This window comes from Typopeltis vanoorti, chromosome 6 (assembly GCF_054136105.1).
Source record: "Typopeltis vanoorti isolate ZY-2024b chromosome 6, IOZ_Tvanoo_1.0, whole genome shotgun sequence".
In the NCBI taxonomy this organism is placed as follows: domain Eukaryota; kingdom Metazoa; phylum Arthropoda; class Arachnida; order Uropygi; family Thelyphonidae; genus Typopeltis; species Typopeltis vanoorti.
Genome location: NC_143554.1, coordinates 100939778 through 101056979, shown reverse-complemented (window position 1 = coordinate 101056979; position 117202 = coordinate 100939778). Strand labels below are relative to the sequence as shown.

The following is a 117202-nucleotide window of genomic DNA, read 5'->3' as shown; positions in this document are numbered from 1 at the left end:
CAACCGTGAGGAAGATTATTTTAACATTCATTAGCGCTTTTTTTTTTTCAATACTTCACTATAGTAATAAATACGTGTTGTTACTGTTGTATCCATTTTGTTCGAAAATGGGTAAAACAATAACAAAAAATTTCTCCAAAAGCTGACTAGTCATACACTATATGGTTGTACCTTTGATGTTGGGTAATGATATGGTGTAATGCTAGTCAGGGTTTGGGGATTTTTTTTTTTGTTGTTGTTGTTTTATCCATTTGCTAACAAAATGGATACAACAGTAACAACATGTAATTAACACTATAGTGTGTATTGCTATAGTGAAGTGTTGAAGGGGGGCGGGATAAAGCGCTAATGAATGGCAAAATAATCTTTAAGCAGTGCAATACTCAGTAAACCTTGAAAAGTAAGCATACTTGTATGTAACCATATACAGAATATGGAAAACATTTCATGTCGAAAATTTTGTCTGTTTTATTTGACTCATTAATTTTGGTTACTTTCATTCTTCACTGCTAATTTAATATCTATTAAAAAATGGATGAAATTGTAACAGATGCACTTCAGGAATACTATTAATTATACAACTAAATTATTTACGCATAGTTTGAAATATGCGGGTTTTTGAAAATCTATTTCAGACTACTATTATGACACTGTTTATTGAATGACAAGGTTTTCGAAATATAGGGAGGGGTAGAGCCGTTTTCCTTGGGAAACCAAATATTTCTGCAAGGGAATTTGTGAAAATCCCAGAAAATAAATCAGCTGTTTTCTGTTATTTATTTTTCTCGCCACCTAGTGTATATCAAAATGAGCCGTTCATACAAGCGTTTGATGTAATCAAATTGTGCGCTATTCTTAAAAAAGTTTGCTGCGTATGGTCGGGTGTACAGTTTATGCGGCTGAGTGGGCGGATGTTTATAGTTGGGTTTTTATAATCCGTTATTACCGCTAGAAACTTGTAATTAATATGCATACTAGTTTTCTATGGCAGATCAAGGAATACGAGTAGTTTTTGTTGGTTCTCGGAAACAGCCTAGTTACGTAACTGAAACCTGTTGCGTTCCAAATGAAGATGATATCGGTGAAGGTGAAATTTTAATTAAAATGCGCTTAGCAACGCTCTGCGCCTCTGATTTAGATAGCATTTATGGCAGAAGGAAAGCGGCAACTCCTTGGTGAGTTACTTAATTGTCAGCTAAAATAATAAACAACAGCAATGCGCAATAATAGAAAAAGTTTGAGATATATAGAGATAAGGGATTTAATTACTTTCATGATTGTTGATATATGGTAAGTCGTTTTCATGTTTTGCGTATTGCGGTGTTGACTATACGCTATTTATTTTGAAGTCATAACAAAGTTATGGGCATAAACTTCCACATGATACTGAGCGAAATGATAATCTTCTGTATTTATAATTTAAAAATTTAGATGCTTCTGGGATTGAAGGTTGTTGATAAGAAATGTTTTCCTCTCTCCACACTTGTAGCATTGAGAAGGCATCACGCTTAGGTGATTGTATTTGTCCTTCTGTTGTTTCAAATTCCGCCTGGACAAGATAATTTTCTAAGGTCATTTCAGCTGAAGATGAGTTATCTGGTCTTATACAGATGGGTCAGAGTTTCGCATCCCAGGAATTCGGGTTTTCATCTTGCATGTTAGCTGTGGGGGGGGGGGGTAACTGTAACATAGTCGTACTTGTTTTAACAGTAATTCCAAACATCCCAACTTTTTTTTTTTTTTTTAATGAGAATCCTGACAAAGCCTTCATTATTATTATTATCATCATCCGACCTCCATGGAATCAGAGACTCGTTATGGTTGGTTCGTGACTGTATAATCAAAAATCACGCTTTTCAGATCAAAGATAGTACTCTTTCATTCTACTTGAATTGAGGTCTTTGATAACTAAGCTGATAGTCTCTTGGAAAAATGAAAATCATGTGCCACCTAAAGACTTTCACAAACATCTATGTCACAGTGCATTTGAAAACACAGCTGTTCCCTTGGTTGGAAGGCAGGTATTCTCCACTTGTCCAACTGCTTGCAAAAAACAAAACAAACAAAAAAAAAAGTGCAACAAAAATTGATTTGACAAAATCATTTTTTATTAGTTTATAAAAGCACATACTACAACATAGCAAATAATAACTACATTTTTAAAATAGTATTAAATAAAACTTGCATTTTTCATAAAATTTCCTGCTTCATGATATGTGAAGGAATATTTAAGTTTGTCAAGAAAGTTTTTTTTTTTTTTTCCCACTTGGGTAGGAAGTAAATTTTACTTGACAAGAAGTTATTCTTGTTTATTCCTTTATCCAAGTGAAGCAAAGTTTGCATGTGAAGTATCTTCCAAACTATGCTACATTTATAATAAAGGCTATTGACTTCATTCTATATACATCAGTTGCCTTAGTATCCAAAAATGGAAAGTCCTTTTTTGGGTCACTCTCAATTACGGCACATCCAAAAGGAAGCATTTTGTATAATGAAATCCTAAGACGATGTGAAATCAACAGTCTCTGTATATAAAGTAGCCCACTCTGTGGAGAGGATTGACTCATTGCGGGGTTTCATTCAACAAATCTATCATACTGAATCTTAAAATTCTTAACACTCCCTACATTAATAATATATTCTGGTAATCCATTCAATTCACTAACAGTTCTTGTAAAAAATCTGCTCTTGACACCCTTCTTCACCACACTTACATAACTTCCAGGGATCGGCTTTGGATTGTCCCCTCGACTCTTTTTATAATCCACTCTGGAACAATCTGATAATATTTCCTGACTGACTTACATGTGCCTAAAATTAAAGATGCCAGGAAGTTATATTCTTGGTTTAATCCTTTATCCAAGTGTAAGCAAGCAAAGTTTGCACATGAAGTAACTTCACAACTGGGCAACTCGTATGTAGAGTTTAATGACTTCACATCACTTGCCTTGGTATCCCATAATGCAAAGCAAACATCCTTACAAACATGTATAATGCTATGCATTGTGGGAAAGGTCACTACCTAGACTAGAACCCTTCACCTTTGTAGTGAAACGAAGTCTCCAAAAGCTCAGCTGATCCCCAGATCACTCTGAACTCAGCAAGTGCAAGCGACTTGAAGGATCATTTTACTCACCAGTGGTTTCCCTTAGTGACAGATCACTATACCACATCACTCTACCACAGAGAGGGAATCCTCAGCAGTGGTCATTGGGCAGAGCCACATTCTTATCCCCATATCTGAGCAGAGCCATGAGCTGAACAGTGCCCAGAAGTAGTACCAACATAACATAACATCATTGGCCAGAAGGATGAAGCAAGATGCTTTTATTCCCCATTGTCTGATAGGGAGGACAAATTGAAGGAAAGATTTATGAGCTGTGAGCTCGCCCTGGGGGGGGGTACGGAGATTAGTCATTGTTGCTAGTATTTAGGATGGATTTTGGCCTCTTGTATTTGAAGAGGTCAGTTTGAAGACGTCATAGTTTGCTGCCTGTTTAACTAGATCGTTGGGGTGTGTAGAGATCTTTGAGAAGAATTTTTCTGCTGTAGTTAGTAGGAAGGAGTAAATGTAAGGGATGTTTGTATATCTATGCAGTTGGATGTTCCTTACAAACCACGGTGCATCCAAGATCATTCCCAAACACTTATTTTGCACTCTCTGTAGCCTCAGGATGTTGGTGTTGGATGTGTGGCTCCAGGCTGGAGATGCATATGTCACTATGGGGCGGATCGTCAGCAGGTAGAGGAGTACTTTGATTTTGGTATTTGGCTTGCTTTTTCTATTTATTAGAGGGTAAAGTTGTGCGATGGATTTAGATGCTTTCGCGCATAAGGCTTTGATGTGTGGGTTGAACGTTAATCTTTTGTCTAGAATTACCCCAAGATATTTTGTTTCTGTTTGCCAGGGGATTTTGGTGTTGACTAATCTCCGTACACAGCAGTACTTGCCAATCTTCTGGTGAAAAGTATCGCTATACTTTTGGGGATTCACTTGTGATCTCCATTTGGAAAATCATTGTTCTAGTTTTAGTAGGTTTTCTTGCAGTTTTTTAGTGACGAGATGTGGTTGTAGAGATCTGGCAAGTACTGCTGTGTCACCTGCATAGAGTGCTAAGATGGCTGACATTGGGTTGTGTGGGATGTCTGCCATATACAGGGTGTTCGGGATAAATTTGACATATTTATAATTAATTATATTTTTCCGTAAGTTACATGTATTAACACACACTTCTCTTCATTTAAAAGTTTGGACCCTTCTTCATTCATATACAAGATGTCAGAAAGGATGGATAGCTGGAACCCACCTGAATCATGGAAGAGAATAACTTGTATCATGATGATTCGTGCCCGCCATCAAAATAAGGATATTACGACTGCTGCCCAATGTTCCCTGAATACAGTAAAAACAATCAGGCATGAACTAGAGACTTGCAATGGTGACTACGAGGATGTAGCAAGAAGAAAGATCCCTAGCAGATGATCTGATTGCGTTCGTACAGCAGAATTCCTCGCAAATCTGCAGGAACAGGTGTTGAAGAACCCTGGCATTGGAATTCGGGCTTTGTTCGTGGAGTTGCTAACTGTAGTCAAGCCCTGGATAACAAGGGTAGCCAATGGTAGGCCGTATGTATGGCAGCAGGATTCGGCCCCTTGCCACACCTCTGGGAAAAGTCAAAAATGGTTGTCTGAAAATTTCTACGACTTCACCAGTCCAAATGTTTGGCCTCCAAACTCCCCAGACCTTAACCCCATGGATTATTTTGTATGGGGCGCAGTTGAAAAAGACACCAATCGCACTTCCAGTAATACAAAAGCCCAGTTAATGGATAAAATTAAAACAGTTTTTGCAGCCCTTCCCAGGGAGACTGTAGCATCAGCTTGTTCGAGGTTCCGAAGCAGAATTGAAGCTGTGATCGATGCTAATGGTGGTTATTTTGAGTAAATCTTGTTGATAGTATTGTAATTAACTCTGCCTGTAATGTTTTTTTGTCAATTCATTAAATTTAATAGATACAAAGAAGATTTTCTTTTTCCTTACGAAACTGTCAAATTTATCCCGAACACCCTGTATATCAAGAATAAGATCGGTGCCAGTAGGGAACTCCCCCAGAGATCCGTCGCTGACTGGAAACTGTACCGTTTATTTTGACTTGTATGTGTCTGTCCTGGAGGTAAGATTTAATTAGGTGGACGATTCTTGATGGTATGCCTGCTGAGATGAGTTTGTGTAGTAATCCGAAGTGCCATATCTTATCAAAAGCTTTTGCTATGTCGAGGAAAACTGCTCCTGTGTGCTGATGCCAATTGTAGCTGGTGGTGATGTACTCAATTATCCTATGAATTTGTTGAGTAGTACTGTGATGTTGTCTAAAGCCAAATTGTTCCTTTGGAAGGATATTTAACTTATTTACTGAGGCTCGAAGTTTGGAGAGGATGATTTTTTCGGCAATTTTGCCTAAGTTTGAGATTAGGCTGATGAGTCGATAGCTATCAGGCAGGTGTGGATCTTTACCTGGTTTATGCACTGGGACCACATCTGCAACTTTCCAATAACTGCGGAAATAGTTAAATCGGAACATGGTGTTGATTATGGTGGTGAGATGTACGACAGCTCTTCAGGGCAGCAGTTTAATTATTCTATTTGTTATGCCATCTGGGCCAGGGGCTTTTTTATTCTTTAGCTTCTTTAGAACTTCATAGATTTCTGCTGGCAAGGTGTTTGCAGGTTTGTTGTTGCAGGTGTCGGTGAATTTTAGTGCATGTCTGACATGGATGAAGGAGTGGGGGGGGAGGGGAGACAGCAGTTGTTCTTGCTTTCCCAGCTGGAGCAGGATTGGATTGTAATTGGATGTCAGCTCGTTTAAAGAGTCTAGGCTATACTGTAGCTTAATATTTTGTAGGATAGCAATGTCAAGTATGTTGGCTGTGCCATACGTACTATGATGTGTTGGTTCTGCGGGGCCTGCCACCACTGCATAGTTTAAACTAGAGTAGCTGAAGAATGCGTAGCCTTTTCTGTAGGTGGTTTTGCTGTTCCATGCAGGGTGTTTCGCATTTAGGTCACCGGCAATGATGACTTGTTCTTTATTACCCAGGACGGCATCCAGATCTGAATATAGTAGATTCTTTGATGGAGAGTTGTAAGCTGCATAAAGTGTTAGTTTCCCAGCTGAGGTAGTGGGTACTACTATTCCTGTGAGCTCTAGATTTCTGGTTTAGGGGCTGGTTACAGAGTGGTGATCAATGTGGCTTTTTATGAAAATGGCGGTGCCACCTCCTCTGTAGTTTATTCTCGTTTCTGTGGAGGAGGTATCCTCTAACTTTGGGGTTGTCTGCTGGTCTTAAGTGGGATTCATTTATTAGGATGATGTCTAGGTTGTATCTCACTGCGAATTCTTGGAGTTCCAGAATCTTGTTTTTAAGTCCGTTCGCATTCCACACGATGATCTGTAGGGAAACTGGGGTGCTTTTGTTTTTATGTATTTATGAGAGCTGCTAGGATGGATTGGGTTTCTTGTAGAAATTTTTTTCTGGAGTCCGATGTGGAGTTGGATTTGCTGAAGTCTTGCAGCATATTTGCGAGGGAGTTTGTGATGACGGCTGCTAAATTTGAGTGGTATTGTTCCTGAGTGGCCTTTGTTGAGCAGACTACATCTGCGTAGGTCTTTGTCTGCCATTTGAGGTTTGCTTCAATCGAGGCGTCTGGTTGCAGCAGTTGGTTCTGTATCGTGTTTTGTCAACCTCTGGTGGGCTGAGGAGCTGGGGCTACTGGTTTTTGTAGATTAGTAGAGGGAGGAGATCATCTGTTTTTTTGGGTGTTGTATACATCCTTTGTAATTTGCTGGATGCGGGCCCCCGCAGTTTGCACATTTAGCCGGGGTGGATTTTGGCTTCGTGCAGGTGTTTGTGGGGTGGCTCTCACTGTTTTAAGCAATTGTATTCGCTTTACATAATCTCTGGGCATGACCATACTTTTGGCACCTGTGGCACTGTCCTGATGAGATCCTTTTTCTTAGTGGTTCTGGGTTGATTTTTAGCCTGCAAATTGATGTTAGGTGATATATGTTTTTGTATGCCTGGTGGATCTCTGCTAAGACGAGTGGCATCGGACTTTTGTCTTCTCTGGTCATTCTGCTGACCTTGATGGGTGGTAGGTCTTGGTAGCAGAGATCGGCGGCTATGTCTTCTGTATGTGCGTGCTCTGATACTCCACGGAGAACCACCTTCGGGCTCCTCTCGGAGTGGTATTATACACCTTTATTGTCTAGCTCCTTTGTGAGTCTGTGGTAGTCCATTATAGTGGCAGGCTGGATTTTTATGCCATCGTCTAAATTCTTTGCTGTTGTGTAAGCTATCTGTAGACTAGTCATGGTGGCCCTTAGTTCCGTCCACCTGTTCTTTTCTCTTTAAATAATTGGAGGCAATTTCTCTTTAGTGGAGACAGGAGGGTCAGAGTTGTATCCATCTTCCTCCATGCCTTCATCTGTGGGTGGTTCTGTCATCTGTTTTTTGCATTTTTTCCACGGGTGGGTCTCTCCTTGTTTCTGGGGGGGAGGGGGATTGGAGACCACCAAATCCAGTTTTTCCTCTGTAATAGCAGTATCCTCGCTTTTCTCATCATCCCTCGTTGTGGAGTACAGGTTCAAGTAGCCTGGCCATTCCACTTCAAATTTTTTTAGTAATTTTTTGAGTAGGCTTAGCACGAGACCTTTGTCTAGTGTTTCTATCAGGGTGTCGGTGTCTATTTCGGTCATAATTACATCTAGTAGGTTTTGACGGGGGTTGGTCAATTACTAAAACTGAAAATTAATAGCGAAACCTTACCTTTCGCTGAGCGAATTTCAATCAAAATCCACTCCTTTGTATCGAATGCACCTGGTAAAGTTTTCCACAAGTTTGCTTTCTGCGATAGCTACCGTTAAAATCCAATGACGTGTTTTCTTTTTCAGAATTCACTACAATTCCTAAATTGCATTTAAATCAAAGTCTATCCACTTCTACCTCATGCTTCGAATCATTCAAACTAACTCTAAGTAGTACCAAGGTTGAAGTAATGCAGAAGTCATATTTCCATATACAAGTAGCCAAAAGGTGTCGCACCTTCTTACTAAAATACATCTAGATTAGAGATAGATGTTGAAAGTTTTTCCACTTGGTTATACTATAAATTAAGGATGCCAAGAAATTATATTCTTGGTTTAATCTTTTACCCAAATACTTTTACCAACTTCGTTGCTCCAGGAACGGGGAATGAATGTAGGAAGACAAGTAGTGTGATAGGTGAGAATGAAAAAAAGATATATATGAATGAGAAAATAATAGTTGATAGTGTGGAAGGTGTGAGTGACTGTGAAAGTTTAGGAGATGGTTTTGTTTGGGAGAGTCAATTTAGATTAAGAGTGACTGACCTGCAGAGGGAGATAGATGAGTTGAAAGAGGAGGTGGAATGTCTTGTGAATGAGAGCAGAAGCATGAAAGATAAGATTAGGAGAATGGAAGAGATAAATGCAAGGAGAATCAGAGTAGGAGAGAGAGAAAATTTAGGGAGTATGAGTGAGAGGTATGGGAATGCTAGAAGAGGAGAGAATGGAAACGGTAGGAGAGATGGAATGAGAGAGGGATATGGAAGTGCTAGAAGTGGAGAAAATGGAAACAGTAGGAGAGAGGGAATGAGAGAGAGATGTATGGGAGTGCTAGAAGAGGAGAGAATGGAAACAGTAGGAGAGAGAGAGGTATGGGAATGCTAGAAGAGAGAATAGCAGTAGAGGAGAGGGAATGAGAGAGACCTATGGGAATGAAAGAGGAGGAGAGAATGGAAACAATAGGAGAGAGGGAATGGTAAGAGGTATAATGTATGGTGACTCAATGATCCGTGGTGTTCAAGATAGGATGCGTGAGGAGTGTTTGCCAGGAGGAACAATAGAAAGGGTGGCTATGGCAATTAAGAGAGGTGAAAGGGTGGATGAGATGATTGTGATGGTAGGAACGAATGACTTGAGTGGTAATGTAAGTCAGGCAGTGAGAGATATGAGGTTTTTGCTTGAGACTGTACAGAAGAAGACACAGAGAGGAAAAATAGTGTGTGTGTTGCATAGGTATGATATGGATGCTTGGAGTGCTTTTGAGGAAAGAGAGGAATTGTATGCGAGAGACCGTTTACATTTGAATGAGGAGGGACGTAGACATCTGGAGAGATTGTTGTTCTGAACAAGTCAGTGTGTCCCAGGGAGGATGATAGCAGGGTGTGGTCTCTTGTGGGAATGGATATTTGGGAGAAGAGAGACTATGTCAGGTAACACTGAGCCCAGTGGAGTCTAGAAGGGATAATGCTGGGTATAGAAACAATGGCATTTATATGCTTTATACTAATGCCAGGAGTATCCAGAATAAGGGAGAGGAATTGGTGGCGCAGATAGCATCAGCCTGGCCAAAAATTATTGGGATCACTGAGACGTGGTTGACAGACGGGGATATAATAACAGGAATAGAAGTCGCTGGGTATAGCATTTTTCGTCAGGATAGGAGGGAAAAGCATGGTGGTGGGGTACTGCTTATGATAAGTGATGACCTATGTCCTCTAAGAGTGGAGGCTTTGGAAGGAAGTGAGACAAATGATTTTGAGAGCATATGGTGTGAGGTAGAGATAGACAAGACAGGATATTTAGTGGGGTGTTGCTACAGACCCAGGAGCATGGAGGATGGGGACCAGGAGATGTTTAGACAGCTAAGTTTGGCAAGTGCAAGAAGAATGATTGTTATGGGAGATTTTAACTACAGTAGTATAAATTGAAGAGAGGAAGATGCATGTAGCAATAGTGGAATGGAATTTCTAGAATTCTTGAGGGACAAATGTCTTAGGCAACATGTAACAGAGAGAACAAGAGGTTCAAGAGTTTTAGATTTGGTTATAGCATCAGAAGAGTTGATAATAACTGAGATGACATCTCTCCTACCAGTTGGAGAGAGTGACCATATGGTTTTGACTTGGAAAATGAATAGACATGCAGGAGTATCAAAGAGACGGGAACTTATGTGGAATTATAATGCAGGTGATTATAATAGTCTTAGACATCAACTTCGGGAAGTTTCATGGAGGGAGGAATTGGAAGGCCGGGATATCGTTAGTGCGTGGGAAATTGTGAAAGAATATTTGTTAGCAGCAATGGTAAGTTGTATACCACGAGTGAAGAAGAGGACACAATTTGGAGTAAAGTGGATGACAAACAATATTAAACAGGAATTGCATGTGAAAAAGAGGCTATGGAAAAGATATAAGGAGACAGGTGAAGAGAGGATGCGTGAAGAATATAAGACACAGGCCAAAAGAGTGACTAGTGTGGTAAGGAAAGCGAAACTGGAATATGAGAGGAGATTGGCCCTAAGATCCAAAGAAAATCCTTGGGAATTTTTTAGCTATGTGACCAGTAGGAGGAGAAATGACTGTGTAAGAATGATATTGTGGGATAAAAATGGGAATAGAGTGACTGATGCAGTGGACATAGTGGAATTGTTCAATGACCACTTTATTGGAGTATTTCATCCTAGAGGAGTCAGTTTTAATGCTAGAGGGATAGGGCAAGTTCAAGGTTTAGAGGTACAGGAGGAGAGTGTGTTTCAGATACTGAGAACTCTGGATGTCAATAAAGCTTTGGGACTGGATGGTATTTCACCACGAGTTTTGAGAGAATGTGCTAGGGAACTGACAGTGCCTTTAACCTGGCTTTTCAATGAAAGTCTGGCTTCGGCAAAGGTGCCCAGGGAATGGAAGGAAGATAAGATAATGCCATTGCATAACGGTGGTAACAGACTGGAAGTGTCTAATTATAGACCAGTCTGTGTGTCATCAGTAGTTGTTAAGATCTTGGAGAAAGTAGTGAGGGACCGTATACAGCACTGGGCAGATGAGGGTAATGTTATCTGTGAGAGTCAACATGGATTTGTGAAAGGGCGCTCTTGTTTTAGCAATATGCCATCCTTTTATAATAAAGTTACCAGAACATTAGATGAGGGAAAGGCATATAATGCAATTTTCTTAGACTTAGCAAAAGCATTTGACAGGGTGCCACATGATAAGCTGATATTTAAGTTGCAACACATGGGTCTGGATGTCAGATTGGTCAACTGGATTCAGGATTGGCTGTCTGATAGGTATCAGAGAGTTGTGTATGGTGGAGCAGTTTCAAGGAGACAGAAGGTTACAAGTGGGGTCCCACAGGGCTCAGTACTAGGACCTATATTGTTTAACCTTTATATCAATGACATTGCCAATGGATTGCAAGGGGATATTCAGTTGTTTGCAGATGATGCGAAGCTGGGAAGGATTATTAGTAATAGTGCAGATGTGGTAGCCCTGCAAGAGGATTTGAATAAGCTAGATAGATGGGCAAATGAATGGGGGTGTCAGTTTAATGCAGCAAAATGTAAGGTCTTGAGGTTTGGGAAACATACTCTATGGGAGGAGTTATACTGGAGGAAGTTGGGGAGACAAGAGATCTGGAATTGATGATTGATAGAAACCTGAAGTTTAGGGGACATATTGGAAAGGTGGTGAAGGTAACACAGAGGATTGCTGCAATTATGAGAAGGACACTGACCTGCAGAGATAAGAGAGTTATCATTCCGTTGTATAAGTCTCTGATCAGACCACACTTGGATTATTGTTCTCAGATTTGGTCTCCAGGATTTGAAGGGGATAAATTAACTGTGGAAAAGATACAAAGATGGTCTCAGGACTGTACAAGGATAGTTATGAGAATCGTCCAAGGGAATGTGGACTGCAGAGTTTGGCAGATAGAAGAAGGAGAGGTGATATGATTGAGACTTTTAAACTGTTGAGAGGTGGTTACGGGGTTGACACTGGGGAGTTCTTTCACTTGGTTTGAACAAGCGGAAGGAGTGATGACAAGAGGCCATCCCTGGAAGTTACGAAAAGAAACTGTGAGCAAGAGGGTGAGGAGTGGTTTCTTTGCATGGAGGGTGGTTGAGCCGTGGAATGCATTGCCTGATAGAGTGGTGAGGGTGAGAACGGTCAATGAGTTTAAGGAGTGGTATGATAGACTTTGTGTTTCTTAGGGGGAACCTCCCCTCGATGAGTCTTGACAGACTTTATGTTCTTAGGAAGGACCTCCCACAATGAGTCCTTTGACTCCATGGAAGCCTGAATAATAATAAAAAAAGTGTAAGCAAAGAAAGTTTGCATGTGAAAAAACTTCAGATATATGCTTTGCATTATGGGATACCAAGGCAAGTGATGTGAAGCCATTAGCCTCTGTATACCAGTTTAATTTATAGTATAACCAAGTGGAAAAACTTCTACATGTGTCCATTATTCTCTTCCTTCTATCTAACAAACTATGCAATCCACATTTCTTCAGTGTTTCTCCATAGCCAGCATTCCAGAGTCTTGATATTATCTTAGACACTCTTATTTGGACCCTCTTGAGTATTTCTACATCACATTGAAAATCAGGTGACCAAATATGAGCACAGTAATCAAAGTGTGGTCTGACCAGTGGTTTATACAGTGGCACATCCACCATCCCTACGTATTAGCGTACTTCGTATCATAGTGGCATCATGATGTGCAGAGGATATATTGCAACACTTGCAATATGCTCTCTAAACTTCAGTCTGCTCTCACCCATCACTCCTGAATCTTGAATCTCAACTTGCTGTATTACAGTGCCATCAATATAGTACACAGCCTTAATGCACTCCAAAATGCAACATCTTGCACTTATTAATATTAAAATAATCCCACTTTTGCCCAAGTCAAAAGTCTATTCAAATCTTCCTGAAAGAAATTAATATCAGTGGTTGTTATATCAATGTGTGTAATATCAGTGGCTCAATTAGAATTTTATGACTATTTTCTGGACAGAGAATAGCAGTGAAAATACCAGTGGACTTGTTGCATCAGTAGGTAAGAGAATTGCTTTAATGGGATCATTTTGAGTGTTAACTGCTCATATATTATTCAGTATGGTCCCATTTAAAAGTAACCCCCCCCTCCATGAATTCAAAGATTCATTGTGGAGGGTTCTTGGCAGCCATTATTTATCCATTATCAGTGATCCTCAAACTTATTCACTGATGAAGCACTGACAGTCTTTGTCACTCACCACTGGATCCTTTGTTTTCACATCCCTGAAATACCAGGTAACCATATCTCTGCCCAATGGGCTAGATGCATTGATATAGATAAGGAAGTTATTTCTCTTAAAAAGAAGAATAACTTCCTTATCTATATCAGTGAGTTCAACATCCAAGTGATCTTTTGAACATTTTACTCACTCCTACATGTTCAATTTCCTGCAGTCCAGTCTATTTCCATCATTATAATACTTTGTCTTAGATGCCTCATTATCAACACGATTCGTGTATTGCATGTTCTTGCTTCAATCAAGTATGGCTCCAAATATTTTATCATCCCTACCTTGTAAAAATATACAATCAGGTATGTCTTTTAATTACTCTTTTAGTATAAATTAAAATTTTACATGAATCATTTAACTTAGTCTCTGGTTGGAGATATGGAGTAGCTCTGTTACCTAATACGCTTTGCCATTTTTGATATCAGGAGTGACATGAAACCCAGTTTCAGAAAATCTTGGTACTAATACACCATTCCACCCCCTTATCTGCAGGAGATATGTTTCAAGACAATCCCCCCCACCTTGCAGATAGCACTGACAGACAGACCCTTCACAAAGTCATGTTGATCCTCATACAGTATCATATTTTTATCTACCCATTCTTGAATTCTTTTTTTACCTATTTTTCTAATACTTTTACCACCATGCCTGAGATACTGATTGGTCTATAATTTGCTACTGTATGTCTTAGACCCTCCCTTATGCAAAGGACTAATTTTGTTCTCCTTTCACTCCCTTGGAACTCTACCAGAGCTGAGACTTAAACTGCTTAGTCAAAGATATTGCCAGTTCTCTTGCATATTCTTACAAAACCCTAGCTGATATCCATCTAATCCCACAACTGTATTTACATTGAGATTCTGCAATATTGTAAGGACCTCCAATTCACCCACCTCTGCTCCCACATCAGTGTCTGTCACATAGGTTAAAGCAGTAACCTCGCTAGGAAGATATATGCTTGCAAAGAAATCACTCAGTAACTCGACTATTTTATCTGCTTCTGTCACCTTGTGACTATCATCACTCATTAAGGTTAATCTTCCATACTTATTCTTCCTCTCACTTGCCATTCAGAGAAAGAAAGAACTGTTTGGGATTTCCTTTGTGTTGCTCAGGCTAGATTCTTCCCATAATCTGATTTTGCCTTCCTTGGCATGCTGGTAACCTTTCTTGCCTGAGCCTTGTACTGTTAATGAGTTTGCCGATAATCTTTTTCCTCATATACCCTCCATAGGAATTTCTTCTTCTTCTGCAGCTCATGCTTAATGATATTACTCATTCATCTATCTCCTACCTGATTAACCCTCCTTACCTTAGGTATACAATTTAATACTGCTTCCGCTAGGTGACCCATGCACTACTAACATCCTTACCGTGCAGTGTGTTATGCCATGGTACAGATTTAAGCTTCTTCCTAAGCATGTCATAATCACCTGTTTTGTAGTTCTACTTCATAGATTATTCCTCATGTTTTATAATCTCCCAGGTCAAGACTGCATATTCACTTTCACCAATTGGAGGCAATGTTTTCACCTTGGTTATGGATAGCTCTTCTGATCTTATGACCAGGTCCCATACTCTCTTACCCCTAGTTCCCTCCATTACATGCTGCCTTAAGTAATTATCTCTCAGCTGGTGTATAAATTCCATTTCCTTCCTTCCAGTCTATATCTCTATAGTTGGAGTCCCCCATAATAATCACTCGACCTGTATTCATTTGTAATAATTTTGCCGATGCATTTTTTCCAGATCATCGGTGGAACCTACTGGCTATAGCAAACAACAAACTGTACATTTTATCTTACTGGTCTTAATCTCATACCAGATTTCTTCAAATGAAGAGCCACCCCTCCTGCCTATCTCCTATTCTTTTTGGTTGCAATTCATCTGCTGTCATCAACAGTACTCCCCCCCCTAACATCCTATCTTCCCTGAAAATACTAAGCCCTTCACATTCAATCCCTGTTAACTACATCATCTGCTGTTAGCCAAGTCTCACTAATTCCTATAACTTTTGGTGAGGTTGCGCTAATCAATGCCAAAAACTTGTTCCTCTTGTTCCTGATACTTCTGACATTAGTATATAGAAACGTCATCGTCTCTTTATTTCCCCCATACTCCTTCGCTTTCTGAATTGACTATCCCATTCAATATTTTTGCCTGAGAGACTAGATTCCTCACGGTCATTATTATTATTATTATTCAGGCCTCCATGGACTCGAAAGACTCATCGTGGGAGGTCCTTCCTAAGAACATAAAGTCTGTCAAGACTCATCGAGGGGAGATCCCCCCCCCTAAGAAACACAAAGTCTATCATACCACTCCTTAAACTCATTGACCGTTCTCGCTCTCACCACTCCATCAGGCAATACATTCCACGGCTCAACCACCCTCCATGCAAAGAAACCACTCCTCACCCTCTTGCTCACAGTTTCCTTTCGTAACTTCCAGGGATGGCCTCTTGTCATCACTCCTTCCCTCTGTTCAACCAAGTGAAAGAACTCCCCAGTGTCAACCCTGTAACCACCTCTCAACAGTTTAAAAGTATCAATCATATCACCTCTCCTTCTATCTGCCAAACCTGCAGTCCACATTCCCTCAGCCGATCCTCGTAACTATCCTTGTACAGTCCTGAAACCATCTTTGTCATCAGTCTTTGTATCCTTTCCACAGTTAATTTATCCCCTTCAAATCCTAGAGACCAAATCTGAGAACAATAATCCAAGTGTAGTCTGATCAGAGACTTATACAACGGAATGATAACCCTCTTATTTCTATAGGTCAGTGTCCTTTTCATAATTGCAGCAATCCTCTGTGTTACCTTCACCACCTTTGCAATATGTCCCCTAAACTTCAGGTTTCTATCAATCATCAACCCCAGATCTCTTGTCTCCCCAACTTCCTCCAGTATAACTCCTCCCATAGAGTATGTTTCCCAAACCTCAAGACCTTACATTTTGCTGCATTAAACTAATACCTCCATTCATTTGCCCATCTATCCAGCTTATTCAAATCCTCTTGCAGGGCTACCACATCTGCACTATTACTAATAATCCTTCCCAGCTTTGCATCATCTGCAAACAACTGAATATCCCCTTGCAATCCACTGGCAATGTCATTGATATAAAGGTTAAACAATATAGGTCCTAGTACTGAGTCCTGTTGGACCCCACTTGTAATCCTCTGCCTCCTTGAAACTGCTCCACCATACACAACTCTCTGATACCTATCAGACAGCCAATCCTGAATCCAGTTGACCAATCTGACATCCAGACCCATGTACTGCAACTTAAATATCAGCTTATCATGTGGCACCCTGTCAAATGCCTTTGCTAAGTCTAAGAAAATTGCAGTATATGCCTTTCCCTCATCTAATGTTCTTGTAACTTTATTATAAAAGGCTATCATATTGCTAAAACAAGAGTGCCCTTTCACAAATCCATGTTGTCTCTCACAGATAACATTACCCTCATCTGCCCAATGTTGTATACGGTCCCTCACTACTTTCTCCAAGATCTTAACAACTACTGATGACACACAGACTGGCCTATAATTAGACACTTCCAGTCTGTTACCACCCTTATGCAATGGCACTATCTTACCTTCCTTCCATTCCCTGGGCACCTTTGCTGAAGCCAGACTTTCATTGGAAAGTCAGGTTAAAGGCACTGTCAGTTCCCTGGCACATTCTCTCAAAACTCGTGGTGAAATACCATCTAGTCCCAAAGCTTTTCTCACACTTATTTGCTTCATGGTTGTCTTCACACGAACTCACTTGCTTCCACCCTAATTGCTTAAGTTTCCTGAATTTGCATCAGTATGCTTGGTGAACAAAGCTCTCTCCAGACATCTAACACCAAAACCATTCAGATGCAGTCCATCAGCATTGTACAAATCCTTCTTTCCATCAAACAGAGACCACAGGTCCACAAATTCTACATCGTTCATTTTGCATAATCTACGTATAAACTCATTGGCTATCATTGCCCTCCTCCTCAGTTCGCCTATATCATATCTTGGTAAGAGACTTACAATCTTGACCTTCTTGCTCTTCAGTTTTGCCTCTTTTAATAACTCCTTTACCTTATCCTCCCTCATAGAATACTTATCGCCTCTCAAATAATTTGTACCAACCAAGACAATTTCCTTTGACTTACCTTTTTCATCCAAAGGCATGGCTAATATTGTGAATTTTTGCACCTGGGAAATATGATTTTGTCATACTTTCTCCTTAACTTGTTTTTCTTTTTTGTTTGGTCAGTCTTTATTATTCTTTCAGATCACCACTTCTTTCTTTTTCAACCCTGCTTAACTCTATTCACTTCTGCAGTTTTTCAATTTTGTGCTTTATTCTATGAAGGATAAATTTAAGCTCGCGATTTCTTTATTGATATCCATTTCATTCTCGTCTATTTCCACGGCCACATGTTCAATATTATTAACATCATTTTCCATCTTATTGTTGGTATTTGTTGCGTTCTCATCATCTAACAGACACTCATTTTTAAAACACTTAATGCATATTCTCTCTCTGGTTTCAACTTCCTCCGACCTATTCTTTCATTTTCTCAATACATGCATTTTGCATACGCTGCACTGAATAATACCTCGCAAATTAAACTCGTCAGACAACGTGGTCTTTGCTGGCATTGTTCATCGCTTTGGTGCCATGTCAAAAATATTACAATAAAAATGTTATAAATATGCTAATATTCTAAAAACATGAAAATCTAACTAATACGCTATAATACTCTAATTTACTGATGAAAAAAACACATCAAAATATATAAAAATCGCTAATTTCACAGAAGTGTTAAGTTGTTATTATTATTATATGACACCTCCAAGGAGTCCAAAGACTCATCGAGGGAGGGTACCTACTCTACAGCTCATTCCACCAACTACAGCTAACTGCAACTACACCAACGCCATCTACCACCAACCACCACTAGTATTTCCGCAGGTAATTACAAACATCCATGCCCATGGCAGGATTCGAACTCGCAGCCTTTTGGTTGGAGAGCGGATACACTAACCACTCGGCCAGCCAGGCCGGCAAAGAAGTTACACAACCACTCGCAATATAACCTTAAACCTGACAGAGGATGATTTGAATAGGCCAACAATATCATCAAAACATAATGGATGTCAATTTAATGTGGAAAAGTGTGAAGTTTTGTATTTTGGGATACAAAGATTACAAGCTGTGTACGACATTGAGGGAACTGTACTCCAGGAAATTGATGAAGCCAGAGATTTTGGGGGGTAGTAGTAGTAGAAAATAGTTGAAGTTTAGAGGGCATATTGGTAAAGTAGCCATGGTAGCTCACAGGATTACTTGGTTATTGAAGAACACACTAACAAACAGATATAAGGAGGTGGTTATTCCTCTTCATAAAACCTTTGTATGATCATATCTGGATTACTGTACTCAGGTCTGATCACCTGCATTTCTTGGGGATGAGGAATTGGTGAGAGGATCAAGAGGTAAGTGACCAAGATGGTGAGTATCTGTGGAAATCTCCTTATAAGGATAGATTGAGAGTTGTGATCGCAAAAGTTGGTTGATAAACAAAAAAGGTAGGATATCATGAATAGTATAAAGCACAGGGCAGAAAGGTAACGAGTGTGGTAAGAAAAGCAAAAGCAGATTATGAAAGGAAATTAGCCACGCAAGCTAAAGAGAATCCCAAACAGTTTTTTTGATATGCTGCAAGTAAAAGAAAAAATGTATACGGTCGAATGATTTTAAGGAATGCCGATGGTAGGGAGGTAACTGAATCAGTTGATATAGTGGAATTACTAAGTGAACACTTTGCAAGAGTATATCATCCAGGCTGTGACATTACAAGAATGAGAGAACGAATGGCTGATACAGGAATTGAAGTGAATGAAATGGGGGTGAATAGTATATTATAGAACCTTAATGTAAATACGTCTGTGGGATTGAATGGTTATACCAACTCGAGTCTTACGTGAAGCGGCAAAGGAATTGTCGGTTCCCTTGACCATATTCTTTAATTTGAGTCTTGGGTCTGGGTTAGTCCCAAGGAGGTGGAAAGAGGGGAAAATAGTTTCATTGCATAAAGGAGGTTCCAAGGCCATCTCTGTATCTGGAGTTGTGGTGAGGGTCCCAGAGAGGTTAGTGACGGGTAGGATGTAGAAATGGGTTGATAATAGCAGTGTTCTCTGTGGTTATCAGCATGGGTTTGTTGAGGGGAAGATCATGTTTCACTAACTTACTTATATACTATAACAAGTTGACAAATACCTTGTACAGAGGAGATGCACATACAGTGGTGTATTTGAATTTTGCAGGGGCTTTTGATGGACTGCCACACAGCAATTGAAATATTTAAATATTAAAATATTGAAATTTAAATAAATTGAAACGGATGTAATTGGATAACAGACTTCTGTGTTGGATCAGTGACTGGCTGTCAGATAGGTATATGTCAGATAGAAGGTTGTTTGTGGCGGTGCAGTGTCTCGAACGAGAACGGTCACCGGTGGTGTGCTGCAGGGGTCAGTTTTGGGGCCATTGTTGTTCAATTTGTATGTTAATGATGTTGGGTTTAACTAGTGATATCCAGCTGTTTGATGCAAAACTGGGGAAAGCAATGCACAGTCAGACTGATGTATAAGAGGACTTGAATAGATAGCATGAATGGGCAGGTAAGTGGAACTGTCAGTTCAATGTTGCCAAGTGTAAGGTTTGAGATTTGGTGAGCAACGATGGGATGCCAAGTATACACTTGGTGGGGAAACTTTAACAGAAGTGGAGGAGATGAGAGATCTAGGAGTGATGGTGGACAAGGACCTGAAATTCAGGGGCCACATTCCACAAGTTGTGAAGACATCACATCGAATAATGGCAGTGATGCAGAGAACCCTGACATGCAGAAATAGAGAGGTTATGATTCCATTGTATAAGGCCTTGATCAGGCCTCATATGGATTATTGTGCACAGATTTGGTCGCCAGGTTTTCATGGTGACGAGGATATGTTGGAAAGGGTGGTCGGTAGTCTTTTGGAATGTGGAAAAGACAGATTGAGAGAATGTAAGTTGCAGAGCCTTGTGAATAGAAGGAAGAGGGAGGGATATGATTAAGACATATAAGCTGGTCAGGGGTTGTGATCAGGTAGACGTGGAAGAGATTTTTCATAGAATGGGAGAGGGGGGGGGGAGTAGAAAAGAGGCCATTGCTGGAAACTGTATAAGGAGGGTGTGAGCAAAGGAGTGAGAAGCAGGTTCTTTGCATGGAGGGTGGTTGGTGAGTCGAATGCATTGCCTGAGAGTGTGTGTGTGTGTTGTGGATACATTGAATCAGTTTAAGACGCGGTTGGATGAGCATTGTATGCAATAGTGAGTACCTCCCATGATGAGTCTCTGACTCCATGGAGGTAAAATGTTCATAATAATAATCATAGAAACGTTTAAGTTACTTAAAGGATTTTCTAGGATTGATGTAGGGGAAATGTTTCAACACTTAGCTAGAGGGAACAGAACAAGAGGTCGTGTTTGGAAGTTGGGTAAGAGTGTGGTTAGCAAGGGTGTGAGGACTATATTTTTCACTTGGAAAGTGGGGAATGAATGGAATGGGTTGCCCGAGTCATTTGTAAGTGCTTTAATGGTTTCAAGGTGAGAAACCATTAAGACAAAGTGTATACCTTTTGGTAAGACAAGAGGTTATAAACGTTCCACTTCACCTCTTACTTCCGCAGATCTCTTGTTCACATCACTCATTGCATTTCCTTCTAGCAACATTCTCAGCTGACTCAAATGCATTCATCTCTTCATCATCCATAAAATGAAAAATTCCGTCCATTGGCATCCTGATGATATGACCCTTAGAGAAGTAGGTCTCTATCATATCATCCCTCTTTCTCCTGTTTGCTAGTGTTTGCAGTTCACAAATTCTCAGTCTGTCTTTGTAATCTACTCTTTACAGTCCCAATATCATCTTTAACACCCTCCAATATTTCTGTATAACCCACCAATATAGTAAACCACTGGATATCTCATTAGACCAAAGTGCAAAAACTACATTTACTAAGACTGAACTCGGTCGTTTTCACATCCCCACATTGCCAGCCTATTCAAATCATTATGCAAATACCAAATGGCAGTTGCATTCCTGATTACCATGCCTATCTTTTATGATCAGGAAAAGCTGTATGTCTCCTGCCAAATCAATTCCAGTTCATTAATTTAAAGATTAAATAAAATGGACCAGTGGCTGATCTGTGAGATAAACCACTGATCACCTTTAATCTTGCAGACTCACTAACCCCATACATTACTTTTATGACATCTGTGAGCCAGTTATCCTCTTATAATCCAATCCTATATCCCCATCATGTAACAGTTTTACAGTTTTCTGTGTTATATCCTGTCGAAAGCTAATAAGGGTGGGATGTTTTTTGTGAGAATAGAAAGAACAAGAAGTGGGGGGGAGTGATGATAGCAGAGGGATTATGTGTGCATAAAGAGTATCAGTGGCAATCATAACCTGTTACCTTCTCCCTCACTGCTGATTCTACCTGGTATATACCAAATATCATGTTTGTGCACCTTGTCTTGCTATGGACAAACAGGAAGAACTGTCAATAAGCATATATCTGAGCAAGACTGCATCTGGCTTATCACATCTCACAAATCTGGCTTGGTACAACATGTAATTGAAAACACTAAACACAGGATCTAATGGGAAAACACCAAGCTGCTACATAGATCCATATTAAATATGAACGTTTACACAAAGAAAGTGCTGAAGCCCTACGTCATCAACCTAATCTTAATTGCAATGACTACCTCAGTATTCCAAAAGTGTGAGAAATTGTTATCCTCAATTGTATTAAATAAATTTGTAATATCTTATGTTTTATCTTTAATTAATCTATTCTAATTTATTTATTTTCAGCCCAATAGTTTTATCCCATGAACACATGACTGTATGCATAGAGGGATTCCAATTTAATGCATGCACTCTACAGTTTCTTTATTCAAATTCCTTATTGTAATTCGCTGTTTGTACTGATGATGTCTTATGATCCCCAGAAGTTACGAAAGAAAACTGTGAGAAAGAGGGTGAGGAGTGGTTTCTTTGCATGGAGGGTAGTTGAACCATGGAATGCATTGCCTGATGGAGTGGTGAGATCGAGAACGGTCAATGTGTTTAAGGAGTGGTATGATAATCTTTGTGTTTCCTAGGAGGGACTTCCCTCGATGAGTCTTGATAGACGTGTTTCTTAGAAAGGGCCTCCCATGATGAGTCTTGACTCCATGGAGGCCTGAACAATAATAATAAAAAAACAAAATATCTGCATACAGCATTGGGAAGATGAGGGTAATGTTATCTGTGAGAATCAACATGTATTTGTAAAGGGGCACTCTTGCTTTAGTATTATAATTCCTTTTATAATAAAGTGAAGCAGTTGATGAGGAAAAGACATACACTGTCATTTTTTTGGATTTTGCAAAGGCATTTGACAGGATGCCACATAAGCTGATATTTAAGTTACAGCACATGGGTTTAGATGTCAGGTTAGTCAACTGGATTCAGGATTGGCTGTCCGATAGGTATCCGAGAGTTATGTATGGTGGGACAATATCAAGGAAGCAGAAGGTTACAAGTGGGGTTCCACCATCTGTCTAGTTTATTCAAATCCTCTTGCAAGGCCATCACATCTACTACTTAATACTATTACTAATAACCCTTCCCAACTTCACATTATCTGCAAACAACTGAATATCCTCTTGCAATCCATTGACAGTACTGGGACCTCTATTGTTTAACCTTTATATCAATGATATTGTCAATGGATTGCAAGGGGATATTCAGTTGTTTGCAGATAATGTGAAGTTGGGAAGGGTTATTAGTAATAGTATTAATAGTAGATGTGACGGCCTTGCAAGAGGATTTGAATAAACTAGACAGATGGGCAAATGAATGGAGAATGTCAGTTTAATGCGGCAAAATGTGAAGTCTTGAAGTGTGGGATGGGAGGCTGCATTTTCAATTGGAGGAGCTATGTTGGAGGAAGTAGGGAAACAAGAGACAATTTGGGGGGGGGGTGATGATTGATAGAAAATTGAAATTCAGGGGGCATATTGCAAAGGTGGTAAAGGTAACCCAGAGGATTGCTGCAATACTGAGAAGGATGCTGGCCTGCCGAGATAGAAGAGTTATTATTCCGTTGTATAAGACCCTGATCAGACCACACACTTAGACTATTGTTCTCAAATTTGGTCCCCAGAATTTGAAGGGGATAAATTAACTGTGGAAAGGGTACAGAGGTGGATAACAAAGATGGTTTCAGAACTGTACAATGTTAATTATGAGGATCGGCTGAAGGAATGTGGACTGCAGTGCTTGGTGGATAGAAGGAATAGGTGATATGATCGAGACTTTTAAAATGTTGAGAGGCAGTTACAGGGTGGACACTGGGGAGTTCTTTCACCTGGTGGAGCAATGACAAGGGGCCATCCCTGGAAAGTACAAAAGGAAGCTGTGGGAGAGGGCGAGGAGTGGTTTCTTTGCATGGAAGGTAGTAAACCGTGGAATGCATTGCCTGATAGAGTGGTGAGAGCAGGAACTGTCAATGAGTTAAAGGAGTGGTATGATAGACTTTGTGTTTCCTAGAAAGGACCTCCTGCGATGAGTCTCTTGACTCCATGGAGGCCTGAATAATAATAATAAATTTAATGTTTACTGTGGTAAATGTGTGATTCTATAGTCATGAATATATACTTTGTGTACAAACTTTGCACATGCTTGGGCAGAAAATAAGAATAGAAATTCTTTTCAAGCATAGTTTATATTAAATATTTATCAATCTTTTATACTAAGTGAATGAACATTCTTTGTCTTTCAAATATAAGTTTTTCAAAATAATTTGAGAACTTATAAAATTATTCTCACACTGAGAATAATTTTATAAGTTCTTAAATAATTTTTTCTGGTCACATTTTTAAAATATCTATTTATGGGACATTTTCAAATCTGAGCTGAGTACAGTGAGAGTAATTAAGATTAAATTTTCTGATTAAAACTACTTCAAAAGAATCGTTAGTCTATTATAGAAATTTTAAATTGTATACTTTGAAATCTTTATATTCTGGTCACATTTTTAACTTTACTGTGAATCCATGAAAGATTCTCAAGCTATAATACATTAAGTGGGTTAAATAATGTGGAAACCTTACTCTGTGGACCAAACATGGAGAATTTTTTTTTTTTTTTTTCCAACTACTTTAGGCTTTCAGTAATTCAGGGTGTGGTGGTCTCATCTAAAGCTTGATCTTAGACTGAGTTATTGTTTTAATTATAAAGAATAAAAAAAATTATGATTTTTCTTAGGAGCCATATTAAGATGTTGAAAATGTTAAAATTTAGTAGATTTACACATTAATGTGAATTTTGGAATTTTCACACATAGTTTATTTTTTTTTAGTATTTTGATTTAAAACTAAAGTTTTTCAGTTTTAAATGAAACTTTTTTTTTTTAACTTTCACAAACAGTTGAAATTATAATTTGAATTATGCACAACACTTTAATTTCCATATAATCAAATGTGTACTTTTGCTTGTAATAATTTTTATCAGTATTAAATAAAAAAAAAGCAAAATTTTTCCTTTTACATATGTCTGTAAAGGAAAAAAATGAGGACTGTAGCTTCTACTCTTCTTAATAGCATGCTCTTTCAGATATCACTTGCAGCTATTGTTAATTGTTGTTACTTCTACTTTACATAGCGTGTATGATGATTTTGCTGTATAATGAGTTACTCAGCACAAGTAAGTCATTGATCTATTTATAAATTGTAAGATTGAAAGAGAATATGCAAACAGAAGGCACTACTGCTACATTGATTGATAATGAAACATATAAAAAGGCTTACAGCTGCCATATTAAATGAAATTTCCCTGTGAAATTTATGCAGTGACATTGTTTTTTAATGTCATATCAAATCTAGCATTAATTTACTGCAGTGTTATTGTGATCACTCTTTTTTGGTACTATTTTCTTCCACTACTCTTGCATTTTATTATTTAGAAAATAAGAATTAGGAATCTTTGCTAACCTTAAAAAGCTATTAAAAATTTTCATGGATTTTTTTAAAAGAAATATTGGCAACATTTAATGAGAAAAATTTATCTTTACGAGCAAATAATTTTCCGAAGAAAACAGATCTTTGAAATGGCTACATGACAAGGAAAACGAAGGAATAGCATTAGCAAGAAATGATATGATCAAAGTGCAAATGAAAACAGCTGAAACTGGTAAGTTAAGTCTATGTTTCAAAGATAGAGCTAGAAAGCAAGTACAAGATGCAAGATGCACATATGATTACAACTAATATAAATTTTTTGAAGCTTGAGATGTTTTTCTGGTGACAGGAATTGGTACTGTGTGAGGAACATCATGGCATTAAGCAGTAGTGTTGTGTAATAATCTGCTGATATTTTATGATAAAGCAGCAGCTGAGTTGAATAAGCTCTTCTTTACAAGGCTTGCATATAGTTTAGGGAAGAATGTTCAGTACATGGGAAGGCTAAATCAAAGCACACTCAGTGAGAGTGTGGTTAGCATTGGTTTAAGAATTTTGTGGTTATTAGATTGGAATGTTGGTAGAAGTTGAGTGTTAGCATTGAACTAAGTTCAGAGGCAAAGATAACAGCTATGGGGAGAGAATGAGTGAGAGGAATTGCATAGAAGTACCTGAATACTTTACTAAGGCATTTTTCAGAATACCATATGGAAGGTTATTGTCAATGAAGGAACATTTGGGGACAGAAAATTAAATGTTGACATGAACAAGAGGGTGACTGACCGACCAGTAGTGTATGGAGGGACAGTGAGTGGCATAATCAGTTCAGTACAACATCTCATTTTGCATGTTTATGGTATTCAGGAGGGCTGCTTAAGAGCTTAGTTTCCTCAGCAAACTAGTTGTTTACTGAGGAAACTAAGTTAGTTAGGGTGCTAAAGAAAAATTTATATGTAGTTTTCTTGCAAGAGCATCTAAATACTGATTTACTAAGTGAATCAGTATTTAGATGTCACTCGATCTGGATACCAGTTCACTATCAAATTACCAAATGCCTAGGTTATGGATTTAGTCTTGCATTTGACTTACTTTGGAGTCATTGATGGGAATTTGTTGCAAGAAACTGAGGTACAAGATCTGGAAGGGTGGATAATTCAAAATCAGTAATAAAACAACAATAACTGTAATGCTGAAAAGAACACAGATTATGAGGTAAAAAGTCATTGCCTCTTCACAAGGTTGGATGCCAATGCACCTGGATATGTGCACTCATATATGTGCTCAAGGATTCTTAAAGTATGGGGAAATTCTAGGGGTGCACTGGCAACTAGAATTAGGACTGTTGATGGTGAGGATAGATTGAGGGAGTCTGAAAAGTTCTCGACTTAACAATGAAAAAGCAAATTTATAATCTCAAAATTATTTTTATTTTTCAACACAATCTCTCTTAACCCTGCGGAGGTCGCGGTCGAAAAAATTGCAGCATAGGTCGCGTTTTTGAGAGATGCATTCCTTACTAGTATGTGCTAAAATGATGTAAAACTTAAAAAAAAAAAAACACTGCATATATAATACATGATGGTTTATTTATTTTCAGTTATAATCTAGAAATTATTGAACAAAGAAACAAAAAGCAACTAAACCAATACTATACTGACATCATAGTTTGCAGTATCTCTCAGATACAATTTACTATCAAACATCACTTTCTCATTCAACTCTATCATTCTCATCATAGGACTCAAGTAACAAAATTCACTGAATCTCTTCAACATCTGATGGATTATCCAATCGGTATATTTTTCCAGCCTTTCAATTTTAAAAAGTTAAACCTTTCAATTTTTAAAAGTTGAAAACTTTTAAAAATTTTTAACAGTAAATAAAAAAAAAGAAAAACAGCTAAACCAATACTATACTGACATCGGAGGTCACGGTATCTCTCAGATACAATTTACTATGAAATATCATGAGCCTTTACATAACATGTTTTAAACCAAAACTGATCACATAAATAGTGTGAAATATCACTCGTAATATATGCATGTTACTCATGACCTCCAAGCTATACACTGGATATGTGTAAGAATATTTATATTAAACGATTTGTTTGTATCTGTCAGATCAGCTGCAACCATTTTCACATGCCCCAGTTCCAGCCTATTCAAATCATTCTGCAAGTACTGCATATCAGAAACATTCCTATTACCATACCTATCTTTACATCATCAGCAAATAGCTGTACAATGTCTCATGTCAAATCCTTCATAATGTAATGTCATAAATGTACAGATTGCATAACAATGGACCAAGGACTGATCATTGAGGCAACACTAGTTACCTTGAATCTTGCAGATTCACACCTCTCATACATAATGTTTTGATATCTGTCAGTCAGCCATCCTCTTATCCATGCCAATAGTCCATAATCCAATCCCATATTCTTCAGTTTATGCAACAGTCTTCCTAGCAAATTCCGAAAGTATCAAGATTTATCCATTTCCCTTGTTTAACTGAGTGGTAACATTATAATAGAATGTGAGCAAGTTGCTAAAACATGACATTCCCTTAGTAAACCCATGCTGTTCATTGCAAAGTAAAGATTCTCTGTCAACCCATTTCTGAATGCGAGCCCTAACCAACTTTTCCAAAATCTTCACCACCACTCCTGAGACATTGATTGGTCAATAGTTGGATACATTTGTCTTTGCACCACCCTTATGCAATGGGATTACCATAAATGTTTTCCACTCTTGTGGAATCTTCCCTGTTCTGAGATTGAAATTATGTAGCCTGGTCAAAGGAATAGCCATTTCAGCTGAACACTCTTTTAGCATCTATGTTGATATCCCATCTAATTCATGCTGCATATGCTTCATTTGCTTCATTTGTTTCATCTGCATATGCTTCATTTGTTTCAACTCAACTTTCTAATCTTGCATTATCCTATGCATTTTATTCCTCCCCCTTTGCATGCATGTGCATACACACACACACACACACCCTCTTGCTTCCATATCTTATATTTTTACCTTCTGTTCTTTGTCTAATAGCATTCATGTCTTAGTTTCCTGTTCTTATTCATTGATAGTAGGGATTGATCATACATATTGCACTTCTGATGATGAACAGTCTCATCATAAAAGTCTACACTGCTTCCTACATTTGACTTATGAGCTGGTTGATGCATTGACTGCTCTCACTGCCATTGTTTCTGATCACAATGAAATAAGACTACAGAAAACTTAATTATCCATGGATATCAACCCAACATTGTGCAGTCAATTCAGCTATCACCAAAAGAGAATTAAATTCTATCTAAATACACACAGTAATATCAAGCAGTAATCAGAATTATCCTTGCTACAGTTCATCATTAACAGTCTTCCTCCCAATCTATAATAATAATTATTATTATTATCCTAAGACCCCATGGAGTCACCCATCTAGGAAGTCCCTTTTGGTCATATACACAGCTCATAACGTACCTTAAACACATTAAAATTCTCTGCAGACACCATGCTCTCAGGCAGTCATTCACAACTCTCCATGCAAAATAACCTGCTTTTCACTCCCTTGCTCATGCCCTCCTTATACAGCTTCTAGGGATGACCTCTTGTTCTCCCCTAATCTCACACCATTTCATGAAAAACTTCTTCAATGTTAATCCTATAACAACCCTTACTCACTTGTACATCTGTCATATGTCCTCTTTCTCCTGTCCACCAGACTCTGCAAATTGCATCATCTCAACCTTTCTACATATTCAACATTCTAGAGATCAGAAACTGTTTTGATCAATTGCCTCCAACATCTCTTCATCCTTTTGAAAACCAGGTCTGTTCACAGCAGTCCATATAATTAGAGCCTTATACAGTATAATTAGGGCCTTATGCAGTTGGAACCAGAATCTCCTTACTTCTACTAGTCAGTGTCCTCAACATCATTCCCAGAATTCTTCATGTTGTTCTCCCAATTTTGGCAGTATGTCCTCTAAATTTCAGATTCTTATCCACCATCATCCCAAGATCTCTTATTTCCTTCACCTCCAACAATATATCCAAACAAACAGTAAATTCTACATCCCATCTTTGTTTTCCAAATTTTAAAACTTTCCATTTTCCAACATTGAACGGCATCCCCACTCCTGTGCTCATTTACTCAGTCTGTTCAAGTCTTGTAAGGCCACAACATCTTCTCTACTCCTCATAGTTCGTCCCAACTTTGCATCATCTGCAAACAACTGAGTATCCCCATTCAAATTTACCTTAATATCATTAACATACAGGTTAAACAGCAATGGCCCTAAAACGGACCCTTGAGGCACACTGCTAGTGACTTTCCTCTTCTGAGATATTGCTCCCCCATAAACAACTTAGTGATACATATAGAGTTAGTGATACCTATAGATATTAGAAATGCAATGCACTAGTCTAATATCCAACCTCATTTGCTCTAGAATGACTATCAACTTATCATGCTGTAATCTATCAAAAGCCTTTGCAAAGTCTAAGTATACTATTATGTATCCATCTCCCACATCCAATTCTGCTGTCACCTTATTGTAATAAGTAAGTAGATTACTAAAACATGACCTCCCTTAAGCAATTCATGCTATCCATCAAAGATAACACCATTGTTGTTCACCCAATTCTGTATCCTGATTCTCACCAGTCTTTCCAACACGTTAACCACAGCACCTATAATTTGATTTCTATCACTTCCTTTATGAAGCATTACAATCTTGCCTTCTTTCCACTCTGGAACTTGAACCAGGGAGTTGACATCTGTCAAGGCAGATGTCAACTCCCTGGCACATTCCTTCAAAATATGTAGTGATATATCATCAAGTCCCACATCCTTAATAATATCAAGTTTGCTTAATTCCCCATATACCTCTTCCTCACTCACAGTCAGTCTCTCCTCCTTATCCACTGTTCTCAAACTCTCCATGATGTCATATTCACAAGAACGAAAGACCCTTGATGTTTTCATGGGTGACTGCTACAGGTTATTAAATATCTACTATATATATCATCTGCAACAGTTGTTCTTATACCATTTTCTACAATCACTACCATCCTACCATAATCGTTCTTATTTTTGTAGGCTACATATCGAAATAACTCTCTAGGATTTTTTTTTTTTTTTAGCTTCATTAGCTAACTGATGCTCATACTGAACTTTTGCTATCTTTACAGAGTTATCCTGCTTGCCTGTTCTTTGTATTCCTCATGGAATTGATTATTACCACTTCTCTTATGCTGCTTCCACAATGCCTTTTTTCTCTGTATTGCATGCTTAATCTCTTTATTCATCCATTTCACACCTACCTTATTTAACCTTCTGACCTTTGGAATACATTTATGCATTGCCTTGCGTTCTTGAATATCACCCAAGCAGCATTGATCTCCTTTCCACCTAACTCCTCATTCCATGCAACAGTTGCAAGCTGTCTCTTGAGCCTCTCAGCTTCTCATAATCACGAGCCTTGTAGTTCCACATATACCTTTTCCTCACAGAAGTTCTCACATGGCTGACAACCACCCAGATAATCATTTCATGGTCACTCTTACCAGTTTGACACCTCATTTATAATACATCCTTTGATGAGATGATAAAGACACTCAGTCCTAATGTGCTCTCTGTTACATACTGCCTGAGGTAGTTGTCCCTCAAAAACTCATTTTCTTTACTTCCAGTTGCTCTCTTGTCATCCAAGTCTGTATTGCCATAATTAAAATCGCCCATAATGATCACAGTTTTCCCATTTGGTTAACTATATTTGTTTATATATTTCATGGTCATTATCCACATTATCAGGTCTGTAGCAAGCAACATTCAGCAAAGTATTTTATTCTGTTCTCCTCTATCTTACACCATACTGCCTCAAGACCATTACCACTATTCCCCCCCCCACCCCTTGCATAGGGATATCCAGATACATTGGAAAAAAATACAGGACACTTATGACTGAGGGTGAAAGTTTAGTATGCGCATCTATCACATATGCCAGTCTTACAAAATGATTCTAACTTTCCAAGTGTGTGTGTGATAAGGTTTACTAAATATAAGTAAACAAATAGTAAATCCAATTGTTAGGCTGCATATTTTCATTAAGCCACTTTAAGTTGCCTTCAAATGGTTTTTTTACTTGCTATTATAGATACAAAATGAGTGTTGAGTGTCTCAAGGCGAGTGATGAGTGTTGCCATCACTCACTTTGAGGAAATAACACCGCGTCTACAATTCCCTAATGACAGAGAGTGATGTTTTTAATAGAATAGAAATTGTAACTCATCGATTTTGTTATTCAGTCTTGAACTCTAAAATACAGGACAAATAGCTGTCCTGAAGAGTTTTCTCGGGACAACGGGAAGCATTAGTCAAAAACGAGACGATCCCGTATTTTACATGGTGTCTGGGATCCCTACCCTTGCATCTCTACTTTGTATGGAAATAACTCTTTGTTTCTATCATTAATAACACCCCCCCCCCCCCTTGATGAATCCAATCATGTCTCACTTATTCCAACAATTTTGGAATGAACAAACTCAATCAATGTGACACCATTTCATTTCCTTTGTTTCTGATACTTCTAGTATTTGTATACAAACATAACAGCTCATTCCTGAATCTATAACAAGTTTTGCTGATACTACTTATTAAATGTGACTTCTCTATACTTTCCTTTGAGTCATTTGTTTTTCTCCTTACTCGTCCCAGAACCTTCAGTTGTTTTCACTACATTCCAACAATTTTGGCATACTTGTTCTCTCATTCTCTACACTCGTGCTACTCATGTATTCATTCATATGCATCATTTCATTCTCTCCTTCCTTACTCTTCTACTCATTACTTCTTACTTGCTCAAATTCATTCTCTTCACTCATTACTCTCCCTTCCAGCAGCAGCCTCTCCAAATGACTGACACCAAAACCATTCAAATGCCATCCAGTACTCTTATACAGTTTAATTCTTCCTTCAAACTCATTCCACACATTAACAAACTGCATTCCTTTCTCTTTACACATTTCTGCTAACATATCATTCATAATTGTTGTTCTCACACTCATCTCATCACTGTGATACCTGGGCAACATGCTATCTTTCCTATCAAAGGGTTGGCCCTAGAAATTTTTTTGCTCTGTGCAATAGCATATTTTTCTGCCTCTTGCTCCTAAAAAAACTTTTTAATGACATCTTAAAAGCAGCGTTGTTAAGTTAGCATTAGCTAAAGAAATTTCATAAGTTAATGAAAAATGATCATAAACTATATTTTTTACAGAAAGAGAGAGAGAGAGAGAAACAATTAATCCTTTAATAGTGGAATTTTGTTCTGAGGTAATTAAAATCAAGCGAAGACAAGTATACTTGTCAAAAGCAGAGAAAATACACCTTCTGTAAATTTTAATTAAATTATAACAGTAGCAATTATTAAAAGTTAGTTATTTGAAAAATCAATAATTTTATTGCTCTAGAATTCTTTAATATCACAAATATTATTAACACAACCTAAAATATATTGTTTTTTAAAAAACACGAAAATCCACGAACATAGAAAAAAGTATAGCAATTTGCGGTACGATTCAACTTGTTAAAAAACACTACAAATTAGGAGTGCATTGCATGATATTTTCTTAAAAGTTTTTTTGTAGAGTTTTCATTTTTCATTATTTTCTGGGGAAAATCAGGCACCGTTTGCACAGTTCTCACAAGAAATTATTTGAATTGTGTGCAGTGGTATTTTATTTGCTTTGCATACATTATTTTCATAAAAAATGCAAAATATCATTGAACATTAGATTCCTTTATAATAATAAGAAAAATATATTTTTTTTAATTTTTACTAAAATTTTAATTTTTGTCACAAAGGCTAATTTATTTTTTCACATGACAAGTATACTCATCGAACACCTTTAAAGGGTCTTCTTCTTCCTAACATGGATTTTAGGCCAAGTGGCCTGTTCCGGTCTCATGCCATCTCTTTCATGGTCTTCCGATTCTTCTTTTTCCACTTATTTTGTATCTGTATGATATTTTTGGTAGTCTGCTGTTGTCAATTCGATTTAAATATTCAAGCCATTTTTGTTTATACTGTTTTATTTAATAATTAATTGGTTTTATTTTTGGGTGTTGTAAAATTTCTTCATTTTTTTTCTGGTCCCACTTGGTATATCCAGCTGTTTTTCTGAGAAACTTCATTGCTGCTGTTTGTATTTGTTTTTCTTCTTTCCTTTTTATGGTCCATGTTTTGCTTCCGCTTGATTTTGACAAGACATTATAATAGTCTGATTCTAGTATCTTTTTATACTAGGGATGGCTTAAATATATTATTTATTATGGCATTTACTTTCACAAAGTTTGATATTTTAGTGTCTGTCTTTTTCTTCATTGTATGATAAATCACATCCAAAGTATCTGAAAATATTTACTTGTTCTAATATTTTATTATCTATCACTATTTTTCTTCTTTTTGGGTTTTCTCCTTTGATTGCCATTATTTTTGTTTTTTCTTTAGATATTATCATATTATATTGTTTTGAGATATCATTTAATGATTTTAATGATCTTTGTAAATCATCTTCTGATGTAGCTAATACTATTTGATCATCTGCAACTAGTAGTGTATCTTCATTTGTGGGGTTATTTGTATACCCAATGGGTTATACTGTTTCCAGATTGTTATTATTTTATTTATATATATAGGAGGGTGGTCTGAAAAGTTCTCGGCCAATGAAAAAACGAATTTATAATTTCAAAATTATTTTTATTTTTCAACATAATATCCCTTAAGACTAACACATTTATTCCAGCGATGCTCCAGGGCCATTACACCGTCCCTGTAGTGGTTCTAAGTAAGATCTGCAAAATACCCTGTTAGATCTTGAATGAGGAATTTTCATTAAAATTATTTCATTCAAGATTTACCAAGAATCAAATAACTAAGAGATACTTGTACTATAGTAAGGAAATGAATTGTAAAAAGGGAGCATAAATGAATAACTTTAATGTGAAGTATAAAGGAAAAATGAACTTTGTTTGTCTAAATAGAAATTCCGTTTCGTAAGTCGTAGCGATCAAAATGTATTCTATATGAAATGTATGTCCAGTGTAAACAAAAGTCCAAGGGTCGTGTGCTAGCCACCCAGTTTGGTGTAATGCCTGAGGTGAAGGCTTATTGAGCTCGCGTTCTCCAAAAAGAGCGCTCCTCGAGGAGAAGAGTTATGACGAAACAGCTTAGGGGCACAAGGGAAAGTGCCGTGTGAAGATCTCTGCAGTGAAAAAAGAGGGCGCAACGGAGATAGAATAAAGAAGGATTCACGTGAGCTTCAAGCTCTCGAGTTTTGTTCCTGTTCTCGCTTGGACCTGAGGTTTCTGACCAATAGAAGAAAGTGCTATGATGTTGGACGGCTGTCGGACTGCAAGCTTTTCCCCGTGAGTGCTTGATGGGTACCAGAGGGCAGTACGCAAGATGCCAGCGCCCACTGTTTCTGGCTGTTGGTAGAAGTCCTACTAAAATGAGGCAGCAGAAGGTTATTTCCCAAAGGGAATGTTGACCATAGTGACTCAAAAGATTGAGATGAATGCTAGCATCGCTAAGTGCAGAGAAAGGCCTAATTGGATGAACAACATGACCTCCACATGGACACAAACTGATGGAAGTGCAGAGTCTTATCCAACAAAAGAAGATGGATCAGGCGGAGATGGTAATCAGACACAGTGGTGGTAACGTACAGAACATTCTTACTTATTTTCCAATAGTATTAGAAGGAAAGGTGAATCAATTTCTAGTGGAAAGGAAATTATGAACAAATACTTAGGGAACTTTGAATGACTAATATGCTTAGCAATTGGTTGGTGTTTTCATTAGACTGGTTGTCTGAAAACTTATGCTCATATGTGTGTGTAACCAAATTAATGTGAGGAGCTAGAATTGTAGATAGAATCTGATTTAAAATTTTGTACTCTGAATGTTATGTGTATCATTGATTAACTTAGAAGCTAGAGTTGTTGATAATTTATTAGAATATTTATGTAAACCTGAGTGTTGCCTGAGCATGAAACCAACTTACCACTCATAAAATCTGAACCAATGTGAAGGGAATAAGAAAGGAGAATTTAGAATGTTAGAGTCATGTCTGCAAGCTAAGAATTCTACAGACACTGTAGAACTTTAGTAAGATAAGATAGGTTAAAATTAAAATTCTGGGAAGGGCTCTCTGAACAAGGATTCTTCTGTCCTAGGACTCTGACTGGCACAGCTTTAAAAAACAAATTTGTCAGTGTCTGAAAAGGAGATGGCCCCAGAAAGAAAATCTAGAGAATTCACTCCTAGTTGGTGGCTAATTTTCACTTTTATAGGGAAATTGCAAAAGGACGATTCAGAGTTTAAGGTTAGAAATTTCTGGAAGGGATAGATCCAGTGTTGAGCTCGTTAAATTTTTCTCAAATTTGCAAGCCCCTTGTTCTTCTTGTTTACTTTTTTATTTTTTGAAACATATTAAGCGACAAACTCATACAGTAACCTAACAAAAGTTAATCTATTCAGCAGTGTATAGAATATTTGAAATTATTGTTTCAACTCCTCTATAATGAATATGCCCAAGTTTGAAAATAAAATATGTTTATGCGCTATCTTTATCCTTCTCCCTTCTGGTAGCCAATCATATGGTAAAATCAGTAGCCAATCAAATGTTTTATAAAAGATTTCATTCTTATTATATTTTGATAGTTAAAAAATGTTTTTCTTATGTAAGATAAATTAACACAGTTGATTATATGCAAATATTTCATGTTTAGATCATGAAGTATTTGTTTAACAATTATAGCCTTTAGAGGTTAATTGTCCTCTTATACTTTTGGATTGGAATTTGTAGACAAGTTGTATTAATAAAAGTTTTTGTGTGAAATAGGGCTTTTTTTTTTTACTCGATGATGTGAGCCATAGCTCACCACTGGATAGATCACAGTATAGGGAAGAAAATTACATTAAGAAAATCATTAGGAATTTTACAGAAAGCAACATCGTAACAACCCCCTCTACAGCTGCAATCACCTCTTGATTAGAAGAAAAACGCTGACCAGCGAGGAAGAGTTTTAGTTTTGGGAAGAGATAGAAGTCAGAAGGAGCCAAATCTGGGGAATAGGGTGCATGTTCCAACAATTCATAGTTCAGATCCCTTAATTTTCCCATTGCCAAAACACCTTTGTAGGCAGGTGCATTGTCCTGATGAAAGATGATTTTGTTCTTCTGCAAACCGGGTCTTTTCTCACAAATTTTTGATTAAATGGTTATCATTTTATCCTTTTCAAAATAATTAATAAACAAAATGCCTTTAACATCCCAAAACATCGATGCCATGACCTTTCCTGCTGATGGAACCGACTTTTCCTTCTTTGGTGCTGAACAACTGGCTTCTGTCCACTGTTTTGACTGCTGGTTGGATTCTGGTGTGTAATGGTGAATCCAGGTCTCATCCATAGTAATAAATCAATGCACAAAATCAGTTTTATTCTTGTTAAAATGCTGCAAGCGCTGTTCAGAGATTTTCATGGGAGTGCGTTTTTGATCTGCTGTGAGCAAGCACAGCACCCATCTTGTGCAAAGCTTTTCATTTGCCATTCTTCATACAAAATATATTCTACACGTTCTTTTGAAATGCCTATAGTCTCAGCAATTTCACTCACTTTGACTCGCTGGTCATCCAATACCATATTGTGCACTTGATCAATGATTTTTGGTGGTGGTACACTTTTTGGACATCCTTCACGTGGATCATCTTGGCTGGTACAGTCACATTTGAACACGGCAGCCCATTTCTTAATTGTCGAAAATGAAGGAGAAGAATGCCCATAAACTTTTATGAACTTCAAATGAATTTCTTTTGCCGTTAAACCTTCTTTTACAAAGCATTTTATAAATGCGCAATACTCAATTTTATCCATTTCAAGGTGTTAAATTGTGAATGAAGCTATGTTATGTAATTTATTATTTTTCATTCACATTTAACATTGCTTATTAAATATTAATCATGACTTATATAAAATTATTTATTATTCCTTAATTAGGAATTACTAATTAAATATTTATTCAAACCCTGACCTATTATTAATTTATAAAATAATAAAGTGTATAGAATTTTGTATAACCAAATATATATGATGTAACGTAAAGTGTTATTTATAATTAATTTCATATGTAATGAAAATGTTGACTAAGTAGTTAAATATTCTGTTTATTCTTATTTGTGAAATTATTTAACGTTATGTAATCATTCATGTAGTAGTAGAGCGTAGTATTACATTAGCGAAATGTTTGCGTTTAGTTTGTTGTCATGGAGACGCATGAGTAAACAACCACGGGGTCGAAGAGAACGTGGCATTCGAACGGGGGGAAAAAAAAAGAGTAAAAAGGAGATAATTGAAGTTTTATTAGTAAGAGAGAGGGGAGAGTGAGCTTTGCGGAACCAGTAGGAAGGTAGCATACAAGCAAAGAAGTAAAAGAAGATTATAAATTCTTTAGGGCAGATATTCATGAGAATAGTGTTAGAAGGCCAAAGCGTAGTGAATCATAAAGTTTGTTATAAGTGAAATCAGCTGTCGTTGTGAAGAAAAGTTAATGCAGTAATCAGATAAACAAAATTGCTGTTTTTTTAGAATAGTGAAGCGCAGTTAACAAAAGTTCAGTTAAAGCGTAGAAGAATTTTAATATGTGTGTTCCGCTAATGTAAATAAGTTAATTCATAAGTGTACTCGCAATAACTTGATGTATTGAAGATTTTATCTGGTAAGAGTAGTTGTATATGTTTGTCTATTCTAGCATTAACTGTAATAGATCTCCGATGCTCAAAGTCCGGAATAAGCTTGCTTGGAATATTGTCTACCTAGATTAGTGCCTGCTGTGAACTTAAGCATTGAACTGACAGATTTGTAGAGACTGACTGATTGTGAAGTTTGTTATTTTAATCTGAGTTAAGAAAATATGTGTTTTTGAAGTTGCAAATTGTTTTTGAGAATTTAGAACATCGAACTGGAATGAGAGACTTAGCGAGTTGTATTGAGTTTATTGTATTGTTTCATTTAAAAGTAGAATTATTGTACTTGTTATATATCATATATTAAATGTTTTATTTTGTTAATCTAAATATTGTGTTTGCCTGAATTCCTTATTATTGCACCGTTCATAAAAAATTCGAATCTAGCGGGTGCCCCAAATAGAATAATAGTTAATTCGGCCAGAGTAATTGAGAAGACTGCTAGCTAATTAAAGATTGATCTTACTATTTATATAGACTAATCTAAGATAGGGTGGCGCAGTATAAATATAAATTTCCCTATTTTAAGATTGGTGACCAATTGTTAATTAGTTAATTTATAGATAAGTGACCTGAAATAAGACCACGGACTCGAAGGACAAGAGTCGTCACGACAAATGGCGCAGTCGACAGGATGTGATTTAATTGATAGTAATTAAATTTAACAACTATAAGTTAAGAAATTGAATTTAAGTTTTAGTAATAATAATTGTAGAAGTACTCCCTGGAATTTGGAAAGTGAAATAATTAAATCACAGTGAACTGGTTATAATCTGGACTCAGGCAAAGATAAAAGTTTATTTTAAGGTAGAAAGATTATTGTATTTATTGAGATAGTAATTTATTAATCACTATGGCTGTCACATCAAACTCTGAAATGAATGACAGTGAATTTTTTCGTACTGTAAACCCGCAAGAGGTTTTTCCCCAATTTTCAGGTGAAGAATCAGATGATGTACTATTTTTCTTTACCTATGTTGAAAAACTTAGAGAAATTGCAGGTTGGACTGATTTTCAATTGCTAGTTTTGATTAGAAGCAAATTAGTAGGTAAAGCAAAAACATTTTTGCATTCTTCTCCAATACTTCGAGAAACTTTTGAGTATTCCAAATTTAAAGACACCTTATTGTCTCAATTTTGTAAACTTAGAAGTGTAGGTCCTAACTTGTGGAAATTGCAGAAAATTGTTCAAAAGGATAAAGAGACTGTTACTGATTTTCACAATAGGTTATTAACATTGGCCAACAGTTTGAATGTTACTGGTGAAGATAAACCTCACTTAGATTGGGCTGTGTTCCAACAATTTAGACAAGGTGTTAGGCAAGAATTAAGAGAAACAGCCTACAAGAAGAAAATTTCTACTTTAGAAGAGTGTCTCAAAAGTGTTAAGGAAAAGGAACAAATACTAGGTGACCTTTATCCCTCAACCAATGCAAGTCTTGTGAATGTCGTGAATAAAACTGATAGTTCATTCAACCAATCAGAAATAGAAAGGAGAAGTAAAGTTGAAAAGGAAAAAGCAAAGAATACTGGAGAAAATTCGAGTAGTGTAAACTACGTGACAGAGAGTAAAGAGCAATTGGACAGGAAACTGATGACAGAAGTAAAAACTTTAATTCACCAGGAAGTGAATAAGTTAAATCAGCCAATAATGGATAGTCTTAATGAAGTTGTGAGACAGTTATCAGCTATTACTTTGAGTTCTCAAGAAAATCAAAACCCCACTACAAATAAAATTGATGAGATGATCAAGCATGAGGTTGAAAAACAAAATCAACCTATTTTAAGTAGCCTAGATGAGGTAATCCGAGGATTAAATGATGTTAGACAACAAATGTCTGCTATCCCTCAATCCAAGACAGAGACAAAGCAAAGAAATCCTCTTAGGTGTTACAATTGCAACAAAGTTGGACATTATGCCAGGAACTGCTTCCATAACAAGGATAACTACTATAACAACAGATGGAACTCGAAGTTTGGATACAAACCCCACAGAAGAAATAATGGATTTCAGAAACACCAGGCACCTAATGATAGAATGATGACAGTTAGAGGAGAAATCCTAGGTTCTGAGTGTAGTATTTTATTAGATACTGGATGTAATGCTTCAACTATTAGAAAGGACTATCTCCAAAGTATAAGATATAAGTTAAGGAATAGTATTGCCAAACTTAGACAACCTGTAAAAATTACTACTCTTTCAAATCCAAACTTTGTAGCGTATGAAAAGGTTCGAGCTAGAATATACCTGCCAGAATTTGGACTGTATGTATGGCAAGACCTACTTGTTGTCCCCACTGCTTCCAATCTAGATTCTCACATTATCTTGGGAACAAACTTCCTAGCAAGATATCAATTTTCTTGTGACTTTTCTAAGAAAGAAATAATCCTGATGAACAAAAGGAGATATAACAGAAGAAATGAAATTCATGATTGTGATAGGACTAGATTCAAACAAAACAATTTAGATTGCCACTTGAATCAGGACCATCTACTGAAGAAAAATCAGCTGTGAATCAATCATCTAATAGAGATAGTGGTGATAACTCTCATGTACACATTCAATCTGATACTCCTCTTCTTACTGATGAACAAAAAGTAGTAGTGACAAAACCCAAATCAGAAGTTACCACTAATAGTAAACTAAAGGTTGAAGTCAATTTTGGTAAAATGTCTAATCTATATCATAGAACAAACCACCAAGTTGTGGGACAACAAAAACTTAATTCTAATAATGGAGAACGTGAATTTAATTCAAAGAAGAGAATCCTATACTACAAACTTAGAAGACATACAGAAATTGATGATAATAGTAATAAGAGAATTGTTGATAATGTGAAAGAGAATAAAGGCACAAATCATAATAAGGAACCAAGTTTCAGTAAAACTTGGTATTACTTGAGAAATCGAAAAGGAAATATGTAATCCAGATTTTTTAAAAAAAAGGAGCCTAGTGTCAAAAGAAAAATTTTTCTTATAATAAAAATTTTTTAAAGAAAGGGTGAGCCTATGTTAAATTGTGAATGAAGCTATGTTATGTAATTTATTATTTTTCATTCACATTTAACATTGCTTATTAAATATTAATCATGACTTATATAAAATTATTTATTATTCCTTAATTAGGAATTACTAATTAAATATTTATTCAAACCCTGACCTATTATTAATTTATAAAATAATAAAGTGTATAGAATTTTGTATAACCAAATATATATGATGTAACGTAAAGTGTTATTTATAATTAATTTCATATGTAATGAAAATGTTGACTAAGTAGTTCAAATATTCTGTTTATTCTTATTTGTGAAATTATTTAACGTTATGTAATCATTCATGTAGTAGTAGAGCGTAGTATTACATTAGCGAAATGTTTGCGTTTAGTTTGTTGTCATGGAGATGCATGAGTAAACAACCACGGGGTCGAAGAGAACGTGGCATTCGAACGGGGGGAAAAAAAAAAGAGTAAAAAGGAGATAATTGAAGTTTTATTAGTAAGAGAGAGGGGAGAGTGAGCTTTGCGGAACCAGTAGGAAGGTAGCATACAAGCAAAGAAGTAAAAGAAGATTATAAATTCTTTAGGGCAGATATTCATGAGAATAGTGTTAGAAGGCCAAAGCGTAGTGAATCATAAAGTTTGTTATAAGTGAAATCAGCTGTCGTTGTGAAGAAAAGTTAATGCAGTAATCAGATAAACAAAATTGCTGTTTTTTTAGAATAGTGAAGCGCAGTTAACAAAAGTTCAGTTAAAGCGTAGAAGAATTTTAATATGTGTGTTCCGCTAATGTAAATAAGTTAATTCATAAGTGTACTCGCAATAACTTGATGTATTGAAGATTTTATCTGGTAAGAGTAGTTGTATATGTTTGTCTATTCTAGCATTAACTGTAATAGATCTCCGATGCTCAAAGTCCGGAATAAGCTTGCTTGGAATATTGTCTACCTAGATTAGTGCCTGCTGTGAACTTAAGCATTGAACTGACAGATTTGTAGAGACTGACTGATTGTGAAGTTTGTTATTTTAATCTGAGTTAAGAAAATATGTGTTTTTGAAGTTGCAAATTGTTTTTGAGAATTTAGAACATCGAACTGGAATGAGAGACTTAGCGAGTTGTATTGAGTTTATTGTATTGTTTCATTTAAAAGTAGAATTATTGTACTTGTTATATATCATATATTAAATGTTTTATTTTGTTAATCTAAATATTGTGTTTGCCTGAATTCCTTATTATTGCACCGTTCATAAAAAATTCGAATCTAGCGGGTGCCCCAAATAGAATAATAGTTAATTCGGCCAGAGTAATTGAGAAGACTGCTAGCTAATTAAAGATTGATCTTACTATTTATATAGACTAATCTAAGATAGGGTGGCGCAGTATAAATATAAATTTCCCTATTTTAAGATTGGTGACCAATTGTTAATTAGTTAATTTATAGATAAGTGACCTGAAATAAGACCACGGACTCGAAGGACAAGAGTCGTCACGACAAAGGGATACAGACAACACTTTTGCTTCAGACAGCTGTATAAAACAAAGTACTTGATAGAATGACTTGCAATTTCATATGGATGCTTATGACAGATGTACCAACTTAGAAAAAAAAAATCTTGCCAATAGTGTTGCCATCTATGGTCGAGGCCGAGAACTTTTCAGACCACCCTCGTATATTGAAAAGCAGAGGTGAGCGGGTACATCCTTATCGTACTCCTCTTGATAATCTTTCCATTCTGAGATGTGATCTAATTGAACTGCTATTTTATTTCCTGCTGAATGGATTGTAAAAGTATTTGGTTTGGTATGTTTAAATCTATTAATATTTTAAACAATTTTTGTCTACTAATTTTGTCAAACACTTTTTCATAATCAATAAAGGCCAGATGTGTTTCTCTTTGAAATTCTCTTCTCTTTTCTATTAATAATTTTAGAGTAAAAATTGGATCTATGCAGGATTGGCCTTTTCAGAAACCATTTTGTTCTTCTAGTAGTTTGTCCTCTACAATACTGCTTAGCTTCTCTTTTAATATTCCTGCATTAACTATATTGCAATCTTCTTTATTTCCTTTTTTATAGATTGGTATAACCAGTGCTTTTTTCCAAGAGTTAGTTAGGAGTTTTTCCAGACATCCAAACCATATTAAAAATTTTCAGAAGTCTTTCATTAAATTTTTCGCCTGTATTTTTGTGTAGTTCTATATTTATATTGTCTTCTCCTGGTGTTTTCCTATTTTTCATCTTCTTTATTGTATTTTTCAGTTCTTACATTGTGATATTTTCTATTTGGTCATTCTTTGTTTTATAAAATTTTATTTCATTGTTCTCATCTGTCCAGAGATTTTGGAAATAGGTCATCCATTTTTCTTTATCTATTTATTTATTTATTGTTTGTATTTTTATCTTTTGTTTTATTTATTTATTCATGTACTTCATTACTTTATAGGTTTTGGGTTGTCTTAAATAAATCCTTTTTTTTTTTTGAAATTGTTCCATCTCTCTCTCATGTTTTTTCCTTACTTCTCGTTTTCTTATTGTACTGTTTCTTTTATATTCTATTTCTGCTTCTGTTGTTTTGGAATTTAGCCATTTCTGGTAACTGTCCTTTTTGGTTTTTATTATATTTTCTATTTCTTTGTTCCAGTCTCGTAGTCCTCTTTTTCTAATCCATTTGTGCTTTATTCCTAAGGTTTTTGTTGCTGCTTTTGTGAGAATTTATTTCAAATTTTCTCATCCATCTTCTATGTCACTTGATTCATGTGTGGTTTCTGTTTTTAAGTTTGTGCATTTTTGATATTGTAGTCTAACTTGAGGATCCTGTAATGAAGAAATTTTGTAGTTTGGTTGGTAAGAATTTTCAATTTTATGTGTTTTTAGCCACTTTGGTTTAAATTGAATTTTTGCTGATACCATATAATGATCAGAGTTTAATTCAAAGCCTCGATATGCTCTTACATCTAAAATTAACTATGCTAATTTAAAATTTGCGATAACGTAGTCAATTATTGATTTACATCCTCTGACTGACCAAGTATATTTATGTATTTCCTTGTGTTTAAACACTGAATTCATTATTCTCATATTATTATAAATGACAAAATTGCGCAGTCTGCGACCATTTTGATTACATGTATCTTCACCATCTATTGCATTCTGTAATTCTTTATAAAATATATTACTGTCTTCTTCTTTTCCCTCTTCTGGTGCATATGCATCAATTATTGTTACTGTGGCCTCTTAATGTCTTGAGTCTAATTACTATTAGTCTTTCATTCAAATAGTTGTAATATACAATATTGTTATTTAGAGATTTATGTACCATAATCATTATACCTGCTTTGGCTCTTTCTTCTTTTTTTTACCCCACTGTAGATTTGTATTTAGTTGTTTGTTTCTTTTGTACCTTTCTGTTTTTTCTATATTTCTGTTACTATACATATCTTTATGTTAACTTGGTTTAGTTGTTTATCAAGTTCTTCTTTGTGTGTGTGTGTGTGTGCAATGCTTCTCACATTCCATGTTGCAATCTTCATTATGTGTTCCTTTTTTTCTTTTTCCTGATAGTCTGTCTGGCTTTTCTTTTGATGAAATTTGAAAGTATTTTGAATTTCCCCAGGGCAGGTTACTAATCTGTCACTGGATAAGTCCAGTGGTAGGGCTGCTACCTAATGCCTCTGGACAGACAGATCTAACAGCATTTACTCTGTTAGGGTTATACCTCCCATACTCAGTCGCCAGTGCCTCGTTTGTACTTTTAGAACAGGATGGACCACGAGAAGGTAAGGTTGACATTTGAGTGGGGGGGTAGGCTATGTATTGCACTTCACCACCCCTTCCACTCCCTAAAGGGGGGGGGTTAAAGGAAGAAAGAAAGAAAATAATGTATAACTATTAACTTACATGTAAGTAATGTTCATCACATCATGTAAGATGAACTGCTAAATCACAAACATGCTACATGTTTGTGATTTAACTATGGTAAATATAATTTTTTTAGATTTTAGAACACGAGTCATATCTTAACATAAGTTAATTTACATTTTCACTGTTAAAATGTAAACCTACTGTTTAAAACAAAACTTTTCTTGCTTTCATATTCGCAAAATCACAAATAAGGCCAGTGTAGTCTAATTTCTGACCGATTTCATGTTCAATCGAAATCATGGCAAGCCTTTCCAATTGAGTTTTGTCCATTGTAGAATGTAAATAAGTTTTAATAAGCTTTAGTTTTGAAAGACTATGCTCGGCGCTTTAAATGCAGATGCTGTCTTGGGAAAAGACAGCGTCTGCATTTAAAGTATCGTTGAAGATTACTTCAGGACAGGCTGCATTCCCTGGGCTAACGCCAATGTAAAACACGAAAAAGACACAGTCATCGCATCACTATTAACACTGCTCTGCAGACTGGTCGGATTTTTGCTCACAAATAAGAAACAACGGAAATTGCACATGGAAGACAGAATAATGATCATTGTAATGTTGTAAAAAATTTCAAATTAATTCAATCATTCTGAAATTTTATATATAATCCAATCTTGTAAGTCTGTATTCATTAAGAATATGTTACTGTACTTTCATTAAGCAATTTTGATAAATATACACGTGTTTTAACCTCAGGTCAAGGTCAACTACATGGCCAACAATGGAATCAGAAATAAATGCAAGATGTTGTTCAAAATAAATGCAGAAGGTGTTCTGCTATTGTCACATTGTCTGATATTAACACTGACAGTGCGATATTAAGCGCAACACAATACTACATTATTTTAAATGATTATGATTTTTAAAAAAATATACGGTACAGTGAAGTTTTTTATTAAGTAAAAATTTAACTAACAACATCCTGAAGTCTGGTTTCAACAGAGAAGGAATGAATGACTTTTTTATTATTTATTTTTCATATAGTTTAGGCCAGTTTTGCCTCGCTGTGCAAATGCACGTGTTGCACCATCAGTAGTACTGGCTCTGCCTATCATGCTATTACCTTTTATCCTTCTCGACAACTTTCTGATATCCAGTCTTACATTCTCTTTGTTTTCCCAGTCAAGTCATTTGTCCTTACTATGACTACCAACTCCTTTGCTTACTCATCATATCCAATGCCTTAATCACTCTATTCATTTTATCTCCAGGAAAACAAATCTTGTGTATCTTCTCATTTACACCATCTCTAATAATCAAATCGCCATTTGCCACTCACGTGTCTCTTGTTACCATTTTCATATTGATATCATTTGTTTTCATCTTCTTCACTTTTTCATACATATCTACAATTCTCTTTAGTTCATTCCACATCTGCCTCATCTTCACTAACTCAGCTTTCAAATCTTGCATCCTTTTTTTCACTATTTTTCACTCTTGCTATTTATTGCCAGTCACACACTTGTTTGCTGTCAATCCAGCTTGCTACTTTACCATTAACTGCACTTTCTTTTTCAGTGTGATTATTGCTCACTTCATCGTTAATTTCACTCTGTTTTTTAACATCATATAAATTATCACTCATTTTATCGTCAATTGAACTTTTTTCTGCACTGTCATTTCCACACACACACTCTGAACATTCGCACAATCTTCAACTGCCATGTCCGTTATGATGCCATGTTCCCTATTCATATTTAAACTCAATCGCATTTCCTACATTCCCACACTCATTCTTTTCTCTTATTCAGCTTCTCCAAATAAATATTCACGACATCTTCTCCCCCCACCCCCACACACATATTACATTCACAGCACCTATCCTGTTGGTGATGATGGTATAAATTTCTTATCCTATATATTATTATTTACCAAGTTGCGTTTTTTCAAAAATAAAATCTGTAGTCGAATCAAATAATTAATTACATTATGTATCATTTAACTTAAATTGACAACAAATTATTAGTATATGTGTTTGTTACTACTTATATGTAAGTTAATATCCTCCATTTTCTGCTTACTTAAATTTCAGTGTTCTCGGACATGAAGGTGTTGGTGAAGTGGTAATTTCTCGCCGTAACACAAAGGAGAGAGAGCTTCAGAATGGAGATCGTGTTGTATTCACAGCTGCAAATTATTGTGGTCACTGCGACATGTGTACAGGAGGACAATGGCAAAACTGTGAACAGTTAACAAAGGTGTACTTATCAGTAACCTAAATGTCTATTTTATTCCTTAAAAGTGTTTAAGATTATTTATGATGCCTGTAAACTTGATTAGTGTAAGTTATTTAGTATCATATAATGAGTAATTGTTGGATTGTACTTTATTTACTTCAAGTTTAATCTTAGTTTTGTTGCTTTAGTTTAAGTTAAATTTCAATGTCTTTGAAAGACTGATACCAAATTTGTTTTTAATAATGCTTCACAAATTATATTTTATCTTGTATTAGCAAACAAATGAATATTTAACCTTAGGTTCTGGTTTCATTCATGATGTACTTTAATGGAATAATTTATAGTACAAAGAGAAATAATTAAATAACAGGTTTAATCGATTCATTATTTCATCTCAATCGTAGAGACATCATTGGAAATACAATGTTAAAATTGTAATAATACACACAGCAACAATAAATGGGAAAATGAGATTAGAATGAATAAAGATTAAAGTCCTATGTGGGTGCACCCTCTATGCATGCTGTTGTTGGCTAGCCTTGGATATTGGACAGGAGGCCTAAGAATTAACATTTCCCAAATTTGGGAAGTTGAATATAATCATATTTATTAAGATTAGGCAGATTTTTTAAATCTGCTGTAGATTCTTTTCAGAACCTGCAGCAGACTTAAAAAAATCTGCATAATCTTAATAAATATGGTTATATTCAACTTCCCAAAATTTTGGAAATGTTAATTATTAGGCCTTCCACCCAACCCAACAACAGCACTCATAGAGGGTGCCCCACATAGGACTTTAGTCTTTATTTATTCTATGTTATTTCTTCCATTTATTGTTTGTGTGTTATTATTATGTTGTATTCTCATTGATGTTTCTGTGACTAAGATGAAATATTGAAACCTGTTAATTATTTCTTTGTGTGCTGTAAATTATTTCTTTAAAGTGCAACATGAAAGCAAACAAATATTGAGCAATTGTCTATACAAGTTACCCTAAGTGCTTCATAATGGAAAGCACACATCCATAATAGTCTTTCCATTATGGTTGGGTATATTGCTTTATCTTATGGGAGGAGCCTTCTTAGTATATGGAATACGTATACAGACAAGTGTATAATTTCTGTTCAGATGTTTATGTTTCCAACCCAGTAGGAAAAACTTTGCTATATCTAATTCAGAGTATAGTAAAAATATAGTAATGAACTATTTTGGTACTTTGTGTATGAAAAAAAAAAAAAAAAATGGATCTAACTTCTACTGATGAGGCTTTAATAATAATAATAAAAGAAGCTAGCCAGGGATGTAATTTTTTCCATAATGTAGGGACTATGACATTTTAGAATGCCTCCTTTGTTATGAGATACTTAGAGTAACTTAAAGCAAAGTCAGCTGCTCTCATTAGACAAACCAATCATATAGATAATTCATGCACAATTTTGTTTGCTTATACTATGGTAAATTATGGATAAAAACAAGATACTTAATATCTTGTCACTTATTATGCTCTATCCAACCCAGAAAAAAAATTTGCTACAAAAATTTTATTAATTTCTGCTCTGAAAATAAAAACATCTTTTGGAGATTGGTTATTGGCTGCTCATACTAATACAACATATCTCACATTATATGCTCTCAAAACTATTAGTACCATTTCCCTTCAAATTTTCTACTCTGAAAGGAAAAATTTCATCACTTATCAGTAACACTCTACCACTCTGTTTGTCCTTTTTATCCTGACAGAATATGCTATACCCTACTGTTCATGTCAAGGCATAATCTGGTTGGAAAGAAGTCAATGGACACTATAGTGTGAGTAAAAAACAGACATGCCATCCACTTTAATAAGATGTAGGAGCCCATTTTGCTGCAATGACTGCAGCAGTTCTAAGGGGCATACTGTCCGCCATCGTACAATAATGATCAATGGGAATTTTGGACCATTTTCCCTATAGGGATGCAATGAGGTTTTGGACTATTGTGGAATAGATGTCCCTTGACCTCACCTGCTCCAATTCATCCCACAGATGTTCAGTAGAGTTGAGAGTGTGTGTGTGTGTGGGGGGGGTACTGTGGAGGCTGTACAAGTATGGTGATGTTCATGTTCACAAACCATGCAGTTACAGCAGCATTATGACACAGTGATTGTCTTGCTGAAAGAGACATGGTCATTTCTGTAGAAGTGTTACAAAGTAGGAAGCATTGCATTGTCCAGAATGTTCAGATGTCTCTCGGAGTTCAGTGTTCTTGGCACCACAAACAGAAATCCTAGGCCAAACTAGAAAAAACAGGACCATACCATCACACAGCCACCTCTGAATTTCATAGTTGAAATTGTGCATTCTGATAAGAAATGGTCATCTGCCACACCCGTCCATCTGTTCTATAATAGGTGTTGTGTTGGTTAGTTGGTGTCCATCCGAGCATGTACAATACATCCTACTGTACATGCTCTTTTTATTACTGACAACGATGACACTGCATGTTGGTTCAGGTAATATGGAGCTTGCATAGTGTGAGCCTAAATTCTGAATGTTTTTGTGCAGATTCATGTTCTATTCGATGCCTGGAACTATGCATTCAATGTGTCATCCAATGAATCGCGATTTTTTACATATTATCCTTTGTAGCACCCTGCAGTCACATTTGGTCAGTGTGGTGGGTCATCCACTGTGGGTAGCGCTTGCAGTTGACCACCTTTGCTTCCATTTCAGTATGGTATTGATTGTTGACCTGGGATGGCCCAATTTTATCAACAATTTGCTGAACAGATAGGCTTGCCTATCACAATGCCACTTTAAAACTCTGTTAATTCCTTTCTCGCAGAGATTTCACCCGAACGCAGTTGTACTGATTTGGGAGCATCTTATTTCTCTAATTTATACCTGCTACAAGTACATGATGTGTTATATGGCACAATGCTCCTTGCCCATGGGGGTGTCCATTGACTTCTTTCCAAGCAGTGTACATTGCTTGTGTCAGATACTACCTTATGAATTTTGTGCTGTCAGCATCTTATGTTGGGTAGATGAGCATCTGTATAGCTTATCTACCCAACATATTGATGTTAGTTGGCTACAGAGCTTCTCATAATCACCCACTTCATAATTCCATCATCTTTTCTTGTTTCACCACTTCCTAAACAAGTACTTCATGATCACTCTCATCTACTTGTAGCAGTGTTAATACTTCATTCGCAGCTACATCATATGAAGTTATCACTAAATCCAAAACCCTGAAGCCCCTAGTTGCTTTGATCACCTGATGCTTAAGATATTTATCCTTCAGTAATTCAACAAATTCACTCCTTTGTACAAGTACATTATCTCCTCCTTCCTTTCTATATTACCATATTTTAAGTCCCAGCAAAATCACCTTCTTTCTACATGTCTAACAAATTTGCCTAAGCATTTCACAATCAGTATTCTCTACATTCCATTGCCTATAACAGCATCCTGCCAGTTAGATATACTAGCCTGTTAATTTAAATGTCACACCATACAGATTCAAAATCTGCACATGTACTATCAACTTCCCCACTTTGTGGAAACAATTCCTCTGTAATCATTAACACTACTCCTCCCCCTCCTCTTTTCATCTTTTTATCCTTCTGAAAAATTGTATATCCTTCCATTTCTATTTTCAACATTACATCATCCTCAGACAACCACATTTCACTTATACTGATTTTTTTGGGCATACTGACCCAATCAATGCAACAAAGTTAGCTCTCTTATTTCAAATACTCATTACATTTTTATACAAACATAACTATTCCTCTGTCTTTGAAGACATTCTACCAGAACCAATATTATCTACTCTAGCTACCATACCACACTTCTCTTTTCAGTCAGTCCACTCCTGTTTCCCTGATCTTGATTCTGATTACCATTCATACCTTTATACATTCCATCACTTCGTTCTGTCATAACTACATCTTCAACCTCATATCCATCTTCCTGTTTGGCTGTGCTATCCTGCTTCCCAAGCACCCTCTGATCATTAGTTACATTAACTTCTTGATGCTGTGCCTTCTCAGTAAACAATAGCCATTCTAAATGCCCAATACCAAACCCATTCAAATGAAATCCACCAAGTTTAAACTATTCCAACTTTGTTTCAACTTCACTCCACCTTTGAACCCCCCCTTTGCCTTACATAACTTAGCCAATCTTGCTATTCATTACCTATACTTTCCTTTTCAATTCACTGTTGTCATATCTGGTCAACATGCTAATGACTTTTCCAACAAAACTATTATTCTTTGCCTCCCACAACAACTTCCTCAACATTTCTTTTTTTTTCATCAACTCATTCGTGCACTTTATTTCTTAATAAAGAAATAATGTACTAAAAGGGGAGATATCTCTGCAGGCTTTGGAGATTTTTCTTTCAGGTCCACGTGTGTGTGTGTGTGTGTGTGTGTGTGTGTGTGTGTGTGTGTGTGTGTGTGTGTGTGTGTGTGTGTGTGTGTGTGTGTGTGTGTGTGTGTGATTAAGTTCAGCTGGATGCCTTTTTTTTTTTTTTTCATTCTCCTTGTGTAACCCTGGTGCAAAGCATAGTCACCCTATGAAAGATTGCTTATGAGCTAACACACTTGCACATTTTATTTTCCTATTTATCCTACATATGAACAGATTTGCACATTAGAGATGCATTGCTACAGAATAGACTCTATTCCCTTTTCAATCACTGTCTTCTGTCCTTAAGATTTGATTACATCTTTTTTTAGAAATTTCTTGAATCTGTTTAAGATCAGAAATAATTGACAGAAGTTTTCCCTGGAGCTTTGCAAGAGACTCTTTGCAACTTATCTCTAATAATGCTATGTCCAAGTCTTCTATTGCATCTGCACTCTTTTTTTATAGACATGTTTTCAATTTAGGTTTTAAGCCCTTTCTGAATGGGAAAAAAGTTCTTTCTAAGAAATAATTATTAGATGCCTTTACATCAAATCTATAAACAGTGTTAGCCTGTCATAAAACTAAGAGCAGTTTCCTTTTTTTTTCTCACCTGAACACATTAAATAATTTTCCAGAGGGTAGATCCTATATTCAGTTTTCTGAAAAATTCTTGTAGCACCAGAAATTAAAATGTTAATCAATAGCTCACTCACCTTTTAAAAACCTAAGAGCAAATCTCTTAGGTTTTTCTCCTGTAATTTTTTTCTTTTGGAATAAGTAATAACTAAGTATCTGACCATTTACCAAGAAGCTTAACTTTCCTGTAGCTTTACAGAATATGTCAGTGTTTTCTTGAGGTTCACCATTAAAGGTATGGATGAATTTTTGTAAATTAGTTTATGAAAATTCTTCATTTTGTAGAGATAGAGCAAACGTACACAAATTTGCATTAGCCATTGTAAATAAAACCTGAAATTTTATTATTACAGGCATCACCATGAACCCAGAAGACTCATCATGGGAGCCTCTGCGACCATTATTCACATCTATCATACCTCCTTTAACTTATTCACTGTCAGAGCACTTATAGCCATCTCTGCTAATTGATTCCAGTCATTTGCCATTCTCCGAGCAAAAAATCTAGTCCTCACCCTTATTATCCAGGAGCGACTTCTAGTTCTCTTCTTACTTGTGAAATATTAAAAATTTCATTTGTATTTTATAGAATCCCTTTAGTAGTTTATGTTTCTATCATGTTCCCCTCCTCTGGCCGGCAACTAAACTTTGCACCTCACATACCTTCCATTTGTTTTCATAAGGAGCATTCCACAGACATGAACAAGATGGTGCCAAGTTTCTTGCGGAAACCCAGGTGACCAAATCTCTGCACAGACTCACGATCTAGGAATCATAACCCTTTAAAGAGGGATAATATCTTCTTCCCCTCTCCTCATATCACGGTTCAAGTAATCCTTTGACTATTTTGTCAACTTTTTCCAGTATGCCATTTGAACTCCAACTCTGTCCATCATCACTCCCACATCCCTAGCCTAATCAAATTTTCTACAATCCAGAACCCATCAGGGTGATACATAGTGTGTTAACCCTTCAGAGTGCATAACCTTATAATTTGCCATATTAAACTGCCATTATCCTTTGCCTACTGTCAATTTATTTACTTCATCCTGTAGGATCTCTACCTCACCTTTATTAAATGTTGTCCTCTCCTTTTGCATCATCAGCAAACAACTGAATATTTCCCTTTAAATCATTTCTTGTATAATTAATATATAAATTAAAGAGCGTGGCCATAGTATAGAGCTTTGAAGCACTCCACTAGTCATTGTCATTCTTTCTGGATTTTGGTATATGGTAGTCACCATATATTACTCTTTGGTCTATCAGTCAATCATCAACCCCTCCCATATCTATTCCACCAGCTTCATATCCATTTTCGTATGTTCCAACTTATGTAAACAGTTTTACTTTTGGTATTCTGTCAAATGTCTTTGCAGAACTAGCAGTATCATGGTGTAGCCATTCTTTATCCAACTGAACTGTTACTCTCATATAAAATTTGAGTATTACTAAGGCAGGGCCTACCTTTTTGAGAGCAATACTGTCCACCATAATGTCATATTCCTACCCACCATTCTTGGCCTGTAATTTGTTACTTTCATCTTGAATCTCATTTATATAATGGAACTCATTCTCCCTGTCACCCCACCCACCGAACTTTGCTCAAGCTGAGACTTCATTTAAACAGTTGGGTCAAGGACGTTGCCATGTCACATTCACATTGCTATTTCTCAGTGTGCTGAGCACATCCATTTCGTCTACCTCAATTTTCACTCCATTATCTCCATCTGTAAAATACCTTTGCAAAATTATCACTTAGTATCCCAACCATTTGTTTTACTTTTGTCACTTTTCTACTATGAGCAGTGATTAAAGTTATCCTTCATCATATTCTTCCTCTTAATTGCTACATAGTGGGTGGGGGCTTCTAAGGATTTCCTTTGACCTTCTGAACTAATTTCCTCTAAATCTGATTTAGCCTTATAATACTAATCATCCTTCCTGTGCCTTGTATTGCTCATGAGCATGCTGATCACCTCGTTTATATTCTCTATGATGTTTTTTTTTTTTTTTTTTTTTTTTTTTTTTTTTTTTTTTTTTTTTTGCAGCTTCTGCTTTATATTGCTTTTCATCCATTTAGGTCCCTACTTGGTTTATTCTTCTGACCATGGATATGCAGTCTAATACTGCTTCTCTCAAACCATTCTTTGACCATTTCCTATGCACTGTAGACATTCTTCTTTTGTAGCATCTTGTGCTGTGGTATTTCAGTCTGCCTCCAGAGTTTCTCATAATTGTTAGTTTTGCGGTGCCATCTATACCTCTTCTTAACTGAGAACTTCACATTTAGCAACCTCCCAGGACAAGACTGCACGGTCACTTTCCTCATTCAGAATCAGAGTGGTTACCTTTGTTATGGATATATCTTCTGATGCTATTATCACATCTATCACACTCAAACCCTGAGTCTCTTCATCATATGATGTTTTAGGTAATGGTCATTATCCCTTAGTAATCTTATGCAGTACTGTTATAGTATCTTCACAAGTAGTATACAGGACTTGATAATTCATATTGATCCATTAACACATTAATGAAATCAGTTCATGAATGAATTCTCTCACATAAATGCTTTATTATTTTCTTATGGACTTTCCACCAGTAGAGACATAAGTCTGTCAAGTGGGGGGGGTAATAGCACAAACTTCATTATTTACCCAAATTTGTATTTATACCTGGATGTACACAACTAAAACCGAATATGTTCAACATCAGTTATATTTTTGTGAGGGGTAAACTGGATCATTAAGGAATATGGAAGGTAAATGTGTTTTCGTTAAAAAACAAAACAAAACCTATTTTAGACTTGTTTTCATATTCTTAAAAAAATGGTTTCATTTGGTGCTAAAACCTGTAGGGGGAAAAAAAAAGAAAAAAGACAATGAAGTTATCTATGTTACTTATGCCATTACCATAAACATATTTGTCACATTTATCTAAAACCTTACCTGGTTAAGCTGTTTATATTAAGTTAAATCTCTCCTCCTCCTCCTTTCCAGAAATTGAATACCTGAACTACTAATTTTTGTGATTGATTTCTGCTTGGTGATGATTTGTTTCAAGTGAGATTTATGGGCACTGTCAATGCATTTAGTAGTTTTAAAAATTAAGGACTTGTCCAACTTGAATTACTTAGGTCAATAACTACTACAAGACTTTCAGTAGTTCCATTATTTACCTATAAGATTACTTTATAAAATAGGATTACATACAATTTGCCATTGAAAGAGAATATAGCAGTTTACTACTTTTAAGAGATTTGCAAAGAGCTAAGTGTTTATAAGATAAAATGTTTAAGAGTTTATTCATTACAGTATGGCCAGACAGCACTGAATGAGGGAACTGGTTTTCATGGATCCTTTGCAAGCCATGTAGTATTGAAAAAAGGTACTCATGTCGTTCAAGTTCCTTGTAATGTTTCTGATTCGGCAGCTAGTCCAGCCAATTGTGCTTTAGCAACATTGATACATGCCATAAATTGCATACCATCCACATCCCACAAGTCATTTAATTCCTCAGCAGTTGTACAGGTATGTATATTTGTTAATATACGACTTTATCTAATCTGATGTTGGCTGCATCATTGTTAATATTCTACTTTACTTCACACTCTGTAGATTAATGAATTTATTTGTTTCATGACTGCACCAGTTAAACTACTTATTGAACACAAGTTTGTAAGAAATATAACAGATAAAGCAGATATTATTCCCTGCTAACTCTTACCTTTACTTATATCAGTCACGGTTTAAACTTATCAATATAAATATTTTCCCCTTATTAGTCAGAAACATGCAGGTTCGTATTTTTGTCGAATCAATGCATTGACAGATCAGTCTGTGTATCAATCACAAATCAATTTATTTAAATATAGAAATCTATATACACTGCTCAATTTACATATAAGCTTTATTTGCACTTGGTTAGACTGTAATAAATTTAGTTTAATCCTTTATCCAAGTGTAAGCAAACAAAGTTTGCACCTGAAAATATCTTCAGGACTGAGGTAAGTGGCGCAACTCCGAGCAAAGGTGGACCAAGCTCTCATCACTCCTTGTCTCAGTATCTCCCATAATGCAAAGCACATCTCCTTGCAGACATGTATACTGCTATGCATTAAGGGAAGGGCCACTACCCAGACCAGTTTCGACCTTTATTGAGGTGTATTTAAGTAAGGACTTCTCTAAAAATTAGACGATACTGAAAGATCACCCAACTCAGCTTTGTTCCACTCAGTGACAGGCTCACCGCGTCACCAAGAAGAACTTCTCAGCATTGGCTTTACCCAGTGGCAGGCTCACCCGACCACCAGACAGCCATAATCTCAGCGGTGGCCCTACTCAGAGACAAGCAAAAACCTATCCCAAGCAGAGCCTCTCATATATATCCAGCATCCAGCATGGGAGGCAGACCCAAACGTGGAGATACTAAGGCAAAAGCAATAGTAGAGGTCATATTTACCTATACAAGTTGCCAATAGGTGTACTACTTATTATTGAATTACTCTGGATTTAGAGAAAGATGTTGGAAGTGTAATTTGCACTTGGTTAGACTATGATAAATTTAGTTTAATCCTTTATCCAAGTGTAAGCAAACAAAGTTTGCGCCTGAAAATATCTTCAGGACTGAGGCAAGGTGGTGCAACACCAGGCAACTCCGAGCAAAGGTAGACCAAGCTCTCATCACTCCTTGTCTCAGTATCTCCCATGATGCAAAGCACATCTCCTTGCAGACATATATACTGCTATGCATTAAGGGAAGGGCCACTACCCAGACCGGTTCCAACATCTTTCTCTAAATCCAGAGTAATTCAATAATAAGGTGGTGGTACACCTGTTGGCAACTTGTATAGGTAAATATGACCTCTCCTATTGCTTCTGCCTTAGTATCTCCACATTTGGATCTGCCTCCCACTGATGAGATCTCAATAAAGGTCGAAACCGGTCTGGGTAGTCAAGAGAAATATAAACAAACGTGAAGATGCAGTATTAAATCATAACTGCATAAAATTAACTGTTACTAATTAGTTAAATTAATTAGCATAAAATAAAATTTTATAGCAATTCATTCATTAGTGTATAGGTTACTGCAAAGTAATCGATTGCACCAGGCTACCATAAAACAATCATATTGCTGCTTCTTCGTTATCAATGCATGAATCGTTATACTTATAAATAAATATAAATAATTTCTTTTCACATTACCTTTTCATTTTTGATGTCTAGTGTTTTGTATCATATAAGACAATATTGATGATAGGTACTAACAGACAGACGATTCATCGTGTAAACAGACAATGTAAACTTATGGTTATCGATAAATACAGTACTGTAAATGTATTTTCACTTCCTTATGATTTTCTTAATAACATTTTCTTTTCTCCAGCTACTTTATTGTAAGAATACAGTACATAATACATGTAACATACAAAATATGTGCTAATCGAATGTTTATGTTATCAGTAAGGCTTCCGGTCAACAGTAGGCTATTAGCAGTTAAGTTTTTGGAGAGTCAAGTTATACGTGGATTTTTGACTATGCAGGGGATTGGCGCTCCTAACCCTGCATTGTTCAAGGACAAACTAATTCTATCTTAATTCTCCTACAATTCTATCTTATATTCTAAACATAACTTTTTTTTTTCTTTTTGTCTTCTGTCATCGATAATCTTTAACCTGTGGGTCCAGGGAAAAGGAACTACAAGAACCTTAGAATGCTCTCCTTTGAGATGCGAGAGTTTATATACACTCCATACTCCGTGTAGTGCACACACGTGATGCTCAGTATTACCATATATGGAAACATACTAACATTGGGACGCTAATGTCACACTTCATATGTCATAGTTTAGATTAAACATAGTTTCGCAACAAAATTATTACATACAAAGGACTTAAAAGTTTACAGGCAATGACAATTCTATATATTCTATTGTAGTAGGTGAATTTGAGTGGTGGAAACAGAGTTGTAGAGTAGATGCCCTCCCTCTATGAGTCTTTGGATTTCTTGGAGGTGTCACATAATAATAATATATACATATTCATCTTTAGACAAAATTTGTAAAATGAACATGAAACATTTTTCATGTGAGATTTTACATATTATTATTATTATTATTATTATTACTGTAATTGTTATTGTATGAACAGTTCCGTGGAGTTGGAAGACTCATTGTGGAGAACTAAACTATCTGTGCAATGTCTGTCAAACCTCTTCTTGAATCTATTAACAGATAAAAGCCACTCTCGACTGATCCTGGCAATCTATTTCATTCATTAGTCACTCTCCAAGTGAAAAATCTAGTACTCACACCCTTACTAGTCACACTGTCACTGAACTTCCAGGGATGATCAGTTGTTCAGCCTTCTGGATTCCCTCCACTATTTCCTCATCCCCAAGAAACCCAGTTGTCCAGATCTGAGCACAGCAACCTAGATGTGGATGTATCCAACCCTTATAAAGAGGAATAACCACTTTCTTATGTCTGCTTGTTAGTGTTTTCAATACACAAATAATCCTATGCGCTACCTTTGCAACCTTAGCAATATGTCTTCTAAACCTCGACTCTATCAAACCCCCGCCCCCAAATCCCTGACTTTATCTGTTTTCTAGAGTGCAGTTCATCAATGTGGTACACAGCTTGTGATCTGTTTATCTCAGCATGCTTAACTTCATTTCTCCACATTAAACTGATAGCCATTATCTTTTGCCTATGCTGACAGCCTATTTAAATCATCCTGCAAGCTCTCCATATTGTCTTAACCATTACTCTACCGAATTTTGCATCACCATCAGCAAACAACTGAATATTTTCATTCAGACTATTCAAAATGCTACAGTTATGCAGTGCAAATGGGACATTACAGCAAGCAATAATACTCAAGCCTTTATCATCATCATCGTCATCCTTTCAGGGATTTAGGCCCAGTGGCCTGTTTTGGTCTCTTTCCATCTTTTCCTTGGTCGTCCCTGACCTCTATTTCCTCCAACTGGGTAGTATCGGAGTATGTTTTTGGGGAGTCTTGAAGTGTCCATTCTTTTGATATGTTATTATTACATGACACCTCCAAGGAGTCCAAAGACTAATCAAGGATGGGCACCTACTCTACAACTCTTTGTCTCCACCACTCTATCCACCAACTACAGCAAATTGCATCATCTACACGAATGCCATCTACTGCCCACCACCGCCACTAGTATTTTCACTGTCTATCACAAAAATCCATGCCCTCGGCAGGATTCGAACCTGCAGCCTTTTTGCTGGAGAGCGGATACTCTAACCGCTTGACCAACCAGGCCGGCAAATATACTTTGTCCAATACTGAATCTATTTTTAGTTCTTTTTGTATTTCTGTTCTTCTTCTTTTGTCCCAGAGAATATAGCTTACTGTCCTTCGTAGGAATTTCATTCTTCCAGTTTCTATTTTTTTTTCTTTTGCAGTTTTTATGGTCCATAATTCACTTCCATACAGTAGAGGTCTTGCTAAAACTTTATAAACTCTTATTCTAGTATGCTTTTCAACTTGGTTAGGTTTGAGAATATTATTGATCATTCCTGTTATCTTTAGAAAATTTGAAATTTTGATGTCCATGTCAGTTTCTTTTGTATATGATACAGCACATTCAAGGTATCTAAAGCAGTTAATTTGTTCTAAAATTTTATTTTCGATTATGATTTTACTTCTGACTAGAAATAGTCCTTTAAAAGCCATGATTTTTGTTTTGTCTGTTAATATTTGTCTTCCAAATTTTTTTGCACTTATCTTTAAGGCTTATATTGATTTTTGAAGTTCATCTTCACTTCTTGCTATGATTATTTGGTCATCTGCAAACAAAAGAGTATTAAGTATAGTTCCACAATCTAGTTTAAATGCCAGTTTTATATTTTCCTTGCATTTCTTTACTAATTCATCTATTAAAAAAAAAAAAAAATCAGCTAATGCCTTTTTATTCCCGCATACGGGAATAGGCGAGGCCATTTAGCCCTATCTAACTTTTGGAGACTGAGTGGGCAGTTCAATCTCCACTGGTACCCAATCAGAGATAGATGACCCAAGGCTATCACTAATTAAGCGGTACGCAGTAAAGAGAGAAGGCTCAAATGTGCTGCCATCTCGTGGTCCCTAACTCTAACACAATATATTTAATGTCTGAAATAATATGGGTTCTACGGTCGATTTTCTTGAGTTTACAGGACGAAAAACCAGAGTTTCCGGGAGGAAAAACCCGCTTGCCCGTGCCAGAGATCGACTAACTGGGGAACCGGTCGAAAAAAGGCTTAGAAAAATTTCCTCTAGTCGCCGACTAGATTCGAAACCAAATCTTCCTTCTTGCGGCCAAGCGCCGTGGTGTGCAAACGCCACATCCACTGAGCTACACAGGCTACTTAATTCATCTATATAGATATTGAATAACATTGGTGACATTGGGCATCCTTGATGGACCTAAGGTTTGTTGATTTCAATTCTGTAACTTTTTCATTAATTCTTACAGCTATTTGGTTATTTTGATACATGTTAGTTATTGCAGCAAGCAGCTGATCTGGAATGTTTAGACTCTTGAATATGGTCCACAGTTTGTTTCTTACGACTTAGTCAAAGGCTTTCTGGTATTCTTCAAATGCTATGTAGACTACCAGAAACTAACATTACGAATACAGCGTTTCTACATTGTATTCGTAATGTTTTTCCATTAAGAATTTTAATGTAAAAGCTGGGTCGATGCATAATCGCCCTTTTCAAATATAAGAGTCCTGAGAAAGATTAGTGGAGTGATCAGATGGCATCAATGGCAATATCACATTAAAAATGAGGATATTAGAAAAGAACTTGGCATTGTTGGCATTCAGGAATCTGTTAGTAGAGCTAATCTCAGGTTGTACGGTAACTATTTACGGTAACAGAATTTGAGAGAAAAGATTAGCAAGACAAGTATTCCTCAAGGCTAGCAGGAAAAAGACCCAGTTGAAGACCAATAACTAGGTGGACTGATACAATAAAAAGTGTGTTAGAAGACAGAAATATAAGATCTGATTATACTGGAGTCTTGAGGAAAATTGTCTATTGGAAGTTAATCATGATGTAACTTTCCATGTAGTACTATCATGATTGTGTACTTGAATTTTGCAAAAGCTTTTGATAGGCTCCCAAAATGACAAAGTAATAAATAAATTGAAACAGATCTGATTGGATAACAGACTTCTGAGGTGGATCAGTGATGGGCTGTCAGATAGGTATCAGAAAGTTGTATATGGGAGTGTGGTATCCCGTAAGAGAATGGTTACTAGTGGTGTACTTCAGGGGTCAGTTTTGGGACTATTGTTATTTAGTTTATATATTCATGATATTGGAATGGGTTTAACTAGTGATATGCAGCTATTTGCAGACAATGCAAAATTGGATAAGCAATGGCAGAGTCGAGCAGATATTATGCCATTGCATGAGGACTTGAATAGATCGCATGAATGGGCCGGTAAGTGGAACGGTCAGTTCAGTGTTGCATAGTGTAAGGTTTTGAAGTTTGGTAAGCAACGATGGGATGCAGAGCATACACTTGGTGGGGAAACTTTAAAGGAGGTAGAGGAAATGAGATATCTGTGAGTGGTGGAGGACTGAAATTCAGGTGCCACATTGCACTAGTTGTGAAGACATCCCTGTTACACGTGGGATAATGGCAATGATGCGAAGGACAAGCAGAAATAAAGAGGTTATGATGCCATTATATAAGACCTTGATCAGGCCTCATATGAATTATTGTGCACAGATCTGGTTGCTGGGTTTTCATGGTGACGAGGATATGTTGGAAAGGGTGGGTCCAGAGAAGATTCAGAAAAGTTGTCAGTGGTCTTTAGAATTTGGAGTATGAGGACATTTAAGAGAATGTAAATTGCAAAGCCTTATGAATGGAAGGAAGGAGGGGGATATGATTTAGACATAAGCTAGTCAGCAGTTATCAGGTTGACATGGAAGAGATTTTTCATAGAATGAGAGAGGTGGGGGTAAAACAAGAGGCCATCGCTGGAAACTGTATAAAGAGGATGTGAGTGAGGAGAAGGTTCTTTGCATGGAAGAGTAGTTGGTGAGTGGAATGCATTGCCTGAGTGTGTTTTGTGAATGTAGATACACTGGCTCAATTTAAGGCACTGTTATATGAGCATTGTGTGCAATAGTGTGTCCCTCCCACGACAAGTCTGTGGCTCTATGGAGGTCGGATGTTAATAATAATATCCTGTACATCCCCTCAGGTTACGTGTCAGGAATTTGATGATGATATTGAACTCAGCAGTCACTATTATAAAAAGCCAATAATTTACTAAGGCATGACCAACCTTCACTGCCATTCTTCTCCTTATAGAGTATCATATTTTTATTCACCCATTGCTGAATTTGCTCTTTGATCGACTTTTCTACTGCTTTTACCACTACTGCTGAGATACCGATTGGTGTATAATTTGCTTCTGTGGTCTTAGAACTTTCCTTATGCAAGGGAATTATTTTACCCACATTTCACTCCCTTGGAACTCTGCCAGAATTGTTTAAATTAACAGCCTAAATTTAACAGCCTAAATTAACAGCTTAAACTAACAGCTTAAATTAACAGCCTAGTCAGAGCCATTGCCCTTTCACATGCTCTTAAAATGTGATCCAATATCCCATCCAATCCTACAGCTGTATTTACATTGAGATTCTGATATCCTAAAAACCTTTAATTCATCCACCTTTGTTCTCACAGCAATCCTGTTATAAATGTTAAAGCAGTAACCTCAGTGAGGTTACTGCTTTAACATTAAAATGAAAAATTCACTTTGTGGATGTCTCAAAGATTTAAAGATGCTGTCCAGATTTGCTTTTGTGTAGATCTCCATGCTATGTTTTCCATCAGGTTTATCAGTGAGAAGAAAGTAGCAGGATTGTAATATTTTCTCATGAGATGTAGTGTTTCTTGCAGAGCAACAATGTCTGCTTTGTGCCTGCTAATATTTAGTACCTCCGATTTTGATTTAGTAAATCCCTTGATGTTCAGCTGGAGGATAGTTGGGCAATTCCCAATGATGTTGTTTAGTTGTGTTGATATTTAAGGTCAGGTGATTGAAATGATTAAGAGACACAGTGGACTTTTCAAACATGGTCCTCTATCTAAGCTATGGCCACGAATTTTGTTGACCCAGGTGATATTTGAGCCAGTATGTCTACTTTTATAGTGTTTGCTCACTTCTTTTAGTGTCTGGGATATTATTGTTGGCATTTGGATCCCGAGGCAAAGTATTAGTTAGAAGTTGCTATTTCTTAGCCAGCAGCTCAGTGTAGGCTACCATTAATCGCTGAAATGCCTTAACCACCCAACCGGTTGTTGGGTGGTTAAGGCAGTTCACAAATATAAGCTAACAGATAAACTTTGGTGTTCACAGTTATCCATTGAAAAAAATTGAAACTGGAATGCTCTGAAATTCATTGGGCAGGCTTTATTTATATATATATATGTTAAAGATGCCAAGCTATTTTAAACTTGGTTTTACTCCATTTCCCAAGTAAGCAAACAGACAAATAAGTCAAGTTTGCACTGCACGTATTGTGAGTCTAGCTGACCCTCAAAGTAGTGCAAGTCAAGGCAACTCATGGTAAAGGTAGAATAAGCTGTGATCACTATTCTTAATATTTACCCTTAATGCACAGCCCATTAAGGTAAAATACTTTCTACATACATATATATATATTATTCCCAAGGTAAAAAACTTTTGACATCTTTATCTCATCCAGAGTTTCTTATTCAAAGTAAAAGCAACTTGTATAGGTAAAGTTGATAAGGCTCTGTATTACTAAAAACCTTGGTATTTCAGGGTCTAGCTACTCACTGAGGAGACCTCAAAAAAGGTTGAAACCGGTCTGGGTAGTGACCCCCCCCACACCCATAATGTATAACAGTATACATCTCTTAGTGAGATGTGTTTTACATTATGGGAAATACTAAGAATAGTGATCAGAGCTTTACCCACCTTTATCACGAGTTGTCCTGGTGTTGCACTACCTTTAGAATTGAACTACGTTCAGGCGCAAACTTAACTGTTTTGCTTACTTGGGAGAAGGAGTAAAAAACCAAGTTTATAAAATTACTTGGTATCCTTGATATATATATGTGTGTGTGTGTGTGTGTGTGTGTGTATTCCTGAGCTTTTACTTGGTTGTAATGGTACATTTTAAAGAATAAATATTTAATGACTTAAACTGAGATAAAATATGAAGTTTTAATGAAAATGATACAACTAGTTTCAGACTTTTACAGCCTTCTTCAGGTATCTATTAAAGGTAGAACACAGTAATAAAAATTGAAGTTACAAAAACTGAGAATTACAGGCAAAAAATGCAATACATAATTGACACAAAACATCATATTTTTCAAGTTGTTCTATCTAACGTGCTATTGTTTGTTGCATGCGAGCTTGCAAGTTCTTGTGAACGCCAGTATTGAACAACTGCAGCATGGCTATCAGAGATGTTGTAACTCAAATTGCTGTTCCAATGTTCAGGATTTAGAAGGATTTACCTGGACTCCACGATTTTCCTTTCAAACTCATCACTGCAACAGAAAATGTTTTCGGATTTATCCCAGCAAACTGAGTGACTGTAGATCATCATGAGGATTGTTTGAGAAAAGAACATGACTGGATAGGGCAGATGCATGTGATCTTTTATAGGAGATGTCTCTCTTATCATCAAAGTTCAACAGATTTGTTAGTCTGTCCAAAATAAGGAATATTATAATCATACCATAACTTGTAAACAACTGGATATTTCAGGTTGTGATGAATAGGCTTCGGGTGGCTTATAAGAGAACGGACTAGGGAGTGTTGTGAAAAACGTCCTGATGTTGTATTTTTTAAGGACTTTAGCCAATTTATTGGAGACTGAACTAATGTAAGGTATTGAGATGTTACCTTTAAAAATACAACGTTTTTGTGACAATTATATATGCACTTTTTGCCTGTAATTCTCAATTTTTGTAACTTCAATTTTTATTACTGTGTTCTACCTTTAGTGGATACCTGAAGAAGGCTGTAAAAGGTTGAAACTAGTTGTATCATTTTCATTGAAACTTCATATTTTATCTTGGTTTAAGTCATTAAATATTTATTCTTTAAAAAATAAAAAAATATATATATATATGTATTGTGATTGTTCATTTTTACTTGGTAGAAAATATTATAAATTAGTTTAAATGACTGATACTGAGAGATAAAGAGGTGATGTGGTTTATTTAAAAAGATACTACTAGTTTAATAGTTTCTTTGAATGGATCAACTTCTTCAGGTATCGCAGTCAAAGAAATATACAAAAAATACCAGAGACTTAAATATTGCATTAACAGTACTAGTACAAAAGACAGTAGTACATTTTGAAAACAGTAATGTGAGTTTGAGTTCCAAATAAAAGTCGACTACATGCTGTCACGAGTGTGCCAGTATTGAACAGAGGCAATGTGTGTGTGTCAGAGAGATTGAATCCTAGGCTGTTGTTGATATGGGAAGAATCTCAGGTAATTTCTATAGATTCGACAGTCTTTCTTTCAAGTTCATCAAAAAAGAACGTGGCTAGAGAGAGCGCTGGCTCTAGTCTTGTTGTAGGAAATATCTCTACATTGTTCTTCCATACATAAAAGGATGGATTTAGCAGTCTGGCCATAGTATGGCTTTCCATAATCACATAAAATCTTGTAGACTCCTGGAAACTGAGTGGTAAGATGTTTCTCTTTAGTTTTACTAAGTATGGAGCGAAATTTTGGGAGCATAGTGTTGTGACATCTTTCTTCTTCATTGTGTGTTCTTTTTCACTCGAATACAGTTTTCCAATTTATTTTTGGTATTCAGTCACGAGACAGTCTAGGCCTAATCTCCATATGGGTAATACTGTACAAGAGTTAAATCAATAAGGGAGGTTATCGACGAGGTTGGTAATTCCTTAATTCTTTCTGCTGATTGATTTCATTTTCGAACACAAAAAGAAAATTTATATGAACTGCGCCACTCTGTGTCCATGGTTGTAAGAATAATGTTAAGGAAACAATTATCGGCAAGTACAATGCTATAGTAACCTAAATAAGACCGAACTTTCTTTAGAGAAATTACTTTTAAGTTATATAGCTGTCGTGGTTCTCTAATCCTTCCTTACTTTCATTTAAATAGAGTTCCCACTTATATCCGAACTGTTAAAATGAGCGGTGCAATGAAATGAACTCGGGCAAGCACGAGATTCAGATTAAATAAAAACATTTAATATACTAATACATGAATTTACATTAATCAAAGAAGATCTAAATATAACTAAAATGATCATGAAATAAAGAATATAATAGATTTAGTTTAATCCTTTATCCCAGTGAGAGCAAACAAAGTTTGCGCCTGAAAATATCTTCAGGACTAAATATAGTGTTGTACTATCTTATCCAGTAAGTAGTGCAACACCAAGGCAACTCGTGGCAAAGGTGGAGCAAGCTACCAGGCACTTCTAACCCAGTATCTCCCATAATGCAAAACACATTTCCTATGTGGATTTTCAACATGAAATAAAGAAGTTCTTATTAAGACAATAGTAACTTCACAGTAGAGTGTACTCAGCACAGTTAAATTCTTAACATATAGTTTCTACCCTTCTTAGAGTTATAAATTTCTAAACACAACTTTTAGACAAAAGTTATCTATTCTATATACTTCAATTGTATATAGAATATACACACCAAGGAATTCTAAAGTCCTGTCAATCTATTACAGTAAATCTTAGTAAGTCAGTTTCTAACTTATATCACGTTCTCTTGGAACAAGCTTCAAGATATCACACTTTCAAACTTGAACTGTCATTAAGGCAATACACTTGTATTTCCTTTATTGTAATTATATTCACAAAAGACATAGAAAGGATTTCCTTACCGGGACGGTTGATATACTTTGCCTATTATCAAGTGTTCTGAAAAACACTTCCTTGATTCTCAATAGCTTTCTCTCATAGGTCACTTTAGTTTGATAGGATCCAGATTCACCATGACGCTCTTGTTGGCTCGGGAATTCATGCTTCCTTCACTCTAAAAATCTATCCTTCAGTTTTCCTTGGCAATCCCTGTCATGCCTCTCGTCCTTCACAATTACAAGACGAGGGAATTAGAATCAGGATACGAACAAGAGCCCGTGAAGGAGTAGGAGAAAAAACAGAGGGGCTCCCTTGTCTTTTTAACCCGGTTCTATCCTTCACGCCTCGTTTCCTTTTATTCAACAGCGCATGTCCGCCTTCCTTCTTCGTGCTGCCAAAATCAGCCTCGTGTATCTTCGTTAGCTTGGCATAGTAACTAGCACCAAAATGTGCGCTGGCATATAACTTCGTAATTTCATACAGCACTTAATTTCTGTTATATTGGCTATGTCCTCAGCAGTGGTTTACATAAACGGACTTAGTTCCAAGTTTTTGTGCACAGTTCACATAGGATATATATATAATATATATACTCTACAAAGAATTGGTACAGGATAAATAACTAACAACTATTAGAACATACAATTATTTTATAATTATGGAATATACATCAGTAAGTGAATAATTTACTATTTGTTTGATGAGCAAGTTTGGCTCTGGGAATGGCAGACTATGTTAAATCCTGAATGAAACACTATTATTGCAGGCGTAGACTTTAGTGGCTAATTGATTCAAAAGACATGCGGAGAACCGATCAGGGCTTCTGACCTAATGTTCGATCCTCACCTTCTCGTGGTGCACCCTGTTGGGTATCTACTTGGATACTGAATGGACGAGGATGGGCTGGCAATTTGGGATTTAACCGACCAAATTGTATTCTTATTTGTTAAACCAAAATATAGAATGATGGTACAACATGACAAAATTTCATGCCAGCTGGGGCGTCGCCCGGTTAAACAAGGCCCCCATTGTTTTCGCCAGGGAACACCAGGGCGAACAGCAAAAAGTCAGCTACTGGAACAAATCTGAAAACAAACCCCAACTCAACATCACCAGAGTTAAAGATCGGTACTATCAACGTAAGAAGCCTGAATGGCAAAGAAATGGAGCTAGCTGAGGAATTAGTAAGTACCAGATCGACATAATAGGGGTTACTGAAACAAAAAAGACAAAAACTAGTGAGATCTTTCTGAGCAATAAATACAAAATGTTATATTCAGGAAATGACAATCGAAGAAAAGAAGGAGTAGTCAGTATTACTATTTACTATTATTATTTCGGGCAACTCCAAGGAGTCGACAGACTCATCGAGGGAGGCCCTAACATCTTGTCAAGAACAACTATTCGACATTCACGCAGTATCTATCATACCTCGCCTTGAACTCATTCACAGTCATAGCACCCAAACAGACTCTGGCAGCTTATTCCACTCATTCACCACTCTCCAAGTAAAAAATCTAGCTCTAACACCCTTGCTAACCACATTCTTGCCCAGCTTCCATGTATGGTCCCTAGTCCTATTCTCAAAAATATCTTCTGAATTAATCTTATAGAAACCCTTCAGTAATTTGAATGTCTCAATCATATCACCCCTTTTCCACCTATCAACCAATTTTTGCAACCCACAAATCTTCAACCTGTTCTCATAAGTTTTGTTCCATAGACCTGCTATCATCTTGGTCACTCATCTCTGGATCCTCTCCACCTCCTCCCCATCCCCATATGCTGCAGTTTACTGATTAGAATTCCATGTGGTATCCTATGAAAGGCCTTAGCAAGGTCCAGTAGAATCACTGTAAACCCATTACCCCTATCCAGTTCAGCCGTCACTGTGTTATAAAACGTGAGCAAGTTACTGAGGCATGATCTACCCTTCACAAAACCATGTTGTCCCCATACAGTATCCCATTTTCATCTATCCAATCCTGTATTTTCCTTTTGACTAATTTCTCCAAGACCTTGACAATGATTCCTGATATGCTAATCGGTTGGCAATTTACAACAGCAGTCTTGGAACCTCCTTTATGCAGTGGAACTATTTTCTCCTCTTTCCACCCCATTGGGACTAACCCAGACCCAAGACTCAAATTAAACAAAATGATCAAGGGCATTGACAATTCTTTAGCCACTTCACGTACGACACGAGCTAGTATACCATCCAATCCCACAGATGTATTAACATTGAGGTTTTGTATTAGACTACTCACCTCCACTTCATTCACCACAATTTCCATATAATCTATTGGTTCATTCATTCCTGCAATGTCACCACCTGGATGATATATTCTTGCAAAGTGCTCGCTCAGTAATTCAACTATATCAACTGATTCAGTTACTTCCCTACCATCGGCATTCTTTAAAATCATTCTGCCATATACATTTTTTCTTTTACTTGCAACATATCGAAAAAACTGTTTGGGATTCTCTTTAGCCTGCATGGCTAATGTTCTTTCATAATCCGTTTTTGCTTTTCTTACCACACTCATTACCCTTCTGGCCTGTGCTTTATACCGTTCATGTGCCTGTCGGTCACCTTTCTTCTTAAATTCCCTCCGTAGTTGTTTCTTTTTTTGCAGCTCAAGCTTAATGGTGTTATTCATCCATTTAACCCCTACTTGATTTATTATTCGGACTCTAGGTATACAGTCAGCCATTGCCTCATGCAAACACTTCCTAACTGCCTCCCTTGCACTATCAACATCTAGCCCTTGCAGTTTTACATGCCATGGCACTGAACCAATCAAACTGCTAATCTTGTCATACTTACCTTCCCGATAATTGTAAATTCCACACTTTTAGCCACCTCCCAAGTCAAGACCCTATGATCACTCTCACCAATTGGTGGCAATGTGGTCATATTCGTTACAGCCAAATTCTCAGATGCAATTACTAGGTCAAGCACTCTCTAACCCCTAGTATTTTCCATTACATGCTGTCGCAGATAGTTATCATCCCTTAATAATCGCATAAATCCAATTCCTTCTTTCCATGTGTCCTTTCCTCCTTCCAATCAATGTTACCATAGTTGAAATCACCCATAATAATTACCCTGCTTCCACTCATTTCTTCTATTTGCTTATGCATACTATCTCCACCATCTATTCCATCACCCGGTCTATAGCAGCACCCAACTGTATATTTTGTTCTGCTAGTTTCAATCTCACACCAAATAGCCTCAAATGTACTCTTTTCTCTATCCTGCAGTTCCACTTCTATTCTCCTTGGCTCTCATCAGCTATCATCAATAACACTCCTTCCCCCATTTTATTCTCCCTGTCATTCCTGAACACACCATATCCCTTACATTCAATCCCACTAGCTATATCATCTTCTGTCAGCCATATTTCACTAATGCCAATAACCTGTGGCCTGGAAGTTCCAACCAAGGCCAAAAATTCTTCCTTCTTGTTCCTAATACTTCTGGCATTAGTATACATGAATTGCAGAAGCCCATTTGTCCCATCCCTATTTTGATGCCTTATACTAACTATCCCATTCTGATTCATAGTCTTTCATACTCGCTTGGGCATATTACACACACACATTCATACACTCAACTGTCTCCCTAAAGTCTGCATATCTACTTCCCCCCCTCCCTTAATAACTCCAGTTTCCTTGATTCTGCACATCCACTTCCACTACATTCGACAACACCTTTTCAACTCTCCGTACACCAAATCCATTCAAATGTAAACCATCCATCTTATATAAATCCTTTCGCCCATCGAACTCTCTCCACAAATTCCACACCACTCATCCTGCATAATTCACGCATAAAGTCATTTGCAATTATGGCCCTCCTTCTATACTCCTCACTGTCATACCGCGGCAATAGACTCGCCATCCTAACTCTCTCACTCTTCTCTTTTGCTACCTGAAGCAATTCCTTCACATCTTCACTCATAGCCATTTTGTCTCCTTTCAAATCATTTGTACCTGCTACCACTATCAATTCTTTCACCAGCTGCTTTTGCATTCTAATTGTCTCGCTTACATCCTGAACTTTCGCACCAGGTTGGTACGATTTTGTTAAACTCTCAACTAACACACCTCTTACTAAGGAATCTCCATACAACACTCATTCTTTCATTTTGTTTGCACTCACTAGCATACTCTTATTTTTTCTATCATACATTATAGTATAGTATATCATTCAGTATAGTTGGCTTTGCTTTCAATTATGTGTATTCTCGGGTCAGTTCTGTTTTTTGTGATGAAACTAGATTTTCTAAAGCAAAAAACCTTTTCACCTTCATATGAGGCAGGCTAGCTAACCATCAGTTAAAAACCCCTTATAAAGGTTCTTCACCTTAGACAGAATTAAAAACAAAATCTTACCAATTAAAGAACATCATTGATCCCAGCTAAGGCACAAGTCAGAAATCTCCCAAATGTAATGATTATTACTGTCCAGAAACTGATCTAGAGAAAAATATGGAAATTTTTCAAGCTATTTCTGGCTTCCAATAAATAGGGTTGTGGTCGCACACTGGGTGATGAAATTGATCTACCGCCTAACAACTAGTATTTTACATACTTGCTTCTTTTATGCCTCTGACCTCAGTAATTGGAGGTGAAATATTGGCCATAAAGCACTTCTTTTCCTGTTGTTGCAATGTAGTAATCTATAAAACTTTCCAGTAAAGGCAACATGTTAACCAACACATAAATCTAAATACCAGTATGTGTGTATGTGGTTAATTATTTTTGTATATTTGTAGTTCTTTTTGTGTATTTCTGTACATTAAGATACTGAAAAATAAAATTATAGTAAATTTGTGTAGACCATATTAAGTCAACTTGGTTAATTTTTCATGCGAGTTAATCAGTAGAGTTTAACGAAGCACTCTGTTGAGTTAGAATTTAAAAATTAACTTGTAACTGCTAATACACAATGATTTCAGTAGTAGTTAAAATGTCCTTTTTGAATATACAGCATTTAACTAATAATAATTAGTTAAATGCTGTATATTCAAATCAGGGTTCTGTTTTAGGGCTATTGCTGTTTAACCTGCATGTTAATGATATTGGGGAAGATTTGGATGGGGATATTCAGTTGTTTGCAGATAATGCAAAGTTTGGATGAACTATGAGGAGTAGAGCAGATGTTCTGGCCTTACAAGAAGACTTGAGTAGATTGAATGAATGGGCATGGGAGTGAGGATGTGAGTTCAATGTTGCAAAATATAAGGTTTTAAAATTTGGGGAAAAAGATGAGATGTAGAATTTATACTTGGTGTGGATATGTTGTTGGAGGTGGATGAAATAAGAGATCATGGGGTGACAGTGGATAAGGATCTAAAATTTAGGGGACACATTGCCAAAAATTGAGAGAACAGCACAACAAAATCTTGGAATGATGTGGAGAATGCTGCCTTGTAGAAGTAAGGAGATTCTTGTTCCATTCAACACAAAATACGAGGGCTAATCTTCTTGAATGGCAGGCAGTCTCAAGTAGAGCGATGTGGGCAAATATCCGAATGGGGAACTGGACAATGAGACTTATTTGTGCCTATGATCCCACAGAAGGTTCTACTAAGGTAGAAGTGGAGGAATTTTTTGATGCTTTAGAAAAAGCAACTGACACAATGAAAAAGGAAAAGTTGGTCCTTGTTGGGGATCTGAATAACTGAGTAGGAAATGATTGTGAGACATACAAAAATATTTTGGAAAAATTTGGAGAAAAGAGCAAAGCTAATAATAATAATGGCAAATACCTGTTGGGTTTCTGCTCAGGACATGGACTGGTTATTCCTAACGCAATGTTCCAACATAAAAATGCACACAAATTCACATGGAGAGAAGAAGCAAGGAATAAGAAAAGTCTCATTGACTATGTTATTGTTGACAGTGATGTTTTCTCACTGGTGCAGGACCAGAGTGTACAGAGGATTTGAAATTGGAAGTGATCACTATTTAGTCTTGAGCAGGATAAAATTGAATATATTGAAAAGAATAACATGTAAGAAAGTTTTAAAGCGAATAAAAGTTGAGCAGCTCTCAGATGTGAACTGTAGACTAAAATACACCAAGATTATTGAAGAAAAAATGAAAGAGTTTGAGAACAGGAATCAAACCTTGGAGATTCAGTGGCAAACTCTGAAGAAAACATTGATTGATTCTGCCAGAGTGGCATGTGGTGAGGTTGTCTGTAAGGATAAAAAAATCAGAACTACCTGGTGGACACAGGAAGTTAAAGAGGCAGTGAAGGAAAAGAAGAAAGCATACCAAACGTTGCTGTCAAATATCAGCTTATGCTCTTAGAGAATATAGAGACAAATGCAAGAATGCTAAACCCTGTGTAAAACTAGCCAAACAAAAGTCATGGGAGGACTTTGACAAGAATATAGAAATAAATATCAATAAGGTGGCAAAATATTCTGGAGGTTGTTGAAGAAGCTTAAGAATGGAGGAAAGAGTGCTATAAAAGTAATTAGCGATGATAAAGGTGACATGAAAACAGGAGAAAAAGATATCCCTGAAGTATGGAGTAATTACTTTGAAAAACTGCTAAATGAAACAAGCAGTGATGACAGCACAGTGGTAAAAAACACTGACCAGGCATGCAGTCAGGAATACATATCCATACTTGAAGTAGAAAAAGCCATCAAAGGCTTGAAATGGGGAAAGGCAGCAGGAGTAGATGATATTCGACCAGAAATGCTGAAGTATGGTGGTATAAAAGTCTTACAGTGGCTGCACTGCATAGTTCAGAAAGCCTGGACAGAGGGACGAATTCCTGATGATTGGAGTAGAGCTCTCATAGTACCCATATATAAAAAGGGAAATAAAACTGCATGTGAGAATTACAGAGGTATTTCCCTACTGAGGGTTTCTGGCAAGATCTATGCAAGTATACTTGAGAAACGGTTGAGAAGAATTGTGGAAGAAAAGCTTGGTGAAGAACAAGCTGGATTCAGGCCAAATAGAGGCTGTCAGGATCAGATCTTCACTTTATGACAAATAGTCGAGAAAGCATGGGAATATAACAGAGATCTGTATTTAAGTTTTGTCGATCTGGAAAAGGCATATGACAAGGTGCCAAGAGAGAAGCTATTCAATACGCTGCAGTTATATGGTGTCAATGGGGCATTATATCAAGCAATACTTAGTCTTTATTTGCATTGTAAGTCAGCAGTTAGAATTGAAGGAAGTACAGGAAGATGGTTTGAAGTTAAATATGGTGTGAGACAAGGATGTACATTATCCCCTCTGATATTCATTATCTATATGGATCACATTATGAAGGAATGTGGTATTAAACATGATATCAAAATTGGAGATGTTAATGTCAGCTCTTTGCTTTATGTGGATGATGTTATACTTCTAAATAAATCTGCTACAAGTCTGCAAGATTCTCTGACTAAATTGAATAGCTGTTATAATAGATATGGTATGATGGTCAGCAATAAAAAAAGACAAAGACAATGAAAATAGGCAGAATCATTGAAAATGTCAACTGTGTTGTGAATGGAGAACCTGTGGAACAAGTAAAACATTTCAGCTATTTAGGCACGATTTTTACTGAAGATGGTAAATTAAATATTGAAATTGACAACAGAATCAGCAAAGCTGGTATGGTGGGAAGTCAATTGAATAAATTCATATGGAATAAGAGAGAAATTAGTCGAAACACTAAATTAGCTGTATACAAGACAGTGTTCAAACCAGTTTTAACTTATGGATCTGAAAGCTGGGTCAGAAGTAAAACACTTGACCAAAGACTAGAGACCACAGATATGAGAGTCCTGAGAAAGATTATAGGCGTGAACAGATGGCATCAATGGCAATATCATATTAAAAACGAGGATATTAGGAAAGAACTTGACATTGTCAGCATCCAGGAATGCGCTAGCAGAGCTAATCTCAGGTGGTATGGTCACTTAAAAAGAATGGGCAAGGAAAGATTAGCAAAACAAGTGTTCTCTGCCAGGTTGGCAGGAAAACGACCCAGAGGAAGACCAAGATATAGGTGGATTGATACGGTACAAAGTGCCTTAGACGATAGAAATATAAGATCTGCTAATGTTGGAGTCTTGACAAGTAACAGACTGATTTGGAGGAAAATTGTAGATAGGTAATTAATAATGATGTAATTTGTTTCATGTAGTACTATCATATCCTGTACACCCCTTGAGGGTACATGGCAGGAATTTGATGATGATGACTATCTGGGAGGTTGTAGCTCAAGTTATTATTTAGATGAGCAGGATTGAAGATGATTTCTCTAGATTCCATGATTTCTCGGCTAATCCTAATGACGAAACCAAAGTCACGAAGTCTGCTGGGAAAAATCTACTAACATCTTCCATTGCAATGATGAACTAGAGAGAAAAATCGTGGAATCTAGAGAAATCATCTTCAATCCTGTTCATCTAAATAATAACTTGAGCTAAAACCTCCAGATAGTCATTCAGCTGTAATCATGTACTGGCGTTCACGTGATGCTGCAAGCCGCACTCTCCCAACAATGCAACAAATGAAAGAACAGCTTTAAATACAACTACAATCATGCTAATTATGTAACTCTCTATGTTGTTCATAGTCTTTTAACCTTCAGTGTTTTTTCTTTTTTCTTTCTTTTATAATGTCACCTGATGAAGGCTCTTACAGGCCAAAACTAGTAGTGTTTTTATATTAAAATTTTATATTACTTAAATCTCGGTTCTAGTCATTCAATTCTTCATAAAAATATGTATGTTAACCGAGTTAATGATCTTTCTTTTATATACAGGGTGTTCGGGATAAATTTGACAGTTTCGTAAGGAAAAAGAAAATCTTCTTTGTATCTATTAAATTTAATGAATTGACAAAAAACATTACAGGCAGAGTTAATTACAATACTATCAACAAGATTTACTCAAAATAACCACCATTAAGCATCGATCACAGCTTCAATCCTGCTTCGGAACCTCGAACAAGCTGATGCTACAGTCTCCCTGGGAAGGGCCGCAAAAACTGTTTTAATTTTATCCATTAACTGGGCTTTTGTATTACTGGAAGTGCGATTGGTGTCTTTTTCAACTGCGCCCCATACAAAATAATCCATGGGGTTAAGGTCTGGGGAGTTTGGAGGCCAAACATTTGGACTGGTGAAGTCGTAGAAATTTTCAGACAACCATTTTTGACTTTTCCCAGAGGTGTGGCAAGGGGCCGAATCCTGCTGCCATACATACGGCCTACCATTGGCTACCCTTGTTATCCAGGGCTTGACTACAGTGTTTAGCAACTCCACGTAGCCATCTGAAGTCAACCTGAGGCCCTCTTGGAAAAAATGCGGAGGCATCACATTGCCTTCAGAGGATACACATCCGAAAACCATCGCAGTTTGGGGAAATTTAGTCTGCATTACACGAGAAATGTCCTTTGTACTGTATGCAAGCCATCTGTTATTCTGCGTGTTGTGTTTTTGATCCTGGCAAAAGTTTTTCTCATCGGAAAAGAACCAGATTGTTTGTGGTTCCGCAGGATGTTTCACTTTGCTTAGAAGTTTCTTCGCGTTTATCAAACGTTTTTCACGGGCCTTTTCTGTAAGCAGCTGACCTTTGTGGCGCTTGTATGAGTAGTAGCGGAGGTCTTCATTGAGTGCAAGCTTCATAGTAGAGGCTGCAACATTCATTTCACGTGACAAAGCCCGAATTCCAATGCCAGGGATCTTCAACACCTGTTCCTGCAGATTTGCGAGGAATTCTGCTGTACGAACGCAATCAGATCGTCTGGTAGGGATCTTTCTTCTTGCTACATCCTCGTAGTCACCATTGCAAGTCTCTAGTTCATGCCTGATTGTTTTTACTGTATTCAGGGAGCATTGGGCAGCAGTCGAAATATCCTTATTTTGATGGCCGGCACGAATCATCATGATACAAGTTATTCTCTTCCATGATTCAGGTGGGTTCCAGCTATCCATCCTTTCTGACATCTTGTATATGAATGAAGAAGGGTCCAACCTTTTAAATGAAGAGAAGTGTGTGTTAATACATGTAACTTACGGAAAAATATAATTAATTATAAATATGTCAAATTTATCCCGAACACCCTGTATATATATATATATATATAAGTGCCTGCCCAATGAATTCCCACCTGACACAGCCCACCATGAAAGTATAAAGAAGCAATTGTCTTTCTGATTTTATTATTTTAGAATAAAGTAATAACAACACTCAGCAATGCCTTTTATTAGATTACTATATAGAATCTCCGATCCTTGATAAGACCCCATCTGGACTTCTGTGCCCAGTTATGGGCACCAGGGTTTCTTCATGATGGGGAGGAAGTGGAGAAGATCCAGAGACGAGTGACCAAGATGATAGCAGGCCTGTGGAATGAACCTTATGAGAATAGGTTGAAGATTTGTGGGTTGCAGAAATTGGACGATAGGCAAAGGAGGGGTGATATGATTGAGACATTCAAATTACTGAAGGGTTTTTATAAGATTGATCCAGAAGATATTTTTGAAAATATGACTAGTGGTGGGAGGACTAGGGGCCATGCATGGAAGCTGGGCAAGAGCGTGGTTGACAAGGGTGTTAGAGCTAGGTTTTTTACTTGGAGAGTGGTGAATGAGTGGAATAAGCTTCCAGAGTCTGTTGTGGGTGCTACGACCGTGAATGAGTTCAAGGCAAGATATGATAGATACTGTGTGAATGTTGAATAGTTGTTCCAGACATGATGTTAGGGCCTCCCTCGATGAGTCTGTCGACTCCTTGGAGTTTCCCGGAACAATAATAATAAGAGGCAGGTGACAGAAGTTTTTTTCCAAAACTTATCAGCTGCTGTTCAATTGTAAAGATATTCCAAATGGCTTGAGAATGATATAGAATTGTGTGCAGGCAAAACAAAACTTGGGAAGATTATCAGGTAGGTGAGGTAATGATTCATGAAGTTTTAGTGGATAGGGAGTTGAAGTTTAGGTAATACATTGCAAAAGTGTTATGGATGTTGTAGAAGAAATGTGGTATTGCTAGAGAGAGAGACTCAAAGTGATGGTAAGAGTACAGCCTCTAATGAGTTTAAAGTATGGTGTGATAAGCGTTGGCAGTTAGAATGGACTTCTTGGAGGTCTTATGATACTAATATTAATAATACATTGGATTGTAAATTGGACCAGTCACATTAAAAAACATTTTGGACATTATGAATAGAAATCTGTTATTGAATTTTTGCTGAGATCACTTGTTAGATGTTATACAAACCACATCTTTCACACACACACACACACACATATATATAAATAATTGTACAAAGATCTCTGTACAAATTAGCCTGCTGACTTTTCCATTTTATATTCTTCAGTACTTGATGATTGTCATGAAAATGTTTTGATTCTGCAGGAGAATAGTATAATTGGAAGAAAGAAAATAGAATACTTTCATTTGCGATATTCTGTTTTAATATGGATCTGAGATTTTGGCATTTTCTTGGGTATTGTTTGTTAATTTTTTTTCAAAATAACATTTATACAGTAGATGCTCACTATAGCAAATGCCACTATAATGAAATTATGTGCTGTAACAACTTGTGGAAAAGTCTCAGCCTAAGTCCCATGAATCAGTGCAATTTTAAGCTCTGTTTAAAATGATGAAAGCTGGAGACCTTTGATAGAATAGTGAATTTTTTAGCAAATGACATAGTCCACACCTAAAATAACAGCAGCATGTAATATATGGATTGACATAGCAATAGATGTGAAATGAGATCACCATGTCTTAGAGTGGAAGGTAGTTCTACATAATGCTTACACTGATTGACACTGAAAACTATTAGATCAAAAGACAGCTGTTGGGAATAATGTTGTGGGAGGCACTACATAAAATTTATTAGTATTTCATATTAAAACTGAAAAATGTATTGATAGAAGCTAAACACTGATAAAATGGATGAAAACAATTTGTTAGCTATAGCAAAAATGAGGAAAAAATGAAATTTGTCCTACATATGTTGTATTTTTAATTTGAAGTTCAATTAAAATTTCAGTAACTTAAACATAAATAACACTGTAATATCTAATTAAAAGTTTAGTTGTTGTTGTTATTTTTTTTTTTTTAAATGCTATTCTTGTTATAGTATTTCTGTTTTCAGCTAAATATAGTATATTGCATTTTCAACTTTTTCTAGTTGTAAAAGAATGATTTATTGCTACTCTTGCAGAGAATGGATAGTATTTATTTCAAATTTTGTTTAGCCAGCTGATTTGGGAGCAATTAGGTTGCATTGTAATATCCACATGTAGGGTCCCCTCTTACCTCAGCCAAATCCAAGTTTGCTGCACAATAGTATACATTTGCTTTCTTTTGGAAATGCACACATTTTCTTTACATTTTCTTGAATTTTTTTTTTTATCCAAAGACAGTTATTTGTCATGCTAACTGCTTGCCACTATTTATTTTGTACTAAAAGTTTAAAAGCATGTTTTATTCTACTTATGGAATATTGGGTATTTATTAGCCTTTTTCAGTTACATTGTAAAGTTGTGGTAATGAAAATTCTGTATGCTATTGCATACTAGATTACTGTAATTGTCCTTTTCTTCTAATTTCTTTCTTTATTTTTTTTTACCTTTTTTTTCTATAGCTTAACAGAATTTGTTTTTATCTATCAATCTGAATTTGATTTACATGTGATTTGATTCACAAAAGTCTAAAGTGAAGATCAATACAGTAATGTTCTCCTAAATTGATTTTTTAAATCGCTTTTTTTAATACAATGCTGAACATAAAGTTATACAGTGATAAAAAGTATAGTTTATTCCTTAGCTATTCAAGTTAAGTACTTCATAATGTCAGCTAGCATACTTGCAACTCTGCAGTGCATGAGAGGGAAGTAAAACCAGGCCTGCTTAATGTATTCCAGGGAAAGGTGATGATTCTAACTGACCTGTTGAAGCTTGGTATTGAGATAAGTTCAAAAAGCTATAGTCATCCAACTGAATTTCAATACTGTCTTGAGTATTTATTTCCTAGGAATTGGAGAGGTGGAATGTTTTTTCCTCCTCCTAAATTTATCATAGCAAACCTTGCACTTTATAAGAAACTTTTTCTCTGGTCCCTACATGGTTTACTATTGTGAGCATGTAATATAGTTCTAGATTTGTGTATATACACAAAGAGAAACTGGAAATTACTCAGATTTATAGTGGTTTTAACTTTAATTTCAGGGAGGAGGACTTCTTGGTCTCTATAGTTGTGTACTTCTTCATGAAGCTGGATATTCTAAGATATACTGCCTTGAAAGTATAGCCGAAAGGCTACACTTTGTGTCAAAGTTCAAAGGAATTCCAGTTTTTGTTGAAAAGCAAGGTTAGTTGACTACTAAAATTAAATTTACTGCAGATTCATTTTCATATTATGATAATGTCCATTGCGAGAATGATTATATATTATTTCTCCTCACTGACCCACATTCAACAGGTTTGCCAGAACATAATTAAGATTTCATGACTAGGTTTTATTCTAAAGTTTTCTTTCAAAATGCTTTATTATTTGTTAGATTTATTTGATCTTTACATTTTGAACTTCTAAAGCACTCCTAAGTACACCAGTCTATCTACATCTTGGTCTTGTTACACCCTCTGTGCAAAAAGAAACTGAACTTCTCGAAAATAGAAGAAACTAGTGGTGCCACCTGTTGTATCTTTTTGTTGTCGAAAGCAGCAACCTTCATTAGTGTTATGTCAACTGTTTATGACATTTGTTTCATTAGAAGCCGAGTTATAGTGCCAAGAGTGACAGTGTGTTTTGACGAACGGTTGTTGGAAAATGAGTTTCAAACAGAGAGCTGCAATTGGCTTTTGTGTTAAACTTGGTAAAAGTTTTACCGAAATGCATCAAATGCTTCAAAAAGCATACGGTGATGAATGCTTATCCCGTACTCAAGTTTACAAGTGGTTTAAGCAATTTAGTGGTCGTGAGATGCTTGAGGACGACAAAAAGCCGGGCCATCCAAAAACTGGACTGAGCGAAGTTAACATCAAATAAGCGTGTGATTTCATCAAAGAAAACCCGAAATCATCCGTGAGATTGATTGAAGATGAATTGGGGATTCCAAAATCAACTGTGCATAACATTTTGACCGAGAGTTTGGGTCTTCATAAATTGAGTTTGCGATTTGTTCCCCACAAGTTGACCGACGACCAAAAAATGTATCTAATTGAACACTGCAAGGACCTCATTAAAACCACTCATAAGGACTCAGACTTCCTTGAAACGATCGTTACTGGTGATGAAATGTGGTGTTTTGAGTATGAGCCTGAAGTGCTGAGTAGAGACCACCAGAAGAGGACATCCGAAAAAAAAAGTCGCTTGAAGAAGTCAAAAGACAATGCTGATTTGTTTCTACGATTCAAAGGGCATTATCCACAAAGAATTTGTTCCACCTGGCCAAACAGTCGATGGTGAGTTTTATCTCGAATTTTTGAAGTGATTGATAGCGAGAATTTGCCGTGTGCTGCATGAATATCGTGATGAAGGCAGCTGGTCACTTTTGCACAATAATGCACCATCCCATCGTGCGAACATTGTGAGACAGTTTTTGAGCAAAAACCAAGCTTGTGTGTTGATCACTCGCCGTATTCACCTGATTTATCACCCTGTGACTTCTTTCCCTTCCCCAGACTTCATTTGCTGGTTAAAGGGAAGCGATACAACACCACACCATTGAAAACGTTCAAGCAGCAGTAATCACTACCCTCAACAGTATCCCAAAAACCAATATAAAAAACTCATTTTACGAATTAGTTGACCATGCCAAATGCTGTATTGAAGCTGAGCAAGAGTATATTGATTGAAATAAATGATTTGAATAATTATAATTGGGCTGTGTTTTATTTTCTATCAAAAGTTCAGTTCTTTTTTTTTTTTTGGACAGAGGGTGCAAGCCAAAATTTTTCTATTTTGGCTTGCATGTGATTAGGAAAGCAAACTTTTTTTTTTCCTGATCTTTCATCTCATGTTTTAAGTGATAAGGTATTTTTGATCTGTTTTCCTTAGACATTGAATACTAATAATTTCAAGCTCCTTTCTAAAATCTTCATTTTTAACATGATTCTGCTGTTGGATTCTGATTATATAGAGATTGAAGTAATTATTATTTGTTTCAGAATCCAACATGATCTTCCATCACATAGGCAAAACTTGTAAATATTATTTAATGTAAATCACTTATTTTATAATTAAATATTCATATAACTACCTTAATTTTGTCTAATATTAAATTAATTAATCAAAGATATATGTATTAATAATGAAAATACTGTGTCAAATATTAAGTTATTTTATTTATTACTATGTTAATATTATAGAATTTGTACTTGATAATTTTAACTGCATATTAATTGAAATGTAAATATTCTCTATTTATTTCTGTTACAGAAGTTTAGAGTTATGCAGTAGCTCAAATATTCTATTTATTCTTATTTGTGAAAATTTAACGTTATGTAATCACTTATGTAAGAGTAGAGCGTTGTATTACATTAGCGAAATGTTTGCATTGATGCGTTGTCATGGAGACGCATGAAATAAACAAGCATGAGTCGAAGAGTGCGTGACCTTGGAACCAGAAAGGAGAAAGGAGGCAATAAGAATTTTTAGAGAAAAAAGGGGAAGAGTTTTGCGGAGCCTGAAGGAAAGTAGGATATAAGCAAGGAAGTGAAAGAAAATTGTAAATTCTTTAGGGCAGAAATTCATGAGAATAGTGTTTTGAAGTGAGCAAAAACGTAGTGAATCATATACTCAGCTGCAAGTGAAATCAGCTGTTGTTATAGAAGAAAACTGATGTCGTAATCGGATAAATAAAGAACTGGACATTCAATGGGAAATTCTGATTAGTTCCAGTTAATCTAGGATTACGTCTTAACTCTATGTTGCCCTGAGAAGAATTATAATGAATTTAACTAGTCGCAGGAAAGTAAACAAGGAAGGATATCAGTACCTTATTGCTGTCGTTTAGAGTAGTTAAGTGCGATTAACAGTAGTTCAGTTAAAGCGTTGGAGAATTTTATTTAATGTGTTCCGCTAGCTCAAATAAGTTAATTCATAAGTGTGCTCGCAATAAATTGATGTATTGAAGATTGTATCTGGTAAGATTAGTCATACATGTTTGTTTATTCTAACATTAACTATAGCGTATCTTCAAAGTTCAAGGTCCGAAATAAGATTGCTTGGAATAATATCTACCTTGATTAGTGCCTGCTGTGAATTTAAACATTAAGTGCAACTGATAGATGTGTCCAGACTGATCAAATGAGAAGTTTTGTTTTATTAACTTGAGTTAAGAAAGCTTGTAATTTTGAAGCTGTGAATTGTATGCTAAACTTTCGAACATTGAATTGGAATGAGTGACTTAGCAAGATGTATTAAGTTATTTGTATTGTTCCATTTAAAAGTAGAATTCTTGTATTTGTTATATATCATATATTAAATGTTTTATTTTGTTAATCTAAATATTGTGTTTGCCTGAATTCCCTTTTATTGCACCGTTCATAAAAAATTCGAATCTTGCGGGTGCCCCAAGTAGAATAATAATAAATGATTCGGCCTAATGAGAAGACTGCTAACTTAATTAAGAATTGATCCTACTATTTTATATAGACTAATCTAAAAATAGGGTGGCGCAGGATAATTATAAATTTCTCTACTTTTGGATCGGTGATCAATTTGCGATTAAGTGTTATATTGATAACAGTGACTTGAACCAAGATGGCGGATTTAGAACATAACATGAAAATAGAACGTCACGACACTGCCATTGATGCCATCTCTTCATTCTCCTAATTTTTTTCTTATATCTGTGGTTTGTTTTTTATAAATTGTTTTATTTCTAACAAAAACTCTCAGATCCACAAGTTAAAATTGGTTTGAAGGACTCTTTGGCTTTGTTGGTTTTGATAAGCGCCTCCGTAGCGCAATTGGAAGAACGACGGTACATTGCGCCCTTCGATTGGAATAGGCCTAAGTTCGATTCTCGTCGCGACGGGAGGAATCTTTATCTGGTCGATTTCAATCGATGGTGAGTTAGCCGATCTCATACGGAGGTAGCAGGGTTTTTTCTCCCGGAAACTCGGGTTTTTCATCCCGCATACATACAAATCGGCCCTTCAGAACACACGCAATTTACAGACAAAAATTACTAGTTGTGGTGGTGTTGGAGGTGGGCGGTAGATGGCGTTGATTCGTAGTAGAGGTAAGGTGTAGAGATAGTTGAAGATGTCCTCCCGCGATGAGTCTTCGGACTCCTTGGAGGTATCAGGAATAATAATAATGTTCTTTGGTTTAAAAGACCTGAGTTCAAATCCCATCATAAACACAGAGCTTTTATCAGAGCTTTTCAGCCCTGATAAAAGCCCTTGAGTTCAAATCCCATCATAAACACAGAGCTTTTATCAGGGCTTTTCATCTGAAAGTGAGTTAGCCAGTCTCATATGGAGATGGCAGGGTTTCTCCTCCCAGAAACTCTTGTTTTTCATACCACAAAACAGTCGAACTGGCCAGATGAAATTGACACTCATAATAATACACTGTATAGATAGAATTAACCACCTTCAGAGCATTAATTACGTTTCAAAGATACTAATTCAGTTGTCCATGACAGGCCATTGAGCCTAACAGCAAGAAAAAAATCAGAGACTCTCTTGTATAAAACTTTTTCAAATTATCGGTTTTTGGTGTCTTAGCTAATTTCTTGCTTGTTCTGTAAGACTTTTATACCACCATATTTCAAACGTGTAGGAGGATAAAATAAAGCTACTTGACAAAGATTATAAAAAAAGTGTAATAGTCTTAATCTTTTTCTCCTGTTTTCATGTTTCATGTTTCTATTTCTGAGCTTCTTCAACATCCTCCAGAATATCTTACAACCTTCTTGATATTTATTTTCTATGTTCATACCAAAGCCTTCCCATGACTTTTGTTTAGCTAGTTTTACACAGTGTTTAGCTTTCTTACATTTGTCTCTGTATTCTCTAAGAGCAAATGCTGACTTATTTGCCAGGAACTTTTGATATGCTTTCTTCTTTTCCTTCACTGCCTCTTTAACTTCCTGTGTCCACCATGGAGTTCTGATTTTTCTATCCTTGCAGACAACCTCACCATATGCCTCTCTGCTGAATCAATCAGGGATTTCTTCAAGGCTTACCACTGAATATCCAAGGTTTGGTTCCTGTTCTCAAACTCTTTCATTTTTTCTTCAATAATCTTTGTGTATTTTTGTGTACAGGTCACATCTGAGAGCTGGCTTTTGCCATATAATATAATCTTATGCTATTATCATTAATATTTAATTTTCTATCCTCACTAAAATTATTTGCCTATATTGCTTAAATTGTGTAACATGTTCTAGAGGTTCATAACTGACAATACAATTTATGTTTTCTGTTTTTCTTAATTTCATAATTTTCTTGTTATTGCTGTTTATACGAAAATCACTGTCATCTGTATAGCTCTTCTAGCTTCATCTTCCTTTTAGAAGACTTTATAGTAATGTCTCTAGATCTGTTTCTGAAATAATCTTGCTATACAGCCTAATAATTTTTTGATGAAAATGTGTCTGTGAGAAGGATCAGGTTTTGAGATCATGCATTTTGAGAGTAGACCCCTATTTGATCTTTAAGTATTAGTGTTCTTATTTGTTGTATCATTATTATTACGGGTATCTCCATGGAGTCAGTAGACTCATTGTGGGAGACCCAAACTATCAAAACAATATCTATCATAACTCTTCTTGAATTCATTTACAGACAAAGAACTCGCAACTGAGTCAGGCAATGCATTCCACTCATTCACCACCCTCTAGGTGAAAAACCTCATTCTCACACCCTTGTTAACCACACTTTTCCTTAATTTCCAGGGATGACCTCTTGTTCTTCCATCGCTATCACACAGCTGAAATATTTCCCCTGCATCAATCTTATAAAATCTTTTAGTAATTTAAATGTTTCTATCATATTCCCTCTTCTCTGCCTATCAACCAAACTCTGCAATCTACAAGCTCTCAATCTATCAATGCAGGAAGCATTTTTTTACATCACTCACCAACTTAGTCACTCTCCTCTGAACCCTCTCCACAACCTCCTCGCCTCCAAGGAATTCGGGTGACCAGACTTGAGCACAGTAATCCAAATGTGGAAGTATCAATGCCTTATAAAGGGGAATAATAACCTCTTTATCTCTGGATGTTAGTGTGTGTTCTTCAATAGCCAAGTAATCCTATGTTCAATCTTGGACACCTTAGCAATGTGCCCTCTGAACTTCATCTCCCTATCCACCAACACTCCCCAAGTCCCTAGCCTCATCAATCTCTTGGGGTACCGTTCCATCAATGTGGTACACAGCTGTAATCTTTTAATCCCAAAATGCATAACCTTACACTTTTCCACATTGAACTGACATCCATTACCTTTTGCCCATTTTGCCAGCTTATTTAAATCATCCTGCTTGTATCTGTTTGAGTATTAAGATAGTTATTGACCCAGATCTTGGAATAAAAATTCATGTATACTAGAGAAGGCTAAAGTTTTGAAAATGTCTAGTTTTGGAGTAGAATTCTAATTTGACATAACTTACAGGTATCTGCCATTATGTGTGTTTATTATAAAATTGGATGATATGGAAATATATAACTTGATGAGAGGAACTTATCAGATAGATGCAAGAGATCACGTAGGATGGCAGATTGGGAAAGCTGGTAACTATATGTAGAATTTGCATAAACGTCTTGTGAATAAGGGAGATGAGAGTAGTTTTTTTGGGCAAATGGCATGAATGGTCAGTGCAGGTCCACTTATATGCAGAATTTTTTTCAATAAATATGCTGGAAAATTTTTTGGAGGTTTGCAACAATTAAAAAAAAAAAAAACTCGTGAACAAGTCCCGCAGCTTAGAAATATCAAAAAAATTTAAAAGTTAGGTATGTCATGAATGCATAAATATACATAGATACTAGTCTATTTTATAATTTATTATATAAAATATACACATCTATTATTATGAAAAGTTAAATTTTATCAAAACCTACGCACACAAATGCTTACAGACTGTACGTGGCGTCATTCTCAGTCAAGAGAAATGTAAACAAATATAATGATGCAGTATTAAATCATAACTGCATAAAATTATCATCATCGTCATCAAATTCCTGACATGTAACCTCAAGGGGTGTACAGGATATGATAGTACTACATGAAAAATTTACATCATTACTAACTTCATATCTGTAATTTTCCTCCAAATTAGTCTGTTACTTGTCAAGACTCCAATATTATCAGATCTTATATTTCTATCGTCTAATGCACTTTGTACCGTATCAATCCACTTATATCTTGGTCTTCCTCTAGGTCATTTTCCTGACAATCTGACAGAGAGCACTTGTTTTGCTAATCTTTCCTCACCCATTCTGTTTAAGTGACCATACCACCTGAGATTAGCTCTGCTAATGCATTCCTGGATGCCGACAATGTCAAGTTCTTTCCTAATATCCTCGTTTTTAATATGATATTGCCATTGATGCCATCTGTTCACGCTTCTAATCTTTCTCAGGACTCTCATATCTGCGGCTATGGATTTATTCAATTGACATCCTACCATACCAGTTTTGTTGATTCTGTTGTCTATTTCCATATTTAATTTACCATCTTCAGTAAAAATCATGCCTAAGTAGCTTAAATGTTTTACTTGTTTCACAGGTTCCCTGTTCACAACACAATTGACATTTTCAACAATTCTACCTATTTTCATTGTCATTGTCTTTTTAATGCTGACCTTCATACCATATCTATTATAACAGTTATTCAATTTAGTCAGGGACTCTTGCAAACTTGTAGCGGATTTATTTAGAAGTATAGCATCGTCCGAATGAAGCAAAGAGCTGACATTAACATCTCCAATTTTGGTATCATGTTTAATACCACTTTCCTTCATAATGTGATCCACATAGATAATGAATAACAGTGGGGTTAATATACATCCTTGTATCACACCAGATTTAACTTTAAACCATCTTCCTGTACTTCCTTCAATTCTAACTGCCGACTTACAACTCAAATACAGACTAAGTATTGCTTGATATAATTCCCCATTGACACCATATGACTGTAGCATATTGAATAGCTTTTCTCTTGGCACTTTGTCATATGCCTTTTCCAGATCAGCAAAACTTAAATACAGATCTTTTGTTACATTCCCATGCTTTCTTGACCATTTGTCATAAAGTAAAGATCTGATCCTGACAACCCTCTTTGGCCTGAATCAAGCTTGTTCTTCACCAAGCTTTTCTTCCACAATTCTTCTCAACCATTTCTCAAGTATACTTGCATAAATCTTGCCAGGAACACTCAGTAGAGAAATACCTCTGTAATTCTAACATTCTGTTTTATTTCCCTTTTTATATGAGTACTATTAGTGCTCTACTTCAATAATCGGGAATTCGTCCCTCTGTCCAGTATTACATTGGCTGCACTATGCAGTGCAGCCACTGTAAGACTTTTATACCACCATATTTCAAACATGTAGGAGGATAAAATAAAGCTACTTGACAAAGATTATAAAAAAAGTGTAATAGTCTTAATCTTTTTCTTTTGTTTTCATGTCACCTTTATCATCTCTAAGTCCTTTTACAGCACTCTTTCCTCTATTTCTGAGCTTCTTCAACATCCTCTGGAATATCTTGCAACCTTCTTGATATTTATTTTCTGTGTTCATACCAAAGCCTTCCCATGACTTTTGTTTAGCTAGTTTTACAGTGTTTAGCTTTCTTACATTTGTCTCTGTATTCTCCAAGAGCAAATGTTGACTTATTTGCCAGGAACTTTTGATATGCTTTCTTCTTTTCCTTCACTGCCTCTTTAACTTCCTGTGTCCACCATGAAGTTCTGATTTTTCTATCCTTGCAGACAACCTCATCACATGCCACTCTGGCAGAATCAATCAATGTTTTCTTCAGAGTTTGCCACTGAATCTCCAAGGTTTGATTCCTGTTCTCAAACTCTTTCATTTTTTCTTTTTCTTCTAGTTCACATCTGAGAGCTGCTCAACTTTTATTCGCTTTAAAACTTTCTTACATGTTATTCTTTTCAATATATTCAATTTTATCCTGCTCAAAACAAAATAGTGATCGCTTCCAATTTCAAATCCTCTGTACACTCTGGTGTCCTGCACTAGGGAGAAAACATCACTATCAACTATAACATAGTCGATGAGACTTTTCTTATTCTTTGCATCCTCTCTCTATGTGAATTTGTGCACATTTTTATGTTGGAACATGGTGGTAGTAATAACCAGTCCATGTCCTGAGCAGAAATCCAACAGGTATTTGCCATTATTATTAGCTTTGCTCATTTCTCCAAATTTTCCCAAAATATTTTTGTATGTCTCACAATCATTTCCTACTTGCTATTCAGATCCCCAACAAGGACCAACTTTTCCTTTTTCATTGTGTCAGTTGCTTTTTCTAAAGTCTCAAAAAATTCCTCCACTTCTACCTTAGTAGAACCTTCTGTGGGACCATAGGCACAAATGAGTCTCATTGTCCAGTTCCCCATTCTCGTATTTGCCCACATCGCTCTACTTGAGACTGACTGCCATTCAAGAAGATTAGCCTTGTATTTTGTGTTGAATACTATGGCTACTCCTTCTTTTCCTTGATTGTCATTTCCTGAATATAACATTTTTTATTTATTGCTCAGAAAGATCTCACCAGTTTTTGTCTTTTTTGTTTCAGTCACCCCTATTATGTCGATCTGGTGCTTATCTAATTCCTCAGCTTGCTCCATTTCTTGCCATTTAGGCTTCTTATGTTGATAGTACTGATCTTTAACTCTGGTGATGTTGAGTTGCGGTGTGCTTTCAAATTTGTTCCAGTAGCTACTTTTCGCTGTTCGCTCTGGTTCCCTGGCGAAAACAACGGGGGGGGGGGGCTTTTTTAACCGGGTGTTGCCTCAGCCGGCATGAAATTTTGTCATGTTATACCATCATTTTTTATTTTGGTTTAACCAATAAGAATACAATTTGGTCGGCTAAATCCCAAATTGTTAGGCCATCCTCGTTCGTTCACTGTCCAGGTAGATACCCAACAGGGTGCACCACGAGGTGAGGATTGGACATTAGGTCAGAAGCCCTGGTCAGTTCTCCACATTTCTTTAAAGGCTATGTGGAGGTCTCCTCTCAGTTATACAGCTTTGACCCTTAAGCACCCCTGATATTAATTAGCATAAAATAAATTTTATAATAATTCATTTATTAGTGTATAGGCTAGTCTCCCATAAAGCAACCATATTGCTGCTTCTTCATTATCAATGCATGAATTGTTATACCTCTCAATAAATATGAATTTCTCTTTTACATTATCTTTTCATTTTTGATGTCTAGTGTTAGTAATAGGTATAACATGCAGTGTTTTGTATCATATAAAACAGTATTGACATTTCAGATGACACAAACTTACAGTATCAATAAATATAGTACTGTAAATGTATTTTCTCTTTCTTATGATTTTCTTAATAACATTCTCTTTTCTATAGCATACTTTATTGTAAGAATACAGTATATAATACATATAACATACAAAATATGTGTTAATTGACTTTATGTTTGGTAAGGCTTCCTGTCAACAGTAGACTATTAGTTAAGTTTTTGGGGAGTCAAAAGTTATATGCAGATTTTTGATAACTTGCATGTGGCTAGTGGATGTCTGGAGCCCTGCCTATTTAAAGTCCCAATCAGAGCTCCACATTATCAAATTCCTGACATATATTTGAGGAGTGGAATATACAGGATATTATGATAGTATTACATGAAAAAATTACATCATTACCAACTTCAAATCAATGATCAAAGCTCCACAGACATGCTAAAAAAATTTCCTATAGAATGATTATGATAGTAATACATGAAAAAATTACATCATTATCGACTTCCAATCAATGATCAAAGCTCTACAGACATGCTAAAAAAATTTCCTATGAATGCATTTTCACTTTCTTGGAGGATAACTTCACTCTGTTGAATTTTTGTACTGATATATATATATATATATATATATAGCATATTGATAGAAAGTATTATTTTTAGCTGGAAATATTATCAAATGCCTTTGGCTGAAAGAAATTTGCACTTAAACCTGTCTAGAATGTGAGGAACATTTTTAGACTTTTCTCTTTGAGTTAACTGGCCTTATATAAAACTTATACGATAATACTTTATGATAGGAATGAAGAACAGAAGCTTTCTTTTTAAAAATTTTTGTGGTTTTCATTTAGTTAGATTCATTCCTTCTGCCAGATGGAGAAAACACCATTTCAATTCTGAACAATGATTTGCTCCTGAAGTTTCATTTAGTAAAAGAATGCTGATAAAAACTACACACATGCAGATGGGGGAGCTATCCAGACTATTATAAAAAATTGTTAAAATTTAAATTCCTGCTCTCTGGTTTAAAAAAAAAAAAAGAGTAGTTAAAAAATACTGTGCTAAAAATTGATGATTGATGATTAGTTTCCTTTCATCCATACGGATGGTAGGGGCAGCTATGCTACCATACTAGGGAAGTGACTATGCGCAAGGTGGTAAAAATTACTTACCATACATGCTGTTGTATGAGGTGACTGGGCATATAAGTTAACCCTCTAAAATTACTTTTTAAAATGTTTATGTTATGCTATACTTCCTGTATAAGATGGCCACAAATTTTCCACTTACTGTTGACTTCTTACACATTAGTTTTAATATAACATATTAATATAATATAAGCATAGAAATCATCAGGTATTTTCTTTACTATAATTTATGAACAATCCCCCCCCCCTGCTACGAGAAGCTTGATGAAATTGTTTATACATGCTTGTTTAGTATATTGTAGTTCAGGTGATCATCACTCCATTAAGGCTTCATTAGGATTCAAATGAAAAAACTATTTGCTTACCCTAAGAATACATTTATTAAATACACATTTTTGTTTACAAAATGTATTAATATATATCTCCATATTAATATGCTAAGTAACATAATATGGGCGCAAAAGCTTGTTAGAACACAGCACGTGTGTCTAATATAACATTGCTACAACAGTATAAATTACTGTAGGAGCTAGATGATTGATTCATGATATTTTCTATTGCCGAATTCAGAGGTTAAGATTTTTTAGCAATTTTTTTAATTTTAAACTTCGAATCATCTTATATATTATTATTATGTGGGCACCTCCATTTGTCTGAAGACTCATTGCAAGAGACCCAATCTATCCACACAATCTATCATACTTCTCCTTGAACCCATTAATAGACAAAGCACTCACAAATGACTCTGATAACCCATTCCACTCATTCACAACTCTCCAAGCAAAAAATCTAGTCCTCACACCCTACTAACCATGCCTTAATGCAATTCAGAAAGACTATTACAGTATGGAAATACCATCACTTCTGCACCCTTCCATATGCAATGCATCCGATTCCATGTTCTGACATATCAAAAAAGCTTTAAAAAAAGTTCCTCTAGTCAGCAACTAGAATCGAACTAATGACTCTCTTTCTTCAGGCGGTTTAATTGAGGATTGCAAACACCACTTCCACTGAGCTACACAGACCATAATTATCCATATATGATAATTATGTACCTTATGTAAAATTATCTACCTTATGGATGCTGAAATACACATCAGTAAATTTCTTAACTGCTTTTTAGTTCTTTATGGAAAGTGTATTTTGTGGAGTTAAAATGACAAGTCACTAACATGCATATTTTTGCATATCAGTATATACTATTATTTGCCTACAGATGTTATTTTTCTCTAAATAGGATTCAAGTTATCTAATCATCAACATGAAGATATGAACAAAGCTGACGTTGTGCTGGATGTAACTGGAGGATTTGATATGATTTCTCAGAGTTTGACACTTTTGAGACCTGGGGGTATCTGTTTACTAGTCAATAGAACAGATGCAGCAAATTCAGTGAATATTGATGTTGACACAGTCATTCGTAAATGCATTACAATTAAAGGTTGGCATATGGGAAGCATTCATTACTGCTGAAACTTTTTCTGAGTTTCTTAATATCTAAATATAATTTATTAATATTGAAATATACATAATTAGGCATTCAAATTTGTTAATTAGAATGGATTTAATTTGTACTGTGTTTTTAGGCTTGTTTTCAAGTAGGCAGTATTTTCATTACTTTAGAAATATTGTACTGGCAGCATACAGCAATGACAGTAAATTATTATGTAGGTGAATTATTCTTTGCAAAATATCTGTTATAATTAGTAATAATGTTGTTTACAACTGATTTTTATATCACTCCCACATGTGGACACAAGACCTGTAATTATTTTATTGATATTCTTTTTGAGAAGTTGAAGGTTGTGGTCTGTGGGGAATATTTCATGGGAAAGGCCCACAGAAGAGAGACATGGAAGATGAATGGAAGTAGCATGTTTGGTGAGTCAGAAGTTCAACCGTAAAAGGATTTTTGGCAGCTGTTTCTCTTTTATTGTAGGTTTCGCATAAATTGAGAGGGTGGGGAGATGGTTGATGGATGACTGAATGGCACCCATTGGAATATCTATAGAAGAAAGACGATGCATAAACTAGAGAGGTTTTATGTGCACCACTCTAAATGTGAGAATAGTTGTTCCAAGGTTGGGCAGATTTGGATTTGTATGGAATATGTACAGATGAAAAGTAATGTCTTGAAAAAAAAAAAAGGTGCCAAGTTTTTCGAAAGTTGAGAATGCTATAGAAGTGATGTAATTATGTGAAGAAAGCTAGTAGTAAGCATCAGTCTGAGAAGAGAGGTCTGATCTCGACTTAATTATTATCAAAGGTAAGAGAAGAACTAAAGTCTTTTGAGAAAAACAAAACTATTCTGGAAGCATTGAAGTAGACTAGATTGTTTTTGTCCCATTGAAGAATGGAGATCAATGTTTTAGGGCACTTTTTTATAAGCTTGAAATGCAAGGCATTTCATATGATAAAACATATGAGTAGGATGAGCGGAGAGTGTGCTATCAACTGCAGAACTATGGACAGATAGGGTGAAGTCAGTGAGAGAAGGTTGTTAATGTATATGAAGAAGAGGGTGATAGGAAAATCTGAAAAGAAAAAGGAACACCTTCAGCATTACACATGATCAACAACTTGAAAGAAAATTGGCAATTTGCTGAGAAGGACTTGAAATGTCAAACCATATCAAATGCCTTGGAAATGTCAAGTGCAACACCATAGTTTCCTCTAAACTTTTCCATGGCCTGTTCAAAGGTGGGTGATGTAGATATGATCTATAGATCTCGATTGGCCAAATTCATGCTGGTGGCCACAGGTTAATTGATACTTGGTCAGGTGTTGAAAAAGGTGACTGTTGATGACCTTCTGCATTACTTTTGATAAAACTGAGGCGAGAGCAACAGGTTGATAGCTGTATGGTAAGTATTTATCGTCTTTTTTTTTTTTTTTTTGGAATTGGCTATGTATGGGGTTTCTTCCATACTGTAGAGTAGATGCCATCAGAGATATAATATAATGTAGAGATGTTAGTAGGTATTAGTTTAGGAGCAGTTTAGGTCCTGATGGTATCTCATCACAGTTGGTGAGATACTATCAGGATCAGAAGCATTTTTGGAATCTAGATTCAAGATTCTTTTGATGTCTTTCTGGTGGAAGGCCACAGGAGACATGCAAAGCAATGTTCCAGGTAAATGAGGTGATTTGTAGGGTGTCATTTATGCAAGAGTCAGATGACAAGAATGATTAAGAGATCATCTTTAGGTGAGGTTGTAATATACTGTCATCTGAGTAGGAGAAGTGAGATGCATAGATTGGCACAGGTGGCATTTTCCACATTTGGCCCTTTCAAAGTCATGCTTAGCCCTGTTAATAATAGTTTTGCAAATGTTGCAAGCTTTATTGTAGGTTTTAGAATGAAGGGGTTTTTGCCTTGAGCTACTTAGGATATGCTGATCATTCCCCCCCCCCTCCCAAAAAAAAATTAGCGCACTTATTGGAAAATCATGGCTTGTATTTTCATTTTGAACTGAATGGTTGGGGGAATGAAGATCCTCACTCCAACATGGATGAATTCTGTAAAAAGATCACAAAAATCTAAAGAATTGAACATTCTGACCAGGAGGAGTTAAAATTTTGGAGATTTCAGCATTGGCATAGTGCCAAAGGATGTGAGGATGCAGTTGGCTGAAGGATGGAGATTATGCTATAGACGAAAATTGGATGTGATTGTGATCTGAATTACCAAGAAGAGTGATACCTCAACAGTGTGCTTGGAAGGAGAATTGGTTACAAAAAAGATCCAGAGGGTTGTCTAGTATTCTGGTTGGGAGATGAACAATTTACTTCAGGTCATTGCTTATAGCAAATACTTCAACTTCCCTGCCAAATATCACTGGAATTAAAGGGAGCCAGTTGGAGTTGGGAATATTAATGTCGCCAAGTAAAATGTCTTCATTGTAAGGTACAGGAAATCAAGATTCAAAGATAAAGCATTAGAGGCCAGACTGATTTTCACAATTGGGGGGGGGGGGACAGCAGATGGATGATACATAATGAGCAAGGAAATCAAGCCACAGATGTCAAAAAGAGGAGATACAAAATTATGAAATTAGTAAGAAATATCAGATTTTACAAAATCATATGTACCACCCTTATGCCAAAAAGAACTGTGGGTTAGTTTGGACAGTTAAGAGGTCTGTGGTGGTTGTGACAATAATTTAGGTTTCATTAAAACATGAGATCAGGTTTAAGATGTCTGTAAACAGTGTATCATTTAGTTGGTGTTTGTAGCCAGCCATGCAAGTGGAAGAAATTTTTTTATATGAAGTTTTTTTCATTTTTGAAAATTTTTTTGAGGAAGGTTTTTTAATGGGTTGCTTTAGGGTCAAAGCTGGATAATTGGGAGGAATCTTCCATGTAGTTTTTTAAAGAATGTGGAGAATCAACTGGGGACTTATGACTTAATGTCCAGTCCTCACCTTCTCATGGTACTCCCTGATAGTAGATATCTTCCTCAATACTGCATGAGCAAGGACGAGCTGTCAGTTTGGGATTTAACCAACCAAATTGTATTTTTATTGGCTTAAACCAAAATAAATGATGGTACAACATCACAGAATTTCATGGCAGCTGGGGCATCGCCTGGCTAAACAAGGTCCAACTGTTTTGGTCAGGGAATCGGTGAATGGAAAGGGTTGGCTGGAGTTAGTCCAGCAGCTGACTTTTCAGCTGCTGGACTTTAACTCAGCTCATCATCCACCAACATAAGAAGCATATTGTTAACATTCAGGAGTATGTGAACAGTGTTAACTTCAGATAGTATATTCACTTGAACAGAATTGGAGATGAAAGTTTAGCAAAGCAGATCAAGTGTTTTTGCCAGTATAGCAGAAAAATACCTGCTGTAAAAAGATATTTTTTAAGCAACTCCCTCTCTCACAAAAGGTTGTGAATCTATAGTCCATTAGTACTGCATGCGTGGACTAAGGATTTCATTTATTTTTATTAGTTTTTTATATTTTTTAAATTTATTTTTTACATAGACATTGAAATCCTGTTCTAGAGACCAAACATGGACCTATTTTTAGGCCTCCAATAAGAAGGGCATGGTATAATGCCAAACAAAAGTTCATCTCCCACCTAAAGAGAGTCTCATTAATGCCCACATCAGAATTCGCACCTGCAGCTTGTTAGTTGGAGAGCAGATTAACAACCATTCAGCCATCCAGCTAGACATACTTGGTAGTAGAAGACCGTTGCCTAGTGAAACACCACCACCTTATTTATTTGGGACTTGATGTGGTTGTTGCCATGTTTGGTTCTCAGACAAGGGTGGTTTTTGTTCACCCCCAATCTTCTAACATGCACGATGAGTGATGCTCTTCAAGGGCATGCCAGATGTACCGTGAAGATCCAGAACCTTTCCCATTTTAGAAGGTTAAAGAGTCCTGAATAAGGCAGGGGTGACTTGATGGGATGTACATCATTTAAGTTGGTATTTGGTTGATCTGTATCTGGAGCATTGCTGGCCTATAGTGTCCTAAATTGTAACATACATTGGTAAATTTTTGTAATCAGAATCTCTCCAAAGGCTTGACTGACTTGCTTGTTTAACTGTTACGGTCATTTAATGATGTATATTTCATATAGTATATCATATTCTGATTACAAAAATAAAATTTTTGTAATCAGAATCTCTCCAAAGGCTTAACTGACTTGCTTGTTTAACTGTTACGGTCATTTAATGATGTATATTTCATATAGTATATCATATCCTGTACAACCCCCCCTGAGAGTGAATATTATAAATTTCACTCTCAGGGCTGAATTATTTCAGTATCTATTTTTAATGTGTTTTCCTATTGTGCTCTGAAACTAGTTGAAAAATCTACCCTGTAATTTGCATATGGCTAAATGGACAAAATGAATCTTAAAGGTTCTTATGCATTTTGTGAAATATAAATTGTTTCTTTGAACAGGAATGTAAGGATTCCATGCCACAATAGGCTTCCTGTTTGACATTTTGCTGTCAGTGAACTATTAGGATATATTACCAGTGGCGAGCTATAAGGGGCTTGCCCGAGCCCTTTGTTAAATTTTTCTCAAATTGAGAGTCCCTTGTTCTTATTGTTTATGTTTTTATTTTTTCAAAAAAAAAAACAAAAACATAATTTTTTGAAATGTATTAAGCAACAAACTCATAAGGTAACCTAACAAAGTGATTTTCTTAAACAAAATATTATATTTACTGTTACTACCATTTTACAAATAAGAATTCACTTTTGGTAATCACATATAAATAAATAGGACTATAAAATAATGCCCTTCGATCGGTACTGTTGATTATCACATGAAGTATAAAAACAGAAGAGAAATGCAACGTATTTCAGTGTTGTTGTGTATAGATAATATTTATTTATTATTTATAGATTTGTTTGTCATAAAAACTTCTACTTCAAACAAAACAAATTTATTTATTTTTATAAAAAATGTGGACTATTGCATATGTGCGATTAATAAAGATTTTATTCTTATTATATTTTGATAGTTAAAAAAATGTTTTTCTTATGTAAGATAAATTAACACAAATCATTGTGTGTAAATATTTCATGTTTAGATCATGAAATATTTGTTTAAAAATAATAGCCTTTAGAGGTTGATTGTCCCCTCATACTTTTTGATCATGGAGTACACAAGCTGTATTAATAAAAGTTTTTGTGTGAAGTACAGCTTTTTTTTGACAATGCGAGCCCTTTGTTAAAATTTCCATAGCTCACCACTGTATATTATGATTAATAAACAACAAATTACACAGTAATCACACTAATTAACTTATTATTATTATCTGTGACCTCCAGGGAGTCAAGGACTCATCGAGGGAGGCTGTAAATTACCCAACCCAGCTATCATACCTACCCTTAAATTCATTCACATTAGATGCACTCACTACCCATAAGGGCAAATTATTCCACTCACTCACTACTCTCTGGGAGAAAAACCTAGCTCTTACCCCTTTCTTGACTGCAAATAAATTTAACTTCCATGGATGCCCCTGTGTTCTCTCCCCACCTTCCATGTAACAAAACATTTCATCATTTGAAATGCTATAACATCCATTTAAAAGTATATAGACCTCTATCATATCACCCCCCTCTTTCTCCTGTTAACTAGAATTCTGTAATCCACATACTCGCAATCTGTTCTCATAATCTAAATCCCATAATCCAGATATAATCTTTGTAACTCTTCTTTGCACTCTTTCCATAGCTTCTTTATTTCCTTGGAAGCTGGGAGACCAAATCTGCACACAGTAATCCAAGTGTGGTCTTTTCAAAGCCTTATAAAGAGGCAAAATTACTTCCTTATCCTTACATGTCAAGGTTCGCTTCAACATAGCAACTATCCTCTGAGTTGTATTTGCAACTTTTGCTATGTGACCTTTGAACTTTAAATTCTTATCCACCAGTACACCAAGATCCCTTGCCTCTTCAGTTTCTTGTAGCATAACCCTGCTAATATAATATGCCGCTGGAACTCTAATCATGCCAAAGTGCATAACTTGACTTACTAACATTAAACTGACAGCCATTTTTGTTTGCCCAGATTTCCAGTCTGTTCAAATCATTTTGTAATTGCTGAATATCAGTAGTATCCCTGATTGCCTTGCCTATCTTCGCATCATCAGCAAACAATTGCAAATCTGATGATAGACCCTGCTTGATGTCATTAATGTATAGATTGAACAATAATGGCCCAAGGACTGAACCCTGAGGTACACCACTGGTTACCTTAAATCTGGCAGTTTCACACCCACTCTATACCACTTTTTGATATCTGTCTGTCAACCATCCCCTGATACAACTCAATAGATTATGTTCCAATCCCATATTCTCCAGTTTTCACAACAGCCTATTGTGTGGTATCCTATCAAATGCCTTAGAAAAATCCAACATTATCATAGTGTATCCATTCCCTTTATCCAACTCGGCCGTAACATTATTATAAAATATGAGCAATTTGCTGAAACATGGCCTTCCTTTAGTAAACCCATGTTGTTCCCTGCAGAGTATAAAATACTTGTCTACCCATTTCTGTATGCAAGTTCTTACCAACTTCTCTAAAATTTTCACTACCACACCAGAGATACTAATAGGTCATTAGTTAGACATATCAGTTTTTGCACCACCCTTGTGCAATGGAACTATCATACATTCCTTCCATTCCTGTGGTATCATTCCTGAGCTGAGACTCAAGTTATGCAAATGTGTGAAAGGCCTAGTCAATTCAGCTGAACATTCCTTTAACAAACAGGCAGATATTCCATCTGTCCCTATTGACAAATTCTTATCCAGGTTATGCAAGAGCTCTTCAACCTCATTTTCATGAACCGCTAACTCTTTATCAAATGTAGCAGTAGCACCATACACCTGGTTATATATCTTAGCAAAGTGAGCACTCATTAACTGAACAATCTCATTAGCTTCCGATGCTCATGTACCATCTGCATTCATTAAAGTTATTCTTCTGCATTCATTCTTTCTTTTGCTTGCAACATAACAATAAAATTCTTTTGGATTACCTTTAGCTTTGCATGGCCAATTTCTTATCACATTCTGTTTTAGCTTTTCTCACAATACTCGTTACTTTTCTGACCTGAGCTTTAATGAAAAGAAATTACAGATATTTTGTACTGAAAATAAGAGTACATCATTACTGCATAGACACAAGTAAATCAAAGAAATGGAAATCCTATGTACATAAAACAGTCAGTTTACCAATTAAAAACAGTCATTATCTGGCATTTACCAGATACTTTGTGAATGTAATTTGACGTATTTTGGACAGGCAGGCCATTCTGTAGAAAAAAAGAATTAATGAACATCAGTATTATATTGAATACATGAAAGCTCAGTCTGGTCTGGCACAACATAGAATTGACATTAAACACAGCATCTGGTGGGATGAAGCTCATCTTTTCCATAGAAGCAGTTTTAAATATGAATGCCTTTACAGAGAAAGTTGCAAAATCCCTTTTACATTAGCCAAATCTGAATTGGAGTGATTCTCTCCTCCCCCCCCCTCCAAAGAAGTTTGGAAGATTCTCATTTTATGGAACCATCAAAAATAGTTTTAATATTATTTATTAATATATTAATTTCTAGGACGTAGTAACTGTTTTTAATTGGTAAACCAATTATTGTATGTGCTTTGTATTCTGTTTCTTTGATTTGCTTGTTTCTATACACTGATGATGTACTGTTATTTTCAGTACGAAATATCTGTACTTTCATTTCATTAAAATTAATTACTGTAGTTATTGTAATTTGTTGTTTATAGTCATGCCACAGGTACCTTGAAAGATTATTACAATTAATGTTTTGTCAACTTGCGAAGTGCCGATGTTCTGATCTTGAATGGCAAAATGATAAAACTTGAAAACATACCATGACCATAATCATTTGTAAATTAGATGAACATGATATTTTGGACTTTTTTTGGCATGAGGATTTAGCTGCCTATTCAAATTACAGATATCTCAGATTATAATTTATTTTCAAACTATTTGCAGGAAATTAAAAAAAAAAGGATTTCTTTTTGTTTTGGGAGCATGTACTTATGCATATATATTTTTAGTATAAAACAACAGTAAAATTTAGCTTCAAAAATGCTACATAATATCAAAACTAACAGTAAATGTATTTCGTATTTCAAATATGAAGTTTTTTTTTTTTCATGGAATACATGGTGTTTTCAAAAAATAATTTTTATTCATTTTTGTTCAATTTTATTCAATTTTGTACCTAAGTCACTTTGACAATAAAAAAACATTATAAAAATGACGTTATTGATATTTCTGTAATTGCCTGTTATGTAAAACACATTATATACCAGCTTTATATCAAATAAACTGTTCATTTGATGTAAATACCTTTTTTTTTTTTTTTAATTAGTAGTTGTAGAAAGTTTTTCACTTGGTTACAAAGTTAGTTATGCTTGCCAAGAAATTATATTCTTTCATATTAATTAAATTAGGGAAACAAAACACACCTATTAAAAAGATTATTTTACTGATTAATAATAAAATAATAACTTTACGTTTCGACCCCTGTATTGAGGTCATCTTCAGAAGGATACATTCGGAAGTATAAGAACAAGCTACATGCTGTTGCACTCTATATAAGTAAATTACATCTACATTAACTAATCTTTTTTCTTAGCCTGCCCTCTAGTGGGGAAAAAAAAAAGTCAGCTATTAGTCAGCTTTGACATAACTTCCCTTTTCACCAATGTCCCAATCAATGATACTATCCTACTCCTACAGAACATATTTCCACATGACATCATGGCCCTCTTTGCCCACGTACTCTGCTCCGGATATTTCGTGTGGCAAAACAATTTTTACCTTCAAAAAGAAGGTACCGCCATGGGCTCTCCACTCTCTTCCCCCCAATATAGAACTTTTATATGGAAGATTTTGAGCAACGAGCTCTAGAATCGGCTTGCTTAAAGCCCAAAATTTGGCTCAGATACGTCAACGATATTTTCGCCATTTGGCCCCACGGCCGCCAAGCACTAGATACATTCCTTAGCCACCTGAACAAACAACACAAACGCATCCAATTCACCATTGAAATAGAAAAAACAACTCTCTTCTGTTCCTAGACACACTTGTCACACGTCTTCCTTCAGGCTGTCTCTCCTCAGTTTACCGCAAACCTACACACACAGGCCAGTACATACACAAAACTTCCTATCACCACCCAACACAAAAACTAGGGGTTATAAGCACCCTTAAACACAGAGCTCAAACCATTTGTTCAACTGAACATGCTCTTAACCATGAATATGAGACCATCAAACATACCTCTATAAAAAATGGATACAGTATAAAAACCATTCACAAGATCCTCCACAAAGATACCACTAATAACAAAAAAGATTTCAAGAATGCAATTGCTATACCATATGTTAGAGGCATTTCAGAAAAAATAGACAGAACACTACACAAATACAACATCAAAACCACCTTCAAACCCCCGACAAAATTAAGACACCTACTCAATTCTTCCAAGGATCCCCTGCCACACTTAGCCCACCCAGGGGTTTACAAAATAGATTGCACATGTAACATACTGTACATAGGGGAAACAGGACGAACTATCCCAATCAGAAAGGATGAACACAAACGTCACATAAAATACCTCCATTTTGGAAAAACCGGCCTTTCTGAACATGCACTCCAAACATACCACAGAATTGACTGGAAAGGTACCATATCCCTACACTGCACCAAAACCTGGTTTGAGCGGAAATTCAAGGAAGCATGTGAAATGCTCAAACATGATCCAAATCTGAATAAAAATGATGGTCTAACAATTCCAAGAATGTGGAGGATCCATCTACAACCTTCATAGCAACCACAAAGAAAAATCTCAATACAAGACCTAGTGAAGTGTTTTTTTTTTTCCTTGACCATTCAATAGCAACCTGTACAAATCCAGAAGATAATCGTAATATAACTGTATAATTCCAGAAGAATCCTAGTACATGAGGACTTTAGCAGAGTTTATTGTTATTTATAGTTTTTATTTTATTTTTGTTTATTTTATTTTTGTTTATTTTATTTTAATTTATTTTATTTTATTTTATTTTTTATTTTTATTTAAAAAATTTTTTTTTTTTTTTTCTAGAGGGCAGGCTAAGAAAAAAGATTAGTTAACAACGTAGATGTAATTTACTTGTATAGAGTGCAACAGCATGTAGCTTGTTCTTATACTTCTGAATGTATCCTTCTGAAGATGACCTCAATACAGGGGTCGAAACATAAAGTTATTATTTTATTATTAATCAGTAAAATAATCTTTTTAACACGTGTGTTTTGTTTCCCTAATTTAATTAATATGAATGCTGATCACCGTGTAACCTTAAAAGAAAGAAAAAAATTATATTCTTGTTTAATCTTTTATCTAAGTAAGTAAACAAGGTTTGCATGTGAAATATCTTCATGATTAGACTACTTGTATATAGAGGCAGATGACTTCACATCAAAGGGCTTAGTATCCTGTAATGCAAAGTACAGTTTCAGATACCATAATGCTACACATTATGGAAAGGTCACTACCCAGTCTGGTCTCGACCTTTATTGAGGTTTCACTCAGTGTGGGAGAGCCAGACCCAGAAAGATACCAAGGAAGAATTAATGCAGAAGTCATCCAGTTTTCATTTTTGTAGGGATGCCTAACAATTAGAAGTACTGGAAATGTGAAGGACGACAGCACACTTTTCTCTGAACCTTTCCATGGCACATGTTTAGTGGTGGTAAAGTAGGCTAAGAGATCAACTTTGAATCTAGATTGGTGGAATTCGTACTTCACTGATTAACTGACAAGCTTCTAAATAGAAAAAGAATGCCATTTGCAGAACCTTATGAATAGAGGAGGGTGATATGATGGAGACATAAGTTGGCAAGGGGTACTGGTTGAAATGCAGGGATTTTTCATAGAATGGGGGGGGGGGGGGTAAAACAAGAGGCCATTCCCAGAAGTTCTGTGATGTGAAGGTTGTGAACAGAAAAGTGAGGGGTGGTGTTTTACATGATTTATGAGTAGAATGCATTGTCTGAGAGTGTACACAGTGTAAAAATAGTGAATTAAGGTCACTGTTTAGTGAGCTTCTTTGTATGTGACAGTGGGAAACTCCTGCAACAATCCTTGACTCAACATAGGTCTAATGTTAATAGTAATTTTAGAATTTTTCTTTCAAAAAACTTCAATATTTCTAAGATAGGAAATAGTCTTCAAGATGGCAGGCTGGTTGGTCGTTTCATGCTAGATCATGGAAATAGCAGTTTTTTTCCACCTATTCTGTCAGGTTTATTAAGTTTTGTAGCAATACATATTATGTATTGATACAAAACTCACTATAAACCTGGATGTTATTTCTGAATTTTAGCTTTATCTTTTGAATAATCAAAATAAAAAAATGTTTGTTTGAAGTTTGTAATTTTTTTCTACAGAGTTAATCCACATAACAAATTGTCATCCACATTCAGATTCACAGCAAAATAAATGTTATTTGATCAGAGAACTAGCCTCAACTCTACATAGCCTACAGTAATATAAGAAGTTAGTTTTCATGACAGAATCATATTAAAAATAAAGATATTAGGAAGGAACTTGATATTTTTAGTATTCAGGAATGTCTTTTTTTGTAATATTGAATGGGTTATGTAACTTTGTATTTGAAGTACAAACAATAGCCCTTCTTTTTTCGTTCTCTTTGAACTCTAATAGTCTGTTCTTTCATTTATTCACTCGTAACTGAGACATGGGCAAGTAAATACATGCTTTGTGACTTATGTTTTGAATGTTTAACAGATTTTCTCTTCCTGATCATGTCCTTATAACAAGGAAAAAATATATAGGAATTAATAAATTCTATTTTTCTGTAAACAAAAGGCTTATGCCTTTTGTTAACACAATAATTTAAGATAATTTTCATGTTTACTTTTATTAAACTTAAATTCATAACCTCTTTAATCTAAGTTTACAAGAAAAGTTTAAAAAAATGTCATAGTGAACTTGAACTATTTATCACATGTGCTTAGTTCACAGCTGCTACAAGTGTATCCAAGCGTGGTTACACTAGTGACCATTGTACCATGCACTACATTGTTCAACTAAATTTATGAATTTATGAATAGTAATTTAGGTTATTTCTACTTCACTCCTGTTAGCTAATTTAGAGCAAAAAAGAAATGCATAAATAACTCATTGCACACCTTATTTTTACATATACTCGTAGAATTCATTCTCACTTGCTAATAAGTATTCATTGGTATCTTTCACAAAATGTATAAATATCCATTATGTTAATTTTTGTCTATCTATACACAAGTTACTTTAGGTTGATTTTATTAAAATTTGGTATGAAAATTTTGTCAAGTCATCTCAGTAATAATTTGCTCTTTTTTTTTTTAGGATATATGAGAAGACATGTCAGAGGTTTTAAAGAAATTCAAAGACAAAGGTGTGTGGGGGCCATCAAGTTTTTCGTGCTGCAAGAAAAATCTGCAACAGAGATTTACCAAACTTTGTGTGAGACTTTAGGGGACTGTGCCCCAGTATATCCAACAGTTGCCAGATGGGTGGCAAGTTTAAAACTGGGCATCCTGAGACAACAGATGCTACCAAGTCAGGAAAACCTTTCCCAGTGATCACATTTGAAGACATTGATGCAGTGCATGCCATGATCCTTGCTGATACACAAATACCAGCCAAAACATTGCAAAGACTGTAGGAATATTCGAGGAATGAGTTGGGGTGATTATTCACCAACATTTGGACATGCAGAAGCTCTCAACGAAGTGGGACTCCAAATATTTGAATGCCAACCAAAAGAGAGAATGTATGCTGTCATCTCAAGGGATTTTGGGTCATTTTGAGAAATCAGGTGCAAATTTTTTGGCTCATATTGAGACAGTTAATGAAACATGGCTTCATCACTATGACCCAAAGACCAAACAACAGTGAATGGAGTGGAGACACATAGGTTCTTCATGGCCAGAAAAGTTCCAAAGCCAAAAGTCAGCAGAGAAGGTTCTTGCCATTGTCTTTTGGGATATGGATGGAGTAATCCTTACCACCATATTATAAATAACTTTTAATTTCCCGACATTTCGATCTTCATATTAAGATCATCTGGAGCATATACAAATATACAGGACAAGCTGAGTTACATTACATATAGCAAGCTAGAGAAACAATGATTTGATCATAGGTTATTCTACTGGCATGACCTCTGGTGAAAAAAAAAAAATTAAATTATTTAGAAACTATATCGAGCTAAATTCTATATATGATAACATGAATAAACATTCTTTCTTATAGTTTTCTTTCAGTAACAATGATGTCCTATTTTTAGTATTACAATTGTTATTTTTGATTTAGGATCCTAGATTAACTATAGTCCTGTTTATAGTTGCTCTTAGATAGGAAGGTTCTGTGGGTCGAATATGTGTCTTCCATATGTTTGGGATTTTTAGCCCATCATTATTGTTCAGATTGGGGTGGTTGATAATAATCTCACAGGCTTCCTTAAATTTGCGTTCATGCCAAGTTCTGGTGTGATGTATACAACTAGTGCTTTTCCAGTCAATTAATTTGTACAAAATTAATTGACTTTGTACAAATTAATTAGGTGGCTTTGAGTTTGTATTTTTGTACAAAAATACAACCTCAAAGCCACCTTTAAACCTCCTGCAAAATTAAAAAGCTTACTCATCTCATCCAAAGATCCACACCCTCCACTGGTACAAAATTTGATATTTCAATGTCTGTATGTTTTTCATCTTCATATAAGTTGCATCCCAGGTATTTTGAAAGTATTTATTTGTTCATTTTATTATTAATCACTATTTTACTTTTTATTTGGTTTTCTCCTTTGAAAGCTATTATTTTCGACTTTACTTTTGATATTCTCATATGATATTCTGAAATTTCATTTAATGATTTTACTGATCTTTATAGATCATCTTATGCAGCTAATATAATTTGATCATCTACAAATAACAGTATCTCTTTTTATTTGTGGGTTTATTTGTATACCAAATGGTTATGCTGTTTCCAGATTGTTATAATTATATATATATATATATTAAACTGTAGAAGATAGGATTACATCCTTGCTGTACTCCTCTTGATGTCTTTCCCATTCTAATATTTGTTCTAATTTGACTATTTTATTTACAATGCTGTTTGGTTTCTCTTGTAATATTCCTGCATATATTTTGTATCCTGCATGTAACAGACTAATTCCCATATAGTTATTGCAGTCATCTTTATTTCCTTTTTTTTATAAATTGGGATAGCCAGTGCTTTCTTTCCAAGAGTTTGGAGTTTTTCCAAAAATCCAGAACATGTTAAATAATTTCAAAATTCTTTTATTAAAATTTTCACCTACAATTTTGTACAGTTTCATGTTTATATTGTCTTCTCTTAGCGTTTTTCTTATTTTTTATCTTATTTATTGTATTTTTTAGTTCTCACATTGCAATATTTTCTGTTGTTGTTATTATTATTACTAATGCCAGAAGTATCAGGAACAACCCGAGGAGTTTTTGGAATGGTTACTGCAACCACACCAAATGTTATAGACATTAGTGAGACTTAGTTAACAGCAGATGATGCAGTTACAGAGATAAAATGCGAGCAATTTAGTATTTTCAGAGATGAGATGATGGGGAGGGTTACTGCTGATGAATTACAGTCAAAAAGAATAGGAGATAGGCAAGAGGGTGGTTGTTCATTTGAAGCAGTTCATTGTAAGATCAATGCCAGTAAGATAAAATATACAGTTTGTTGTTGCTATAGCCAGGAGGTTCCACAGTTGATCTGGAAGATATGCATCGCCAAATTTGTACAATGAGTACAGCTCGAGTGATTATTATGGGAGGCTTCAACTATGGAGATATAGACTGGAAGGAGGAAAGATCACATGGCAGGAAGGAATTGGAATTTATACACCTACTGAGAGATAATTACTTGAGGTGGCATGTGATGGAGGGGACTAGGAGTGTGAGAGTATTGGGCTTGGTCTTAGGATTCAAAGAGTTATATATAAACAAGGTGGCCACATTGCCTACAATTGACAAAAGTGACCATGCAGTCTTCACTTGGGAGATTTTAAAACATGAGTAATATTCTGTCAAGAAAGGGCATATATGGAACTACAAGGTAGGTGATTATGACAAGCTTAGGAGGAAGCTCGAAGCTCTGCCCTAACATAAAACACTGCAAGGGTTGGATATTGGTTGGACATTATCACCTCTATCCTAGCCTGATGTTTATCAAATACCCTGTTCTTGTCATCTTTGTTACTTTGGACAGACTGGCCATTCTGTTACTGTTAGAATCCAAGTACATCAATATTATATAAGATTTTTGGAATCTCAAGATGCAGGTCTTGCTTCTCATACCTTCAGCACTAGTCATAATATTCACTGGAATTACCAAGATGTTACACTACAGTAAGTTTAAATTTGAATATCACCACCTCCCTAATCTTAATTGGACAGATTCTGTGTCTGTCTCTTTTGGGAAGTGATTACCATTAATTGTTTATAATTTTTTTTACATTTATTTTTATTATTTATTTTATTTTTAAATTAATTATCAAAGGGATGTTGTACCAAAGCTATTGAATTATATTATTAACTACTTGTTGAGTAGTGATGTTTCATGTCTGAAACTATATGTAAATATGGGTTGACTAGTAGTTTTGTGCAAACAAATTTTGTTATTTGTGGTGATGAGATTGGATTTCCAGATAATTTACTTTTATGGAATTGTAGAGCTTTCTCCTTTTTTTCACTATGTCAAAGTATTGTAGGAACCAGGGTACTGAAAATCACTTACATTCTTCAAGAATGTGGTCATTTAGCCTAATATTTCTTTCAATTTTGTTTAGTGTTACTGTCACTGATTGCCAGTCCAATCGGTGTTACATTTTTTTCATATATTATCTAAGTGGTTTGGGCAGTCTGAATGTTAGTCATTCAGCACAACATCACCTGCAAAAAAAAAAAAAAAAAAAAGACTTTGTGGGTTTGTCCTGTTGACTCTTTGAGAGTTATTCTCTGTTCATTTCCTGTGGGTCTGAATACATAATCAAGGATAGTAATAAAAAGATATGGTACTATCAAGAAGGTGGCAAAATATTCTGATTTTGCCACCTTCTTGATAGTACCATATTTTGAACAAGTTTAGAAATGGAGGAAAGAGTGCTGTAAAAGGAGTTAGAGATGATAAAAGATGAAAACAGGAGAAAAAGATATCCTTGAAGTATGGGGTAATTACTTCGAAAAATTGCTAAATGAAACAAGCAGTGATAGCACAGTGGTAAGAAACACTCAACTGGCATACAGTCAGGAATACATATCCATACTTGAAGTAGAAAAAGCCATCAAAGGCTTGAAATGTGAAAAGGCATCAGGAATAGATGATATTCGACCAGAAATACTGAAATATGGTGGTATAAAAGTCTTACAGTGGCTGCACTCCATAGTTCAAAAGACCTGGACAGAAGAACGAATTCCCGATGATTGGAGTAGAGCTCTAATAGTACTCATATAAAAAGGGAAATAAAACTGAATGTAAGAATTACAGAGGTATTTCTCTACTGAGTGTTCCTGGCAAGATTTATGCAAGTATACTTGAGAAATGGTTGAGAAGAATTGTGGAAGAAAAGCTTGGTGAAGAACAAGTTAGATTCAGGCCAAATAGAAGCTGTCAGGATCAGATCTTCACTTTACGACAAATAGTTAAGAAAGCATGGGAATATAACAAAAGATCTGTATTTAAGTTTTGTCGATCTGGAAAAGGCATATGACAAGGTGTGCCAAGAGAGAAGCTATTCAATACGCCACAGTTATATGGTGTCAATGGGCCATTATATCAAGTAATACTTAGTCTTTATTTGAGTTGTAAGTCAGCAGTTAGAATTGAAGGAAGTACGGGAAGATGGTTTAATGTTAAATATGGTGTGAGACAAGGATGTAAATTATCCCCTCTGTTATTTATTATCTATATGGATCACATTATGAAGGAGAGTGGTATTAAAAATATATGAGAATTGGAGATGTTAATGTCAGCTCTTTGCTTTATGCAGACGACGTTATACTTCTAAATAAATCCTCTACAAGCTTGCAAGATTCCCTGACTAAATTGAATAACTGTTGTAATAGATGTGGTATGAAGGTTAACAATAAAAAGACAGACAATGAAAATAGGCAGAATCATTGAAAATGTCAACTGCGTTGTGAACAGAGAACTTGTGGAACAAGTAAAATATTTCATCTACTTCGGCACAATTTTTAGTGAGGATGGTAAATTATATATGGAAATAGACAACAGAATCAACAAAGCTGGTATGGTAGGAAATCAATTGAATAAATTCATATGGAATAAGAGAGAAATTAGTCAGAACATTAAATTAGCTGTATACAAGACAGTGTTCAAACCAGTTTTAACTTATGGATCTGAAAGCTGGGTCAGAAGTAAAAAACTTGACCAAAGACTAGAGACTGCAGATATGAGAGTCCTGAGAAAGATTAGAGGCATGAACAGATGGCATCAATGGCAATATCATATTAAAAACGAGGATATTAGGAAAGAACTAAGTTTGTTGATGTTTGGAGTGTGTTTGAAGGAAAAAGGCAGTTGTATGCTAGAGATGGACTGCATCTTAACATGGAAGGACATAAGCGATTGAAGAAGTTATTGTTTTCTGAACAGGTTGAAGTTATTGGGCAGGGAAACTAATATTGAAAAAGTTGAGTGTAAGAGAGAGAAACTTTAGCACTGATTGTGTATTTATTGATCCTTATAGGCAGAATAAATTGCATAAGAGAGGGGATAAAAATCGGCATAGGACCACGGTAGTTAGTGACTTATATATCAGTTCTAAAGCTGGTACAAGATCTAGAGGGAATCTGCAATTTTTGTATACCAATGCTAGAAGCATTCGAAATAAGAGAGAAGAAATTTTCGCATTAGTCAGTGAAATCTCACCAAAAGTTGTAGGCATTAGTGAAACTTGGCTGTCAGCAGAAGATGTGGTCACTGGAATTGAATGTAATGGGTACAGTATTTTCAGGGAGGATAGAGAAGATAGAACAGGAGGAGGAGTACTGTTGATGATAGCTGATGTGTTGCAGCCAAAGAAAGTAGTATATCATGATTATAGACATGTGAATGAGAGTTCATTTGAGGCAGTCTGGTGCGAAATAGTGACCAACGCAACCAAATATACAGTTAGATGCTGCTATAGGCCAGGGAGTATGGGGGAGATATTGAATTCATGCATCAGCAACTTAGTGCAATGAGTGAAGGCTTAGTGATTATTATAGGGGATTTTGATTATGGTGATATCAATTGGAAGGAGGAAATATCACGTAGCAAAAAGGAAATGGAGTTCATACATCTTCTACGAGATAATTACTTGAAACAGCACATAACTGAAGGGACACGTGGTGTGAGAGTGTTGGACCTGGTTATTGGTTCAGAGGTTATATGCATAAGTAAGGTGTCCTCGCTACCTCCAGTTGGTGAAAGCAATCATGTGGTATTGACTTAGGAGGTTGCAAAATCTGTGGATTTTTCTATTAAGAAGGGGTATGTACGGAACTACAGGTTAGGCAATTATAACAAGCTTTGGAGTGAGCTTGCAGCCATCCCATGGCAGAACATATTGCAAGGGAAAGATGTTAGCAGTGCTTGGGATAAAATCAGCGGGTATCTGAGGAAAGCAATATCATATTGTGTCCCCATGGTCAGGAGGTCAAACAAGGCAGGCATTAGATGGATGAGCAGTAGTATCAAGCTTGAACTGCAAAAAAAGAAAATGTTATGGAGAATTTACAAGGAGAAAGGCGATCAGGACACCCATGAGCAGTACAAGGCTCAAGCTAGGAAGGTTACCAGCATAGTAAGAAAAGCTAAATCAGATTATGAGAAGACCTTAGCCAAAGAGATCAAGGTAATCCCAAAGAGTTCTTCCGCTATGTGGCAAGTAAGAGGAAGAATGACTTCGGAAGGATAAGCTTAGTGGGTGCTGATGGTATTGAGGTGACAAAATCAGATGTAATAGTCGAGTTACTGAGTGATCACTTTTCAAAAGTCTATCACCCAAGTGAGGATATCTCTATACCTATAGCAATACCTAATGTGAGAATTGAAGCTAAAGAATCAGAGGTATTAAATATATTGCAAAACTTAAATGCAAACACTGCGGTAGGCTTAGATGGAATATTAGCTCGGGTGTTGCGTGAATGTGCAAATGAATTGTCAACCCCTCTTACCTGGATATTTAATTTAAGCTTGAACTCTGGTATGGTCCCTAGGGAGTGGAAGTTAGGCAAAGTGGTTCCTTTGCATAAGGGTGGCTCTAAAACTGCGGTATTGAATTACAGACCAATCACCATCTCAGGAGTAGTGGTAAAAGTATTAGAAAAGTTGGTTAAAGACAAAATTCAAGAATGGGTGGATCAGGATATGATACTCTATAGAGGCCAACATGGTTTTGTTAAAGGTAGATCCTGCCTTAGCAATCTATTAACTATTCATAATAGAATAACATCCGAGTTGGACAAAGGAGCTGGCTACACAGTGGTACTTCTGGATTTTGCTAAGGCTTTTGACAGGATACCCCATAGAACACTGTTACGCAAATTGGAGCAGATGGAAATGGATATTAAATTGGTGATATGGATAGGAGAATGGCTCAGGGAGAGATACCATAAGGTGGTGTATGGAGGAGCTGAGTCCAGAATGAGGCAGGTGACCAGTGGTGTGCCTCAGGGCTCTGTGCTTGGGCCAATGTTGTTTAATTTGTATATAAATGATATAGGAAACGGCTTAAAGGGAGATATTCAGTTGTTTGCTGATGATGCAAAGTTGTGTAGTGCAATAAAAAATCAAGCTGATGTTGAAAGTTTGTAGGAGGATTTAAATAAGTTGGTAAAATGGGCAAAAGAAAATGGATGTCAGTTCAATGTGGAAAAGTGTAAAGTCATGCATTTTGGGATTAAAAGATTACCAGCTGTGTACTACATTGATGGAAAGGTATTCCAAGAGATTGATGAGGCTAGGGACTTAGGGGTATTGGTAGATAGGGAGATGAAGTTCAGAGGACACATTGCTAAGGTGTCCAAGATTGCACATAGGATTACTTGGTTGTTGAGGAACACACTGACATCCAGAGATAAAGAGGTTATTATTCCCCTTTATAAAGCATTGATACTTCCACATTTGGATTACTGTGCTCAGGTCTGGTCACCTGGATTCCTTGGAGATGAGGAGGCTGTGGAGAGGGTTCAGAGAAGAGTGACCAAGTTGATGAGTGATATAAAATATGCTCCCTACATTGATAGATTGAGAGCTTGTGGGTTGCAGAGATTGGTTGATAGGCGAAGAAGAGGGGATATGATAGAAACATTCAAATTACTAAAAGGTTTTTATAGGATTGATGCAGGGGAAATGTTTCAGCTGTGTGATAGTGATGGAAGAACAAGAGGTCATCTCTGGAAATTAAAGAAGAGTGTGGTTAACAAAGGTGTCAGAACAAGGTTTTTTGCCTGGAGGGTGGTGAATGAGTGGAATTCATTGCCTGACTTAGTTGTGAGCTCTTCGTCTGTAAATGAATTCAAGAAGAGATATGACAGATATTGTTTTTCTAGTTTGGGTCTCCCGCGATGAGTCTACTGACTCCATGGAGATACCCGTAATAATAATAATAATAACTTGACATTGTCGGCATCCAGGAATGCATTAGCAGAGCTAATCTCAAGTGGTATGGTCACTTAAACAGAATGGGCAAGGAACAATTAGCAAAACAAGTGTTCTCTGCCAGGTTGGCAGGAAAACAACCCTGAGGAAGACCAAGATATAGGTGGATTGATAAGGTACAAAGTGCCTTAGATGATAGAAATATAAGATCTGATAATGTTGGAGTCTTAACAAGTAACACACTGATTTGGAGGAAAATTGTAGATAGAAAGTTAGTAATGATGTAAATTTTTCATGTAGTACTATCATATCCTGTACACCTCCTTGAGGGTACATGTCAGGCATTTGATGGTAATGGTACTAAAGAGTCTCCCTGAAGAATTCCAGTGTGAAATAAGAAAGCTCTGTCATCTCATTAATCAGTACTCTTGCATGATAATTCTGGCACAGTTCTGCTATTGCTTTGATTATTTACATGGTATACCATCATAACTGAGAATTTTAAACATTCTTTGTTATTGATTGAATCAAAGGTTTTTGAGAAATCTATGAAGTTTAAGGGAAGGTTTTTATCTCTTGCTTTGCTCTTTCTAACAATTGTGAGACAGTGGATGTGTTCAGAGTTATACTCTTGTTTTGAGTAGAAAAAATGTTACACATGGTTCAGTTTGGTCATTCAAAATAATAGGCTAGACCTGTTATTTTTGAATGTCCTTCAAAAGTAGTTATTTTATTTAAAACTTTAACAGATGTGTAATGATATCAATATGGTAATGTTAATAGATACAACAAAACCATGATGGTGTAATTGATGTAAATAAGATGTAAATTGTAACTAAATGGAAAAATATCAAACAGGTAATGTCTAAGTATTTAAATGGAATTTAAACACTTAGACATTTAAATAAAAAATGGGCAGACATTCTTCATTGAATTATTGAAAACAATAAGTTTAAACAAAAATATAAAATGGAAGTAAAAGCACAAAAAATCTCAAACTCTCAAAAAATAAGTCTGAAAAAATTTAATAAAATATTGGGATTTAAATGCAACAATATGGAAAAAGTTCTAACAAAATAAATAAAATCTATAAATCAATAATTTAATATTAATGTTCATATGTAAAATAAGAATAGAAGCATCAGTATGACAGTGTGTGAAATGAAAAAGGCTTAAGACTATTGATTACAGCCCTGAATAAAAAAAAAAAATCAGAATGGAATGTGGACTCAAACAGAATAGTTAAATTAGTAAGAAAGTGGGAACTGAATACAAAGATTAGCAGACAAATCGGAAATAGAAAAAAAAAATGGGCCAACTTTCTTCGTTGAATTATGGAAAACAATAAGTTTTAGCAAAAAGAAGTAGATACCTATGCTTAAAATATTATCATAGAATTTAGACTGGTTACTCCTTTCCTCCAGATATTAGTTTTCCATTTCGGAAATGTGTAACTTAACTCCCGGCTATCAGATAATTATTTCTTTAAGCAGAAGAGTTAATGTTGTATAGGTTCTTGCAATGATAAATCAGTTATGTATTTTTCTGGTGAATATGCATAATAAGTTAGATTTAAAGAGGTCCTTTCTAATTGTGCATATTTTTTATTAGGTATATATGGTTATGGTCCTCACCATCTTGATAAAGCAATGGAATTTCTTGCTCGCACAGTGGAACGCTATCCGTATGATGCCTTGGTTGGTCCACTTTTTCCACTTCGGGAATTTCACAATGCAGTTGCTGCTTCACATATGCATAAGTGCTGTCGAGTTGGTGTGATACCTCAGCAAATGAATGATTAGTTTATTTTAAGCTACTTGTTTATAAAATGCCTCTGTGTATATAAATATATATATATATATTAGTATTATTTCATGTTAAAAGTTTAATAAAGTTACAGTCAGAAAGAACTGGTTTATGTTATCAGGTTTCATTTGAAATTTAACAAAGAATTGCAAAAAGGAAAAAAGTGAACAATTCATCTTTTTATAGTCAACAAACTCCCTAGGGTTGAAAAAAACTGATCGTCCAAATAATATCTTTTATGGTCTACTCTTGTTATTGAACTTATAGGGACCACGATAATTTTATTTTATTCTATTTTTTTAATTTAATTTTTTTTTAAACTGTAGATAGTTTGCTATAGTGAATTTCATTTAGCACAGTGCTGTATCTGTGACTTTTTTTTCCCCCAGTAGTTTTAGGATTTTTACTGTAGTGAGTTGAGTGTAATAATATACTAATTGAAGGAGAAATGTTGTCCTCCCTTAAAGATACTGTATTTCAAATACAGCATGCCACTGAAATCATTTGATAAAGATTGAGAGGGTATTTACATCAACGTTTTTTTCCATCAAAGATTCACTTTAATGTTTGCCTATATATCAGTGGTCGCCAAAGTGGTCGATATCAACCCCCCCCCCCCCAGGAGTCGATATAACATTGTTAGGGGTCGATTGGGGTTGATAGAAAAATATAAGACATCATTGTACGGGTAATATTAATTTGGTTAACTTGGATTACCTCCATTCTGAATGACAATGCAATTAAGAGTGAAACGTGGGAACAGTGACATGAATAGGACCTGTAAGATGGAGCAAGATCATGAAAATAGTTATGGAGGCCAATCAAGTAGGCCAAAATGGCGTATTTACCAATAAAGGGATGTCAGTGGTTTTATATGAATATATTTTATATATTATTTATCCCTCCTATCAAATATGTAATGTGAAGAAGGACGTCAAAAACGTATCCCTTTGACATTAAGCCAATATAATAATATATACTATATTATGCATACAATAAACACTGTAACTATAAAATAAACAATCTAAAAACTCACATAAGCATCTTTTTTGCTTGTCCTATTATAATTACGTAATAGTAAAATAGAGGGGGTCGATAAAAAGTCAAGAAATGCCTGAAGGGGTCGACGGTCAAAGAAGTTTGGCGACCCCTGACCTATATAGTCTGAAGTGATATATTTTAAATGATTTAGATGGAATCGAATAACCTAAATCCCAGAAAATGTTTTTAAACATTCTTAACTAAAAATTACCAGCATAAACAATTTGTTTATTTTGTGTTTTGCTAGTTGTTTGCTCTTACTGTTCTAAAAATTATATCCATAAAGAAAAAAAAGACTCCATGGAAATTCGCAAGGCAGTGTGAGGAAAAGAAAATGCAGGTTAGGAAGGTGATGAGCATGGTAAAAAAAGAAAAGGTGCAGTATGAGGGGAGATTGGCTGGTCAGGCCAAGGTTAACTGAAGGGAAGTTTTCTGCTATATGGCAAGCAAGAGAAATAATAATTATGGCAGG

General features: G+C 35.9%; 1 protein-coding gene across 1 annotated transcript; it reads left to right on the top strand.

The window, feature by feature from the left end:
* Nucleotides 1–852: 852 nt before the first annotated feature.
* LOC150105754 (uncharacterized) lies at nucleotides 853–115782 on the top strand. Its single transcript, XM_090393557.1, has 6 exons — nucleotides 853–1175; nucleotides 46974–47139; nucleotides 55472–55687; nucleotides 80267–80408; nucleotides 92892–93095; nucleotides 115495–115782. The coding sequence occupies exons 1-6, from the start codon at nucleotides 985–987 to the stop codon at nucleotides 115683–115685; spliced, it is 1110 nt and encodes a 369-aa protein (XP_090249683.1). The 5' UTR covers nucleotides 853–984; the 3' UTR covers nucleotides 115686–115782.
* The last annotated feature ends 1420 nt before the right edge of the window (nucleotides 115783–117202 follow it).

What these genes read in the sequence shown, in the direction of transcription:
- LOC150105754 (XM_090393557.1), top strand. Translation starts at nt 985, where the DNA reads ATGGCAGATCAAGGAATACGAGTAGTTTTTGTTGGTTCTCGGAAACAG. An exon ending in AGTTTTTGTTGAAAAGCAAG is followed by an intron (nt 80,409 to 92,891) that starts GTTAGTTGACTA and finishes TTCTCTAAATAG; the next exon opens with GATTCAAGTTATCTAATCAT. An exon ending in TAAATGCATTACAATTAAAG is followed by an intron (nt 93,096 to 115,494) that starts GTTGGCATATGG and finishes ATTTTTTATTAG; the next exon opens with GTATATATGGTTATGGTCCT.